This window comes from Ascaphus truei, chromosome 7, assembly GCF_040206685.1.
Source record: "Ascaphus truei isolate aAscTru1 chromosome 7, aAscTru1.hap1, whole genome shotgun sequence".
Classification (NCBI taxonomy): domain Eukaryota; kingdom Metazoa; phylum Chordata; class Amphibia; order Anura; family Ascaphidae; genus Ascaphus; species Ascaphus truei.
In genome coordinates this window covers 37125039-37269217 of record NC_134489.1, presented here as the reverse complement: position 1 = coordinate 37269217, position 144179 = coordinate 37125039, and the positions used below count along the sequence as shown (strand labels likewise).

The following is a 144179-nucleotide window of genomic DNA, read 5'->3' as shown; positions in this document are numbered from 1 at the left end:
ATTTGTGAGTTCACTTCCCCTTCCTGTTCCCAAATAGTTGTCTCTATTTCTGAGTCACGTCGGTCTCGCTTCAGCTCGTGCCTGAGAGTGGCCAATAGGACTTTTCAGTTGGACACTTGTAGGTATAAAGCACGATTTCCTAACCATTATGGGAAGTCGTGGTAAAAAAGGAGCCTGCAAGACGCTGAATTTCAGCACTTTTAAGCGTTAAACAGTAAGGAAAATGGATAACATTTTAGCAACCGTTCAATCCTAATATTAAGTGGGCTGTATCCTTATAATATATTATTGAGAGAAATTGGCACAAAGTGGGAAATCATTGCATATAATTGCTAGGCTTTCAGAAATTACGTTTTAGTTTAGCTCTTTACCATTCCCAGTTACTTTTGTATTGAAAAGAAGGAAGATGGGTGTGTTTTGATCATTGTAATGCAGACTGGAGCACAAGAAGTGTGTTGCTCAGCTATCCACCAAAGAGGTGTCTGCATCTGTGTTTTACAACACTTTCCAATCTCTTGGATGAAAAGCACTATATGAATGTTCTTTATTTTGCATACTAAAACACCTCCTGAATCCTTACTAGTGAACGACGGGATGTCTTATTTCCAACTTTGAATGTCTACTCAATAAAAGGCATCACAGCCTACATCTACAATTCCTTCAGCCAAACATAGATATCTCCAGCCACACCAGGTCTTATGGGACATCTAATGGATTTGCAAACACATAACTAGGATATTAATAGGGTATTCACTGGGTATCCCAAAACTGCACGTGCTGGATGTCCCATTGAGAACCACTCCTGTGGGACAAACATTACACCTCTGTACTACAAGAGATGGGGCCCATCTAAAACTCATTCTTGGCCTGTAAGTGAGCTTTTTCGATGTAACTCTATAATTGGTAAACCTGGCATAATCTCTGCGTGTTATTGCCAATAAGCTAGACACCGCTAACAGAAAAACACTGAATCCCTGGAAAACGCATTACGTTTCCCATTCAGTTGCAATATCCTTTACAGTCTAATTAAACTGCAGATGCTAACTAGGAAGAATTCAATTACCTCAGAAAACTGGGGTCCAAGGAGTTCATCAAGAGAATCGTTTTGCTTTGCCTAGGATATTCTATGTAGCAACAAGCCCAGCAGCCTTCCCTTGCAATGCTCCGTGTGAATACACCAGCATAACGTTTGCCATATGTAATCCCGAAGTTGTTAAGTAGTTCAGCATAGCTAGGTCAGCAGTGAACTCTAGGGAGGGAACTCCTGTGTGAAGCATACCTCTTTTCACAGTGTTTTTTGGTTCCTCCTCGGAGGGCGAGACTTCATTTTTTTGACCTAGGCAGACGTACAAAGGCATCGATTTTAATATGCAGTAAATCTTATCTACCCAGTGCTGGGGAGCAATGGCAAGGAACACGTATGAGCACATTCACGTGACTCAGCAGGTCCAAGTAACCTTCCTTACCCCCATCCTAACACAGCATACAGCGCGTCCACTGAAGCAAGGGATTCTGGGTAATGGCATGCAAATGAGCACTCCTAATGCGTCACTGTTGTTTCCTATCCACTTTAACATAAATCCCAAGTGAATAAGGAGCGAAAAGTGACTTGCTATAAGCGCTCATTAGCATGTCATTACCCAGACTCCTCGTCTGCAGTGCAAGCACTGTATGCTGTGTGATTATGGGATAAGGCAGGTTTAGGGCACCTGAATGAGCTCCTAAGTCTTCCTTCTTATTGCTGTAAGCTGTGCGGTGAAGGGGTTGAGTCACTCTTTGTTTACTCGCCATAACTTGTTTGTGTACCAGTGCTGCAGAAGAGATCAACTCAATTAAAATGAAGATGATTAATACGTTCTCCAGCACAGGGAAGCAGCTTCAGAACACACTGAAAAAAGGGCCAAAGAGCAGTTACTATAGTACTCAAGGCACAGAGATAAAGGGATCTTATCAATAGCTGGTGTGGGGTGTTAATATGGGGTTCCCACTTCATAGGTCAGCACCTTAACTACAAGGCAATGAGTCTTTCTAGTTTAAATCTAAAACTCATTCAAAACCATATCATCAAACCATATTGCACTGACATTGAGAAATCCGCTCAGTCTGCTGCTGAGGACAACATAATCACACTGGCGGCTAATAGAATCTTCCCATAGCTTATTCCGTCCTTCCTAATGTGTGTTTAGTGCAGAGCTATAATTACAGAGCTAGGGAAAGTACCCCCGGGAAATATTGAGGCTACAATAGGCATTAAATGGGCAGCATTACTCTAGAAGCCCATTAAACCGGTCGGAACTGACAGCATAAAGTGCCTCATCCTTCTATTGTAGAATGCGACTGTTTTTTTATATTCTTTCAGCATCAATGAGATGCACTGCAGGAGGTAAGTTACCCTTAGGCTACGGCCCCAGTGCCTGCGCTGCACTGCAGCCGAATTGCCCTGTCTGCAGTGAGCTGCACGGGGAAAGGGAGGGGGGGAGGTGTGACAGGGGCGCGGGCATGACGTCACCCGGCAGGTTCGCCCTCATTGGCTGAACCGCCGGGGGGGGCGTGGTGTAGCGCTCCGTAGCTTGGTCTAATCACAATTTTAATGTGAGTCTGAAAAACACGCAAGGCGGCGGCACCCCCTCACAGCGGGCTTGGCCCCATTGAGGGGCGGCTCTTGTCCCCGCGGTGGGCGCTACAGTAGCCAGTGGGGACCAAGCCTTAGAAGTTGCAGTACAGTTTCGGCTGTAGAAATGAAGATTACAGTTACCAGGACATGCAGCGAGACCATTTTCATCATTATTCCCATGGTGGATTAACTGCCAAATCAGGAGAAAAAAAACTGTAGGCCGTCTATACACACACAAAATTCACATGCACAGACAAAAACCCGCGGGGCTGGTACAATATAACTAAAGAAAGCAAAGCCAGGTGTGCAACATTCATTTAATATCTGACAAATATTCTATGGAGATCCCTATCGATGCTTTAATGATGATACAGAAATTAACAGCAGCTTGGCAAAGCCCGTTTTAATACACTTTCACATTCCTAAATATGGCTAAATACAATTATTTAAAAAAAATAACTTCTGCACTCTGTGGGGTGGGATCTATTCCTGGAAGACTCTAAATCAGGGGTTCTCAACTCCAGGCCGCAAGACCCGCCCAAAAGGTCAGGTTCTCAGGATATCTCTGCGTCAGCACAAGTAGCTCAATCAGTCCCAGCTTCAGCACACGTGGCTCAATCAGTCCCTGTTTCAGTACAAGTGGCTGAATCAGTGACTCAGTCTTTGACGAGCCACTGTTTGAGCCACCTGTGCTGAAGCCGAGATATCCTCAAAACCAGACCTGGTGGGGGGTTGGGGTCTAAAGGACCATATGGGCTATTGAGGCATTTGGCGGTGCACAGATTCGTGTGTTTGCTGCAGATTCTGACATTACTGCAGTGTGATCATCTGCAACAAGAAATAATAGTGCATGCGTGCCAAACGGTTTCCAAGGATGTATCTGGACACTCCTCATCCCGTCTGTTCTGGGGACCTGCAGTCCGTGAATGACCCACAGCGAGAGTATGTGATTCATATAGAGGCAGGGGTGTTTAATGGTACCGTGTGCCCGCACCCTGTTACTACTGTTAGACCTGAATAATACAAGAGGATACATGTTCTCAGCGGAACACCAAAGGATTGTTTCCAATGAGTATCTACACAACCTCAGTGATTTGCACACGAGGGCTAACCATCAAATACTTGGAAAGTGCAGACTCACTGGCCCTTATTCTATAAAGTGCTGCACGGAAAGCCCCATTATAGTCAATGGGGCATCCGACACGATAGCAGCGGATCGGAGTAATTGCACTTCATGGAATATGGGGCCATTGTTGAAAACATCTGTTGTGTGCTGGAACTTACTCCTCATTGACAGCCACAGGCCCTCACACAGGGAAGATGCTAAGTACGTGTTTTTCCCACTGTGTGTCTATCTGTTGGCTAAGGACAGGTTAAGTGGCACCTATGCATTTACAAGGTTTGGGACCTCTGTTACTCCTTCATGTAAAAAGATTACTCTTGTTGCTTGGACCCTGAAAAGATGCCCACCTCTTTTATAACACATCCGTTTCTCTCCACACTTCCCCAACTCCATGAGAGCCATCTCTTCAAGAAACTATTTGCCTCTGTAATTTGTCCCACTGGATAATTGCCCTAAATATCCATGTAAACCTCTAAAGGGGGAAAATGTCTGCGTCCTCTGCTGTGTATAGGCTGCAAACAGTAATAGTAGCACCTCCCAGATTCTTTGGATGGTCCCATGCTGTTTGGAATGTGGCTCCATTGTTTAATGGACTTTTACTGAACATTTGTGGCAATACTTAATCAACTGGAACTGGATTCCAGCCTCAGGCTACTGACTGTAATTAAGTCTTTGATGCTCTTATGGGAATGACTTTGGACACAATGAGTATTGTCCTTGTTTACGGTACAGAGGTGTCACATCAGTGGGAGCAGGGAACCACTTCTTTATTACAGGGGTTTCCGGGAACCTGGTCATAATGCCCTTATTAAAGCAGCGTTTGGCGCCAATGCAGCCAAGAATGGGCTGATCCCTACATTTAAAGCTGTTGACACCCCATACCCTCCTGTACTCTACTACAGGGGACTCAACTCTAGTCCTCCAGACCCCCAACAGGTGAGGTTTTAAGGATATCCCTGCTTCAGCACAGGTAGCTCAATCAGTCCCTATTTCAACACAGTTGGCTGAATCAGTCCCTGTTTTAGTATAGGTGTCTCAATCGGTCCCTGCTTCAGCACAGGTGGCTCAATCAGAGGCTCAGTCTTTGTTGACTGAGCCACCTGTGCTGAAGCTGGGATATCCTTATAACCCGACCTGTTGGGGGGATCTTGAGGACTGGAGTCCCCTGCTCTACTTCAGGAAGTCCGTTGGATATACAAAGCAACACAGAGGACAGAAAGTAGGCTTGTGAATGGGGGTGGGGGTCCTGTTTAAAGTCAGATTTTATTTATAACAGAGACAAAGGTCCATATTTACTAACTGGTGCTATTCTGTAAGACCTCTTCTGTCACCTAAAGAAGACCCTGTGTGACCCATTCACTTGAAGAGTTTACATACAACTACCCTGGTATCCTGCAGAGAGAGGGTTGGTGGAGAAAAAAAGATGGCGGGCAACAGAGACGCTTGTATTGGAAAAACAAACACTGGGGTCTGATACCATGTCCCCAGCACAGCAGCACTGGTGGTGGCTGCACAGAGCATCTATGTTATTATTCAAATGAAAGTATTATTTTTCTTAGCGTTCACCCATGTAGAATTATAGAAACGTCTGTCTCACTCCTTGTACGATGCTCATTCATATTTCATTTTCCCCTCTTATTTTGAAATATTATGTACTATATTTTTTAGTCTTTAAACACAATATATGATATATATTTAATTTTTTATATATATAAATATATAAATGTTACAAAAAACAAAACAAAACCTGGCTTGTGTTGTTACTCATGCGTAGTTCATTTTATATGTTGCGTTATCAAAAAAGAGTTTTACAACTACAAAAAGTAGATTACATCAGGATACTCATTGTATATACCTTGGAGGAACGGAGGCCTGAACCATCCCGGGATCTGACCTACAGATGGTACAGGTATGTTAGATAGCGGAGTTCCATTCTCTTGCAATGTAATGTGCTCTGTACATATTAAATCTTGTGTCTTCAGCGTATTCACCCTTTCTGTGCGATTGATTGGTAATTGGAAAATATAAATTATGTGTTCCATTTTTGCAAGCTTTAATGTGGGTTTAATCTAAATTATGCAAACAAAGGTAGTATTGCTGCACACCAAATAAATAAACCAAATACATACTGTTACCGGTCGGTGCTGCTGGTTCAAGGAGTACCTGTGAAAGCAATCCAAGCTTAGTAAATAGAATTAGATCCAGAGCACTGCGGATTTTGGAATCAAAAATGAGTTCGAAATGTTGTGTGGCTAAATAAATTCATTTTTGATTACAAAATCCACAGTGCTCTGGATCTAATTCTATTTAATCTAAATTAACCGTTAAAGGGGAAATCCCAGCGGGCAATATTTATTTCGTTTTTGTTAAACACAGGTTTGAAGCACGGGGTCTCCGGAGCTGAACCCCATTAATTTCAGCTACGGGGACCCCCTGCTTCAGAGATACCTCCAAAGGGGGGCGCCGGTATCTCTCTACTTTTTAAAGCTCCCACGTCATGTGGGCCAATAGGAAGCCGCACCAGATGACATCACAGCTTCCTATTGGCCCGCAGGGCGCGGGAACTTTGAAAAGCGGCCATTACGTCATCTCTGCTAGCCGAGCAGAGCGGTTACCGGCACCGTCCACGGAGGTAAGTATCTCTGGAAGGAGGTGGTCCCAAGTGCTGAAATGAATGGGGTTCAGCTCCGGAGACCCCCTGATCAATCCTATGTTAAAAAAAATGCTTGAATTGCCTCTAATGGTGCATCTTCAAAGGACAAAAACAATATGAAACCATGTACTCTCCCGTAAAAAGCACCACTATTAGTGATAACGACATGGAAATGATACGTTATCATATCCGCATGTCCGCTAACATTTGTTAAGGTTAACACAGGGACTTAAGATTACGTTATTTAAGTTATACTGTGACAACCACATCACTTTGAGGTCCCTTTTGATCCCAAATAAGGCCGGAAACACAGTACTTCTATTTACGTGGGGTTTATTTATAGAGGTTTAAGTAACATATTCGCAGGTCCACTGTCCCTTTAAGAAAACCAAACTAAATAAAAAGCATAAATAAAAACCTATCCCGGTCAGAGATCTAACTCACTTCTTCAGCCCTGTCTACCGGGCAGCCAGCTAAGCCAGTTCCCACCCCAAAACATGCCCTGGCATAGGCAATAAAGAAACAGCATAGTCTTGTCATATTGTAGCAATAGAAAGGGTTTTGCTTATCTTAGTCCATCTGGCGCTGTCCCTGCTTCAGCATGGCTCTTTCAGCAATGTCTCTCACTCTCAGCTTCTTTACACTGCTTCAGCACGGCTGTCTCAGCAGCTTCTCTCACAATCTGCCAACTTCTTTAACCAGCCTCTGGAAGCTGGGGAGCCCCTTCTGCCTCCCTCCTTCTCTGAGGGAAAACCGGTCAGTCTCTCTCACTGCCTCTCTGGCTTTCTGGGTCAGGCTCAGCCTGTGACCAAACACTTCCTTGTTTTTCAGGAGATCAGCCCAGGCTGATTAATTAGATTTCAGGTGTTCTTGACAACCCCAGGGAGGATTAACTCTTTCCAGCACCTAGATGCCAGTGCTGGTATCACAATACCTAAACTTGGCGTTACTCTCATCCGGACACAGAAATAAGGGTTTTGGCGGTGTCTGGGTGGCTGTAACGCAGCGCGTGAGGCGTGATTTAACTAACATAGCGTTATTTCCCAGCGCGCTTTTCCTGTCCTCTATCCACTTCAGCAAAACCCCAATTTCTGGTTCTGGATAGGAGTAACGCCAGGAATGCGATAACGCAGCCTTATGCTAAAATAAAAGACGTAATGTGTACAGGGCTGTCCGATTCAAATGAATTTGTCTCTATTTATCTCACAGGTGATCAGGGCATATATACATTTTTACAGTAACACAAATATAAACTATCTTATTAAAACACTAAGGGGCCCATGCTATAAACGTTCATAAGCCACTTATCGAGCACTTATCAGCCAAAATGCCTGCTGCGATTCTGTAAGTGTCGATAAGTGGGCGATAAAAGATTGAATCGCCAAAATTTTGAGCCTTCAAAAAAAAAAAAAAAAAAAAAAATTGCTGAGTGAGAGAAGATAAGCCACTTATCGGCAGGATCTGAAACTCGTGCAATTCTAGTAGCTGCGATTAGCTTATCGAGGCTCTAGAATGGCAAGTTTCTCCCAAAATCCTCACATCAGGAAAAGTTGGCGTGAAGGTGGTGAGAACCTGCTGACAGGTGGCAAGATGAGACTTAGAAAAAAAAAAATGCTTTTTTTCTGCAACCGATTGATGCCAGGGGTCTCCGGAGCTGATACCCATTAATATCATCACCGGAGACCCCCGGCATGAATCCCATGCAATAAAAATGCATTTACAGGCAACTTCATTACCTTAGCGGCTAACAGCTAAGGCAATTAAGGGGTTAACTCCTCCCGCTCCCCACCAAGGGCCAAATTCCTCACTTCGCCCACCCCCGCTACCCACAATAAACACTAATAACGACCTCCACCCCCACATGATTGATACCAGAGGACGCAGGGGATCCTCAGGTGGTCCCCACGGGTGTCTATGGGCCCTCGGCGGATCCTGCGGGTGTCCAGGGGTCCTCAGGTGGTCCCTGCGGGTGTCTTGGGATCCTCGGGTAGTCCCCGCGTTTGTCTTTGGGCCCTCGGGTTGTCCCGCGGGGGTCCTCAGCTGGTTCCGCATGTGTCTGGGTACCCTCGAGTAGTCCCCACTGGCCTGCAGTATCAATCCTGTGTCGTACATTTTTTTTTCAATACATTTAAATAAATATCACCCCGCCCCCAACACATACAGTACTGTAATGGGCAAAATAACCATTATCCAGATATGGATCATAGCTAATTTGCTCATTATTAAATAAAACATTAGCCAGCCAGCATAAATAAAGTAAATAAACCTTTCTACTTACCCTTGCCATCATGAAGGGCATCCTCGTCCGCATTCTGCAGGGCCATGTCCTCCGTTGCCAGCAAGAATACATGAAAAACTACAATTTAATGGCCCCTAACCCCTTAATCACCATAGCGGTTAATAACTGCTATAGTAATTAAGGGGTTGACCCACCCTCCCCCGCTACCCACCCTAACCACCCACCCCGGGCCCACTATACCCACCCTGTACCCATTGATTGGCATAGTGGTACATCATACCCATATAATATGGGCATGATAAGCTACCATAGCAGTTGTGAAAGCTGTAAAAATGTTAAAACAAACATTCAGTTACCAAATGAGTTTATTAACCATTCAGGTGCACACAGGAGACAGCTTCTAAACAAAAGCTATCTAACTGGAAATATGGTATATGATACATTTATACCCTAAAAACTAAAGCATACGCCCCTTTATGAGGTGGCTTGTGTGTCATAAAAATAACGTAATTGTATAATAAAGAAACAAATTGAATATATGTAAGTCAGCAAAAATCATTATACCAGCTTCAGTAACCTTTCCTCTACATCATTATTGATACTTTCTTTCAGGGTTACAATGTGAGAAACTGTTATCTCAGACTCTGGCTAATTCTACCAAGGTCTCATTCTTGTCTGGACTTTCTTCTAACTCCTATCACTCCCACATACTCCTAACTCCCATCGTTTGCAGCTGGTTACATTTTAAAGATACAAAGAATCTGCTGAGAGCACAACAACATCCCTGCTTCTCACGTTCACACAGAAATCAGCACATTACAACGTGGAAGACCGACACAGCCTATAACAAAATTAATGACTTATAGCAAACAAGACAAAATAGCTGGCAAGAATAGTCTACCAAAATGGCTGCTGAGATCTTAGTGCTGTTTACTTCACACCCCTCTCACAGTCAATGGTAATCCTAATAAAAAAGCATGAAGGCCAAAAATGCACAATAATAAAAGATATACACAAGCACCTAAACACCCAATTAAATAAATAAAAGCACTAGCCAACCAATTAAATAAATAAAAGCACTAACCAACAAAACAATAAATTTAAACCACTAGCCAACAAATCAATTAATTAATAAAAAGCACATCAATTAAAACCAGTCGCCAACAAAATAAATAATTAAAAACGTTAAACAATCGGAAAATGAAATAAATACAAGCCATCAAAATTACAAACAATTTAATCCAACCATTAAACAGAAAAAGAAAAAACAACAATCAATAGAAAAAAAGCATTTGCCAAAAAATGCATTGGCTGTCACTGTAGTTATCTGTACCTAAACGGGCACATATTAATACATCATCAGTCATTGGGCAATGAAAAACATAAAAATAAAAAAATACAATAAAAAAACCTGTAAAAATAAAATTACATACATTCAATATTTTTCCTAGCTTTAGAAGCGTTGACCCTCCGAATCCCGGCGTTTCAGGAAGCTCTCGTACCGCGACGTCCTCGAAGTCAATCCAACACCATCCACCTTGAAGATCCGGAACAGGTAACACAATTCTTCTTTTATCTTCTATCACCTTCTTCTATCTTCATCTGTCATTATTTCTTTCTTATCTTTAATGTTCTATCTTCTGTCTTCATCTGTCAATCCAACCCCATGGTAAGTCCCAATGGATGTTGTCTCGTCGTCTTCTTCCTATTAAATGAGGCGTCCAGGCCTTATATAGGGCGTATATTATCCGTCGCGCTTACTATAAGCGCATGCGACAGTGGCAATGCATTTGTTTTGACGCGACATCGCGTCGCTGTCACCGGCACTATAAGGGCAGCCTTAGTGTGACTACAAATACTAAGTAAAAAGACACGAGTGAATAGTGATACTACAAATAATAGTGACACAAAATGAGTGTGTGTAAGACAATGTGAAAGATATCACTTAATACAGCTAAAAAAATCCACGAAGAATCATTTCCACAGTGCTTCCCACTACAGAATATCTTCTGAAGAAGCGGTCATCAGCGAAACGCGTTGTCCAGGGGCGGAGTTGAGAAGGCGATCCCCAGCTGCGCTACTAGCGGAAGTGACATAGAGAGGCCACGTGAGACACCAGACACGGCATCGGCGAGATCGCGGTCCGGGTCTGCTCCGTGAGATCCCTGCTAGTGTTACTACACGCGCGCACACATGGCAGTGTGCGAGCGCACACATGGAAGTTCTTTACTGTTTAAATACATGGGTTTTTTTAGACCCTCTGCACTGTTTGGTTTCTCTGTTCCTTGGATTTTGCAGCTGTAACACTCGCGCTGCCCACAAACAAGACAAGACCCCGGCACTGAGGTGGGAAGGTATTACACCACACACCCGCAGCAGTGGCGGCGTGCCTGGAAGGCGGATAGTTTAGCGTTGCCGGGTCTGGGTTGGAGAGTGTAGGAGATGCGGTATACTTGCCGAGTTCTGGGATTGGAGAAGACAGGATAGTAGGGTCCGTAAGCTGTGGTCTGGGATTGGAGAGAGCAGCGAAGTCCGAGTCCTTATGCCGTGTTCAAGGGTAGGGGAGATCGCCGTAGTCGAGGGTATGCCAAAGTCCAAAATCCAGAGGGTTCACAAACAAGCCGAGTCGGTACACAGGAGGTTAACTGCAAAGGAGAGAGCACTGCACAAACGAAGTGAGCTTCACAAGGCTAAATAGGATTATGCTGAGCAAAGCATGGGAGGAAGCAGGAAGTATTTAAAGGCAGGACAGGCCATTGGGGACAGGGGCCGGAGCGGAGGCGCGGCCCCAGCGGAGCAGGGATAGGCTGCAGGCAACAAGGCAGGGAGGAGAGACTTGCCACGCAGCTGGGGATCGTCACACGTCATTGCGTGTGCGCGCTGCGTGGAAGAGACGCGTACGGGAGGCGAGACCAGGTTCTCTGCGGCAGCTAGAAGAGCTGCGGGTGCGCGCGCTCTGAAATGAGAGCGCGGGGGAGCGCGCATGGGCAGGAACAGCGGCGGCAGCAGCAGGTAAGGAGGGAACACGCCGCAAAGGACGTGTCCCCCGATTCCTTACAGCAGCTGAACGAGAACCTGACTTGAGTCCTAGTTTTGATGCATCTCCGGCAGATAGGGGTCTGCACACACTGACCCTTTTGGGCAACGTATTACGCTAGATTGCCTCTTTTTTTTTTCGGGTTGTGATTTTGCACTCCCCTTGGTTCCCAAAGTTATGCCTCATAGCCTGATGCTCGTGTTAATAAGCTGTAATATGGCCGTGGTTTCCCAATATAATTAGCTTTGAGGACACCATGTTAACTAGGAGAACAGAACAGCCATTCTTCTTCTAGGTCACGTTATGAGCCCGGATTTACCAGACTTTTGGGGATCCGGCCCCAGGAGAACGAGGCATTCCCCAAGTTGAAGAAGGGATTTGTGTTAGAAAGGCACCTGCTTTTTCTGCTTTTAGAGCACAAATATTCTTTAACAACCTTTCCAAAAACACCATTTTGGCCCGATGTTTAAAACATTTAGAATTTCTTTTTGAATTTGGGTATCTGGCCACTACTTTCTTTTAACCCCTCTACTGCCAGAGGGACCTGAAATTCCAGTGAACTTTGCCCTGTGTGCACCAGTTTATGATGAGGTGTTTGTTACACGGCACATGAATTAATGCCAATGAATTCAAATAACATAGCGTTGCATCAGATCATAGCATTGTATCGATTTCTGCACCTACTCTATTCTTACAGCAATATATATGATGTGATGGGTTTGGGTTCGGAGCGTACAGGGGCTGTGTGTGCCAGCTTCTTCCTTACCTTGAATATGTGCTGCATCTTCCAGATGGGAGGTGTAACGCTGCAGCAGAACCAGGAGACCATCATTCACGCCTGAGACATTTTTTTTATTGTGTAGATAAATCTCTCCAAAAGTGTCACTCGTCATTTCTCAAACCTTAGTGACAAGCGAATGCAAAACCCTGGAACGACAGACAAATTGTAATATTTCAGACAGAAACACTGAGGCCCAGGTCCCCTAAACGGTGGTAAGCGTTACCGCGCCTTTACTCACAGGGATATGAATGGGAGTAAAGTCGTGCTAAAGCTTAGGCCAACATCCTTTTGTGAATCTGGGTCGAAGTCCAAAACCGTTATCAGTCCAATGGAGTTACAGCTCAAAGACTTCCAGCTGCGAGAAGGTGGGAAAACCAGCAGACCCATTGAATGGGAAGCTCATTTAAAGCCAGGGCGAGGCTCTATTGCAGGGGTGTGCAAACTGGGGGGTGCTCCCCTCAGGCGGACGTGAGATTCTCTGCGGGGGGTGCAGGGTTTACAGAGGCCATGTGCGCTTCCCGAAGGCATTTAAATTAAATGCCGGGGGATCGGTGAAGGCCTCTGTAAACTTCACTTACCTTGGCTCAGACGGCTTCTGGTGACGCGTTTTTCATGGCGGGTCACGTGGCGCTGCGCTGCCATGGCGGTGTGACGTCAGAACGCCGGAGCCAAAGTAAGGAGGGGTGGGGGGGGGGGGGCGCGAGGAAGGGGGGAGAGCCGACAGGGGGGCTCAGGGTAAAAAGATTGCGCACCCTGGTTCTATTGATAAATCTTATGTAATTCCTCAACCCCTGTTTTGCAGCCGAGACCCTCTCAAACCAAACACTACAACTAGAGATGTGCGAAGGTGTCAAAGTTCGATCTGTGAGTTTTTTGCAGCGATTTGCGGTCGAATATTCTCTCTCTAATTTGGCAGGAAAACCCCAGGCGAATGTACCTAAACAGCTGCCGTTTTGCCTTCACCCACCCCCCCCCTTTTTTTTTTGAATGCCATAACAATCGATCGGCGAATATTCGATATTTGATTTGATTGTCCGTGTCCACACACAAGTCCCCTAATGCCGACGTGCCCAGATTCGCGGTGGCGCCACGCTTAAATACTTAGCGCGCAAATTAGTATTTATTTATTTTTAAAGATGTGAATGTGGCCGTTTGGAGATTGAGCCGCGAATATTCGCGTCTGAATAAACACCATATTCGCGGCGAAGTCAAATGTCTGCGAATAATTCGCAAATCTCGCACTGCAAGTGTTTTTTTAAGACTGCGTATGATTGTCTTAAATGGAGCAAGAGCGCCGCCCTGTGGCCACAACAGCGGTTTGAGATGTGGGGGTGTCATCAATAAACGCATCAGATGCGTCCTGAGAAACAGGTCAAATCAACATTGATTTAGCACAATAACTTATAAAGTCCCGCTCGGGTTCCTCACAATAATATTTCTGTAATCACAAAGCCTTATTACGTATCTTTAGGTGGTGCAAGGAATAGTCGTATAGAGCAGGGGTGCGCAAACTGGTGGGCGCGTGATTTTTTTTGGGGGGGGGGCGCAGCGGATACAGAGGCCCCACACTCTTCAGCGCGAGGCCTCTGTAACTAACTTATCTGAATTGAGCTGGGGTCGGGCAACCCTATCAATGTATATTTGAGTGTCAGTGTGTATATTACATTGACCAACATCTGAACACTTTTCTGGAAGATCTGCTAGTAAAATACAGGGTTTTGTCACTGAAATTGTGTTTTGTTTTCACAAATACAATTTCTGTGACAAAACAGTGACAAAAGACAAAGAAGTTTCACTTAAAATGCGCATGCTCGGCACACACACCCTTTTTTTGTGTGCACATTTATTTATTTTTAGATATAAAGGGCCTCATGCAGAGAGCAGCGCTATGCAGAATTGGAGAGGGGGAAAAATTTTACCTTTTTTGGAGAGTTTTTATGTCCATATGCAGAAAGGGCAGAAAACTGCCTTTCTGCATATGGAGAGTTTCAACCAGCGCTATTAGCGCTGTTGAAACTACTGGGGAAAAAATCGCGTTTTTTTTTTTCCCCTCTCCACCCGCCGCGGAGCGCCAGCTGCTTGGTGGAGAGGGAAAATGTTGAAAATCGCGCCATTTTTTGCCGCGAACAGCCACTAGATGGCGATCGCGGCTCTCTGCATACGGCAGAGAAAAAAACTGGAGAGAATTTAAACTCTCCAGGCGCGCGGCGAATTTGAAGGGGAAAAAAAAATGGCGCTTTTTTTTAAACTTGCAGGTTTCTGCCTTTCTGAAGGCAGAATCCGCCAATTAATGCCGCTTTCACTTTTTGCGCTGCTCTCTGCATGAGGCCCAAAGTTGAAGCCGGGGCCCTCCGGAGCTGAACCCCGTTAATTTCATCTCCGGGAGCCCCCTGCTTCCAGAGATATTTACCTCCAAAGTAGGTGCTGGTAGGATCTCTACTCAGGTACCAGGGTTTCCAATACGTCAGAGGATTGAAGATCTCGAGCCCTGCGGGCCAATAGGAAGCTGTGATGTCATCAGTGTGGCTTCCTAATGGCCCATGTGACACGGGAGCTTTAAACTTGAAAGCCTGGCTCGCTCGGCCGGAACGGTTACCTGCACCTACTTCGGAGGTAAGTATCTCTGGAAGTACAGGGTTTCCGGAGATGAAATTAATGGGGTTCAGCTCCGGAGAATCCCTGCTTCAATGCTATAGAAAAAATAATAAACATTGTGCAAAAAATGCGTCGTTTTGGGTTGCTCCTTAATCTTCGGTGACGCATTGAATTGAGGACATTTTGGGTAGGAAAAACTATGAGGATGTCTAGCACATAATCGTGAGAGTTCACCAATATGGTGAATAGTAAATAAAAATACCACGTGTGAGCACATTCGCATGCCTGAGAGGGAGAAGGAGCGGCGCAGAGAGTAAAGACACTGACTGAGTTTGAAGCAGGGGAGCCTGGTTCAATTCCCGGTGTCGGCTCCTTGTGACCTTGGGCAAGTCACTTTCTCTCCCTGTGCCTCAGGCACCAAAAACATAGATTGTAAGCTCTGCGGGGCAGGGACCTGTTACTGCAAAATGTCTCTGTAAAGCACCATGTAAAACTAGCAGCGCTATACAAGAACATGCTATTATTATTATCTGCAACCCTGCAATTCCCCATTATCTCTTAGTGCTTCCACTGTAGCCAGGGATTCTGGGAAATGACATGCAAATGAGCACAGTGTCACCTTTTGCTTCAAATCCATGTCAACGTGGACCCCTATAATGTTATGCCTGTCGTATTATACAAGAATTCTGGTGTATGGTGGCTATGCATCTGCTAGTCTGAATAATCCAGTGTATGTATTGGTTGAGATTTGATCCCCAAAATTTGAATCAAATTTCTTAAACAGAAGAAAAGTTCATGCAGGCTCAGATCTGGTGATTTAATACTTAATTGTACAGAAAATAATGGGGGGGGGGGAAACACACACTGATCCGATATCATCATTATAGGTGTAAAATGAAATCTTTTCAACTCCCCCTGCAGCCCCACACAACCACTTCCCATGTTACTTTATAATATAATAAGGGCAGCATCAAAGCAAAGTACATGGGTGGGTTTTAATATTATTATTTAATGAGGTTTTAGAACTATAATAGTCTGTAAGACTGATAAATATATAAATATATATATATATATAAACAAACCACATTGCAGTTACGAAAGCCCCTTCTTTTATGCAAGACGGATAAGAAGATGGTGTATATTCTATAAATAATTAACTTGGTGCCGCTGTAAGGGTCTTAAACCAGCATTCCAGAGTCCTCGCTTTTCTAAGACCACGTCTCCCCCACTTCCTCTTCGGATCCAAGGTCAACAGGAGTACGAGGTTCAGGCTATCCTGGATTCTAGGATTTCCAGAGGTGGAGTACAATACCTGGTCCACTGGAGGGGGTTTGGACCAGAGGAACATTCCTGGATTCCCCACCGGGATCTCCACGCACCTCGACTCATCCAGGCTTTCCATCGTAAGAATCCCTCCAAGCCATCTCATGGACGCCCAGAGGTCGCCCCTGAAGGAGGGGGTACTGTAAGGGTCTGGGAGTCACGCCGCCCTCGGCGTGCTCCTCACTTACCGGCAGCTCCGACGGGTCCTCCCGCGGCACGCAGGCAGCCTCTCTCCGGAACGCCGATCACTACTCCACGTGGGCGCGCGCGCGCACGCCAAAACTCTCCTTCTACTCTCGGTCCGGCGGCTACGCTCGGTCACGCGGCCGCAAGCACAGCTACACAGAGGCGCGGCCACACAGAGCCGTACCAACCCCTTAAAGGCACAGCACCTCAAACCATTGCTGCAATCAAATGCAGTCTGACTACTGGGCTTTATGGCTCCTCCCCTGGGACTCATGCTGGACCTATCCCTGCCGTAGCCTGGCCCTTCCACACACCCCCACCTTGCTGCGCTGCCATTGGACCCGCTCTCCTATATATACCTAACAGTGTCACTGACTCGTTGGCTGAGCATAGAACCAGTTGTTCTCATCACTCTCTGCCTCCCTAGTCCTGTTTTGTTTTTGCAGTCCTCCTCGTGTACCGAACCGGCTTCCGCTACGTCTACCCGCACCTCTGGCATCCCGAACTCGGCATACAGAAACACGACTCTCCGCACCTCTGGAATCCCGATCCTGGCAAACGGTAAACGATTACGTCCTTATCTCTAACCCCGGACTTTGCATACAGCACCCTCTACCATCCGTACCTCTCCTGCCCCGATCCGGACTCCAAGACCATTCTACTCTCAAGACGTGCCCTCGTGGCTGTGGGTGGCGTTATATCCTATCCCACCTCAGCACCGCGGTCCCGTCTCGTTTGTGGTGAGCACGCCCTGACATTATGCTCAGCCCTACAAACATGGACCCCGCTGAGGTGGAGCGCACTATAAATGCCCATACTAATCTCTTCACCAGGCTAGAGACTTATTTGGAACAAGCTGATAGGCGAATGGATACGTTACAGCAAAGCCTTCATTCGCTTACTGTTCAAGTCCGAGCTCTCAGTCAGCAACCTTCACCCGTGTCTTCCACAGCTTCCGCATCCGCCTTTCCAGCACCTCCGTTTGCTTTGGAACCTCGTATTCCGGCTCCCAAACACTATGCCGGGGATCCCCAAGGATGTAGGGGCTTCCTTAACCAATGCCTCATCCAATTTCGACTCTCGCCCTCTCGTTTTGTCTCTTCTGTCTTCAGGGTCGGCTATATCATGGCTCTTCTCATCGACGAGGCGCTGGCATGGGCTTCTCCCATCTGGGAACAACAAGGCCCTCTCACACAGGACATAGATCTCTTCGTCGAGGAATTCCGAAGAGTCTTCGATACTCCTGCACGGCAATTAACGGCAGCATCTTCTCTTCATCACATAACCCAGGGAGATCGACCCGTCGCCCGGTATGCTGTGGAGTTCCGCACACTTGCTGCTGAGACGGGATGGAATAACGAAGCACTATCTTCAGCGTTTTGGCAAGGTCTGTCTGAATCCCTAAAGGATGAGCTCGCAGCGCGGGAACTGTGTGTTCGAGTGGACCAGTGTCATGGAACAGGTATACCCCTGTCTGCACTTCTGTTTCACCCCCCCCCTTTCCTCGCAGCCCTGCTTGCCAGCTTATTAGTGCCAGCTGTATGTGTTTGGTTCTGCACACAAACACAGTACTTGTGTGATAAATACAGTGCCATTTCCCCTCTCCCAGCAGCTTGCTGTATTAGAGATGCAACATTATTGCTACATGTTGTAGCTCCCCAGACACTCCTGTGAGTTGCCATAGCAGCCCCAGCCTCTCAAATGGGCTAGTCTGCTTTCTCCCCCTCTGCTCTGCCCACAGATGGTCTGTCCCCAGACTATCTTACTACCCAGCATACATTGCCATTTCCTTTCCACCATTCCTCTGGACTCGTGAGTACCTTGCTGTAACCCCTGTAATGGTACTGCAAGATTATCTTTTTACCTCCCTTTACTACTAAGCACACACAGAGATATTTAGACCTACACCTCTACACAAGAGACTGTTTTTCCCTGCTTTCTCCAAAATAAAGTAAGAAAAGAAACAGACCTTGTCGTGCTTGGAAAAGAGGGCGAGTTGACACTATCTGAGCTAAGTCATCCTACACGTGACCCTCTGGCTTCCAGAATAGTGAAAAGATATCGTGTGCCTTACAGACACTTACAGGAGCTGCTACTCCAGACTCCATGATAAACAGAGCAGTCTCTGCAGACGAATGAAGCACCAAGTAGCTCAAACTGCACACAGCCTGCAGCCTTAACAGACAAGCAGCAGCCTACACTGCACAGCAGCCTTGCAACAAACAGTGCTTCTTACACAAAACCTAACTGCCTTTTTCTCTGTCTGAGTTCACCCCCTGCACAGCCCCACAGTGAGGAGCCACCATCTCACCTACCCCTGTGCACGTCCCCACGGCCAGCGCCATCAAGGGCCACGCCACCGGACACCCGCCAGGGCACAGGTCAGAGCCACCGGACACCTGTGAGTACAGCTACCCCTACGCTGCACGCTGCAGGACACCGCTCGGCATCATCTGAGACAGACGCCCATCGCTGACAAGGTAAAAGACCGCACGCCACACGCACTGGCAAAAGGCCTACACACACCTACAGCATGGCAGAACTCAGAGCCTCACCAGACATCACTCAGGAAAGCGATCACTCAGACACAGAGAACGCCGCGCAACCGCAACAGGCGCAGGCAGGCGCAAGGCCCAAACGGACAGTCACACTGACACAAAGGGCCCGCAAAAAATACGAGACTGACATTGAAGCGCACCGCGCTAAATTAGAGTTGGCCTGGAACACTACCACACTTGGGATATGCAATGTCGCCGGCGCTGGCAATTCTGTACAACAGCTCGAGCAGGCAATAACTCAATTAAAGATAGATCACGCACGCTACCAAGGGCTGTCAGAGGCATACGTCACTTACCTGGCCAGAGCTAACACCGGCAAAAGCCTGCAAGAAAGGGACTTACAGCATAACATTGACTTGACACGTGACAGCCGCGTGCGAACCTCTATCACGGAAGCCGAGGGTAAGAGGAAAGACCTTTTGCTGGAAACCGCATTGCAGCGCTCAAGCATATCCAGGCATTCTTCAAGGTCAGCCAGATCAGCGCGAACTAACGCGTCCAGCGCTATCGCAAGCGCTACCAAGGCGCGAGCCTCCGCAGAGGCCGCACGTGCCAGGGCCGAATATGGTCGGAGAGAGGCAACCGTGCGGGCAGAAAGAGCGCGCATGGAAGAGGAAGAGCGGAATGCCGCCGCGCGTAGAAAGGCCGAATTGGACGCGGATCTAGAGGCCCTAAATCAAGAGAAGGAAGCCGCCGCCATAGCCCAAGCTGAAGTCCTAGAAGCAGCCGCGAGACAGGACGGCGGGGAGCAACCGTACAGACGGATAGCCTCAGAGGATCCAGCCCGACGCACTGAAGACTACGTAAGGAGCCTCTTCAGTGTAAACACCAGCGCTCCATCTCAACACGGAGGGAGTGACACCACAGACACCGAAGACTCGCTAGGACCACGAGGAGAAGACGCTGCTCCATCAATGGCACATGCTGCCTGGGATAGCCACAGCCGCAACAGTGATCCACACGCCAGCGCGCACACGGATGCACCACAACGGGCTCGCCATCCAGGCACACCCACACGGGAGAACACAGCCCCTCATACCGACCAGCAGTCATCACGCGTCTACGCCAAGGAAGAGGCTACCGCACGGACCCTCCCAGCAACTACCTCAGAACAGGACAAACACGCCGATGCCTCAGGTCTGACAGACATAGCCAAGTACATGATCCGGCGCGACCTGGTACAAGCAGGGCTCATCTGCTTCGACGACCGCCCTGAGAACTACCGGAGAGGTAATACCGGTATACACATACACGCCCAGAGAGGTTATACCGGTGTAACGGGTGCTCCCTCTGGCCTGACCCACCCAATCTCATATTGGCCCGTGTAGTCTAACCAGTCCCCCATTACAAGGCGTGTGTGGTGGTGCACCTGCAAGTAACAGGACTCTTGAGTCTCCCGCTTGGTGTTATTAGGGGATGTCAATCAGGACAGGTAGCTGAGGTAGTGGGTGCGAGTCCAACTTACATCATGTGCAGCGCCTCCACCTCATCAGGATCTGTGCTTCCGCAGGGAGATGGTCCTGGTGAGGAACTCCTTCTTGGTGCCATCCACTGTTGAGTAATCTCACACTCACACAGTGGGGTTCTTTTTCTCAAGGACATCTTTATTGAATACAGGGATGTAGCAGACTGCCCCATACAGCTGCCAGCTCTAGCCGCACATCTCTGCGTGATGTCCCTTTGCCAGGTACGCCCTCCAATCATGAAGTGGGATTCCCTTTCTCCTAGGGAGATCACCACTGTGCCAGGTCCCTGGACACAGCGTGGCGTAGACACACTGGAATTATCACTGTGTTCCCGCTAGTTACTGCACTAGGGTCACAAAAAGGGTTCCTTCAATAACGGTATCGTCAGGTTACTCTCTCCCTCGAACAACAACACTAACTGTCAGTGTTGTGCCCTTTATACTCCAGGGGGCAGGCGCATCTCTGAGGTCACTATCCAGGGACTCAGAGCATACAGCCACTCCCATCCTTACACAGGGCACCACACTTGGGGGTGAGGGAAAACCTCCATTACTACTGTGGGCAGGCCTGTGTGTACCAGGACTTACTGCTAACAGAGAAGATGTATGCAGTCATTATTATGCATGGCTACATACTCCCCCTGGTGAATACCCACCGTCCCGGCTGGGACCTAAATTTGGTGTACCTTGCGCCAGGAAACACTGCAAAAGAACACACAAATAACACAGCAAACATCATTACATGAACATAATAATGAACGCTCAGTACACTCACTGACCAGCAGGGAGCGCAAAAGAAACAACAGACCACTCTATTGGACACTCAATAGTAATGCCGAGGATCTGGCTTCTTCACCTCTCGCCCCGCGGCATCATGCACAGTCACGCTGTATTCCCGTGGTACTCCTCTCTCATTACAGTACATCACCTTGTGCTTATATACACTGCGCCCTATCTTCCAGACCCGCATCAGTTGAGCTACCCTCTGCTCGGCCTGTATCCCTTTTATGGCTCCCCCTCTCTCAATGATATAGTACTGAATATCAGTCTTGAGCCATCTCTCCCTATTCTCCTCTATCTCTGTCATTAGAGGTTCAGGGACATAGGGGTAATCAAGCCCATGGGACTTCCTGTACTTGGCAATGATAGCTCGCTCAGCTCTGCAAGCCCTAGTTAAACTGGTTCGACCAGCCGTCCCGGGCAACACCCATGATAGGGGCTCATGTGTCTCCACCGGATCATCTAACCCTGCGGACCCCTTAGGGATAATTAGGCCTGCCTGTATACGGTCCCATCGTACCCTTAGAGCCCTAAGGTAGGATTCATCATCAAAATCCCCGGCAGCCCACCAGTGATCAACCACCCCCTCCCTCTCTAAAATAAAGCGGGTGCGGTCAAACCACGAGACATACCCCTCGTACAAGGGGGCCCACCACCTAGTCTCCTTCCGTTCCTCGGAGCTAGAATCTACATTTTCTTCTAGGGACTCCTCATCAGGCCCACCAGAAGACACTCCAGATGTACCCTCAGATCGGATATTAATTCCCTTGCGATGATAGGTATTCCTAACAGTGATACTCATCCCGCTAGGACAATCACTGAACACCGACACTTGTCGGGACATGCTCCCTCCTCCCTCCGACCCATCATCCGACGTACCCAAGTCCAGGCTCCCAGTTCGATCATCAAAAGGACCCCGTGACTCCCCGGACAACCCTAAACTGGAACTAGATCCAAATAGGATAGGGACGGGTACAGGGGCTTTAGCTAGGGCCTTAGGACTAACCTTGGGTGTGGACGGGGTTTGGGGACGGGACCGACCAGTAGGCACGGACAGGGTTTCGACCTGCTCCCCAGCGGTACCTGCCTTAGCATCGCCACAAAGTCCATCTTTGTCTTCAACCTTGGGACTCCTGGGCTTTCCGTTCAACCGCCCATTCCCTTGGATAATAGGGGATCGCTTCCCGCTGCTCGATCGCAGAGGCGGCACCATCTCCCACTCGGGACCTCCCTGGTCCTCCGGCACCACTTCCGCACACGCACGTGCTGCGACGCCATCTTGCGGTGGATTCCCAAGCGGAATCTCTTCCTCCACAAGGATCTCCTCCAACGCCATTCTGCTACGCGATCCAGTCTGGCTCTGGACTCGCTCCTCCGGATCTTCCACTCCCTGGGTCTGCGACAGACACGGTGTCTTAGTCCCGTGCAGGGTCGGGGTAGATCGGCCTCCGTACGATCCACTAGTCACCACGGCAGTGGGACTCCGGCGATCGGGTGGTCGCGGTACAGGGGACACTCGACTCCGCGTCTCCATACCACGAGGAATTTCATCCCTCCATGGCGTACCAATGGTATGACAGTCTCGTCTGATGACTGTCTTACTCGCCAGCCTTGCACACTCCTCATCCGAGGATTCCAGTTTGCAGTTCGGCCGAGGCATCCCAGTAGGAGACCGGCGATGGGCTCCTCGGTGATCACCTCTCCGATGGCTGAGTTTCTCTATCGGAAGCACCAATGTTGGCTCCGACTCTGCGGGACTGGCACTCTTGTTCCAGAGAGCTCCCGGCTGTTCTTCTATCGCCACCGGTACATTTCCGGTCATCCCCGTAGATTGTACAGGTACGAATGTGGTCATGGGCCACATGTACTGCAGTCCACAGTGGGGCATCGGGCTTCGCTGCCCACGGCTCCGCCCGGCAGTCTGCACTGCAGGCACAGACACGCCACAGTCTCTACACCCTTCACCCGGATCACCAGGAAGCCTCCTGGAGCCGAATAAGGGTGCGTGGAAATCACAGGCCCTTGGTCCACTTTATCAACAGCTTCAGCCATTTTTATCAGCGGAGGTACTCTGCTCAGAGGTCGGTACTGATCAATGGCTCTTCGCAACTGAAAGGCATGGGCTGATATAGTCACCCTTCCTCCCTTTTCCTCTGGCGACATCCGGTGAGACCGCAAACCACTCCCCCTGGTTGAAACTAGGGGGATGTCTCGTAGACTTGTAGGCAGACCCAGCACAGGTGCGGAGTGAGTCATAGTCCATGAGGGCGCGGCTCCAGCTTTCGCGCCAAACTCCCCATCGGGGTGGAGTTTTCGCGTTGGCGCCAATCCTGGCCAACATCTAGCAGACTGCAAAGTTGCAAGACCTTTTGCAGCATGCCCACGCGGTGTCCCGGGGACGCGGGAACCGCCATCTTGGTAAGCATTGTCTTTTCTTTCACTGAAGGCAACGTCTGGCTGTCTGTTAATTGGTGTATAACAAAGTCCATTTTGTTCCTCCCATCGAAGCACACTGTCCTGCTCATTATTCTCAGGGGTATCATCCCGAGAACAAAAACACGACAAACACGGCGCAGCCACGGCTTTCACGCCATTCCATAACAAACTCACAAAAGTCTCTTCTGTAGTCTGTTCTTCACATGACCGCAATCCTGGACCTTCTGCTCTATGCAGATCCTCCATTCTTGTGGTTCTCCTTCCCTGCAATCCTGGACCTTCTGTTCTGTACAGATCCTCCATTCTGACAGTTCTCTCTCTGTTTCTTTGGGTGAACACCGATTCTCTGTACGTGGAGCTCCGCTCTGCGGGGCAGCTACCACATCTGTACAACAAACATGCCTTGTGCACCACCTTGTGTACCTAACGTAGATCTGACTCGTGTGTGCACTACCTCAGGCTAGGCTCACCCTTCCTGTGTCTACCGTAACACGTTCCTCCAGTCTGTGCTCCTTGGTAAGTGATCTGGAATGGAGACTAGAGTACTCTGGCTCTTCCATGCAGCACTTTGGGCGTCGACCTACTTTTGGCTAGCCTAGTGCGGACCCTTCCAGAATTCCTGCTCTCAGTTACCAGTTTACCCCTTCAGGCGTCCCCCGCTAGCGCTACCTCAAGGCGACTAGAACAGCAATAGCCCCCGGCTCCAGACTCACTAACCCCTAACGGATCCCAAGGCGTCTTTGCGGCATGCATCTCCAGCACCTCCCTGACTACCCCTGGCTCCGTCCCTCAAGCACAAAGTGGCAGCAGACACTTTCCTTAATTCCTACTGTGTGCCTAGCAAAAGCCTGTCCTGTTGACAGGAATCTCAGCAGCGCCTCCAATTGTAACGGGTGCTCCCTCTGGCCTGACCCACCCAATCTCATATTGGCCCGTGTAGTCTAACCAGTCCCCCATTACAAGGCGTGTGTGGTGGTGCACCTGCAAGTAACAGGACTCTTGAGTCTCCCGCTTGGTGTTATTAGGGGATGTCAATCAGGACAGGTAGCTGAGGTAGTGGGTGCGAGTCCAACTTACATCATGTGCAGCGCCTCCACCTCATCAGGATCTGTGCTTCCGCAGGGAGATGGTCCTGGTGAGGAACTCCTTCTTGGTGCCATCCACTGTTGAGTAATCTCACACTCACACAGTGGGGTTCTTTTTCTCAAGGACATCTTTATTGAATACAGGGATGTAGCAGACTGCCCCATACAGCTGCCAGCTCTAGCCGCACATCTCTGCGTGATGTCCCTTTGCCAGGTACGCCCTCCAATCATGAAGTGGGATTCCCTTTCTCCTAGGGAGATCACCACTGTGCCAGGTCCCTGGACACAGCGTGGCGTAGACACACTGGAATTATCACTGTGTTCCCGCTAGTTACTGCACTAGGGTCACAAAAAGGGTTCCTTCAATAACGGTATCGTCAGGTTACTCTCTCCCTCGAACAACAACACTAACTGTCAGTGTTGTGCCCTTTATACTCCAGGGGGCAGGCGCATCTCTGAGGTCACTATCCAGGGACTCAGAGCATACAGCCACTCCCATCCTTACACAGGGCACCACACTTGGGGGTGAGGGAAAACCTCCATTACTACTGTGGGCAGGCCTGTGTGTACCAGGACTTACTGCTAACAGAGAAGATGTATGCAGTCATTATTATGCATGGCTACACCGGTATATACATACATGTCCAGTAATCCCTCTGATTTTTTATTGGACAGTGTCCAAATACAGGACAGTCCGGTTCAATACTGGACACCTGGCAACCCTATGAGGCTGTAGCTTCACTGATATTTTACTGTGAATACTGTATACAAAACTATCAACTGAGTATATTGATTGGTTAAGGTGTTAGGCTTTAACATATCAGACTGTGAGTTCAATTCCTGCCAGTATCATTTATTTATGTATGTATGTCTTTATTTATATAGCGCCATTAATGTACATAGCGCTTCACAGCAGTAATTATCATGACAATCATATAAATAATACAAATAACACATAAAGGGAAGAAGTGCTTCAGACATAAAATGAACATTTAGGAAAAGGAGTCCCTACTCCGAAGAGCTTACAATCTAATGTGTTGGTAGGAAGAACGTACAGAGACAGTAGGAGGGTGTTCTGGTAAGTGCGTAATATTATTGTGTCCGGGCAGCCGGTGTAATTATCACATCCCAGATAATTGTGTGCACATTTTAGTACCATTTTTCTTTGTGGGCTGTAAAGGGGGCTTTATTAACCCCTACACGCCCAGAGCAGTTTGCACTGCACTGCTAAAATGTATATAAATAAAATAATATACTAAAATAATAATGAAAAGGTGAACAGCTCTGAGTGAGACTCACTCCTAATAAATGACACACACACCTCTCTGTTGTCATTGCCGGAGAACAAAGAATCCCACGTGGCTCTCACCAGATGACTACAACTCCCGGCCTGCTACGCGGCACGTGGTGACGTACGCGGAGATGGTGTGTGGGCTTCCGTAGGGAGGACGCGGAAGCGGGGCACGCTGGGGCCTCCGGTAAGATGGGGGCGGCGGTGTTCTTTGGCTGCACGTTCGTCGCCTTCGGCCCGGCCTTGTCCCTCTTCATCATCACCATCGCTGGGGACCCGCTGAGAGTCATCATCCTGGTGGCCGGGTGAGTGCCATAGTGACGCTGAGTATCTCTGCACCGCCGCAGCAGCAGCAGCAGCTCTGTATATACTCGTGCCGACCATTCTAGTGGGATTGAGTAGTACTCCTCTCCCACGTATATGTCCATTCTGACCCTTTTATAGTAGGTCTATCACTGCACCCTCACGTATACATTCACACTGACCTTTGTAGTGGTGCTGAGTATCACTTCGTCTACATCACCCTGTATATACTGTGTATATCTGTACATCTATAGTGTGCTATGTACAATAATACTACATTGTATAGTGATAACAAGCATTGCTGCACCTCTAGCATATTAACCTTTTATAATGGGACCGAGTAACTTTATACATCAACAGTCAATAGAATATAATCATGTGCAGCACTGTATAGTGGGAAGAGTATCCCTACAGACCATCAGTCACTATCTAGAGCAGGCCTGCACAACTCCAGTCCATGAGGGCCGCAAACAGGCCAGGTTTTTAGGATATCCCTACTTCAGCACAGCTGGCTCAATTAGTGGCTCAGTATGACTGAGCCACTAATTGAGTCAGCTGTGCTGATTTAGGGATATCCTGAAAACCTGGCCTGTTTGTGGCCCTCGAGGACTGGAGTTGTGCAGGCCTGATCTAGAGTATATAGTAATTCTAAGTATTTCTATGCACTGTCCGCATCCTAAACGTTTCCCACACACTGTAGTTGTGTAAAACAGAATGTTGTAAGATGTGAGACTGGCGCACGTGTGCAGATGTGTGAGACTGGCACATGCGCGCAGATGTGTGAGGCTGGCGCACGCGTGCAGATGTGTGAGGCTGGCGCACGCGTGCAGATGTGTGAGACTGGCGCACGCGTGCAGATGTGTGAGACTGGCGCACGCGTGCAGATGTGTGAGACGGGCGCAAATGTGTGAGACTGGCGCACGCGCACACAGATGAACATTGGAAGTAACTTGGGGCCTGTCTCTTATACAGCTCATTCTTCTGGTTGGTGTCTGTCCTGCTCTCCTCCTTGATCTGGTTTGTGTCCATTCAGTTCGGTAACAAGAACGACTCTACCCTTCAGTACGGACTGTTAATATTTGGTGCTGCAGTATCTGTTCTGCTACAAGAGACCTTCAGATACGCCTACTATCGATTACTCAAGTAAGACCCCATTGCGTACAAAGACTTTTACCTGTTGTAACACATCAGTAGTAACCATTAAATAAAATAATTATGTTGTGTGGAATAAACACCCTTTTCTGCAATATATTTTTTATTCTGTAGTCCCCACTTTTTTTCCCCTTAAAGAGACCTTGCTGGCAGTGGAGGGGTTAAAATGATCATATTGCAGATCTACATTAAAATATGACAATCTTTGTCTGAGATGCAGAAGCAGCGTATTTGGCAGCAGTGTTTTCCGCCCCCCTGTTATCTTGCCAGCAGAGGGGTGTTTTGTACACAAAACCGCCGTGATGAATCCGCCTCCTGGTTTCTGCGCTCACAATCCCAGATGTTTTAATCGTTGCATGTTGGGTTTCATTTTGATCGACCCTATTGGGGTACAAGTTAAACCAGTTTGAAGCTATACTTGTATAAAGGATGTTGCCTGCGCTTGGATCACATCATTCCATTCTCTGGGCAGATTGTCACATGCCTTAGTCATTAGGAGGAAGTTCAGCGCTAAGGAAAAGAGGAAGGGGTGTCATGGACACGGAAGTAACAAAAATGGGTGCTGTATCCTGTAAATTAACCCTTTCGCTGCCAGGAACACACATTGCATGCCAGTTTGTGCTAGATCTCTGCAAGGCTGACTTGCGTTGAGATATAGAGTATTTTGCATTTTAATCTTTTCTATAACTGTTAAATACGCCCACAACATACTGTATATTGTCCCTAACTGTCCATGAAATGTCTGTAAATATAACGTGTACCCATGTGTTGTCATTGTAAGGTTGTGCCAAGGACACACTTAAAAACGAGAGGTACCTCTCAATGTGTTATTTCCTGGTCTTGCAAAAATAAATACCGCTAACCCCTGCGTCTTCTGCTGCGTTCGGCACCTGTGTGTTTCTCTGTTGCTACCATTTGGGCATCCGCTGAAATGAGTAACGGGCGGCTTTGTGCTGTTCCAGACGTTGCCAGCGGGATATCCAGTGAATTTCTTTGCACTTCACCCTCCTGTCTAGTGTTCCGGTTCCTACATTTTCTGAATACCGGGTAACGGGTGCGAATCATTTTACTCGGCCGGTTACCGGGACGGCACTTTCCTGCAGGTGAGGAAGACCACGGCGACATCTGGGAGCAGCAGCAGAGGTCCTGGTGGCAGCAGCAGAAGGAAGATTACTACTGAACACCATATAATACAAAATCATTCATATTTACCGGTGCACTTCTGTTGAAAGAAGTCCTGCTGGAAATCCAAATCATACAATACTATAAGTACAGTGCAGGAACGTTCCTCTTGGACAGCCTGGGAGGAGCCGGCTGTCCAATAGGAACGCTCCTGCTCCGGTCACATGGTTCCCCGGATCACACTGGTATCAGCTGTGTGCTGGATTCCTGCTGCTCCCGTCGGCTGAACACGGACTTCTGTTGCTGCCACCAGGACCTCTGCTGCTGCTCCCAGATGTCGCCGCGGTCTTCTTCACCTTCCGTCGCCGGCTGCAGGTGAGTGATGAAGTATTTTCATTTACAGTGACATTACCCGGCGCCTAACCCCATACTGCCGGGTCCGGGTAGCTGAAAAAGCGCCGGGTACCGGGTAATTACCCGGTGCTCAGTACATCACTACTCCTGTCATTAATCAGCCTCCTGATTCTGCTGGAATTTCAGATTCCTCAATCATTTCTTTAGATTTTTTGGCTGGGTGTAAGATTACCTCTTCTTTTGTACATTGAGCGTAACTTTAGATGCAAAAAGTGTTTAGTAAATGTAATGTCAATAAGGGTAAAACTGTATAAATACAACCATTAGTATCGATTTATGGGACAACCCAACTTGTTCAAGCTATTAACACACTCTCCTGTTCCTTAGGAAAGCTGACGAGGGTCTGGCTACCATCAGTGAAGATGGGAGATCCCCTATTTCTATCCAGCAGATGGCCTATGGTGAGTACACATGCAGGGGGAACCTGCTGTTATCCTAGCGCGACACCCTAGGGCTCTGAAGCTATTAGTGTTCAGGTCAGTTTTTAAGGCTATCCCTGCTTCAGCACTTTGAGCCACCTGTGCTGAAGCAGGGATATCCCTAATACCTGGCCTGTTGGTGGCCCTTGAGGATTGGAGTTGGCTTCCACTGTTCTAGCCCCTGGTGACAAGTCATGGTTGGGTGTTAGATTGAGCCAGCTGTGCTGAAGCAGGTATATCCTGAACCTGACTTGTTGGTGGCTCTTGAGGACTCGAGTTGGCCACCTCTGGCCGATAAGTCTTAGGCCATGCTTATAGTGCTGGCGACACGACGTCGCACGAAAACAAATGCATTGCCGCCGCGTGCGTTTATAGTGCGCGCGACGGAGCGACGTCGCCGTCGTGCAAACTGGTAGTCGGCAAAATTTGATTTTTCAAGGGCTGTCTGGTCACGTGACGGCCCTTGAACCAATCAAATTGCCGGAAACACGCACCGCCGCCCGGCGAAATATAACTTTAGCCGGTGGCGACGGGTAACGTCACTCATCGTGTCGCCATCGACGGCACTATAGGCACGGCCTACCGGTGCTCATCAGTTTGCCCACTGTTACTCTGTTTTATTTTCACAGTGTCCGGTTTCGCTTTTGGGATCATCAGCGGAGTGTTCTCTGTCATTAACATCCTGGCAGACGCCGTGGGGCCTGGCATAGTGGGGGTGCATGGAGATTCTCCCCATTACTTTATTACTTCAGGTAAGGGGGTTCCCATTGTCGGAGAGGAGTGCTTGCCTATTATCAATATACAGTTGCTAAGGCTAGGTCCCCGCTGCAGCACTTGCTGCAAGAACTGCCCCTCAATGGGGCCGGGGCCGCTACCTCCCGCTCACCCCCCGTCTTTCCCCGTGCAGCTCTGCACAGACCGGGGAACCGAACTGCACGTACCGCCAGCCTGGCAGGCGCGCGCGTGTAGCGCCAGGGCCTTAGCCTTAGGTGGGTTCTTACAAGCCCAGGCCACTAGGGATTAATACAAAAGGCAGCATCGGTCAAGGCTCAGTGATAAAAGAACCCAGTCTGAGTTTTTCCCACTATCTAGCTTTATTGCCCTGTTAATGCACAGGGTTAACAGCAGGAAGAAAACACTGTTACACAGGAATGAATGGATGACAATTGTGTAGAACAGGGGTGCGCAAAGTTTCTGACCCGCTGCCCCCCCCCCCCCCCCGTGTGCCAGCTCAGCGCTCGCCCCCACCCCCTTTCCTGGGACACCGCAGCATCATTTGATGCGCACATCACATGAAATGATGCCGTGGCGACGCGTGCAGAAGCCTACTGAATCCCAGTAAGTTGAGGATGCAGAGGCCTCGCACGGTCCCCCGGCATTTAACTTAAATGCTTCGGAAGAGCGCAGAGCCTCTGCACCCGCCTTGCCCCCCCCCCCCCCCCCCCAAACATAAAATCCTGCGCACCCTTGGTGTAGAAGATGAAATACTCCTGAATTTGAGTCACATTACTCATTCATACTAACCACACCCCTGATCTGTACCAACTTTTTTCAATAGATGACTAAAATTGATTAGTTTTTCCTATTTAAAATAATGAGTCTGTAACTTGCATAGTTTCTCTGTACCCATCAGATTAAAGCATAATCCTCTCCTCCCTGCCTCGAGGTAATTGTCCTCCCATCTCTGTACCAGTCTTATCTTACAACTTTCACATTCCAGCTCCCCCTTGAAGTACATCAACATTAATTAGGAGGGGCTAATGGACTTAGCTGTTAATGTAACTACTGTCAACTCTTTAGAAAGTAAATTACCCATCCACTATTGCTATACTACTTAACGTAGGTAATCCAAGCGGCACTTAAAACAAAACAGTGTGTATGATATATATATATATATATTTTCAAAAAATAAATAGATGATACCGTTCTGTGGCTAACGAAATGCTTTTATTTGTGCGAGCTTTCGAGATACACTGATCTCTTCTTCCGGCGATGTTACAATGAATGAAGCAAGCAAAGGGAATACTTAAAAACAGTGTCTCTTGGAATGTTATCTGTGCTTGTCCTTCCCCAGGTGTGGATGAGATTTTATATATATATATATATATATATATATATATATATATATATATATATATATTTCTCCTTAGATTACCTTTATTGAAAACTAATGACCTAAAATGTAGATCGATTGGTTCTCCCGTGATCAATCGGCAAAGATCCTGCTTCCCAGGGTTCACTAAATGGCTGCCTTTCAGTTTCAATCAATCCTTCAGTCAGTGTAACTCAGCAGCTACAACGTATCTTTATATTACTAAGGTAACATTATCTATTGTTAGTTTGCAGCTCAAACTGCTGGGAATATTGGCAACAAATGAACACAAACAGGAAAGTGTTATAAAGATGTTGCACTGCTGGGGGGGGTCCTGGTGGCGTGAGATTTTCTAAGGGGGGGTGCGGCGGCACGTGGCACTTAGAGGCCTCTGTAACGTCCTTTACCTTGTCTCCGGCGACGCGTCATTTGACGCCGGAGACAAGGTAAGGAGGAGAGAGAGCAGGAAAGGGGCGCAGGGGGAAACGTTTGCACACCATATTCATCAATTCAAACATATGAATGTTTCTAGTGGACGAAAATCACTTCTACCCCAGTGCTCGGTTACCCACTAGGCACGTGCCATGGGGCTCCCCCTAAGGTTGCAGTGGGACGGTGCTGCGACACCCCCGCTTCCCATGCACCGCCCGGTGGTCACTGTCTGCCATAGTCTCCCTCCTGCTACAGTGTTGCGTCGTCATTGTGACCCGACGTCACATGGTGATGTGTTGCCATGACAACACGATGTCACATGATGCTGCAAGAGGCGGACCGCCCCAAGTAAAGTCCCCCATAGTCTAGGTGCATAAGTGCCCCAGAGGGTCTCCATCCGCCACTGTTGTACCCCATGCTCCGATTCTGTGACTCCTTCGGTGCTGTGCATAGTATTGGAGAATCCCAGCCGGCGTCTCATATGAACGTTCCTCTCCCCGTCTCCTCCCAGCATTCCTGACCATGGCCATCGTTTTCCTCCACACCTTCTGGGGGATCGTTTTCTTCGACGCCTGCGAGAAAAAGCGACCGTGGCACATCGTGGGGGTGGTGATCAGTCACCTGGCCACATCAGGACTGGTGAGTGTCAGAATGGGGGTCAGCAAGGCTTTATTCCTGACGTCTGTCCTTGTGCTTTAATCTGCAAGTTAAGTTCTGGACGTGCCTAAAAAGTTCTGCAACGAGCAATACAAATATAGCACTTAATCTTTATTCAGTTTCTCAAAGCAGATTGAAGCAGCATTACAGTCTTATTCTGCACACACAAACATCGCAGGAAGTCTGCGTTTAATATGGGTTTTTTTTGCCGATGTTGGATTAGTGCAGTGATGTCCAACCTTCTTTTTTTGGTTAAAGAACCCTATGGGAAATTCTGAGGAACCCCAACCCTCTCTAATAGCGCGTCTGAGATCAGATACATTGTAAATTCTTCTGTATTTGGTACAATTTTAAAATGACCTGAAAATTACAGGGAACTGTTTAGGGACGCCCAAGGGTTCCTAGGAACCCTGGTTGAAAAACACTGAATTAGGCTGTGGCCCCGCTGGCGCTGACCGCGCTAATGCTTGAGTGGTGACGTCACCAACTCTCTAAGCATGAGCGCGGGTGTTCTGTGAATTTTGTGCACGGGCGGGTTGCATGGGGGGGCCTATTGAGCGTGCTTCGAACACTCTTTTTTTTGTTCCCAAGCGCCCAGCTTGGGAGAGCATGCGTGCCCGCTTGAGAATTCACTTTGCACAAAGTGAACTCGGCAAGCGCTGTCCGCTCAGTGCTAGCGGGGACGCAGCCTTAGTGTCTCAGTACCTCACTACCAGTGGGCACGTGGTGCTCTGGAAGATGCTGCAAGCGTCCTGTACTGAGACCATCAGTATTACATTGACTCTCTGTCCCTGACTTCTCTCCCATAGACTTTCCTGAACCCGTGGTATGAAGCCAGTCTGATTCCTATATACGCCATCACCATATGCATGGCCATGTGGGCTTTTCTGGCCGCGGGAGGTTCCTACCAAAGTCTCCGCAAATGCCTCACCTGTAAGTATAGAACCTTGTACGTTTTGGACTCTTGTGTATGACTGTCTGGTTTAAACGTCTTCTCTTGTCCCGTGACTCCACAGTTAATGCGATTTGTGCGAGAACATGAGTGTTCAATACAACATGGAGGTTCATTATTCATTACTGATCTGTGGTCTCAGAGTTACTGTATAAGGCCGTGATTATACCTAAAAACGCCGGCGGCTGCGCTTAGTGCAGCTCCGCGTGGCCGAAAAACAAAATGCAAAAAAAACAATGATGGTAAAGATACCTGTAGCAGCATGCGCGCCGCCTGGTGCTACAGGGCGGGCGACTGGTGAGGAGACAGAGGGGTTTGTTCTCTGGGGTCGACGGCCGCGTCACGTGAGCGGTTCAGCCAATGAGGGGCGAACCGGCCACGCCTCCCTGTCTCCTCTGCTTCTCTTCTCCCCTGTATTTTCAAGATGCCGCTCGGCGGCGTGAGGGCGACATCACCAGAATGCGCTGCCGCCCGCTGGCATCTGGTATAATCAAGGCCTTAGGCTTTTTTTTTTTTTAAAAAGCTCAATCAAGATCTGCCCTCTTATCCACTTAATAGTGACGGACCTGCTGCAATATAAAGCTATAGTGGACAAGCAGCATACGCTACGAACTTGGCATTCCTAGTGCTGAGGCTTTTTTTGTGAGTTTCAGTTTCTCTTAGAAGGTGCGTTGAAGGACACAATTATATGTCCCCTTAGTAGCCAGAGTGGCCGGTGACACATTACAATGTTTAATAGCGGGCGTCTATTATTAGTTTGCGAAGTGTTATTGCCGTTTGAGAAAGGAGTCAGTCGGCGGTCTGTGCATTGATCACTTTAAATATCCAGGTTGGTTGCTAGTTTTATTCCCATTGTAAGCGCGAGTGCAGCAGGCGGCACCGGGCTGCCCATTACATCCATCTGTGCAATGGATGCCAATGTGGCAAGTAATTCGATTTGACCTAGTAACTTGGGCGTGTAGATTTGGAAGTGACACTATAGTGCCCATTACAACATGTTGGCCCTCTGTCAGCGCAAGGGTTTAAGTAACTGCCCCGGGGCTTTTGCTTTGCAGGAGCAGCCTCCAGAGCCGTTCCCGTTTTAGTTAAACCGGAACCGTTTTGTTTCTGCAGGCAAACGGCCGGACAGTAACCAGGTTATGGTCTATTCTGCTCTTCAGGTGCCCGCTGAGGACTGAGGCCAGCTCAGCTGCAGTGCAGCCACGAACGGACATTGCAACCGAGAGACCATCCAAGTGCTCCTCTCCCAGAAGCCGGCTCCCCTTTTCTATGCCACCTGGGGCAACAGGACCTTTCCTCCTTGTTTTGTCTTTGGTTCCAGGTCCTCCGTGCCGGCTGCTGGCTCTACTCAGGCTGCGTGGAGCAATCTGGCATTGCTCATGCATTCAACCAGTACAATAGTAGGACTTTAAAGACACACGTTCTGTTCCTATCACGGGAGCTTTAAAGAGTCTGCAGCTGCTTCAGCCCTGCAGTATTTTCATTTTTTATTTGTATAATTATTCATCCGTAGTGAGACTTCCTTTGGTCCAACTGACAACTGCCGTTTTAAGCAATGGTTTAAGTCAGGGTTGGGCAACTCCCAGTGCTCAAGGGCCACCAACAGGTCAAGTGTTCAGGATACCCCTGCTTCAGCACAGGTGGCTCAGCCACAGATTGTGCCACATGTGCTGAAGCAGGGATAGCCTGAAAACCTGACATGGTGGTGGCCCTTGAGGACTGGAGTTGGCCACCCCTGGACGAAGAGGGTGTTGATGGGTTTTCGGACTGTTCTTCTTGATGTGGGACAGAATGACACGCAGGAGAAAGGATAGTCACAAATAACGGCTGCTCCTCAGGGACAGAGGATGAAGCTACGAAATCATTGCGGTTTTCTGACCCTTTGCCGTTTTGTTGCACATTTCTCGCCCCCCCCCCCCCCCCCCTCCTCACATCAATGATATGATTGAGAGCAGCAACGCTGCTGGGATGTAATAATTGCAGCAGTTGGGACATGCATGGAACCATTATGCTACTGGGAGGGCGTATAACTCATTGCTCTGTATAGGATTCAAAGCAGCATTTTCATCTGCTCTGACCAAGTCAGAGGTCCTGCTAATGTACAGCGGCCCTAACATACAGTACATTGCAAGGTCAGCAGTGGTGGTGCGCAGGGTTCAACCCAGATGCCATCGTACCACCGCAAAATAACAGTTCTGTCCCTCTCCAGAGCATTGCTCTCTGTTTGGAGATAAAGGTGTAGTTCAGTTGGTGCTATTTTTGGCAGGCCCCCGTGTGGTATCATGGTTCCTGTTCTTTAGCTTAGCTCCGGGGACCCCCTGCTTCCTGACATACCTCCGTAGGGGGTGCAAGTAGCAGCTCCGGCTGTGTGTGGGGAATATAATGGCGGCGTAGATGTCTCGTTGGCCAATTTAGGAAGGCGTGACGGCATTCCTTGCGGCTTCCTTTTGGCCCACGTGAGCAGGACATTTAAACCTGCGGAGCGGCTACCAGCATCACCTACGGAGGTTAGTATGTCGGGGAGCTGGCGGTCACCAGACCCAAAATGAACGCCATTCCGCTCTGGAGTCACACTGCTTCCCAACTATTTAATTATTTTTTTAATTAAATCTGCTCCTTTTTAATCCCCTCGTTTCCAAAGGAGCCTCTGCCTCATTGCTTTGCGATCTGTGCGAGGCCTCTCTGGTAGGGAAGAGAATAATGTGCTGGGTCTGTATTTCAGATGTGACAGAGCTTTGACTTGCTCACACGCCCCCACCCCATTACAGGGCAAGCACTTAGCCATTCTGCACCTTTCTGGTTTCTGTCCCCATGACAACCACACCGTCTGTACTGTATGAGATGCTCAAACTACATGGATCGCTTAACTGGGCAGTGTGGTCCATGAGACGTGAACGAGCGCTGATCAGGCACCTAAATATATCCCGTTTATACAGCCAGTGTACATGTTTGTAAAGTCATTCTTTATCCCCCAAACCCTGGTGTATAGGTTTGGGAAGGCCTGGGTTAACTGGAACTTAGAGGTTGATGCACTATAGGTGATGCGTGCTGTCTGTAAGATGATGTCCGCACCTGTGGGGTGGGGGGAGAAATCCCATTGGAAAATGGTATCTGTATAGCGATTCCTTTTACTGTGCATTGCAGCATCCTGTGGCAGAGAGAGGGTTAAAGAGTTAGTCCCTCCCAATTTAGCAAAGGAATTTATTTACAGACTTCAAACCGGGTTTGGCAGGTGCTGAACTGTGCTATTTATAACCACCATGGTTCCTTGATCCCGAGATACTTACAGGTCTAGTTACCGGCGTTCCCTCATGGACATTCAAGCATCCATCCAACAGGCAACCGCAATGGTATTCACTGATGACGTAACAATTTCTATTGGCGTGTAGGACCTGTGGCAGCCATTGTGATTTAGGGAAATACCGTCAACTACACTGTAAGTATCTCAGTAACTGGGGGTTCCCCGGAGCTAAAATAAAGAGTGCGGTTCATCTCAGGGCGTCCTGGTTTGGATGCTATTTGACAAGTGACTTTTCAGAGCCCTAATGATCAAGGTGGTACGTCACTGGCCCTAGCACACCGACTATTGACGTACCACCAAGTATATCATGGAAAACGGCTTGGTTGCCAGGGATTGCTAGAGCTAGCCACAAACAGTGGTCGGCCCATTTGAAGCGGAGGTGGAGACCCGTTCACCCTGTTTACATCTGCTGGGGGCAGTCGGAGGAAGGTGTGGGGGGGGGAAGGTGGGGGGCGGGAGCTTCAGAACCGATCAGCTGACCACAAATGGTGGTGGACCCGTGGCGTTCTGTCGTTGGAACTCCAGCACTGCACGGATTGTGAGTTGCAGACATTGCTGACAAAGTTTGGCAACTTCATCAGGTACCTCATTGAAATGTAAAAATCACTACTGTTTTTACAGTCCCACCACACATTTCTCCAATAAAATAAGTATCTTTTCTTTTTCTTGTGGATGGTGGTTTTGTTTTTCCCCCTTACCCCACCCTGACTAACTAAATGGTAAGATGGAACTAGTGTGTAGCAATGATACGGCACACGGGAGTTTGATTAGGGTTGTGGCGCTGGGCTAACGTTATTTTCCATATAAAGAATAAAGGTATAAGTACTATGCCTTCGTTCCCATTTTCTGAGTTGTGTCTTTTCTATATTTAAGGGGAAATTGGGGCCCCTGCTCCCAGTAAATCTGGGTTTGTGTAGTTCTGTGCACTAAGGAGCATTTATATTTCTAACTAATAATATTTTCTACGAAGCTTGCAGGTTAACGCTTATATTGGGCGCTGCGGTATCACTGCTGTTCCTCGGGGGAAAAAAACACTGAGGTGTAAAAATTAAAGCGTTTAGGCGGAGAAACATTGTGAGGAAACTGGTTTCTCCCAAACGTGTATCAAGTAATTCTATAAACACTACATTTTGTTTACTAACTTATAAAACCTAAGATGTGTGCTGTATCCGCTTCCCCCTTGTATGTTTTCACTGGATTTTTGTAATTGCTATAGTTTAATGAATAAAACTGCCACCTTGTATCCGGTTTCTTTATCTTTGCGTACGTTCTGTGCACCCTCTTCCCACAGATAATCATCCTGAACCAGTCGAGTACAATAATATTGCAGTGGAAAGAGACCGCAGGGGACGTATATATACACACAACAAAATTTATGTGACGAGATTTGTAGAGAGAAACAGAAATGGTACCAAACACAGTCTGATCAGATGCCAGGCTACAAGGTTGTGTAGTAATCACAGCTTTAACAAATATATGCGCATTAAAATTCATAAAATCCCATTTGCTGCACTGGAAGACCATCACAATAATGTATTGCAGGCCCCACAGGTAGAAAAGGGTTAAACATCAGACGCCAACATTCTGTGCGCTTAGCGGACTGAAAATTCCGTAATGATGCGTAGACGGACGTTACTCCATCTTTTTGCCCCCATGTGATATGATGGGAAGTGTGCAAAGTCTTCAGACACAAGGAGAACAATACTTTGGTAAATCCTTTCCCTCCTCCAGTCGGAATAGACGAGTCTTGTGTAGCCGACGTGTTTGCAGTGGGTGTAGTAATGGCTTTTTTCCCCATGTACCAAAGATAAGGTGCTGCCCTTCTGATCACCACCAGGTGTCACTTCTGCGTATCCAGACAAACTTTCACATGGCTTTGTCCTTTGTTTCCAGATGGGGGCTTGAAACAGAAGCTTAGACAAAAGGCCATTCTAGTACTTAATGGCCTACCACCCACTGAGTCACATCGGAAGTGGGCTACGATAACCTGGTCACTCTTAGGGGACTCTGGGAACGCAACTGCTGAGTGCCTCATGTACTGACAAGCCATTGCAAGAATCTATGTCAGAGTTGTGGGGAGGACTCCACATTTTAACGGCAGACTGGGGAAACCGCAAATAAATGTGACTATCCAGACTTCTACAGGGACCACAATGGGACATTATTGCTCTAGACTAATGCTACTTAACCCAGTAGCTGGGAAGTCCTAACACCCATCTAATGGCAAAGACAAAATAAATCCAACTTTAGGAATATGACGTGTCCTGAAGGTCACAGCTCCACAGTTAATTAAAGCAGCATGTTTGGAGAAAACTATTCACAGTTGCAAAGACTTTGAGTCATTCATAGTGCCCTCCAAAAGGAGCTTGGCAGCCATGTTTTTGAAGGCCTTGGTGGTTAGAGGTTAAGGTAGAGTGGGCTTCTCTACCTGCTCAGCTTGGATGGCAGAGGACTGGAGAACAACATCAAAAGAAGAAGAAAAGGACTGAACACTCTCTGACTGGAGAACAACATCATTGGGTTTTTCTGCCGCCCTCATCCTGACTTTTCTGAGGAATAAGGAGCAAAATACAGTTTGTTAATTTCCTTGTACTAAATACCCAGTGTTACCGTTTGGTGTTACAGTTAAACTTCTGCTTTCCTTGGAGGTCCAGATGAGATGTCCCATCATTTGATGAGCACATCCCCCAAAGGAGCACCCACTGAATCATATAATATCAGGGTTGGACTTTGACCTTCTGAGGGCCTAAGCCAGGGGTGGGCAACTCCAGTCCCCAAGGGCCACCAACGGGTCTGGTTTCCAGGATATCCCTGCTTCAGCAGAGGTCTTTGACTGAGCCACTGATTGTCACTTGTGCTGAAGCAGGGATATTCTGAAAAACTGACCTGTTGGTGGCCCTTGGGGACTGGAGTCGAGCACCCCCCTGCCCTAAACTGACAAGTGTAAGAGGCCCCAAAAATGAGAAATGGATTTATTATTCTGACTGAAGGAACCATTGCAACATATAAACATGAAACTGAAATGAATGAGAGCGTTATACTAGCATTGTTATATGCAAATATGACGGTGTAAAGCTAAAATGAACGGTGCTTGCACATCACATTACGTTTAATATTAAAACCTTTTCTTTCAGGGTTTTTGAAGAGCAAAGTCATTGATGATGTCTGCAAATAATAAGCTATGAAGCTTAGTTAGCTTATGCACAAGTCCGCCACTGTATTATATACAGGGCAACGGACAGTTAAAAATAGCGCTTGTGGGAATCTATTGTCTTGTTGTCCCAGTCTCAGCACAGGCAACTGCAGAGGGAATGTGTATATCCTGCCTGCTGGCTACATTTACACTCCCAACCATTCCAACACAGCAGCAGCTGTGATGGGATTGTCACATGGACAGGGCAAAGGATGGTGTTGGGGAAATATTTCTCATTGGTTCATCCATACACATATGGTATTTTAAGTATAAAATTTACTATTGGTGTCATGCTGCTTTATGTTGAGGATTGTAGAATTCAGCTGACAAATAATGAAATTTTCATCTCCTTACCGTAGCTTCTTGGCAGCAAAGTGTATACCGCAGGAGAGACTCACAAGTCCCAGCAATGTCCCAAAAACGATGGCGAGAATTTGACCTGGGAGGGACAAAGTCACCAAGATTTACTGACCGGCAGAAGGTCAATACACATGATTTCAGAAAACATGTTCGCTGTTAATACAGAGGATCCTCTCCCAGCGCTATATACAATTCAGTTAAAATACAGAGTATCCTCTGCCAGCACTATATGCAATTCAGTTATAATACAGAGTATCCTCTCCCAGCACTATATGTAATTAAGTTATAATACAGAGTATCCTCTGCCAGCACTATATACAATTCAGTTATAATACAAAGTATCCTCTCCCAGCGCTATATACAATTCAGTTATAATACAGAGTATCCTCTCCCAGCACTATATGTAATTAAGTTATAATACAGAGTATCCTCTGCCAGCGCTATATACAATTCAGTTATAATACAGAATAGCCTCCGCCAGCGCTATATACAATTCAGTTATAATACAAAGGATCCTCTCCCAGCGCTATATACAATTCAGTTATAATACAGAGTATCCTCTGCCAGCCCTATATACAATTCAGTTATAATACAGATTATCCTCTCCCAGCACTATATACAATACAGATATAATACAGAGTATCTTCTGCCAGCGCTATATACAATTCCATTACATTACGGTACTTGGTTCCTGGGAAGACACAAGCTGCCGATCGCACTGAAACAAGTAAAGTAATATGCTGCTTTGTACAAGGGCCTGAAATCCCACAGAGCAAAGGGCCCGTGGGAGGCGTTGTTCAGGGACAAAGTACCTGTAGAGAAGGTTGACGGGGATCCTGCGAAAAAGAATGAGAACAAAGATTAATGCTTCAGCGGAATCGCTCTAATACTGAGACACGATAATGGGAATGACAAAGACATCATGTATCGGGTAATAATAAGGAGTAACTGGAGGGAGGGCAGTATCTCGGGGCTGAAGGGATCACTCACTAAACCGGTGAGAAAATATGTCTTCACTGATATAGTGGTGGGTGCAGGGAAAGGCCTCCATGGGTTGGTAGCAAAGTACATACAGTCAAGGAATTAAAAATGTGTGGGGTACATAGAAGAGGAGCATGAGATGAAATTGGGTGTAACGATTTACAGTAAGAAGATACAATGTGCAGACACGGCATAACACATGGTCTTTGCTGTCTATAGCTGTTTCTGGAGTGAAGTTAGTTGGGGTCTTTAACATCCGGATTTCCATGCGAGGGTTGTTTCTATTCCCTGCGCTGGGCTAACTGAGCTGACATGGGTCAAAACGGGGGGCATTGCCAAATAAATACAGCAATTGGGTTTTCTTTCTTCGGTAAATCTGGTGTTGTTATTTACCCCATGACTTTTGATAATGTGTTTGGGTTGAAAGGGAAGGTCCTAACTAGAACAGTACAGGAGGCATTTGCCATGCAGGGCTGATGTAAGCCTCGTGCTCTCTTTGCAGGTTGTATTATAGGTGTCCCATTCACATGCACTCACGCAGTAGAACGGAGGTGGAGGTGTATATCGTTCTCTGGTTCAGAGGTTGAACGGCTCGGTAATTATCCTGCAACAGGCCCGGAGATGGCCCTGGCTTGCTGGAATATAGCGTGTTCTGCAACCTCTCCAGCTGCAAACACAAGACAACATCACATTGTAATCACTACTGGAACAAGGAGCGACACTGTGCTTCAGGGCAGAGGGGAACAGCCCGTATTTTTATAGATCGACAGAGAACCTTATTAAAATGGGTTCATTTTCCAGATCTGTAAATAAAATCAGTTTTCGATTTTAGCTGATAACTGCCAAGTCCCAGTAGACACGACACCATATTCTGTTAACTTGTAGTTGTATATATTTACTTTGCCTTTTGAGCAGACTTCTCCTCCATCTCTTTGGTTTTTGGAGCACTGGTATTGCATTTGTTAGTCTTTCCGTTCTTGGTAATACAGCACTATGACTTCTGCAAATACTAGGACACTTACAAAGCAATCTAACGATGAAAGTTCGGCACCTCCAATGACTACATTGGAAGAAAAAAAAGACATTCTTGCAGGATTATGGTGACGCTGTGTACTCAAATGTGCTGAGCTGGATATTTCCAGCGACTCCATATACCTCCTACACAACAAGTTGTGAGCCACATGCAGTAACATTAATTCAATGCAATTTTAAATCAAAAGAACACATGGTACATTTGCATGTCTCACAAAGCTCTGCAACCCTGTCTTTCCCCATTATCTCTTAGCATATAATGCTTCCACTGCAGCCATGGATTCTGGGTAATGAGCTCTCACAGTGAGTCCCTTTACTTGTTATCCATTCACTGAAATGGAAATTCATACCCTGCTAGGTGTGTCACTTCCTCTCACTATGTTGAATTGGGATTTATAACGGCGTGTAACACATAATAACCGGAGGTACACTTTGGTAAGATCCGGGATGCATAGTTACTTGCAGATGTCACATTCTATAAGGAGTGCTGCTGAAATACACATTACTGTGTATGCAAACGCAAAGAAGAGTATGAGACGGGAAACTACTCCAGGGATTCTGGGTAATGACATGCAAATAAGCACAGTGTCACTCTTTACGTCTTATCCATTTTAACATGGATCCCCCTATACACTTCTGCCTGCCGCATTACACAGCTTTTTAGCACAGTCTGGGTTAAAGAAGTGCAGAGCCAGTAACCCTACTCACAGATAGCTTTTTTGAACTTTGGGGTCTCATCAGTTGCTGGCTATGCCACATGAATCTGGTATGTGGGTTTAACTAGACATTAAAAAGTTATGGTGGGTAAAAAAAAAGTGATTGTACTCCGGATTCTTTTGCTACAGGTAACCTAAATATAAATAACACCAATAATTATTCATGCCATCTGCCTTTGTTTTATTCCCTGTAATTACAACTAAATGTTTCCTTTCAGAGGCTGATGTGCAGAGCGCAGCATTCCAACCCAGAGGTGGTTGCGAGTGTCTGGAGAGCAGCTTCCCGCTATGGTGTTAAAAGCCACTGTACTGTATGTATCCACAACATAATGATTGTGAGTGCTCAGTATCTGGCCGTCCCACTCACCTGAGACACTGAGAGTTGCACTCTCTGGTGGAAGATGGTCCAAAGCACACTCTGGTAGCAGGGGGGTGTTGTCAGAGACCCCCTGTAACGGTAATACTGGTCTAAATGCTTCGGGAGCAGCTGATGTACATCGAAGGCTGGTATAGTCACAAACTGACCTGCGAGAGACAGGAACACCAATAGTGTTACTAAAGTAACATAGTATCGTAATAATGATAGATACAGTAGGGCCCCGCTCATACGGCAGGTTCTGTTCCATGGCGCCGGCGCCGCAAAGCGAAAATCGCCGAAAAGCGGAACCACCGATTTTCGACGTCTCCTACCCTTCTGTGCATGCACAGACTTGCAGTCCACCTTCTGCGCATGCGCGAACTCGGCCGCTCCCCTCTTCTGCGCATGCGCGAACTCGACCGGCCCCTTCTGCGCATGCGCAGACATGGCGGCCCCCTTCTGGGTACCGCCGTACTGGCCGATCTTCGAGAAGCGAAACGCAGAGAAGCGGGGCCCTACTGTAACAGAGTACTGAGACCTCCCTGTCTGCGCACTTCCCCCACGCACAATATCATTTTCACCCAGGATACCATATCCACCTCAAATTGCCTCATATTAACCTGAAGGGGTCTCCACGGGAAAACAACTTGTGCATGAACGATTGTGTATGACATTTAAAATACTAGAAAAAAAAACAGAAACTTCCATTTATAAACATGAGCATAGCACAAACTGTAAATGTCAAATGTGAGCGGTAACTAGTACTTAATTATATTTACTGGACCATTTTATTGGATCAGATAACCACAGATACAGTACATTCCCTTCAGAAACAAGGAGTCAGTTTGGGCTCATAGAACATAGTCAGCACTCATCTCCACAGGCTCTGTGTCTAGGGTTGCCAGGCGCCTTCTCCAAAAATACTGGACACAATGGTGAAAGGTGCGACACGCTCGAGAGACACACACACCCCTCACACCTCTCCATGCTGTTTCCTCCTCTGATTGGCCCCACCCCCAGGCTCCTGACACCTCCTCCTGATTGGCTGCATTACCCAGCAGCAGCCAATCATGATGGAGGAAGTTTCCCAGCCCCCTAACAGCCCTGCTCTCTCCCGGCCCTGTTGGTGGCCCTTGAGGAATGGCGGTGGCCACCCCTGCTCTAGATCTTTTATTGCATCTCTTCTATCATATAAGCTTATTGACCTTTTGCTTCCATTTTTAAGGAAAATATGATTTTAAAAAAGCCTTCTGTTTTGCTATTGCATAAAACTTCTAAAATGACTTCCGAAGAACGGTTCCCCATAGTTTAACAGGTTTATTTTATCTTGAACTCAGTGACAGTGCCGACATTTTTTAAGTGCCATATGAACTCTGGATTACATTTTATTGGCCTAATGCAAGGTGCTCAGTTTTGGGTGATGTTTTAATGACTGTGGGACCTGTCACACACACACAGTCTTGTCTCTGGACAGTAACAGGCAGTTCAGCCTATGGAAGTTATTCATTAAAGTGTCAATCAGGCATAATCGCTCCCAATCTGCCAGTCAGAGCTATTTAAGTTAAAGAGGTGCGGCCTGTCCGGAACGCAGAAGTGCAGATGGAACGGACATTGGGACACAGGTAGGGCTGCCAGGTGTCCAGCATTGAACCGGACTGTCCAGTAAGAAATTAGAGGTGATACAGGACATGTATGTGTATACCGGTATTACCTCTTTGGACATAGTGACCTGACCGGCTTGGGGGGCCGCGGGATTTCCCAGAGCAGGGAGAGAACAGGGCTGTTAGGGGGCTGGGAAACTTCCTCCATCCTGATTGGCTGCTGCTGGTTAATGCAGCCAATCAGGAGGAGGTGTCAGGAGCCTTGGGGTGGGGCCAAGGAGAGGAGGAAACAGCATGGAGTGGAGAGAGGTGAGAGGGGTGTGTGCGTCTCTCGAGTGTGTCGCACCTTTCATCATTGTGTCCAGTATTTTTGGAGAAGCCGCCTGGCAACCCTAGACACAGAGCCTGTGGAGATGAGTGCTGACTATGGTCTATGAGCCCAAACGGACTCCTTGTTTCTAAAGGGAATGTACTGTATCTGTGGTTATCTGATCTATAACAAACACTATACTATCAAGGATCTGTGTTTGCGCTGCTATTTTTTGCTGCACCATGGCAGTTACCGCCCGTGCATGATATCCCGCATGGCGCTCACTCCCGCCCTCTTGTCTCGTGCCTCTTTTCCTCTCTCCCGGGGCGAGTTGCTGGATGAATATCCTTCCCGCGTTCCCTTACCTGCGCGTCGGACATTCCACAGATAGCTGAGGATGTGCTCGTAGGCTGGATTATCCGCAGTCGCTGTCTGAACAACACGGGGACAAACACGGTATCAGGTCAACACAACTCGCCCCTTCCCCAAACAACAGGAAATCATTTAAATACAGATTCCAACCGGTTCTCAAATACCAGCGGTAAGACTTTAAGATCTCGGGGAAGATCACCTGTTAACCCCATAGTTGCCAGATTGGGCTGGAAGACATTGCCAACGGGAATGATCTTGTCTTTAAAAGGAGAAACGAGTGCTACTCCCTTTACCCCTTCAGTGAGTGCCAGTGCAAAGCATAAACCAGGTGTGCAAAAAATAGGTGTGTTAATAGTGCTAATGCTCTAAATACTAATTAGTGTTATAAATATACCGTGATAAGTAACAAAAAAAAAAGTATACATATAAGCAAGGCTGTCTGGAAAAACTGACCATACAAGTCAGACAAAAGGACATATAACAAATGAAATCCGGCGCCTGAAAATAAATATCAACTTATGGAATCTGACCGTACATGAATGTCCAGTCTGGATGACCCTTGAATCCTCAGATGAACCACAGGAACAGTCTCACAACATATGACAAATAAATTAGTGTTAGTTAGTGATAAATTAGTGATAAAGTATAAATCAGTATTGTCTAAGGCTACGTCCATAGAGGTGGGAGCCGCGCTGACGCTGAGGCTCGTCTGCGCAATCAGGAGCGATTGCATGAACTAGCAGACGAGCCAGCGTGTGCGATCGGGAGGCGGGGCACTGACGTCACTGGGCCAATAGACCGTGAAGCATCAACGTTACGGCGCCGTGATGTTGACGCTGCTTCGCTCTGATTGGAGGTTTTCAGCCGACAGCGCGCTCAGAAACAGGTTCTGCTGTCGGCTGTAAATCCCAGCGCCTCAGCACGCCTGCGGACGCTCGCGGGAGCCCCCTCTCAAGACATCCTCATTGAGGATGACGGGGCTCATCGCGGAGCGTCCGCGCGGCCTAGCGCTGACTGTCCTTCTATGGGCTCAGCCTAAGCCTACAGTTTGTAACAGTTACACACTATGATGTTTCCTTTGTTTATCTATTTGTCATATGTTGTGAGACTGTTCCTGTGGTTCATCTGAGAATTCAAGGATCATCCAGACTGGACATTCATGTACGGTCAGATTCCTTAACTTGATATTTATTTTCAGGCGCCGGATTTCATTTGTTATATACACCAGTGGTGGCCAACTCCAGTCCTCAAGGGCCACCAACAGGTCAGGTTTTAAGGATATCCCTGCTTCAGCACAGGTGGCTCAATCAGTGGCTCAGTCGAAGACTGAGCCACTGATTGAGCCACCTGTGCTGAAGCTGGAACTGATTGAGTCACCTGTGCTGAAGCTGGGACTGTGAGCCACCTGCGCTCTAGCAGGGATATCCCTAATACCTGACTTTTTGGTGGCTCGAAGACTGGAGTGGACCTCTCCTGATACAGTGTAACTGTGTGCTGTGCTGAAAATAATGGGGCAATCCGGACACAGACAGACATCAGCTGCCCGTTTTACCTCGACGAGGATCCCCAGGACAGCGAGGCCGTCCGGCTTGGTCATCGCCTGGCTGACGTTGCCGTACTTGTCCGAGTTGTAATGGACAATGTGTACCTGAGGAGCAAAGTGACAAGGCAAAACTGTCACCTACAAGGCGGGACCCCACGTACGTCGCTAGTAGAAGGATCTGCTGTATTACTTTACATTACAGCAGGGGAGGCCAACCCCAGTCCTCAAGGGCCACCAACAGGCCAGGTATTAGGGATATCCCTGCTTCAGCACAGGTGGATCAATCATCATCATAATGACTTGAGCCACTGATTGAGCCACCTGTGCTGAATCAAGGATATCTTGAAAACCTGACCTGTTGGTGGCCTTTGAGGATTGGAGTTGGCCACCCCTACTTTAAAGCACCACCTGTACTTATGAACCCCGATATTCTTAAACCCAATGTGTGATCTGAAAGTGAGAACCTGTGCATAAGCAAACTAATTCATTGAGCCCTTACCAGCTCAAGTGGCCATTTGTTTTATTATGAGGAACCAAGGTCCGAATTATTACATAACAGGTACTGTAGTTTTTGGATGCATAGGCCCACATTTGCTAAGCAGTGCTAAACCACAAGGCACTTTACAGACCATTCATCCACCGGCCCACAGCAATGGCTCTGCTTAAAACGGCTTGTTATTTGTTTTGCTACTTTCCTTTTAACCCTTTCGCTGCCAGAGCGGACCAGCAAACCACCGCACCCTCTGGCAGCGAAACAGTGAAACAACAGGAAAGGTAGATTTAGCAAAACGAGAAAAAAAAAGTAGTGGTACCACAGAGCCTTCTCACACGTGGACGGCTGACCAAGCGGCAGTGCGGACAGTGGCTTCTAACGTCCAGGGAACACAGGAGATACAAATGGGCCTGACTGTTTCCGTGTTATGATCGCTAAATCCAAGCTGTGCTAGGCCAGTAATCTGGCAGATTACCATCACGGGTACACAGCACATTGCAGTGTTACAATGGTGTAATCTCATGTCATTGTACCAGGGCTGCACATGGACAGCGCAAAGCATTTTAGCTGACACTGCTGCCTCTGGTATTAAAGCGCCTTTGTTTTCCCTGCATTAAGCAGTATGGGGCTGCTGGCTGCAGCCAACGAGCACATTCCTCAGGGCCAGTGTGAGAGCAGAATACAGATACCCGCCGCTGCTATATTCCCCGCTGCCGCCGTTCGGATCTGTGGGGTTACAAAGCAAAAGTAGATATCAAAGGGAGGGAGACCTGCTGTGTTTTAGAGGAACCCGTGAGCCCTGGGGTTAACCCTTTGTGGGTCTAAGAATATATTTGAGCATGCATGAGCTCCTATAGAAGGGAGGGATACTGTGCATCGCTTTGCACATTACAGGCACCTGTACAGGCACACCGCACCGTGCTGCGTCTCATGCACAAGTATAGATGTCCCATATATATGGGATTTTCCTTATTTCATTGCATTGTTCAGGAAAGGTCTGTCGGTCCCCGTATTTTAGTGCCTTGACGCAGGGCCGTCGACAGGGGGGCTCCTGCTTGCTACTGAGTCCTAGCTGGTGAGGTGGGGGCCCCGCTTGTCGGAACTTGGGCCCGCCCGGAAGGCTGCTCAACTTTCACATCTGCGCACAGCACTGCAGGCCTCCCCCACAGGTTAAAGTGTGTGTGCGTGTGTTGTGGTGGGGGGGGATTGTGTGTGTTTTGTGGGAGGGGGGCATCCTGTATTATAAACATTTAAATGTGGCAACCCCAAAGCTACACACCAAGCAATATCCTACATGAGTTTTTTTTTAAATAAATCAGTTCTGTACTATGAGAAAATACTTGTAGCATTTTTTTAAAACAACTCTGAATTACATGTTTAATGTATTATAATGTAGCAAGCATTTTTTGTTTCTATAGCAACCACTTCCAAAGTCACAGATACTCAGTCAATACTACTCTGAAGTCATTTAGTGAACCCCCGAGCCGAATCTTCGCTGATCGATTACAGGAGAACAGATCGATCAGCAATATAGCTAATCACTTATCATTGTGTGGATTGTATTGATGCACATATTAAAGGAAATAAATAAAAATGGCCGCTTGAACTGCTGCCTTAAAGTACTATATGGGATAGTTGTTTTGTCTGAATTACATACATTTATAATGCAGACATACATTTAGAGAATATGCAGAAAATCACATCATACCCTAAAACAAGTGACGGGTTCAGTCATGTGAATTTAACTCCTGGGCTGCCAGAGAGGCCTGCTTAAACTGTATATACATCCTGTGTGGGTGTCACTCAGTCCTTCCTGGGGGGGGGGGGAGGGGGTTGTGCAATAGAAATTCTTAGCCCTGCCTAATACAGCCAATCACATGATGGGATTATTAACCCAAGTACAATGTGGGGAAGTCATTTAGTGACCTGTATTGGCTCAGGGGGGCTCAGTTCCACTTCCAGTCCTCAAGCCCACCCCCTGCAGGTCAAGTTTGAAAATCCCAGCTTCAACTCAGGTGGCTCAATCAGTCCCTGCTTCAACACATGTAGCTCAATCTGTACCAGCTTCAACACATGTAGCTCAATCTGTACCAGCTTCAACACATGTAGCTCAATCTGTACCAGCTTCAACACATGTAGCTCAATCTGTACCAGCTTCAACACATGTAGCTCAATCTGTACCAGCTTCAACACATGTAGCTCAATCTGTACCAGCTTCAACACATGTAGCTCAATCTGTACCAGCTTCAACACATGTAGCTCAATCTGTACCAGCTTCAACACATGTAGCTCAATCAGTCCCTGCTTCAACACATGTAGCTCAATCAGTCCCTGCTTCAACACATGTAGCTCAATCTGTACCAGCTTCAACACATGTAGCTCAATCTGTACCAGCTTCAACACATGTAGCTCAATCTGTACCAGCTTCAACACATGTAGCTCAATCAGTCCCTGCTTCAACACATGTAGCTCAATCTGTACCAGCTTGAACACATGTAGCTCAATCTGTACCAGCTTCAACACATGTAGCTCAATCTGTACCAGCTTCAACACATGTAGCTCAATCAGTCCCTGCTTCAACACATGTAGCTCAATCTGTACCAGCTTCAGCGCAGGTGGCTCAGTCGGTCCCAGCTTCAGCACATGTGGCTCAATTGGTCCCTGCTTCAGCACAGCTGGCTCAATCAGTATCTGCTTCAGCACAGGTCATTAAGAGACTTAGGGCCTCATGCAGAGAGCAGCGAGGCGCTGTATATCGCCAGGCTGCAGGGACATTTTTCAACAGAAATGCATGAAATGGCGCGAAAGAGGGGAAAAGAGAGGAAAGCGCCAATTTTTTTGTTTTGTTTTAAAAACGCGCCGCGCGGTTGGCGCGAACCTACATTTCATCTGTATTTCAAACCGCCGTATGCAAGAAGGGCCGAACATCTTTTCCCGGCTCATGTCGCCAAAAACATGGAGAGATGTTCTCCAAGTATGCACGCCAACAAAAGTTGGCAAGAAAGTGCATGTGAGCGGCGATAGGGAACATAACCAGCAATATCCGGTTTTGTCAAAGCAGTTTTCTACCGCGCTAATCACGCGGTTTTCAACTCTACATATTCCTGCATGGTGATATTGCCACTTATCCTTCCTTCCTGCATATGGAGATACATTCGCGCCATTATATGGCAAAGTGTTTCAAATCTCCAATTTTTTTAACCGTTCCTCTCTGCATAGGCCCCTTAGTCTTCGACTGAGCCACAGATTGAGCCACTTGTGCTGAAAACCTGACCTGTGGGTGGGGGTGGGGGTGGGGGGCTTGAGGACTGGAGTTGAGCACCCTGGAGGACATATGTGACTATTAACCCCTTGAGTGACAGAGGCACGCATGGAGAAGAGAAACAAATGACGGAAAGAGCAGCGCCGTGTAATGCTGTGTTATACGCCTTCCTTTCCCCTTCCTATAAACACTTTCCACGTCACATATGTATGTATGTATATCTTTATTTATATAGCGCCATCCATGTACACAGCGCGTCACCGCAGTAACACACGGGACATTATAATATAACACGTAATGGGAATAAGCGCTTCACACATAAAAGTGACATTAGGAACAGGAGTCCCTGCCCCGAAGAGCTTACAATCTACGTGACTTTCATCCTTCTCCCACACATTCAAAATATCCTTTTTAACATGGCAAAAGTGCACTGCTTGAGTTACATATAATAAAAAGTAGCACCAACGAAGAAGGGGGATTCATTTGAATATTTGGGGGAATTTAGCACCCCGGTTAGTAAGACCGTCTGTCACTTGGTCAAAGTGGAGAACCCAGTATTACTGCTTTTATTGTTATATAAAGCTAAACTTCCTTCTTTTTCATATATTAAATGTAACAAGTGACCTGTATTCGCTTATCTGTTCTAATTGCAGAAAACAGGCCCGATCCTTTTGGAACCAAACTGTGCGTGTCATGGATTGATAGCCTTTTTTTTAATGGTACTTTGATCACTGCCCACAACTCAGGCCACATGTGACATCCCCTCCTACTAATGTTTGTGGTCTCTGGCACAAGGACTTACCTCTGCGGAGAACATCTCCCCATCTATCTGGTGCTCCGACCCCCAGCGGGGTGGGGAGCTGCTGCCCCAGTGCAGGTGGAGCTCCACAGCTGTGAAATTCTTGGGGAGGCCTTGGAGACGCATGGAGGGGGGGAGAGCGAGAGCCACTGGAAGAGATCACAGCATGCAGACATTAATATACTCATTCGTGTAGCAATGTGCTCATGTACACCGTGCTTCACCCACATGCACCACCCCTAAAGGGTGACGTGATCATCACCAGGGTTGTTTTAAAGTACTAGCGCCACAAAATGAATCCTTGTCCAGAGGTGCTTACAATCTAATTTTGCACGCGGCGATAAGGGGACTTGCCCGACGTCACAGGGAACTGGCACAGAGTTCTCCCACTTCAGAAGCCAGTGTTTTAACTTCTGCAAAGCATTGTAAAGAAGAGGATGAACTAGAGCAGGGGCGCTTAACTCCAGTCCTCAAGGCCCCCCCAATAGGTCAGGTTTGAAGGATATCCCAGCTTCAGCGCAGGTGGCTCAATCAGTCCCCGCTTCAGCACAGATGGCTCAATCAGTCCCTGCTTCAGCACAGATGGCTCAATCAGTCCCTGCTTCAGCACAGATGGCTCAATCAGTCCCTGCTTCAGCACAGGTGGCTCAATCAGTCTTCGACTGAGCCACTGGTTGAGCCACCTGTGCTGAAGCTGGGATATCCTGAAAACCTGACCTGTTGGTGGCCCTTGAGGACTGGAGTTGGCCACCCCTGCTATAGTTGCTGACAGTTGAATACAGAACCAGGACTGGATCATTATCGCTCTGCTGACCATCCTCTACATGTGCTGAAGCTGTGATATCCTTAAAACCTCACCTGTTGGAGGGGGAGGGGGGCGTCTTGAGAGCTGGAGTTTAGCACCCCTGATCTAGGTGACAAGATGGTGGGATAAGGTATCTTTTAAATAAAGTTAAATTGGACGATGTAAGTGGGTCGGCACTATTAATATGGAAGCGGCTGTAAGGGAATGTTCAGCTAACCCAGGCTATTAAATCTCCCATTCCAATGTGATAATGCGGCTTGGCTTCACCAGTTCAGTAATCCAGAGCCCGGTGACACCGCTACGCACGGGTGAGGGAATTACTGTCTGACCCTACTGGCAATCTTCTTCTTCTATGCGTCTTCTGTATTCCATGGGCACGTCTTGCCAAATGCTTTCCCAGCTGTTATTATTGCTAATTATTCCCATTTGCCAGCGGAGATATTAGCCAGAGGTTCTCTTTGACATGTGCAGGTAACAGGATCTGTGCCCGTGCTGCAGTATTTCCTGTGCTTGACGGTCTCAAGTTTAAAGTCCCCTCTTTGTTACAAAGCGATTCTATGTTGTGGAGTCCGCCAATATTTTTTTTTCTTGTCTCATAGAAATATTGATTTGATATGGGCTATTAAAATGGCCATCGTTATAGCTCTCTCCTTGCTGTCTTTGGTCTCTCATCAGTATGCTGTGGTGCCGCTTCCCGCTGTGCTGGAGAAGATTTTAGTCCCATTCATTTGGATGGAGCTGAACTCTTCCCAGCGCACAGAAGACGTCTTCACAGCATATTGAATAGAGCCATTTATTTGACCTCTTTGCCTCTCTCCCTTTCCCTCTTTCCACCCTCTCTCTCTCGTGTCTCTTCCTCTCTCTCCCTCTGTCTCTCTTGTGTCTCTCTCTTTCTCTCGTGTCTGTCTCCTCTCTCTCTTGTCTCTATCTCTTGTCTCTCTCTCTTTCTCTCGTGTCTGTCTCCTCTCTCTTTTGTCTCTATCTCTCGTCTCTCTTTCTCATGTCTCCCTTTTACTGTTTTCCTTGTGGTCCTCTCCCTCTGCATTCTCTTTCATTTTCTCTGTCTCCAAGTCTCACACCCTTCCTCCCCTTAATTATCCCCCAATTTCCCCCCTCCCCTGTAGTCCTTTCATGTCTGTGACTCTCTGTCTCTCATCTCCTTCTCCTTTCTGTCCCCCTCGCCTCATTCACTCCATTCTGTCCCTCTTTTGAAAAGTGACAATTGTCTCCCATGGCAGCATCTACTGACTGTGCTTTTTATCCCCTGAGCGGATATTGGCCAACAGAGCTCTGTCATCCTTACACATCTGTGCCAAGATCAACGTGCAGGCTAGAAACTAATGTTTCACCAGCTCCGTCCTATCCGCACACATATTTTCAATGAACTCTTCCATGATCCTCCTCCACCCTATCCTGCTGCTACATCCCTTAACGCTTGCAAAACAAACTCGTTTAACCCCTTGGGTGGCTGAGCCATTGATTGAGCCACCTGTACTGAAGCAGGGATATCCTTAAAACCTTTGCAGTTGGTGGCCCTTGAGGACTGGAGTTGGCCACCCCTGGTATAGTTGCTGACTGTTGAATACAGAACCAGGACTGGATCATTATCGCTCTGCTAATCATCTAACACCCATCCGCGTTAGCTGTAGTAGATCTAATAATAATAATAATCTATACTATAATTCTATGTTGGATTCCGTTTTCCGTTTGTTTGTATGTCAGAAGCATCGATATCTCACAAACGGCACCACGTAGCACCACAAAACTTTCACTGGACATTCTGCTGCGGATTTGTAGGTCAACGCAACTATTTTGAGCTTCCAATGTGACTCACCTCCCAAATTATGGACATTCTAATGTCCAGCAAATCTCTTACAGCAGGGGCGTGGCTGCTAAGGGAGGGGCGTGGCTACTAAGGGAGGGGGCATGTTTGTGCCTGCTTCGATGCTGTGTGTCTGATGTGAGATGTGCCAGGGGGGGTGAAGAAAACGGAGTGAGTGGGGGGGAGAGAAAACGGAGTGTGAGGAGGGGAATAAAACGGAGTGAGTGGGGGGGGGGGGGGGGAAACGGAGTGAGTGAGTGGGGGACGGGACGGAGTAAGTGGGGGGGGAACGGAGTGAGTGGGGGGAGGAGAAAACGGAGTGAGTGGGGAGGGGAGAAAACAGAATGAGTGGGGGGAGAAAACGGAGTGAGTGAGGGGAGAGAAAACGGAGTGAGTGGGGGGGAGAAAACGGAGTGAGTGGGGGTGGAGAAAACGGAGTGGGGGGAGAAAATAGAGTGAATGGGGGCAGAAAACAGAGTGGGGGGGGGAAACGGAGTGAGTGGGATGGGAGAAAACGGACTGAGTGAGGGGGAGAAAACTGAGTGGAGGGGGTGAGAAAACTGTTTGGAGGGGGGGAGAAAACTGAGTGAGTGGGGGGTGGAAACTGAGTGAGTGGGGGGGAAAAGGAGTAAGTGGGGGAGAGAAAACGGAGTAAGTGGGGGGGGGGAGAAACGGAGTGGGGGAGAAAACAGAGTGAGTGGGGGCAGAAAACGGAGTGAGTGGGGGGGGAGAAAACAGAGTGAGTGGGGGTGAGAAAACGGAGTGAGTGGGGGGGAGAAAACAGAGTGAGGGGGATAACACGGAGTGTTGGCGGGGAGAAAACGGAGGGAGTGTGGGGGGGAGAAAACGGAGTGAGTGAGGGGGGAGAAAATGGACTGGGGGGAGGAGAAAACTGAGTGAGTGGAGGGGAAATGGAGTGAGTGGGGGAGGAAACGGAGTGAGTGGTTGTGGAGAAAACGGAGTGAGTGGGGGGGAGAAAACGGACTGAGTGAGGGGGGGAGAAAACGGACTGAGTGAGGGGGGAGAAAATGGACTGGGGGGAGGAGAAAACTGAGTGAGTGGGGGGGAAATGGAGTGAGTGGGGGAGGAAACGGAGTTAGTGGTTGTGGAGAAAACGGAGTGAGTGGGGGTGCAGAAATTGGAGTCCGTGAGGGGGGGGAGAAAACAGTGAGAAGAGGGGAGAAAACAGAGTGAGTGAGGGAGGGGGGAGAAAACAGAGGGGGGGAGAATACGGAGTGAGTGGGGGTGCAGAAATTGGAGTCCGTGAGGGGGGGGAGAAAACAGTGAGAAGAGGGGAGAAAACAGAGTGAGTGAGGGAGGGGGGAGAAAACAGAGGGGGGGAGAAAACGGAGTGAGTGGGGAAGAAACGGAGTGAGGGGGGAGAAAACAGAGTGAGTGAGGGGGGGAGAAAACGGAGTGAGGGAGGGAGGGGGAGAAAACGGAGTGAGTGGGGGGGGGGAGAAAACGAAGTGAGGGAGAGGGGAGAAAACGGAGTGAGGGAGGGGGGTTAGAAAACAGGGGGAGGGAGGGGGGAAAAAACGGGAGAGGGGGAGAAAACGGAGTGAGGGGGGGAGAAAATAGAGTGGGGGGAGCGGAGTGAGGGGGAAACGGAGTGGGAGGGGGGAGAAAGGAGAAAAGGGAGATAGAGAAAGAGAAAGGGTAAGGGAGAGAAAGGAGAGACGGGAAGGGAGAGAGAGAGGTGAAAGGGAGAGAGAGAGGGTGAGGAGGGCGGGAGAGAGCAATGTGGGGGAGAGAAAGAGAGAGCAATGAGGGGAGAGAGCAATGGGGGGGAGAGAGGGGAGGGAAGGTTGTAAAGGGAAAATGGAGACACAGAGAGAGACACACACACAAAGAGACACACGGAGACAGACACACACAGAGACAGACACATACAGACACAGAGACAGCCCCTATCCAGTCAATGACACGCCCTCCGCTCCTGCTCTAAAAAAATTGCAGGACAGCCGATCGCTCATGCTTGGAGAGCTGGTGACGTCACCGCTCTCAAGCATGAGTGAGCTCAGCGTCAGCGTGGCCGCAGCCTAAAGCAGCACAGGGAGATGCGCCGGATGCGGGGGGGGGGGAGGCAGGGAGATGTGCCGGAAGCGGGGGATGGAGGGGGGGGGGGGGGGGGCGGAGAGATGTGGCGGCAGCGGGGGAAGATGTACCAGCGGGAGGGGGGGGGGGGGGGCCGGGAGATGCATTCCCCGGGTACAAAAGCTAGTTTCTTATATAGCGCTGACAGCGTACGTTGCCCATTACAGGCAGTCCTCGTTTTACAACGCTTCGCTTTACAACGAATGGCTTATCCAACGCTATGCAATGTATACCTATATTCATTTTTACAACGCCAAAACGGCTTATCCAACGCTTTTACGATGCTTTGCAAAGTTGTTTATGTGTATATAATATATATATCATATAATATGATATTATATTATACTTTATAATATATTATATTATTAAATTACATGATATATTATGTTATATTATATATATAATACAGTATATACACTATATAATTTATGTGTGTGCTGCATATCTTATTGCCGGAGTAAAATATTGTGTGTATTTTAGCATTAAAAATGCCTTCAGGAACGGAACCTTTCATTTAAACAGTGTTCCTATGGGAAAATGTGTTTTGTTTTAAGACGTTTCGCTATCCAACGCCATTTTGAGTAACGCATTGTGTTGGATAACCGAGGACAGCCTGTACATTCATTTATAAAATGTTTTACCAGAAAGTAATACATTGAGAGTTATCTCTCGTTTTCAAGTATGTCCTGGGCACAGAGTTATGATGACAAAAAAATAGTTACATTAAATTAACGGTTATACATTATGTATAAAGACATTGCATCCACAGTTAGAAATAATATATATTATAGGCGTATGTAACAGTTACAGGCCAGGTTAAAATGTGAGACAGCTTTAGTTTTAAAAGAACTTAGACTGGTGGCGGCTGTGATTGTTCCAGTTTTGGGGTGCACGGTAAGAGAAGGAGGAGCGGCCGGATACTTTGTTGAACCTTGGGACCATGAACAGTCTTTTGGAGTCTGATCTCAGGTGATAGGTGCTGCATGTGGTAGGGGTGAGGAGCTTGTTCAGATAGATGGATAGTTTGCCCAGAAAGTATTTGAAGGTAAGACAGGAAAAATGAACTTCGCGTATAGACTCAAGTGATGGCCAATCTAGTTCTTTGAGCATTTCGCAGTGATGTGTGTTGTAGTTACATTGGAGGACAAAGCAGCATATTGAGTTGTAGAGGGTGTCTAGTTTGCTAAGGTGAGTTTTGCAGGTACAATGAGCCCCTGCCCTGCAGAGCTTACAATTTAATTGTGGTGCCTGAGCTACATGGAGATAAAGTGACTTGCTCAAGGTGACAAAGAGCGGACACTGAGATTCTCCTTCAGTGTCTTCTCACACAACCTCATTAAGGGAGAAGGAGCGGCTCAGTGAATAAAGGCTCAGTGAGTAAAGACTCTGAGTGAGTAAACAACGACACCGAGTGTGAAGCAGGGGAACCTGGTTCAATTCCCTGTGATAGCTCCTTGTGACCTTGGGCAAGTCACTTTATCTCCCTGTGCCTCAGGCACCAACATCATAGCGTGTAAGCTCATTTGGGCAGGGACTGTGGGGGTCATGCACTAAGCTCCGTTAAGTCATTTTTAGAGTGCAAAGTGCTCTTAGAACGTGATGTTGCGCTGAACACGATGCACTAAGCCACACAAACAGGCACTTTGCGCTCTAAAACTGACTTTTTTCAGGAAATTTTTCTAAGTCCAACTTTGCTCGTTCGTTACCCTGTTTGCGTTAAATTCTGCCCTTAAGCGGGATGCACTAAGCTACGTAACCTTAGCGTACGCAAAAGTTGCGTTCAACAGAACACGTCAGCTCAAGGTAGACGCAAAAAAAGCTGGACTTTGAAAAATGTCTTGCTTTACATTTTTGCATGCGCAACACCCTTACAACAGGCCGGCGGGGGTACCCGTGGGAGTCCCGGGGTGCCCGCGGGCCTGCGGTACCAATGTTGTGCCTACAAAAATACTAAACATTATTTCTAACTAAATACACCCCCCTAACACATACAGTACAATAATGTGCAAAATAACTATTATCCAGATATGGATAATAGATTATTTGCCCATTATTAAACACTGCATTAGAATACATAAATAAAGTAAATAAATACAATTATACTTACCACAACAGCAGGTCCCTCTGTCCTCCGTTGAAAGAAAGCATACAGTATATACATAATAAAGACATTCTAATGGCCCCTAACCCCTTAATCACCTTAGCGGTTACTAACCGCTATAGTCTTTAAGGGGTTAACCCATCCTGCCCCGATACAAACCCGGGAGGCCTAAGCACCCACTCTGAACTGACTATACCCTCCCTGTACCCATTGAGTAGTATAGTGGTACATCATACCCATATAATAATAATATGGGCATGATAAGCCTCTATAGCACTCAATGGGCACCCTAATTACAATACATTAATGCACCAGATACAATAATAAAACCTAACTCCAAAAAAACATACTTCACTAAATAAAAACAGTAGCCAGCTAATCCAATGAATACAAGCAATAACAACATCAACAATTAATTCATTAAACCATTAACCAATGAAACCAATTAACTCCTAAACCAACTCAAAATGAATAGTAACACTAACCAATCAAACCAATGAATTACTACAACATTAATGAATGTAAACATTAAAAGACAAAGAAATACATTCAAACAATATCTGAAATAACCATAAAACGCATTAGCTAACATAATACAACTTTAACTACAAACGAACACCAATCGCAAACATTTTATTACATTAAGCAGGAAAAAAACAAACAATCACATCCACATAAGAAACTGAAATTAAAAAAACCAACAGCAATACCAAGCCAGAATTGCCCCCCAAATATTGTCATAATAATGTATTCATCTGTACCCTAAAGTGGTACAGATTAATATATTATCAGTCAATGTACCTCCCCCAAAAAATCAACAAACACATCCAATGAAGAAACCTGTAAAAAGAGACATTTACAAACATTCAATACATTACTTACCATTAGAAGCGGTGGCCCTCCGACTCCCGGGGAAACAGGAAGCTCACGTACCTTGAAGGCCTCCAACAGCATCCGATGCCATCCGCCATGAAGATCCGGATCAGGTACCCAAATCTTCTTTTTTCTTTCTTTAATCACCTTCTTCTATCTTCATCTGTCACTATTTCTTGATCTTCTTTATCTTCTATCTTCATCTGTCAATCCAAAAAACCCCATGGTAAATCCCAACCGATGTTGCCTCGTCGTCTTCTTGGGCTCAAATGAGGCGTCACGGCCTTAAATAGGGCTTGTGACGTCACATTTAGCCTCAAAATGGTTAACAGCCACCTGATTGGCTGTTAAAACCATGTTCCGACTTTAAAAAAATTTTTTTACATGACGTCACTTAAAGGGAATGATGGCAGCCAATCAGAATGGCTGTGCTTCATTTGCCTTTAAGATGACTTCACTAAATCCAAGATGGCCGGTGTCACATGGTATTTCAGCCAGAGTGTGGAATTGGTTCCCACGATCTGATTGGCTGAAATACCATGTGACGCCGGCTTCGTGACGTCATCTTAAAGGCAAATGAAGCACAGCCATGCTGATTGGCTGGCATCATTCTCTTTAAGTGACGTCATGTAAAAAAAAAAAGTCGGAACATGGTTTTAACAGGCCCTATTTAAGGCCGTGACGCCTCATTTGAGCCCAAGAAGACGACGAGACAACAACGGTTGGGATTTACCATGGGGTTTTTTGGATTGACAGATGAAGATAGAAGATAAAGAAGATCAAGAAATAGTGACAGATGAAGATAGAAGAAGGTGATTAAAGAAAGAAAAAAGAAGATTTGGGTACCTGATCCGGATCTTCATGGCGGATGGCATCGGATGCTGTTGGAGGCCTTCAAGGTACGTGAGCTTCCTGTTACCCCGGGAGTCGGAGGGCCACCGCTTCTAATGGTAAGTAACATATTGAATGTTTGTAAATGTCTCTTTTTACAGGTTTTTTCATTGGATGTGTTTGTTGATTTTTTGGGGGAGGCACATTGACTGATAATATATTAATCTGTACCACTTTAGGGTACAGATGAATACATTATTATGACAATATTTGGGGGGCATTTGTGGCTTGGTATTGCTGTTGGTTGTTTTAATTTCAATTTCTTATGTGGATGTAATTGTTTGTTTTTTTCCTGCTTAATGTAATAAAATGTTTGCGATTGGTGTTCGTTTGTAGTTAATGTTGTATTATGTTGGCTAATGCGTTTTATGGTTATTTCAGATATTGTTTGAATGTATTTCTTTGTCTTTTAATATTTACATTCATTAATGTTGTAGTAATTCATTGGTTTGATTGGTTAGTGTTACTATTCATTTTGAGTTGGTTTAGGAATTAATTGGTTTCATTGGTTAATGGTTTAATTCAGCGTTTCCCAAATGGTGGGTCGCGACCCGGCACCGGGCCACGGCACCAAAATTGCCGGGTCGCAGCGAGGCTGGCCGCGCGGTGTCTCCCGTCCCCCCGGCTCAAGTTAAAAAACAATGGCGGCGATTCCCCCCGCGGTCCCGCGCGCTTGCGCAGGGCAAGCAGGGCCCGCTCCCTTCCTCCCCCCCGCTCCCAACGTGGGACGGAGGAGGAAGTACCAGCTCCTCTGCGGCCCGCACGTTACATGGGGGAGGGTGGAAGTACAAGCTCCTACTGCGGCCCGCTTCCCCCCGCGGCCAGCTTCCCGAGCTCACCTCCCATGGCATCCCCTCCCGAGCCCACCTCCCGTGCCCCCAAGCCCACCTCCCGTCCCGGGCAGCAGGGGATATCGGGGGCAGCAGGGGAAAGCGTCCGGCGGCAAGGTAAGTCACCCCACCCAGTCACTGCCTCCCACCCAAGTGTCCCTGGCCCCCAAGTGTGTCCCTGGCCCCCTCCCACCCACCCACCCAAGTGTCCCTGTCCCCCTAAAGTGTCCCTGGCCCCCTAAGTGTCCCTGGCCCTCTCCCTCCCACCCACCCGTGTCCCTGGCCCCCTATCTCCCACCCACCCAAGTGTCCCTGGCCCCCTCCCTCCCACCCACCCAAGTGTCCCTGGCCCCCTCCCTCCCACCCACCCATGTGTCCCTGGCCCCGTCCCTCCCACCCACCCAAGTGTCCCTGGCCCTCTCCTTCCCACCCACCCAAGTGTCCCTGGCCCCCTCCCTCCCACCCACCCAAGTGTCCATGGCCCGCTCCCTCCCACACACCAAAGTGTCTCTGGCCCGCTCCCTCCCACCCACCCAAGTGTCCATGGCCCGCTCCCTCCCACCCACCCAAGTGTCCCTGGCCCCTTCCCACCCACCCAAGTGTCCCTGGCCCCCTCCCACCCACCCAAGTGTCCCTGGCCCCCTCCCACCCACCCAAGTGTCCCTGGCCCCCTCCCACCCACCCAAGTGTCCCTGGCCCCCTCCCACCCACCCAAGTGTCCCTGCCCCCTCCCACCCACCCAAGTGTCCCTGGCCCCCTCCCACCCACCCAAGTGTCCCTGGCCCCCTCCCACCCACCCAAGTGTCCCTGGCCCCCTCCCACCCACCCAAGTGTCCCTGGCCCCCTCCCACCCACCCAAGTGTCCCTGCCCCCTCCCACCCACCCAAGTGTCCCTGCCCCCCTCCCTAAGTGTCCCTGCCCCCTCCCACCCAAGTGTCCCTGGCCCACTCCCTAAGTGTCCCTGGCCCCCTCCCTAGCCAAAGTGTCCCTGGCCCCCTCCCTCCCACCCAAGTGTCCCTGGCCCCCTCCCCTCCAGTCACTCACATCCGTCGTTGCCTGTAATTCACTGTTTGTGTCTGTGTGCGTATAGGGGAGAGCGAGTGTGTGTGTGTGTATCAGTGTCTGTGTGTGTGTATCTGTATCAGTGTGTCTGTGTGTGAATCAGTGTCTGTGTGTATCAGTATCAGTGTAAGTGTGTGTGTATCAGTGTCTCTGTGTGTGTATCAGTGTTTGTGTGTGTGTGTAGCAGTGTCTCTGTGTGTGTAGCAGTGTCTCTGTGTGTGTAGCAGTGTCTCTGTGTGTGTATCAGTGTGTGTGTGTATCAGTGTGTGTGTGTAGCAGTGTCTGTTTGGCTGTGTGTGTGTCAGTGGCTGCGTGTGTGTGTATCAGTGTGTGTGTCAGTGGCTGCGTGTGTCAGTGGCTGTGTGTGTGTATCAGTGGCTGTGTGTGTGTGTATCAGCGGCTGTGTGTGTGTCTGTGTGTGTATCAGTGGCTGCGTGTGTGTCTGTGCAAGCCCTATAGGCCAGTATAGGCGATAAAATTTTTAGTGGGTCACGAAAAAGAAGTTAAAAAATAACCGGGTCACGGAAAAAAGTTTGGGAAACCCTGGTTTAATTAATTAATTGTTGATGTTGTTATTGCTTGTATTCATTGGATTAGCTGGCTACTGTTTTTATTTACTTTATTTAGGTATGCTAATTCAGTGTTTAATAATGGGCAAATAATCTATTATCCATATCTGGATAATAGTAATTTTGCACATTATTGTACTGTATAGGTTAGGGCGGAGGTTTTTTTTTGGGGGGGGGGGGGGGGGGTCGTGTATTGATGTTTGTTAAATCTTTTTTTTTTTTTTGTTTCATTCTTTTTTATTGAGATTTTACAGGGAGAAGCTTACATGATAAAATATCACAGATCTAGGTAGAGGGTGTAAGATCGACACAACACATGGCTATATGCCGAGTGGAAGAGGCATAGCTTGAGTGATTTCAGTAGAAGCGTTGTTAAATCTTTTTTTAATATACATGTGTTTCATAGTGTAGATGTGCAGGGGGTCTCCGGAGCTGACCCGCGTTGGTTTTATGTCCAGGGACCCCCTGCTTCCCGAGATACAGGCACCTTTATGGGGTGCCGGTATCCCCTGCAGTTTCAAGCTTCCGCGTCAGGTGACCGGGACATTTAAATTCTGCAGGGGATACCGGCACCCCATAACGGGGCCTGTATCTCCTGAAGTAGGGGGTCCTCGGACCTGAAACCAATGCGGTTCAGCTCTTGAGACCCCCTGCTCATGTACACTATTATTAAAATGTATTTATTTAGTGTACGATCGCCTGTAACAGCCTTGCATGGAGATGGCAAATCTCCATGCAAATGTTACATGCGGCTTTTTTTTCCTATCAGCTAGCGCAGCGGTGCGCAAACTGTGGGGCGCGACCCCCAGGGGGGGGTGCGACACTGCCGACGGGGGGCGCGGGGTTTACAGAGGCCCCGCGCGCTTCCCGAAGGCACTTAAATTAAGTGCCGGGGGAGCTGCAGGGCCTCTGTAAACCTAACTTACCGTGGCTCCGGCGGCTTCCTCCCTGCGGCACCATGGCAACGCGGCGTCAAAATGACGCTGCGAGGTCATGTGACGTCACGTTGCTATGGCAACGTGACGTCATTACGCCGGAGCGTGGGTAAGTTGGGGTTGGGGGGGGGCGCGGGAGCGAGGGGACAGCCGTCAGGGGGGCGCAGGGAAAAAAGTTTGCGCCCCCCTGAGCTAGCGTATGTGAAGTTTAAGAACGCTAGCAGGGGGGAAAAAAGCAACACGTACGCTGTGGGTGTTTTGAGCAGGTACATTAAAAAATGGGCTCAAGGCCTTAGTGAATCGCGTCCCCGGCCTCACTTTTTAACGGACGTGCTTTTTTTGAACATCAGAACGCAAACCCATTGAGCTTAGTGCATAGCCCCCTGTGTCTGTTATTATTATTATTATTATTATTATTAGCAGCAGTAGAAGTAGACTCTAAGCACATTCCCGAGGACCCACACTACAACCTGACCTGGTGATTCAACAGGAATATCACTGGGGGGTTCATGCAAATCCCTGGATTCCAAGCCCGGGAATGCATTATAAATGATTTGCAATGCGATTGTGAAATCTCCGGCCATATAACATACAAAGCGACTCTGTTGCCGTGGGAACGACACAAATTGCATTTGAATGCAGGACACGAATTCTCCTTCTGTGATTAATGATTGCCTAATTCCTTCCTTTAATTGTACATTTACTTTCAACACAACACACATTCATGTGATAGCACGTCATCTGCGCTTCTCACACCTTGCAGAATAAGGGCCTTTACTGTCTCGGTTGCATTGTATTGGTCCTGAATACAAAGGTGCCACATGAATTAAATTACATTGTATTTGTCCGTGCACTGAAGAAGTGATACTTGTGCAGGGTTTGTTTTAGTCACTTCTTCAGTGCGCGGACAAATACAATGTACCCGAATTAATGTTGCACCTTTGTATTCAGGACCAATACAATGCAACAGAGATAGTAATGTACTTTTGTATGGTGCGCTGATACAAAATACCTGAAAGGTAATGTGCTATTATACTCCGAGCAAATACAGTATAATATACCTGAATGGTAATGTGCTATTATACTCAGGGCAAATACAGTCCTACTGAGATGGTAACATACCTTTGTATGTTGAATAATTACAATATATACCTTGTGATTTTTGAGATCCACAAATTAGCAAAAATAAAAGTGTTTAATTATACAATGTTGATACAAAAATGACCAATGTGTTGGTCCGAATGGAGATTATATTGAGGACAAATGCTGTATAATGTGTTTGAGGTGGTTATGTTCCTTTGTAATCCACTTTGCAATATGTTGTTGGCAGGAAAAAGATTAAGCAATAGCTCATATTGGTTAGAAGAAACATGTTTGAATCCTAGTATTTATGCGATTAGTTTCCAGAGGAAATGATAACTAGAAAAAATAATGGAAGGGATTTAATAAAAAAAGGGATAGGATCCCCGAGGACAAGCAAATATACAGAGCAATAAATGTCTGGCCCCATAGGGATTTAAAAATATATATGAAATGTTTCAAATTGCATTCACTGCAACTTTACACACGTATATACGTACAGGGGAAGAGGTGAGAACGCCAGCTAACTGGTTCTTAGAGATTCCCTTACTCTTAGCAACTTGATAATTTACCTGGAATGTACTAATATCAAATCCGTTTTGGCCCAGACTTTTCTTATACTCTGTATGCAGTAATCTGAAGTTTATGGCATATTTCCTTAACATAGTTACATTGGTAGTGGTGTGTCTTTGATCCCGGCTGCTGATAGCTGCTCACATTTTCAGGGTTGGAGAGGAATTTTTGGCTTTGCTTTGCTGCAGTCCGTGACGTTTACCTTCAGAAAGGAACCGTTCAAGAACCCAGTGACGCATGCTATGTTGAAGAGGTTCATGTATCCTCTTGGCATGGTCAGCTCTTACCTGCATGGCTGTTTCTGTGGTGACCTGGGGCAGACCTCAAGCGATTGGGACAGGCTATCATTCCCCTACAAATCCTTTAAGTGTTACATTTAAATGACAGTCCACTACTAATATACACTTTTATATATATGATGCTTTACCCACTTATAACCTTACAATAATGCCTGCTCTCCTGTGTCTTTTCTGGAGGAAAACTTCATGAACTCCCTGGTAGCTTGTATACTTTGTTCACCAGAGCCAACCAATAATGCCACAGGTGGGTTACCTGTGTGACCATTATTCCTGAGGGTCAAAGGTCCGGTCCCTGGGGTGCTGTATCCCACGGGGTGTATGGGTGTTAGGGACTGGTCGAGTGAAACGTTGACAGTCTGGATGTTCACTGGAGACTGGGAACTCCCCCCGCAGTCTGGGAAAATATCAGGCCATTGGTCCTGCCCATGGGGACCTGCCAAAGAGAATAGACCTGTGTAAGATCACTGATCATAGAGTGGTGACATTAGGATAGTGAGTTGCAAACTGTGTTCCATGGAAGGCCAGAGGTTACCAGGCTATACTTTGTTGCTATATATATGTATATATATATATATATACACATATATACACACATATATATATATATTTATATATATATATATTATAGCTAAAGTATTTACATGTATTTAGATTTAGATTTAGGATTAGAGATGGGCAATTTTGGGGGATGGATTGGGATCCACCAAGGATCGTCCGGTTCCTTTGGTCCGCAGATCAATCTCAAAAAGGGCGATTTGCCTTTTACGTATTTTTTTTTATCATTGACAATCCAATCCGTGGATTGTATCCAATGGCGTTTTTTAATTAATCCGCACGGATTGAAACGGGCACAATCCGTCGCCAGATTTTACACCACGGAACGGATTCCGAATGGAAAGCACGGGAATTTGTGCGGAACGGATTTTGACCGTTTCTTCCCAGTCCGTGTGGGATAAATGGGATTGGGGTTCCACAGTCACATGTTCAAATACATTCAGGAATTATCGTTGTGGTCCATCAGGAACTGGACACGCGCAGGAGAGGTTAAGGTCAGAAAGTTTACTTGAAGCATCTGTTAGAAATTAAAAATGCGTCCCCCGTCCCAATCTTATAGCAGGAGGGTGTGACTGTCACTTTCTGGGCACTTCCTGTGACTGTCTCCAGCTGCCTAAACATGAATGGTACCCCTGCTGCATCATATCACTGTCAGCAAGGGAGTGAATATGGGAGTTAAGTTGCAACTCTCGTTAACGGCAGATACACCACTTTGTAAAGCATGATTTATATGCTGGTTTGCAATAAAGTGAAGGCATTTAGGCCCCCCACCTGAAAAAAATATTGTTAAGAGAACAATAGCACAAACGTACCTCAAAGTATCGCTCAAGGAAAAGAGAAGGGGGAAGATACTTTCAGAGATCAATCAACAACTAAAATAGGGGTTAAGTATTTTGCACCTCCAAACCAAAATCTAGATTGCCGATTGGGGTACCCGGGGAAGTACTGAGAGAGGATCCTACAGGCTTTCATTTTATGACCACCAAATTTTGCTTTCGAAGATTCATTCGGACTGAGCCACTGATTGAGCCACCTGTGCTGAAGACGGAATATCCTAGAAACCTTACCTGTTGATGGCCCTTGAGGACTGGAATTGGCAGCCCCTGGTGTAAACCTGTAACTTGCTAAAGCCTCACATTTTGAATCTCTGCAGGATCCAATTTGCATGGCAATGAAGCCTTTTCCTATGGTAATTCATTCACTTCCAGGAAACAATGTCTTCATAACAAAGCCGTGTGCCCCCTTTTCCTGTATGGACTCGCTCACCCTACTCCTGACCCTGAGCTGACATCTCCTTGCACCAATGTACCCAGAAAGTCAAATCTCTGCTCACTCATAAGAAAGAAAATATATCAATGTGAAACATACTATATAACTCTTTTTATGCCAGAGACAAACCTTGACTCATGGCTAATGTCCCACACACAGAATCAATCCTACCAGTGACTGCCATCTACTGCACTTATTCCCTCCCCTGCTGTCTCTGTCAGCAGGCCCTAGGCACTTGCGTGTGTGTCCGCCCCTTCTCTGCCGCCCTCTTGCTTCTTTGGAAACCCAGCGTCAAATGACGCTGCGGACGTCACCATCGTGACGTCGTATGGCGGCACTTTGCTGTGGAAACGCGACGTCATGATGTCACTTGACACTGGGATTCCCAAGAAGCAGGAGCGAGGCAGAGAGGGGGCGGCTGACACAGGCAAGTGCCTTCCCATTGGGTCCGATAGGCCCGAGACTGCGGCAAAATTATTTCGGCTCCCCCAAAATGTTGCGGCCGTAGGCCTGGGCCTAACGGGAAATCTGACACTGTCTGTAAGTCGCCCATCATACCACTTAGATTGTAAGCTCTCCGGGGCAGGGATTTCCTTTCCTACTGCCTGATCGTATATGTTGCACTTATTGTAATATAATTCCCTGTACTGTATTGTCTCTCTTGCAAAGCGCTAAGTACAGCTGTGGGGGTTATATAAATAAAGATATACATACATACTGTACAGAGGGGCTTCATTTGACAGCAAAAAGGTTATTCCGCAATCGCCCCCTTTTCATTCCATTTTATTTTTTCTGACCTTGCAGGACCTCAGGAGAGAATTCTGAACCTGGCCAAAAGCCAGTAATAAAGTGAGGATCCACAGCAGCTTGGGGGCAGAATAGATGCTATCACTTTCTATGTTGCTGCATTTTATTAAGTAGGAATAAATATCCAGGCACTCCGATGGTCTTGGATCCTGTTCAAATAAATATATATATATTTTGTCTACACCAAAACCATTGTCTGGATATTTTTTCCTACAGTCTAGAAGTTCCGCTTGAATACTTGATTCAGGAGCACCCTTGCAGGACTTCAGTGTTGTGGGTGCTCCCTATACAGCGCCTACATTTTATTAATGCTCATTGGTTAATGTTCTCAAACCCAACTCCAAATATTGTTTCTTGCAGCGAAGCTAAGGGGTCCCATCTAGAGATTTGCGCTGTGCGGCGGAGGGGTTTTCTCACCATAACGGGCATGGTGCCTGGCTAGATGAAACTATCCAAAATGCAGGCGCAACATTTTTTTTTTTTTTTAACATTTTTATTTCAAATTTCGCTTCCTCGTTAAAATGTTTCACCAAGCCGCAAAGGGCTAATAATGTCGTGAAATTAGATTCGATTTTGCAATTTTGTGCGTTTCCAGAGAAATATCGACAGGCAGGGAGCGAAACATGGTTTATGGATACTATTTGTAGTCACAGCATTGAGAGAATCTAGAACAGGAGTGGCCAACTCCAGTCCTCAAGGGCCGTCTTCGTCTGTGCTGAAGCAGGGATATCCTTAAAACTTGACCAGCTGGTGGCCCTTGAGGACTGGAGTTGGCCACCCCTGATCCAGTGCCGTCTTAACGCATGGGCACGTTGGGCAGTTGCCCGGGGGCCCCACGAGCATAGGGGCCCCATGCTAATCTATGCCTGGTTCCTAACCTTGGTGTACATTTCAAACATCTCTCGTCCCATCTGAGAAACAACGGCAATAATTAGCGACATTCCTGACAAACACACCATTCGCAACTTTTTTTGGCGTACATTTTTGGATTTGTTGGCAAGCGTCGCCGAATATTAGCATTTTGCCAAAATATTAAAAGTCAAAAGTTCAAAGTCACCTGTCCCTTTATGTCACGATGGACCCAGCTTATTACGACTTTTAATTACCGGGATCATTGATTGAGCAAGCAGAGAGATAAAAATAAATTGCGTTTATTCACCTAATGAACGCACCTAATAACTATGTTACACAACAATACAGCAAAAAGACACACTTACTTTGGAAACTGGGATAACAAAACGAATCTTTCCTAATTGCAAACACACAGCTAACTATTCTAGGCTACCACTCCGTCCTTTAGCCTCTGGCTGTTGCGTTCCTCCACTCGTTCCTCTGAACGCCTCTGGAGGAAGTCTCACACTCTCGCAGACTTCCTTCACTACAAATTTATGCTATCCTGTTTAAACTCTGCCCTCTCGCAAGCTAAACAAGCCTATTTTTCTGCACTAATCAACATGCACAAGTCTAACCCACGCCGACTGTTCTCTGTCTTTGATACTCTACTCAAACCACCCTCAGCTGCCTCTCCTTCCTCCATCTCCGCTCAGGACTTTGCTGACTATTTTAAGGAAAAGGTGGAATCCATACGGCAGAACATCCCCTCTGTTTCTTCCTCCCATCCTACACCTCTTCCTAACTCTCCTCCTGCCTTCCTTGACTCTTTTTCCACTGTCTCAGAGGAGGATGCGTCGCTGTTGATCGCCTCCTCTCCCTCTACCACTTGCCCTCTTGACCCCATTCCCTCCCATCTCCTAAAACCTCTAGCTCCTACTATAATCCCTACGCTCACACACATTTTTAACTCCTCCCTCTGCTCTGGAACCTTTCCATCCTCCTTCAAACATGCAACAGTCATACCATTACTCAAGAACAACAAGCTTGACCCTACCTGTCTTTCTAATTATCCACCTGTCTCCCTCCTGCCTTTTGCCTCTAAACTCCTTGAACGTCTTGTATTCTCTCGCTTGCTCCATTTTCTCAACACCTATTCTCTCCTAGACCCTCTACAATCTGGCTTCCGCTCTGCTCACTCCACCGAAACAGCCCTCACTAAAATAACTGACGACCTCCATGCTGCCAAAGACAGAGGTCATTACACTCTGCTCATATTACTCGACCTCTCTGCAGCATTTGACACAGTGGACCACCCTCTTCTCCTCCACATTCTCCATACTCTAGGTATTCGGAACAAAGCTCTATCCTGGATCTCATCCTACCTCTCCCATCGTACTTTCAGTGTCTCTTCTGCTAACACCTCCTCCTCCTCTATTGATCTCTCTGTGGGGGTACCCCAGGGCTCTGTCCTGGGACCTCTTCTCTTTTCTCTGTACACAATCTCTCTAGGTGACCTAATAACATCTTTTGGGTTTAATTATCACCTCTATGCCGACGACACACAAATATACTTTTCAACACCTGTCCTTACACCTGCTGTACAAACCAAAGTTTCTGAATGTCTCTCTGCTATATCATCCTGGATGGTCCTCCGCCGCCTTAAACTCAACATGGCTAAAACAGAGCTCCTCATACTTCCTCCCAAACCTGGCCCTACTACCTCCTTCCACATTACTGTTGGAACTACGATCATTCACCCAGTAGCCCAAGCACGCTGCCTAGGGGTCACACTCGACTCCTCTCTCACATTCGCCCCTCACATTCAAAACATTTCTAAAACTTGTCGCTTTTTCCTCCGCAATATAACAAAGATACGCCCTTTCCTCTGTTGCTCGACTGCTAAAACTCTGACTCAGGCCCTCATTCTCTCCCGTCTTGATTACTGTAACCTCCTGCTGTCCGGCCTTCCTGCCTCTCACCTGTCTCCCCTACAATCTATCCTAAACGCTGCTGCCAGAATCACTCTACTCTTTCCTAGATCTGTCTCAGCATCTCCCCTCATGAAATCCCTCTCCTGGCTTCCGATCAAATCCCGCATCTCACATTCCATTCTTCTCCTCACTTTTAAAGCTTTACACTCTTCTGCCCCTCCTTACATCTCATCCCTAATTTCTCGTTATGCACCATCCAGACTCTTGCGTTCTTCTCAAGGATGTCTTCTTTCCACCCCCTTTGTATCTAAAGCCCTTTCCTGCCTTAAACCTTTCTCACTTTCTGCCCCACACCTCTGGAATGCCCTTCCCCTCAGTACCCGACTAGCACCCTCTCTATCCACCTTTAAGACCCACCTTAAGACACACTTGCTTAAAGAAGCATATGAATAGCACTGTGGATATTCTGAACACGATACATAAAGCTTGGCCCCCTGCAGACGCACTTACCAGAACTCCCTCCTACTGTCTCTGTACGTTCTACCTACCAATTAGACTGTAAGCTCCTCGGGGCAGGGACTCCTCTTCCGAAATGTTACTTTTATGTCTAAAGCACTTATTCCCATGATCTGTTATTTATATTATCTGTTATTTATTTGATTACCCCATGTATTACTACTGTGAAGCGCTATGTACATTAATGGCGCTATATAAATAAAGACATACAATACAATACAATACAATACTTATCCTCTGAGAAATTTAGACGATTTACTAAGAGCTCGAACTTCTCCAATGGGACTGAATCTCAGGTGAATCACACAAGATGGAACTAATGGACTCATGAAAACCTTAGATGGAACTCTTAGGCCTCGGGCATGGTCAGCCATGCTGAGGCGCGCTGCCGCTCGGCAGTGAGCCCCTGCAGCCGCAATGAGAGTGGCTTTAGTGTTAGCAAAATTTTAAATTCAAGCGCTCAAGGGAGCGCAGGGCCGGTCACGTGAGCGGTTCGCCCAATGAGGGCGAACCAGCTCTGCGACGTCACAAGCTCCGCGACGTCACAAGCCACCCACCCTCGACACGCCCCCCGACACGCCCCCGGACGGCACGCGGACCAAGGCCAGGGAAAGCACCCGATTTTCCTCAGCCTCCGCGCGCCTCAGCACGGCTGCCGTCCTATGGACGCAGCCTTAGAACTGATGTATCTTGAGCGGGGTTCAAATCTGTGATGGTGATGAAACTCCTCTTCACCCCCACCCCCTCCTTCTTGATGTTACAGCAGAGAACACCTTCCCCGTGGCCTGCACCAGCTTATAATACCTTCAAAACCCTACCTGGGTAATGGGGAACCAATCTTGGCTTGGCGGCCAAATTCTGCCCTATTGCAGGATTGCCAGTAGTCTTGGTAAACGGGCAACAAGCTTCACCCACGTCCCCCCTGCTTAGCATGCCTGGCCAAACCCCCTTTGCTCAGCGACAGAATATCTGGTTCTGGTCAAAGAATCCCCCCAGTTGCTGGCCAGCTGTTTAACCCCTTTGAAGCTGTAACTTTTGTATACATCCTGGAGGGCATCTCCCCAGGATACCTTGAAAGCCAGGCCTTTAGGAATGGTGGGCCATAACCTAGCAGGGTGAATCTTTTAATGTATCCTGTCCCCTGCCTGTCATGTAAATCCCCCCCACCTCACATAACTGTAACCTACACAAGGGCCATGCCCGTTTATGCATTTACACACATGGTACTATTAATAAAATCATAACAGTCTACATTTCTCTCTCCTAATCGTTTGCATACATCAAATTAGAGCATTAGGACATTCCTTCAAACATATCAAGCTTGGGGGATGGATAAAACCCCCATTCTCTTTTCCCTTATTCAATAACATTGTTACCATACTTCATACATTATATGATTTTCCCCCCGAACACTATTTTAATCAAACAAACCTCCGTCTTATACATGGCTGGAGTGTGGGGATATACATTAACACCTTGTGTCCCATTTTTACCTTTTCCTGCTCTGTGCTGAAGCAGGGCGTCCCAGCACCTCTGAAAACGGTAAAACACAAACGGCAATTGTCTCATATTTTGCACACAGTCACAGTAATGCATATACAATGCCCGGGCCCAAGAGCTGACACTCGAGGACCCCACAACACGGGTCAGGGGTAACCAAGTGGGCTTGACCTTTATTATAAGCCTGGTTCTCCCTTCGCCCGCCACACTTTACATACCGCCGTTTATTGAAATGTAGGCAGATTTGGGCAAAAATGGTGTAGCACCGGTCTTATTTTGGTCCCATAGACCCCCCTCGCTGAGTGCCGAGCGGTCGTGGGTGCCGCCGGAGGCAGCGACGGACCCGCCGGCACAACGCGAGGGTGGGGGCCGGAGCAGGGAGCGCTCCGAGTCCCCGGAGTCTCGGTGGCGTACCCGGCTAGCGGAGGCCGCCATGACAGGTTGCGCGAACGTGCGTGTGATCGCGCATGCGTAGGAACAGCCCGGGAGTTGTTGCGGCAGCCATCAGGGACTCGCGCATGCGCAAGGCAATTGCGCACCTCTGCGGGACTACAGTTCCCAGGAGGCTTAGGGCCATGTCCCCCAGGTGTCTGCAAGCGGCCAATGGGAGCGCGAGGTTACTGGGAGAGCCGAAAGAGATACATTTCGCAGGCTTAGGCAACGGCAGTTGGAGCTGGGAGCAGGAAGGGGAAGGAGGGGTGTAGGGAGCGAGTGGCTCCTACACCAGGTAAGGTAGTTCCCCAGATCCCAGGCAGGCCCCAATCCCCACCAGGGTAGGGGGTAAGTACTGAGGGACAGCCCCTAGGTTAGGGACCCTGCCCTTAGCAGAGTGTGGAGTGTGTAGTCTTGTCAGTGTCACGGCTGTCAGTGCTGTGTGCGCTGACAAGTAGGCACAGTGTGTGTGTGCAGCACGGTTGCTGCAGGTACCCGGTTGAGTGCAGTGCGGTTGCTGCAGGTACAGTGTGAGTGCAGTGTGTTTGCTGCAGGTGTTAGGTTGAGTTAGTCAGAGGGGATCCGGGAGGTGAAGCGAAGAGGTAGAGTGGGTGCAGGGGGTAAGTGACCCACCTGCATAGGACAGGCTACCCCGTAGGCCCCTAGGAGTGTTCCCTGAAGTCACCGAAGGTTGCTGTGCTGCAGGGACGCCCATAGTGGTAGCGAGCATCACCCCTTACTGTGTAGACAGCTAGGGACATAGGGACAAGCGTGCGGAGCAGGTTTGCTGGCGAGCCTTTTGGGACCAGACGGCTGGACATTGAGACCCAGGAGGCAGGCCGCTGATTCGTCTGACCCTTTGCGAAGTTGTTGCCGGTCACCGCCGTGACCGGAAGGTATTATAACATCAAGTGCACCAACACCGGTCAACAGGCGCTGATCCCGCCTTAGGCGTAACTCTTTAGGGACACTGAGCAAGTGGCTAAAGAACTGAGCCTATACCAATATTACTATACATGGACACGGTGTGTGGGGCACGCGGTGAGGGGACGGAGACGTTACTCCTGATGAGTGGGTGAGCCACTAAGGTTATACCGTTAGAGTATAAGTGTATATGTTGTGTTATTTTTACCGTGCATTATTATAGTAAAACCAGTTACAATCATAAGGTGTTGTATGTTTCTTGCCCAGGGGAATCTTACATCATGGGGATCCTGGGTAAGTGGAGGCGCTGCGCTAAGTAAGTGTATAAGTGTTACCCCAGGCTCCCAGCTAGCGGAGGCTCAGATCTCCTGGAGCCGCAGGTGTTGTACAGTGACCAGTAGTTCCTTTGGGAGGGTTCAGAAAAAGGGCTACATTTGGAGGCGCTGCTGAGATATCAGACCCGGGGTAATTTTTTTCTCAAATTGTGCTATTTTTGTTCCACCATGTTTGTTAAGCCCTCAAGGCAGGAGAGCCCATGTGCTGACTAGCGCGCGGGAAAATGTTGCAAACAGTTATCCAGGACTGGCAGGAAAACCCGAGCCCCGCCCCCACCACTTGAGGGGCGCAGAGCCAAGCCAGGACCATTCCTTCATAGAATGTACCCCATTCCCGCTTTTCCCCAAGTGGAGAGTGTATTAGGAACTGCAGTCAGCAGATTCTGTTCTTCATAATATTGTATTGTATTGTATGTCTTTATTTATATAGCACCATTAATGTACATAGCGCTTCACAGCAGTAATACACGTGGTAATCAAATAAATAACAGATAATATAAATAACAGATCATGCGAATAAGCGCTTTAGACATAAAAGTAACATAAGGAAGAGGAGTCCCTGCCCCGAGGAGCTTACAGTCTAATAGAACCAATAGAACCATAAGATGCAGTGAATCACACCCTCAAGTGTTTGGAGCCTGGCTATCAGAGACTGGGAAGCTACCCTTTTTCTTGTGTCCGTGTATACAAAATTAATTGAACCTGCCTGCTGGTATGATCTATGACCCCAACCTGCTGCTACTAGACTACAAGGAGGTGTTCATAGAAGGGATAAGGCTAAGGCCCCGCTCCCAGAGTCAGCGCACCCGCACTGCTGACAGGCAGTGCGCTGAGATACACAGACCGCGATATGCGGTCTGTAGGGAGTGGGAGCCGGAGCAGGAGGTGGGCGGGAGTGGGAGGTTTGACAGGGAGGGGGGGCGTGGCTTGAGCGGAGGGACCCGCTACTCTCCCCCCCTCCCTCCACGGACTGCAGGAGGGAGCTGCTACTCTCCCCCCCCTCCCTCCACGGACTGCAGGAGGGAGCTGCTACTCACCCCCCCCCCCCTCCCTCCACGGGCTGCAGGAGGGACCCGCTACTCTCCCCCCCCCCCTCCCTCCACGGACTGCAGGAGGGAGCTGCTACTCACCCCCCCCCCCCCCTCCCTCCACGGACTCGGGCTGGAGCTGCTACACACACACGCAGGCACTCATACATACACACATACACACACACAGGCAGGCAGGCACTCATACACACACACACGCGCGCACACACATGCAGGCACTCAGGCACTCACACACACACACACACAGACAGAGGCAGGCACTCACGCACTCAGGCACACACATACACACACAGACACAGACAGGCACGCACGCACTCAGACACACACACAGAGAGGCACTCACGCTGCTTTCACTCCACACTCCTCCCCGCTCCCCGAAGCCTCTCCTCCTCCCGAAGCCTCCCCTCCCCATTGGCTCACAGCCACACCACGTGACGCGTCAACGCTAGGAAACACCATTCTCTTGTGTCTCCTAGAGGCTGACGCACCACAGCGTGTAGTCAGCTGTGCCGCCAGGGGGGACCGGGACCGGCTCGCGAGGATTCCCCTGCTGGTGGGGAACTCGCGACATGGCCGCCCGCGCCAACGAGCACAGCGGGACCGAGGCCTAAGGTGTCTGCACAACACTTGTGTTAACTGTGACTTCCCAGGTGGTGAAATGACTTGGGTACCTGGATGTACCTGCTGCGGAGTACAGTTTCCAGAGCCAGTGTTGCTGGAGACTCCGGAACCCACCAAGGAAGAAGCAGTCGACTGCAAGGCCGGATCAGGCAGTGCAGGTAATCAAGCTACCTACCTCCCGGAAGTTTCGGAGGGCTCGTGCCCTCTAACCGTGATTCCAGAGTCGGTTCTAGAGCCGGAACCAGAAGAGAAAGATGTGATTGGCCTCTACACACAGAAGGGGGGTATCACCTGCTCTGACTTTCACCCCCAGCTGTATAGAGTCATACAGACTCCAAAGGCAGGCTTGCCACTGGTAGTGTGCCCATGTGTAGTAGAAGGCTGGAATGTGACTGGTGGCTGGACTGACGTGTCATCTACGTTACCACTAACGCTCGCGACAGCAGTGGTAGATGGGGAAGGATGTCTGCACTGCTGCCTGAGCGGATGTGATTTCCCCGTTGGTGAATTGACCCGAAGGCCCATGTGTCCCGACTGTGAGGTGCAGTTCCTGAAACCCAGACTGCCGCAGCCTACGTAACCAGCAGAGGAAGAAGAGGAGGAGCCTAATCTCTCTACTGAAGTGAGTTATGCTGGTAATCAGTCTGTCCTAATTCCAGAGGCCTCAGGGGACCCGTGTGTCCCAACCAATGTTGCAGACTCGGTTCCAGACCCTCTCAAAGGGGACATCCTTGTGCTAGAGCAGATGGCGGAACCTGGGGAGAAAGAGGCGCCGGATGTCTCTACCCCAGCGGTCAACGCTGCTGCTAGTCCACCTACCTCAGCTATGGAGGTTGTGGAGGGCCCGTGTGCCCAAATGGACATTCTAGACTCAGGTCCCGAGACGGCGCCGCTAAAGACAGAGTCACAGATGTCGGAACTCCAGATGTCGGTTCCAGACCCGGTTCCTGAGCAGGAACCACAGAGCCCAGAACCTCAGATTCCGGAATCACAGGGTAAGGTGTCTATATCCCCATCCTCTTTTGGTGATTCCAGCGATCAACCACTTGTGGTGATGCGCCTGCCGGCGGACCACTCCTGCAAAGTCACCGAGCCAACTATCTCGGCGGATGCAGAGCCTGCTGTGGGTCCGTGTGCCCTACTGTGGCCAGTCCGGTCTTCCACGACGGTACCAGCGGTTCCAGGCTTGGAATCAGTACCTGCCAATGACAACAGGGGTGAGTTGACTGCCCCAGGGGTGTCGGGTGTGAGCTCCCCTGTGATTGTGGAGCTTGGTGGCTTCAAAGGTAGGGTCACCTGGGCGATGAGCTCACCTCGTCATCGCGTCCTGGTGGAGGTGTCTCCCCTAGAAGATCTCTGCAGACCAAGGAGCAGATTTGACCTCATTAAGGTATCCGGTATAACGGCCAGGAGCGACGCTTACTCCTGCGCGAGGAATCTCCAAGCTTTTCCTTCTCAAGACACGGGCCTGCATGTAGACAGTGTGCTGTCCACAGAGGATGTTACCGTTAAAGGGATTGCTGGAGCGGACAAAGACTGTGCTGTGACCGCTCTGGTAGTTGTTGCCTCTTCCACGCGTACGATGGAGCGTTTAGTTCGCCATGTGGTGGACCGAGGAAAGAGACTGAACCTCCCTGTCTCCCGCGAGACTGAAGCGGAGGATCCGGCAAGGGTCCATACCCAGGACCCCTTACTATTTTTTCTGCAAGGGGGAGGTGATGGTTTGGCGGTAGAGACTGTAACACCCGATCTTGAGTTCCAAAAGACTCACAGGAGTCGAAGTGGGATACCCTCACCCAATCAGTTAGGGGCACTCCATTATGAGACTCAGCTGGCCTCGGGTATCCACGTCATTATGTTGGGTACCGGTGAACAAATGCATGTTGTGTGTGGAATATCGTTTGCAATGCATTTTTCATTATATAACCCCCTGTTGCATGTTTGCTACCCAAGCGAGGTCGTTGGGATTCTGCGAGGGCGAGAATGTAGCCCAGGTCTTATTTTGGTTCCAGAGACCCCCCTCGCTGAGTGCCGAGCGGTCGCGGGTGCCGCCGGAGAGGCAGCAACGGACCTGCCGGCACAACGCGAGGGTGGGGGACGGAGCAGGGAGCGCTCAGAGTCCCCGGAGTCTCGGTGGCGTACCCGGCTAGCTGGGGCCGCCATGGCTGGTTGTGCACACATGCGTGTGATCGCGCATGCGCAGGAACAGCCCAGGACTTGTTGCGGCGGCCATCAGCGACTCGCGCATGCGCAAGGCAAGTGCGCACGCGGCCCCAATTTATTAGCAGGCTCTGCGGGACTACAGTTCCCAGGAGGCTTAGGGCCATGTCCCCCAGGTGTCTGCAAGCGGCCAATGGGAGCGCGAGGTTACTGGGAGAACCGAAAGAGATACATTTCGCGGGCTTAGGCAACGGCAGTTGGAGCTGGGAGCAGGAAGGGGAAGGAAGGGTGTAGGGAGCGAGTAGCTCCTGCACCAGGTAAGGTAGTTCCCCAGATCCCAGGCAGGCCCCAATCCCCACCAGGGTAGGGGTAAGTGCTGAGGGACGGCCCCTAGGTTAGGGACCCTGCCCTTAGCAGAGTGTGGAGTGTGTATTCTTGTCAGTGTCACGGCTGTCAGTGCTGTGTGCGCTGACAAGTAGGCACAGTGTGTGTGTGTGCAGAACGGTTGCTGCAGGTACCCGGTTGAGTGCAGTGCGGTTGCTGCAGGTACAGTGTGAGTGCAGTGTGTTTGCTGCAGGTGTTTGCTGCAGGTCCGCTGAGCTGTGCGGACGCTTCGCACTGAGCCCCTGCATCCTCAATGAGGATGCCTTGAGAGGGGGCTCACGCGAGCGTCCGCAGGCGTGCGGAGGCGCTGGATTTTTCAGCCGTCAGTCAAGCTGTTTTTCAGCGCGCTGTCGGCTGAAAACATCCAATGAGCGCGGAGCAGCGTCAACGTCACGGCGCCGTGACGTCGGTGCGTCACAGGCGATTGGCCCAGCAACGTCACTGCCCCGCCTCCCTCAGTCTCCCCCAGCCTCCGATCGCGCCCGCTGGCTCGCCTGCATGGGCATAAAATCGCGCAGATTTCAGCAGGCGAGCCTCAGCGTTAGCGCGGTTCGGAACTCCTCACCCCTCCATGACCCCAGCCTTAGTCAGAGGGGATCCGGGAGGTGAAGCGAAGAGGTAGAGTGGGTGCAGGGGGTCAGTGACCCACCTGCATAGGACAGGCTACCCCGTAGGCCCCTAGGAGTGTTCCCTGAAGTCACCGAAGGTTGCTGTGCTGCAGGGACGCCCATAGTGGTAGCGAGTATCACCCCGTACTATGTAGACAGCTAGGGACAAAGGGACAAGCGTGCGGAGCAGGTTTACTGGCGAGCCTTTTGGGACCAGACGGCTGAACATTGAGACCCAGGAGGCAGGCCGCTGATTCGTCTGACCCTTTGCAAAGTTGTTGCCGGTCACCGCCGTGACCGGAAGGTATTATAACATCAAGTGCACCAACACCGGTCAACAGGCGCTGATCCCGCCTTAGGCGTAACTCTTTAGGGACACTGAGCGAGTGACTAAAGAACTGAGCCTATACCAATATTACTATACATGGACACGGTGTGTGGGGCACGCGGTGAGGGGACAGAGACGTTACTCCTGATGAGTGGGCGAGTCACTAAGGTTATACCGTTAGAGTATAAGTGTATATGTTGTGTTATTGCTACCGTGCATTATTATAGTAAAACCAGTTACAATCATAAGGTGATGTTTGTTTCTTGCCCAGGGGAATCTTACATCACGGGGATCCTGGGTAAGTGGAGGCGCTGCGCTAAGTAAGTGTATAAGTGTTACCCCAGGCTCCCAGCTAGCGGAGGCTCAGATCTCCTTCAGCCGCAGGTGTTGTACAGTGACCAGTAGTTCCTTTGGGAGGGTTCAGAAAAAGGGCTACAATGGCAAAGTAATTTTGAAGACATTCACGTATCTAAAGCATTAACTGAAAAAATGATCTGAATCTTACCTGCATACTCCCACGGTGAGCCTGAAAGAAAGGAAGAGATCATTAATATAATAATAATACCTATAATCAGTGTTCGACAAACCTATACATTTGCACGCCCCGGGCGAGTAGATTTAACATCGTGGCGAGCTCCTATTGGCTCAAGCAGCACACGTGTGGTTTTTGTTCGGCGAGTAGATTTTTTGGTGATTTGTCGACCATTGCCTATAATATTAATCTCAACATGATTACCATCCGGCACAAATATACTTTGCCGTGTGTGTATGTGTGTGTATATATATATATTAGCTGATATACCCGGCGTTGCCCGGGATGTCAATCCGTAATAGGTAGTATTATTTATAAATAGAGGAACAGTACGTTGACTATTTGGTGGAAAGGTGGTATAATGATGTTGAAAAGAAACATGGAAGAAAATGTAATACGATGTTTAAAAATGGTTTATTGTAAACACACTACAGTACAATGTATATTTTGGTGACATAAGTGATGTAAAAATGTGAGGTGTGTGTCCCGCTAGGGTGTGAGTGTGTGTGAGGCGGCGGGTGGGTGTTCAGTACGGGTGGCGGGTGGGTAGTGAGTGCTGGCTGTAGGTGGGGATCCCGCTAGCATGTGAGCGGGTGTGAGGCGGCGGGTGTCTGGTGAGTGCGGGCGGTGGCTGGTCAGTGATGTCGGTGCGCAGGGGTGTGAGTGCGGCGGGTGGGTGTGAGGCGGGAGGCGCCGGGTGGGTGGTGAGTGAGTGCAGCGGCTGGTCAGTGATGTTGGTGCGTAGGAGTGGGAGGCGGCAGGTGTGTGTCGAGTGTGTCGGGTGGGTGAGAGGCAGCGGGTGTGTGGCCGGTGGGTGAGAGGCGGCAGTTGTCTGTTGAGTGCGGGTGGCGGCTGTGGGGCGCAGAGGTGTGAGGCGGCGGGTGGGTGAAAGGCAGAGGTGGGAGGCGGCGGGAGTGTGGGCAGCAGGTGGGTGAAAGGCGGGAGGGCGGCAGGAGTGTGGGCGGCTAGTGGGTGAAAGTCAGAGGCGGGAGTGCGGCGGGGGTGAAAGGCAGAGGTGGGAGGGCGGGCGGTGGGTGAAAGGCAGAGGCGGGAGGGCGGGCGGCGGATGAAAGGCAGAGGCAGAAAGGCGGAAAGGTAAGCGGCCGGTGGGTGAAAGGCAGAGGCGGAAGGGTGGGGGGTGGGTGGGTGAAAGGCAGGGGCGGGAGGGTGGGGAAGGCAGGGCGGGAGGGTGGGGAAGGCAGGGCTGGGAGGGGGGGGAATGCAGGGGTGGGAGGGGCGGGAGGGGTGGGGGAAGAGCTGGGGGGATGCAAAAACAGAGCTAAGGTGGAGGCTAAAACGGAGCTGGGGGGGCAAAAACAGAGCTGGGGGGGCCAAAAATGGAGCTTGGCGGGGGGGGGGGGGGCAAAAACGGAGTTGGAGGGGCAAAAACGGAGCTGGGGGAGCAAAAACTGAGCTGGGGGGCAAAAACGGGCCTGGGGGTGGCAAAAAAGAGCTGGGGGGGGCAAAAACAGGGCTGGGGGGGGGGAAATACTCACACGTCTCAGTTAAGCCCCCCCCCCCAGCAGCAACAGCCACCACCACCAACACCAGGGAGCATTTCCTCACCTCAGGCGACAGCAGCAGCGGTGTGGCCGGGGGTTAGGGAGCCCTGGGCGGGCGGGCGGACCGACGGACCAATCAAATGGTCTACAGGGACTCACAAACAACATTTTCAGTTTAATATATATAGATAGATATTGAAAAAAGGCAAAATAAGGTCCGCAAAATTAATTATCAACAATAGTAAAAATGGTGTCAAATGAGTGCTGCCGTAATGTAATGGATGTACACACCACCAATAATATACAAAAAAGACAAAATACAAAAGGCGCAAATCAGAGACAACAGCTGGTTAAATGTCTTAACACCTGCGGGAAAAATATGTAGCCTATCCATATAAGCATCCAGGATGAGATATGATCTATAAAAGAGAAAAATGCCAATATAGTGAAGTACGTTTTATCATATAAATAAAGCGCAAGAAAAATGGCTACTTACAATGTAGCTGAAATAAACAGTGTGTGTGTGTATATATGTGTGTGTGTGTGTGTGTGTATGTGTATATATATATATATATATATATATATATATATATACAAAAACTGAAGCTGGGTGCACACAAAAAAGGAACTATACTCATACACATAGGAATAAATACTTATCAGAAATCCAGGTGCTGGCAGATAGACAGGGAGCACCGGCCAGTCTGTGGGATATACAAAAGATAGAATCCGCAGCACACTCAAAATGAAAAGTTGTTTAGTCCACGATATACATCAGGCAGTCACAGAAACTCTAGCAGAGCTCTGCTAGAGTTTCTGTGACTGCCTGATGTATATTGTGGATTAAACAACTTTTCATTTTGAGTGTGCTGCGGATTCTATTTTTTTGTGTGTATATATATATAATGTAAATATACTGTATGCTCATTTGCATGTCTTAGGCAGGTCTGCAACCCCGCCTTTCACCATTATCACCCAGCACAAAGCACTAACACTGCAGCAAGGGATTCTGGGAAATGACATGCAAATGAGCTCACAGTGCCACTTTTTGCTTCAAAAACCATTTTATACATGGTTCCCTATAGGTTTTTGAAGCAAAAAGTGGCACTGTGTGCTCATTTGCATGTCATTTCCCAGAATCCCTTGCTGCAGTGGGTTGCAGACCTGCCTAAGACATGCAAATGAGCATACAGTATATTTACATTTGCTATATGCTTTGCTGTGGAGGGTTTTTGTCACTTTTTTTACTCACCATAACTTAACTCATATATATATATAGCCTATAGGGAACCATGTTAAAAATGGTTATTGAGGCAAAAAGTGACACTGTGTGCTCATTTGCATGTCATTTCCCAGAATCCCTTGCTGCAGTGGAAGTGCTGTATGCTGGGTGATAATGGGGAAAGGCGGGGTTGCAGACCTGCCTAAGACATGCAGATGAGCATACAGCTATATTTGCATATATATATATATATATATATATATATATATATATATTGCGTGTGTGTGATCCTGCAAATATAAGACTACGGGGTTAATTCTATATACACCAAAGGGACCTACTGATCATCTAGCTATTAGATGATTCTTTTTTAATGATGGAAAAAAATTTGAATTTTTTTTTAAATTTGATTTTTTGGAAAAATGTATGTGTTTCTCGACCATTATATAGATATAATTGATCATAGTGGCACCCCACTAGAAATGGTGTACTACACAGGTTCATTAGCTGCCAAGAAATTGGGTATAACAGAGATTAATAGCAGGCACACCAGGAATGCAAAAGTGTTAAAAGTGTATGAGTAAGGTCAATCTTTCCGCTCTCCAAGGAGACTTTTTCAAATCTCCTTGGAGAGATGAAATGTTGACCTTAGTAATAAACTTTTTGCAAGTTTGCCTAAGTCCTGATGTGCCTGTAATAAATAAATAAATATATATATATTTCCAATAAAGAATATCACTTGTGAGCACATTCACATGTCTTAGACAGGTCTGCACCCCTGCCTTTCAACCACTATCACCTAGCATACAGTGTTCCCACTGCAGCAAGGGATTCTGGGAAATGACGTGCAAATGAGCACACAATGTGTCACCTTTTGCCTGGAATATCCATTCACATGGAGCCCATTTAAGCTGATGCATCGCCGTTCACACAGCTTTTAAGCACAGCATGGGACTAGCAAAGCAAGTACAAACCACTCACGGACATGTTTCAACCTTGATGGGTATCATCAGTGTGAGGTTGGTTTATACTTGCTTTGAAATATTTGTAGGCTGGGTAGGTTTACCATTACATTTTAAATTATGGTGGGTGAAAAAGGCAACAAAAAACCTTTGCTAGTCCCATGCTGTGCTTAAAAGCTGTGTGAACGGCGATGCATCAGCTTAAATGTGTATGGATATTCCAGGCAAAAGGTGACACATTGTGTGCTCATTTGCATGATATTTCCCAGAATGCCTTGCTGCAGTGGGAGCACTGTATGCTAGGTGATAATGGTGAAAGGCAGGGTTGCAGACCTGTCTAAGACATGTGAATGTGCTCACAAGTGATATTTTTGATATATAAATATAACAAAGACACAACTAAATAATTAAAACAACAATGTAAGGATGAGACTTTCTTGGAAAGTGTATTACGAAGGTTCAACCCAGAATTCAAATCAAATGTTGAATATGCGAAATTCGAACATGCCCATGTGCCATGTTTATTTTATAGCATTGCAGCATAGTGGGGACAGTTTCCAACATCTCGCCCACCTGGCTCTATTTGTTTAGCAGCAAACTGCTTTCAGTAAACTAGTCATGATTACAGTACAAAGGATAACGGAAGCATTAATACCAAAACCAGGGCATGCATTACGTGTCAATTCTCAAAGCTCCCAGCACATGTAAATGAGCAAACATTGGGGGTTTCCTCTGGGAAACTCAACTCAGAACAACTCCTGCTTTGCAAAATCCTGCACCTTTAAAAAAGTGTATGCAATCCAATCATCAACTTTATACGTGGAACTTTATTATTTAGAACGGTTTTGCTACATTGCAAATAAAAATGGACTTTTGCACCAAACATTTTCCCAGTCAGGGCAAAAAGTTTAATTTAATTAGTTATTTAGTAAATGACTTGTGGTTTCTTTTGAGGAACAACTTGTAAAGTTAGAAATCACAACAGATCTTGCGTGGAATACATTTTTTTTTCTCTCCAAATGATGCACGTATGTTTTTTGGGGGAAATGTAATAGTTCTCTCCAGTTTAATTGTATTGCAAAAATGACTAATTTTGCACAAACGTACAGTTATTGCTTAAACTAATAGGATAATCTCATTTTCATGGGTGCATTGGGAAACCTATTAATCTGCAGAGTAAAACAGGATTTTACTAATCATGCTTTGAAGACATCTTTAGAAAGATACATAATCCAGGAAAGCGATGTTGGTGAATTTCGTATATTACCCCCTTTATCCCCTCTTTGGCACACAGCGGTTTTTCCCACGCAGAACAAAAGGATCGTTTCTTTAGTAAATCTAGAGGTCTATTTGCCAGTGTTCAAAGCTGCATCTAATCCGGGATATATCCGCCTGTTTTAGTTACTGGGGAATATTTAGTAATACTCGTCTGTTAACGTGTAACAGCAGTATTATTGCCCACAGATTATTATATTTATTATATTAAGAGCTGCATTTACCAGAAAATTGTACTGGGAATTCTCACATTTCCAAACGTTTGTAAGGAAAGTCCTGTTCTGTTCTCTACAGTAGGAGGGCTCAACCTCCAATACTCAAGACACCCCCCAAAAAGGTCAGGTTTTAAGGATGCTTCAGTACAGGTGGTTCAATCAGGGGGGGGGGGGGGCGGGCTTGAGGACTGGTGTTGAGCACCGCGGTTGTAGAACATAAAATTCCAGTCTTTATTTTAATGCAAAACATGTCAAACCCTCGAACATTGAATCTTACAAATTCAGTTCAAACATGATCATAAAATTCACACTTCTTTAATTGGATTGTTTATGAAAAAAACTCCTTCTCCATACATGAACCGTTGGATTGTTCATTTCTCTAGAATTACTTGCTGGTTTTTTTTTTGTTGCATTTTGTAACCAAACCCCCTGATGGAATCTGCCTTATTTGCCCTTAGTAACCTCTTATTATGCTACGATTAACAACGTCGCTGTTGAGTTCTTGACTTTGTACAAAGGATTTAGCCAGTGGTTTAGTAAAAGTAAAGGTGCTGAGTCACACAACAAAGAAATGAAACTGTAATTAACATTCTCAAAAAAAAAGCTTCTTTTTAAAAAAAAATCATAATTTAGGAAGATTTATAGAATGTTTATAGAAAGTAGGAAAAGAGACGCTTCATAAAATTAAATAAATTCTACTTTAAAAAAAAGTGGAACCATTAATCTGACAATAAAAAAAAATGAGTGTCCCTTCAGCCACTGGATTCAGCAGTTGTCCATCTGGATAGAAAACCTTTTCATGGTCTTCTCATGGAACACATATCGGAAATCTAGACCCCTCTTATTTTCTTGTAAGCCTGACTATGCTGCACTTCATAGAATAACAATTATACAATTAATTTCTGTACCTGAAATTAAAACGGCATTAGAAGTCTCACTACCCCTTTGTTGACCCGTTGTGGGTGCAAGTTTAATTTGGCTTCTGGAGGGGCTGTTTAGGATTTGGCTTCCCAAATTAGGAGGTCAGGAGATATTTCAGTCCTGATGACCAGTCTTTTAAATGCCCTGTTGCATCACAGGATACATTATTCCTGGGCGGTTGCCCAAGTCTGACTGCACATTACTGACACTCTTACATATACAGAACTGATTGGGACAATTAGAGGGGGTCAGTACATGGAGGTAAGTGAGCTTGTATAAAAACTGCCCAATCTAAATATGATTTGTTGGAAAGCCAGCTCCTGAGTCAGACCCCCCCAATATTTTGCACATATTAATAGTTAGGAGCTGGCTTCGTTCTGTGTATGCGCGCTACACATGACTTTGAGATGGATATACCAGTCACCCCTCTACTCGGGCTGGACGCAGCTACTTCCAATCAATTCCTATGGAAGTATCCCAACCTATGCAGCTATCCGCAGACTCAACATGTTCTCTTTAATAGCTTATTACAGGACCCACACACATGTAGCGTGTACCTGCCAAATAGGAACAGTTGAAGGGTATGCCGAGTGCCTTATTGCTTTGAAACGAGCTGGGAATCTGTCCCCGGGTACTTACTTTCAGCCATACCCTGGCATATATTCAGGAGGAGGATGTACAGCCGCAGCATCCCAAAGAACCCGCAGGTGTTGGGAAAAGTCATATCCGCTGGTGTCTGTGTCAGGATGAGCTTCCTACTGCTTCTTCCTGCAGGGTCTCCGCTGACACACTGACCAAGTGCAGAGCTGCTGCTGCTGCTGCTGGGGAAGTTCTCTGGTCCAGCAGCTCCCCCACTCCACACAGTCTTCTCATCAGCTTACAATACCACGGTGCAGTTTTTAAGGTGGTCCTAAGGCAGAGAGCAGAGGGTCCTGCCGCCTCCCCAGCTTCTCAGGGCCAATCTCCTTAACTCCCAGCTCAGTATGTGGTACAGTATCACGAGCACTTGTGTTTTCCTAACTTAGTTGGGATTGAACACCGCTGCCAACTCCTACTAAATTCCACACACACGACTAAAAGTTCAGCCAGTCTCCCGCCTCTCCCGCATAAAGCAGGGAAGAGATATAATAATAATAATAATAATAATAATAGCATGTTCTTGTATAGCACTGCCAGTTGTACAAAGCGCTTTACAGAGACATTTTTGCAGGCACAAGTCCCTGCCCCGTGGAGCTTACAATCTATTTTTTGGTGCCTGAGGGACAATAGCACCACCATCCGTAATGAAGTTACATAATACTGTGGTAATTTTTAATACCAATCAAATTGGCACCTTGATTAAGATAATCTGAAGAATGGAGTTAATGTTCAAAACCTTTGTGCAAAGAACTATAACAGAGTTAAGGAAACCACAAATAGATCCTAGGATCCTGCAAATGATCACATACTCTATGTTACTAAGTTACTAGTATACTTTACACCAGCGGTGAGCAAAGTCCCTGCGCCTCCTTTACCTGCTGCCTCCACTGTGGCGCCCCCCCTCATATCGTCTCTCATGATGCGTCAAATGACGCTGTGGCGTCATGTGACTTCACGTCACCCGCGGCGTCATTTGACGGTACGTCTCCATGGTAACGGGCGTCATTTGACGCCATGGAGACGCATGGACAAGAAACTGGTCTTCACGCTCTTAGCGCGGGGCCTTTGTAACCGCCGCGCGGCCCGCGCCCCCCAAATAAAGTCTCTGAGCCCCCCAGTTTGCGTACCGCTGCTTTACACACTAAGAAGAGTGTTCTCATCTCAGTCGTATGATTAATTTAAGAGTTGATTTTTGTGGTATTTGTGTGAACACAGTTGAATCTCACTGATCATAAAGTTTTATTTAGGATGTTTTTAGAAATGTATTAATGTGCTTATTTTATGTTTAGTGCACACATAGCGCTTGACTCGATCTGCCCTTTGTTTTAACATACATTGTATCACCAGAAGTATTAATTAGACTTGAGCCGAACACTATTTAAGAACACAGTGTAACCCTAAGAGTCAATACCCCTGAGGAAACTTAAATGCGAAACGCATAGGGCGACCCTCACAGGCCACCGTAGTTTTCTGAGATGCACCAGTTTGAACTTGCTTTTCTGCCCCCGGCACCTGGGAGTACGAGCAAAGAGACGGGAGTCCACCAGTAGAAACCGCCGCCGATCCGACCCTTCTCCCGGCTGTGCACAAGCCGAGGTGAGAGAGATACAGCGACGGGACCCTCTTCCAAGGGCCGCGTAGACTCAGCACGTCCGGTATATATATATCACTGTTGTTTCTCCTATCTTCCACATATATACCGGACGTACTGAGTCTACGCGCCAGAGGACAACATTTTTTCCTCACACTGACCGAGAGGCAGTCACGGGACAGGACACAGACATACTACCTGCCTCTAATTCAGGGGTGCTCAACTCCGTTCCTCAATACCCCCAACAGGTCAGGATTTAAAGATATCCCAGCTTCAGCAGAGGTGGCTCAGTCAGAGGCGATGGAGCATGACTGTAGCGTGGGAGTGAGGCTGAGCTAATAGATAGATCCCTGCACCTACACTAGTTACTTTATACCGATCCTGCTCCCTAGAGTGCTGGGGCCTAGATCTACTAATTTATTGGTCAGGTTTTTAGGATATCCCTGATTCAGCACAGCTGGCTCAATCAGTTTCGATTGGGCCATCTGTGCTGAAGCTAGGACTGATTGAGCCACCTGTGCTGAAGCAGGGATATCCTGAAAACATGACCTGTTGAGCAATAATAACAGTGTCCCTTTCACCCCTCTCCAGAAATGTGCAATCAGGATTGCACCTCAAAAGTGGCTGCATGCATATAACTTTAATGCCCTTTAAATTCAAGTTGAAGGGTGCATTAAAATTAAAAAAAAATGATGTACTCTCAAAAGGGTCAGCGATGTACCGTCTACACAGCTAATTAATACACCAGTTTGAAGAATTATATTTTAGTATCCGCGCTGCGTGATTGGGGTTTACAAACTGAGTGGAAAGGTGCTGATGAGCACATCTAAGGCGTTTCTCGTACCAGTCCCCTTAATTCCTCTCCAGAGTGGACAGGGTTAATGTCATCAAGTAATGACAGACTAAAAAACCTGGAATTTGTCACCTTCTCCAACCCCCCCCCCCCCCCCTGCATTTTTGCTGGGAGGGTCTGTTTTGCTTCCAGCTGCTATCACTTCACCTCAGGATTCCCTTTGATATGAGGTCACACACGTCTCCCCAAAGGCGGCTAGGGCTGATGTTAGGGATACTCTGTTACAATTCCCATAAATATATATTATCTCTAACTGCCCATGAAATTTCTTTCTATATAATGTATAACCCTGTTCATTTAATGTAACCATGTATTTGTCATCATAACTCTATGCCCAGGACATACAGCAAGGCCCCGCTTTTCGGCGATCCGCTGATACGGCGGCACCGAGAAGGGGGCTGCCATGTCTGCCCAGAGGTCGCGCATGCGCAGAACGAGCTGTTGCCGCCAGTGCGCATGCGCAGAATGAAGGATGCGTAGGATGCGCGCACAGAACGTAGGTCGCACATGCGAAGGGAGGAAAATGCCGATTTGCGCATGCGCACAACTGAAAATCGCCGGTTCCGCTTTCTGGCGATTTTCACTATATGGCGGGCCCTTAGAACGGAACCAGCCGTATGCCCGGGGCCCTGCTGTACTTGAAAATGAGAGGTAACTCTCAATGTATTACTTCCTGGTAAAACATTTTATTAATATAAAAATAAACGGCACAAGGCCATCATTTCGGAAACATGGTCTCATTTATTTTCAATTATGCTACAAAGAGTTTGCTCTCTACGTGGAGAAAGGCTTTTTTCTGTAATCCCCCTTTTGGGAGGTACTGAGTATGTCCTCCGTGAGGCCTTTCAGTTTAAGGTAAAAGCTGTGATGGGTTTGGGGACAAGAGTGTATGTAAGGGGGTGAGTGTATGTAAGGGGGTGACGGAGCATGTCTGTAACGGGGAGTGTATGTAACGGGGTGACGCAGCATGTCTGCTGCGTGGGAGTGTATGTAAGGGGGTGACGGAGCATGTCTGCAGCGTGGGAGTGTATGTAAGAGAGTGACGGAGCATGTCTGCAGCGTGGGAGTGTATGTAAGAGGGTGACGGAGCATGTCGGCAGCGTAGGAGTGTATGTAAGGGGGTGACGGAGCATGTCAGCAGGGTGGGAGTGTATGTAAGGGGGTGATGGAGCATGTCGGCAGCGTGGGAGTGTATGTAAGAGGGTGACGGCGCATGTCTGCAGCGTGGGAGTGTATGTAAGAGGGTGACGGAGCATGTCGGCAGCGTGGGAGTGTATGTAAGGGGTTGACAGAGCATGTCTGCAGCGTGGGAGTGCATGTAAGAGGGTGACGGAGCATGTCGGCAGCGTGGGAGTGTATGTAAGGGGGTGACAGAGCATGTCTGCCGCGTGGGAGTGTATGTAAGGGGGTGACGGAGCATGTCTGCAGCGTGGGAGTGTATGTAAGGGGGTGATGGAGCATGTCGGCAGCGTGGGAGTGTATGTAAGGGGGTGACGGCGCATGTCTGCAGCGTGGGAGTGTATGTAAGAGGGTGACAGAGCATGTCGGCAGCGTGGGATTGTATGAAGGGGGTGACGGAGCATGTCTGCAGCGTGGGAGTGTATGTAAGGGGGTGACAGAGCATGTCTGCAGCGTGGGAGTGTATGTAATGGGGTGACGGAGCATGTTTGCAGCGTGGGAGTGTATGTAAGGGGGTGACGAAGAATGTCTGCAGCGTGGGAGTGTATGTAAGAGGGTGACGGAGCATGTCGGCAGCGTGGGTGTGTATGTAAGGGGGTGACAGAGCATGTCTGCAGCGTGGGAGTGCATGTAAGAGGGTGACGGAGCATGTCGGCAGCGTGGGAGTATATGTAAGGGGGTGACAGAGCATGTCTGCAGCGTGGGAGTGTATGTAAGGGGGTGACGGAGCATGTCTGCAGCGTGGGAGTGTATGTAAGGGGGTGATGGAGCATGTCGGCAGCGTGGGAGTGTATGTAAGGGGGTGACGGCGCATGTCTGCAGCGTGGGCGTGTATGTAAGAGGGTGACAGAGCATGTCGGCAGCGTGGGAGTGTATGAAGGGGGTGACGGAGCATGTCTGCAGCGTGGGAGTGTATGTAAGGGGGTGACGGAGCATGTCTGCAGCGTGGGAGTGTGTGTAATGGGGTAACAGAGCATGTCTGCCGCGTGGGAGTGTATGTAAGGGCGTGACGGAGCATGTCTGCAGCGTGGGAGTGTATGTAAGGGGGTGACGGAGCATGTCTGCAGCGTGGGAGTGTATGTAAGGGGGTGACGGAGCATGTCGGCAGCGTGGGAGTGTATGTAAGAGGGTGACGGAGCATGTCTGCAGCGTGGGAGTGTATGTAAGGGGGTGACGGCGCATGTCTGCAGCGTGGGAGTGTATGTAAGGGGGTGACGGAGCATGTCTGCAGCGTGTGAGTGTATGTAAGGGGGTGACGGAGCATGTCTGCAGCGTGGGTGTGTATGTAAGGGGGTGATGGAGCATGTCTGCAACGTGGGTGTGTATGTAATGGGGTGACAGAGCATGTCTGCAGCGTGGGTGTGTATGTAAGGGGGTGACGGAGCATGTCTGCAGCGTGGGTGTGTATGTAAGGGGGTGATGGAGCATGTCTGCAACGTGGGTGTGTATGTAATGGGGTGACGGAGCATGTCTGCAGCGTGGGTGTGTATGTAAGGGGGTGACGGAGCATGTCTGCAGCGTGGGTGTGTATGTAAGGGGGTGACGGAGCATGTCTGCAGCGTGGGAGTGTATGTAAGGGGGTGACGGAGAATGTCTGCAGCGTGGGAGTGTATGTAAGGGGGTGACGGAGCATGTCTGCAGCGTGGGAGTGTATGTAAGGGGGTGACGGAGCATGTCTGCAGCGTGGGAGTGTATGTAAGGGCGTGACGGAGCATGTCTGCAGCGTGGGAGTGTATGTAAGGGCGTGACGGAGCATGTCTGCAGCGTGGGAGTGTATGTAAGGGGGTGATGGAGCATGTCGGCAGCGTGGGAGTGTATGTAAGAGGGTGACGGCGCATGTCTGCAGCGTGGGAGTGTATGTAAGAAGGTGACGGCGCATGTCGGCAGCGTGGGAGTGTATGTAAGGGCGTGACGGAGCATGTCTGCAGCGTGGGAGTGTATGTAAGAGAGTGACGGAGCATGTCTGCAGCGTGGGAGTGTATGTAAGAAGGTGACGGCGAATGTCTGCAGCGTGGGAGTGTATGAAGGGGGTGACGGAGCATGTCTGCAGCGTGGGAGTGTATGTAATGGGGTGACGGAGCATGTCTGCCGCGTGGGAGTGTATGTAAGGGGGTGACGGAGCATGTCTGCAGCGTGGGAGTGTATGTAAGGGGGTGACGGCGCATGTCTGCAGCGTGGGAGTGTATGTAAGGGGGTGACGGAGCATGTCTGCAGCGTGGGAGTGTATGTAAGGGGGTGACAGAGCATGTCTGCAGCGTGGGTGTGTATGTAAGGGGGTGACGGAGCATGTCTGCAGCGTGGGTGTGTATGTAAGGGGGTGATGGAGCATGTCTGCAACGTGGGTGTGTATGTAATGGGGTGACGGAGCATGTCTGCAGCGTGGGAGTGTATGTAAGGGGGTGAAGGAGCATGTCTGCAGCGTGGGTGTGTATGTAAGGGGGTGACGGAGCATGTCTGCAGCGTGGGAGTGTATGTAAAGGGGTGACGGAGAATGTCTGCAGCGTGGGAGTGTATGTAAGGGGGTGACGGAGCATGTCTGCAGCGTGGGAATGTATGTAAGGGGGTGACGGAGCATGTCTGCAGCGTGGGAGTGTATGTAAGGGGGTGACAGAGCATGTCTGCAGCGTGGGTGTGGGTGTAAGGGGGTGACGGAGCATGTCTGCAGCGTGGGAGTGTATGTAAGGGGGTGACGGAGAATGTCTGTAGCGTGGGAGTGTATGTAAGGTGGTGACGGAGCATGTCTGCAGCGTGGGAATGTATGTAAGGGGGTGACGGAGCATGTCTGCAGCGTGGGAGTGTATGTAAGGGGGTGACAGAGCATGTCTGCAGCGTGGGTGTGTATGTAAGGGGGTGACGGAGCATGTCTGCAGCGTGGGAGTGTATGTAAGGGGGTGACGGAGCATGTCTGCAGCGTGGGTGTGTATGTAAGGGGGTGATGGAGCATGTCTGCAACGTGGGTGTGTATGTAATGGGGTGACGGAGCATGTCTGCAGCGTGGGAGTGTATGTAAGGGGGTGACGGAGCATGTCTGCAGCGTGGGTGTATATGTAAGGGGGTGACGGAGCATGTCTGCAGCGTGGGAGTGTATGTAAGGAGGTGACGGAGAATGTCTGCAGCGTGGGAGTGTATGTAAGGGGGTGACGGAGCATGTCTGCAGCGTGGGAGTGTATGTAAGGGGGTGACGGAGCATGTCTGCAGCGTGGGAGTGTATGTTAGAGAGTGACGGAGCATGTCTGCAGCGTGGGAGTGTATGTAAGAAGGTGACGGCGAATGTCTGCAGCGTGGGAGTGTATGAAGAGGTTGACGGAGCATGTCTGCAGCGTGGGAGTGTATGTAATGGGGTGACGGAGCATGTCTGCCGCGTGGGAGTGTATGTAAGGGGGTGACGGAGCATGTCTGCAGCGTGGGAGTGTATGTAAGGGGGTGACGGCGCATGTCTGCAGCGTGGGAGTGTATGTAAGGGGGTGACGGAGCATGTGTGCAGCGTGGGAGTGTATGTAAGGGGGTGACAGAGCATGTCTGCAGCGTGGGTGTGTATGTAAGGGGGTGACGGAGCATGTCTGCAGCGTGGGTGTGTATGTAAGGGGGTGATGGAGCATGTCTGCAACGTGGGTGTGTATGTAATGGGGTGACGGAGCATGTCTGCAGCGTGGGAGTGTATGTAAGGGGGTGAAGGAGCATGTCTGCAGCGTGGGTGTGTATGTAAGGGGGTGACGGAGCATGTCTGCAGCGTGGGAGTGTATGTAAAGGGGTGACGGAGAATGTCTGCAGCGTGGGAGTGTATGTAAGGGGGTGACGGAGCATGTCTGCAGCGTGGGAATGTATGTAAGGGGGTGACGGAGCATGTCTGCAGCGTGGGAGTGTATGTAAGGGGGTGACAGAGCATGTCTGCAGCGTGGGTGTGGGTGTAAGGGGGTGACGGAGCATGTCTGCAGCGTGGGAGTGTATGTAAGGGGGTGACGGAGAATGTCTGTAGCGTGGGAGTGTATGTAAGGTGGTGACGGAGCATGTCTGCAGCGTGGGAATGTATGTAAGGGGGTGACGGAGCATGTCTGCAGCGTGGGAGTGTATGTAAGGGGGTGACAGAGCATGTCTGCAGCGTGGGTGTGTATGTAAGGGGGTGACGGAGCATGTCTGCAGCGTGGGAGTGTATGTAAGGGGGTGACGGAGCATGTCTGCAGCGTGGGTGTGTATGTAAGGGGGTGATGGAGCATGTCTGCAACGTGGGTGTGTATGTAATGGGGTGACGGAGCATGTCTGCAGCGTGGGAGTGTATGTAAGGGGGTGACGGAGCATGTCTGCAGCGTGGGTGTATATGTAAGGGGGTGACGGAGCATGTCTGCAGCGTGGGAGTGTATGTAAGGAGGTGACGGAGAATGTCTGCAGCGTGGGAGTGTATGTAAGGGGGTGACGGAGCATGTCTGCAGCGTGGGAGTGTATGTAAGGGGGTGACGGAGCATGTCTGCAGCGTGGGAGTGTATGTAAGGGGGTGACGGCGCATGTCTGCAGCGTGGGAGTGTATGTAAGGGGGTGACGGAGCATGTCTGCAGCGTGGGAGTGTATGTAAGGGGGTGACAGAGCATGTCTGCAGCGTGGGTGTGTATGTAAGGGGGTGACGGAGCATGTCTGCAGCGTGGGTGTGTATGTAAGGGGGTGATGGAGCATGTCTGCAACGTGGGTGTGTATGTAATGGGGTGACGGAGCATGTCTGCAGCGTGGGAGTGTATGTAAGGGGGTGAAGGAGCATGTCTGCAGCGTGGGTGTGTATGTAAGGGGGTGACGGAGCATGTCTGCAGCGTGGGAGTGTATGTAAAGGGGTGACGGAGAATGTCTGCAGCGTGGGAGTGTATGTAAGGGGGTGACGGAGCATGTCTGCAGCGTGGGAATGTATGTAAGGGGGTGACGGAGCATGTCTGCAGCGTGGGAGTGTATGTAAGGGGGTGACAGAGCATGTCTGCAGCGTGGGTGTGGGTGTAAGGGGGTGACGGAGCATGTCTGCAGCGTGGGAGTGTATGTAAGGGGGTGACGGAGAATGTCTGTAGCGTGGGAGTGTATGTAAGGTGGTGACGGAGCATGTCTGCAGCGTGGGAATGTATGTAAGGGGGTGACGGAGCATGTCTGCAGCGTGGGAGTGTATGTAAGGGGGTGACAGAGCATGTCTGCAGCGTGGGTGTGTATGTAAGGGGGTGACGGAGCATGTCTGCAGCGTGGGAGTGTATGTAAGGGGGTGACGGAGCATGTCTGCAGCGTGGGTGTGTATGTAAGGGGGTGATGGAGCATGTCTGCAACGTGGGTGTGTATGTAATGGGGTGACGGAGCATGTCTGCAGCGTGGGAGTGTATGTAAGGGGGTGACGGAGCATGTCTGCAGCGTGGGTGTATATGTAAGGGGGTGACGGAGCATGTCTGCAGCGTGGGAGTGTATGTAAGGAGGTGACGGAGAATGTCTGCAGCGTGGGAGTGTATGTAAGGGGGTGACGGAGCATGTCTGCAGCGTGGGAGTGTATGTAAGGGGGTGACGGAGCATGTCTGCAGCGTGGGAATGTATGTAAGGGGGTGACGGAGCATGTCTGCAGCGTGGGAGTGTATGTAAGGGGGTGATGGAGCATGTCTGCAGCGTGGGAGTGTATGTAAGGGGGTGACGGAGCATGTCTGCAGCGTGGGAGTGTATGTAAGGGGGTGACGGAGCATGTCTGCAGCGTGGGAGTGTATGATTTACTAAAGGTTCATATTGCTGGATTAAACATTTGCGTAATAAATAAATGGGATCACAGCAATATTTTCTCAGAATTCTGCCGTATTTACCAAGAATTACCTAGCATAGGTTGAACTCGATGGACAGGTGTATTTTTTCAACCTCATGTACTATGTAAATAATTGGATTGCCTTATTCAAAATGTTAGAATGTATGCAAACTCGGATTTTTTTTTGTTGCTAAAATGTGTGCATTTTTCAACCATTTTACACAAAAAACACTGTACTAAACACACATTAAAAAAAATGAAAACACAAAAAGCATAACATGGATATTTGGCAATTTGAAGCATTGAAGCATTGAAGCATTAACTTGACCATGACTTCCTGGCCACTTGGGTTTTGAAGGGGATAGAAAACCGGGACAGTGGCCCAAAAAGTCAGGACAGAGGGCTAAAAAACGAGACTGTCCCGGCTAAACCGGGACATCTGGTAACCCTATCTATAGTGGTCATTATATACATAGACAAGATCGGCCTAACCCAGCTTGGGTTAGGTAATAACAATTGGTGATATTCTTTGCCAGTTGTTAGATATCTCCAGATATCCAAATTTAGTGAGTAACATGTGAATAGATCATTAGCCGCTAACTCTTAATTTGCGTACATTTGCACGCTCATTGGCGATACTGTCATTAACTTTACCGCTCTAACATATGTAATAAGGCAAGGCATACTAATCTACTTGCTAATTAGCTATCCTGGCGTTAAATTTAGCCCACACTTATCTTTGAGATAAAATGAGTCATTCCTGCGGTATTTAAGTGTTAAACATGTCGCCAATATGGTGGTAAAAATAACAAATTTTCCTGAACATTAACGCAGTGGGGTGCAGACTTTTGCTGCTGCGCCCCCTTGCCTGCTCTCCCCCAGTGCTCGCAACCCCCCTCCATACCTTTGTGCTGGCGTCAAAGGACACCGCGTGGTCATGGCGATGGGCGTCATTTGACGCCGCGTCACCCGAAGCCGTCGGAGACAAGATAAGTGAGTTACAGAGGCCACGCGCGCTCCTGGCATTTAATTGATATGCCTTGGGGAAGAGCACGGGGCTTCTGTAACCGCCACGCCCCTCCAAAAAAATTTCAGGGGCGCACCCCCAGTTTGCGCACCCCTGAATTAACGCACAGCGATGTCATTATTGAAGTTTAGTAGATCTAGGCCTATGAAGGAGACATACTCCAACTTCACCTATTTAGCAGGAACCCTACATGCTTGGGTCTTGTAAGACAAGCTGTACCGATTACACACAAACGGCCTATTCTCACTGCTCCAAAGTGTGGCAATCTGCGGCCAACGTGCACTTGAGACGCAGATTGGCGAGCTTTGCTATTCTGCAAGCCCTTCTCGTATGTCCAATCCGTTTCTAAAAGGCTTTTTTAAAAGCGGTTTCACTCCGGCTCTGCCAATCCTATCGGTTTGTCAGAAAACCCTCCAACCCGCTAATAGCACTATATAAATAAAGATATATATACATACACCTCAGGTCATCCCACTTCTAGAGCCAGTACAATCCGGGCGGTTTGTCACTTTTTAAAGAAGTGGGTTAGAAGATGCGATTTGCAGCAGAGAACAGCGTGTTTTCTCACATTTCATTCCGCTCCTTCTGCACAAGCCGCCCTGTGTGGCACTGACAACGTCAGAGCTACGAGAACAGGCCCAGATTCACAAAGCAGTGCTAAACCTTGGCACGCTAGTACTTCCATTCATAGGAATGGGAGCTGAGTGCTAAAGATTAGCACCTTTTTGTGGATCTGAGCCAATGTTTTTTGTGTCTGGTACTGTAACCTGCAAGTTAGGGAACTTTGTTTCCATAGGAATTTCTTGGAAGTACCTCCAACCAGCATGAGTACAGGAACTACAGTGGTACCTATTTTTATATGCAAAATGTTGGCCGGTCTGACGGGAGCTCCTTTCAGGAGTAGGCCTTACATGGAGACGATGTGTTAGTGGCTGGTAATGTTATTAGATCCTGTGTAGACACCTCTGGCATCTAGGGTCTGTCAACCAGTCAAGAATAATGCTCCTATTTGGAAACATGTATTACAAGCCTAATAAAATAGTACCTTGGGGGAATCTATACAGACTAACACCAGCACATTTCTGTAGGCTTTTATATAGGACAGTTATAAATAACCTTTTCTGTTCACCACTTGACTGTATTTTATATTGACTCAGTACTTAGCCGCAACACTGATTTAATTAACTGTAACAATACATAGAGATTGATGATTAGTCAGAAGTTACAATGCAGAATCCAAAGTGAGAAATGCAATCACTTTACACAATTATCAGGGACAATCTCATCCAGTCCCAGGTTTTTTCTTATTATTTTCCATGCAGCCTAAATGTGCACTTTACCCCCATTCCCCCCCACCTCCATTTTTTTCCCATGCATGGGAAGCAGGAGGTCCTCGAAGTGAAATAATGTTAATGTTAACTCCGGGGACTCTGGTTCCCGAGATACATATGGGGAGAGGTAGCACTGGTATTCCCGCCTGTTTAAATCTCCCTCGTCACGCCGGCCAATCGCAAGCCGCGACGGCTGACGTAACACAGCATGCGGGCAGATTAAAATCCGCCATTTTGTTTTACCTGGAGGGGAGGGAACCGGCGCTTCTTTTACAGGTATGTATCTCGGGAACCAGAGAGACAGGTCCGGGGACCCACTGCTCTCCATCCATGTAAACAAAATGGGGGGGGGGGGGCACTTCCCAATAACTGTATACTGCTGTTTATATGAGCACTGTACAGTACTATATTAACGATAATAATAATATGCAACTCCTTAATGCAGGGGTTTCTCAACTCCAGTCCTCAAGGGCCACCCACAGGTCAGGTTTTAAGGATATCCCGGCTTATTCCCATTACGTGTTATATTATTGTCACGTGTATTAGTGTATTACTGCTGTGACGCGCTAGATACATAAATGGCGCTATATACATAAAGATATACATACATAGAACACTTGTTTCATGGTACATTTATTAGCTGTGCAAATATAGGGGATTATTCACTAAGGCAGAAGGCAGGAGTTCTTAACCCCAGTCCTTAAGACAACATGTCAGGTTTTCAGGATATCCCTGCTTCAGCACAGGTGGCTCAATCTTCGACTGAGCTACCTGAGCTGAAGCAGTCTTCGACTGAGCCACTGATAGAGCCACCTGTGCTGAATCAAGGATATCCTGAAACCCTGACCTGTTGGTGGGGTCTTGAGGACTGGAGTTGAGCCCCTCTGACTTAACAGCCAAAACAAAAGCCATTCCATAGTCTTCAGTGAGACTCTACTCAAGCCTATGACGCTGTTGATGCTAAAACTTGAGACAGACTCCCAATCAGTTTCAAATGACTGACTGTTGTTGACAGGTCAGCTGCAGATATTGTGAAATGATTTGTGTGCTTTTGGAAATCTCTTCTGTATTGTGCATAGTGTATTTTCCCTTTACTAGGCTGCCCTGTAGTGGCTATATCCTAATACTGCAACGTCTAGCAACTTCTCACTCAATTTCCCTGATTTCTGCACCGTTACGTCGCTGGCTGGTTAGCAACAGATATTATATAGTCTGTGAGTGGTTTCACACATTGTGTGCTCATTTGCATGTCATTTCCCAGAATCCCTTGCTGCAGTGGAAGCAAACCTGTCTAAGACATGTGAATGTGCTCACAAGTGATATTCTTTATTGGCTAGCTCATTCCTCCTCACCTTTTTGACTTGGGAGGTCTTTTCACTTTGCTGCAAGAACAGGACCTACTATGGTTCTTTCCCCTCATTGAGAGGTAAAGGGAAGGGTTCCCAGTGAGGTGTAAGACCTGCATTTGTGGTTATACCTTGACGTTTGGTATGCAGGCTTACGACGCTTTGGCCAAAGGGTTTAACTAAATAACCAAGTAATTATTATTGAAGTATTTAAACTTTATACTTATTACCATATATGTTTTGTCAATTGGATGTAGCATTGGGCACCCCTGTCTTTGTTATATACATTTGCCACGCTCAGTAGCACTCTTTTTTGACATAAATATATATTCATGATGTGGTGGGTGCAGGAGTTTGAGCTAGCTGTGAATGTGTGTTTATTAGAGAGGGTTGGTATCCTTACAATGCATCTTACATCTGATTTCAGACACGTGATTAGAGAGGGTTGGGGTTACTTACAATGCATCTGATCTCAGACGTGCTATTAGAGAGGATTGGGGTTCCTTACAATGCATCTGATCTCAGACGCGCTATTAGAGAGGGTTGGGGTTACTTACAATGCATCTGATCTCAGACGCACTATTAGAGAGGATTGGGGTTCCTTACAATGCATCTGATCTCAGACGTGCTATTAGAGAGGATTGGGGTTCCTTACAATGCATCTGATCTCAGACGCGCTATTAGAGAGGATTGGGGTTCCTTACAATGCATCTGATCTCAGACGCGCTATTAGAGAGGATTGGGGTTCCTTACAATGCATCTGATCTCAGACGTGCTATTAGAGAGGATTGGGGTTCCTTACAATGCATCTGATCTCAGACGCACTATTAGAGAGGATTGGGGTTCCTTACAATGCATCTGATCGAAGATGCGCTATTAGAGAGGGTTGGGGTTCCTTACAATGCATCTGATCGAAGATGCGCTATTAGAGAGGGTTGTGGCTCTGCAGAATTTCACAATATAATTATAGGGTTCCTGAACCAAAAAAAGATTGGAAACCACTGCATTAGTTATACTGTACACAACTGAATTATCCGATACCACTGCTTTGAAGTGGAGTGGCCACCCTTCATTAGATATCAAACTCGTAAACGCAGGTGGGTGGACATCCTCCATGACACACAAGACTAGCCCAGGTTTACCTTTTGTCTGGTGATTTTAACACAGCCAGTTATTTTACTTTTGATATAATACCAGGGATAAGTATGTATGTATAATTGTATTTATACAGTATACGCAGCGCTTAACACAATTACAATGTAATACATTGCGCTACAGGTAAGTGATAACATAAGGCAGAGGGACACCCTGCCCCGATGAGTTTACAATCTAAGTGATAATATATATTGCGCCGATAAAACCAACTCTTGTTATCTCTGTCTTCAATTATCTGGACTAACCGGAACCCCTTCATTTGGTATAATACCAGCATTTAGCTGACCTTGTCCTTAATAATATAAAATCCAATGATCCCCTGCAAGAACATCTGAGAGTGATGGAAGATATAGATACCTTTGAGATGTTCAGGGTAAGCATGTGTATACTATGCTCAGCCATGAGACTGTTATACACACACACACACACACACACACACACACACACACACACACACACACACACACACACACACACACACACACACACACACACACACACACACACACCATTATATAACTCACGCAGAGCACAAATACGCCACCCTATCATTGGCTGGGTAGATGCACGTAGGCATGGGGCGTAAGCCTTGGCTGCGATTGGCTGGTGGGTGGGGGATTCACTTTGCCATTCACCAATCGCTGCTGCTTTCTCTCTGCCTTGAAGCCTGCGCTCTGTCACTGAGACATGTGCAGCCTATCTCCTGTTGTAATCATGTTCTCTGTTTCTTGCTAGTCACCTGGATTGCGAGTTACATTTACTGTAATTCCCTGATTACTCCAAGCAGGAGATCAGAGATTAATGGTACTCAGCGATAATGTACACTGCGACTTGTTTTTATATGCACATTTACCATCTTTTAGAAAACTCTTTATAAGCCGAAGATCCCCTAGGTCCAAAGTGAGCTAATGGCAATGGCATGTTCAATTGACATCATTTTCAAACCATTCAGCAAAGTATAGGTATTTTTAAATAAAAGGTTTTAATCATGGCTCTGCTCCCTGAAGTCCCGACTCACAATGCCTTGTGTAGCACTATGCAAAGCCGCGGTTTTCCCTGCACCAGAAGCGTGGCTTCACGCCGTGTAACCAAGTACAATTTCTTGAGCCTTACAATGGTTACAGTATTACGCGGAAGGTGCTGCCCAGTTTGGGACAAGCAAGAAATAGTGGCAGTGCTAGATTTAATATGTTACAAATGATCTATTTATTTAAACCGTTTTAAAGGTCGATACAGGCTGCTGCGCGATTCACTAAGCAGTGACAACAGCGCTTTATCGGCCTTAAAAGGCATTTTTTCTGGCCTGCGCGCAAAACCCGCACAATCAGGCAAAAAAGGCAAACGAGCCGATTTTTGCCAGTCCGCGGGATTCTCTAAACAGCGCTAAGTGAATCGTGCTTTAAAAATGCTAAAAGCAGGCGCAAAAGAAGCTGGACTTAGAAAAAATTATTTGTTACCTTTTTTCAGGCACACCATCTATACAACAGGCCGGCATGTGTCCTCGGCTGATCCCCGCGGGTGTCCGGGGGCCCCACGGGCCTGCGGTACCAATGGTGTGCCCCCCAAAAATAAACAATACTTTAAAATAAATACACATTTAAAATACATTAATTATCATAAATAAAATAAATAATTCTTGCACTCACCCTTGCCAGGCACCCACGATGAAGGCCGTCCTCATCCTCATCCCGTCCATGTCCTCCGGTGATGCAAACAATACAGAAGAATAAAAAGCGACAATCTAATGTCCCCTAACCCCTTAATCACCTTAGCGATTAGTAACCGCTATAGTAATTAAGGGGTTAACCCACCCTCCCCCACTACCCACTCGGGAGGCTTAACCACCCTCCCCCACTACCCACCCGGGAGGCCTAACCACCCACCCTTGGGGACAATACCCCCTTCACCCACCCCGGCTACACACAATAAAAACTCTACACAGAACAGCCCCACTACACACCGCCTAGGCCCCACAATTAACATTAACCTATTTAATAAACATTAGTACAGTATACAACCCACCCACCCCCTATGCCTCCCATAAAAACATGATTTATTATTGTACATGCAGGCTTAATACACCAGGCCGACGGGGGTCCCCAGTGGGCCTGACGGGTGTTCGCAGGCCCCACAGTGCACCCCGGGAGGTACCCACGGGTGTCTGGGGGCCTCCGGGTGGTCCCCGCTAGGCGCCGCGGGCCTCCAGGTGGTCCCCGCGGGTCACAATGGGGTCCACGGGTGGTCCCATGGGTGTCTGGGGGTCCCCGGGTCATCCCCACAGGTGTCTGGGGGCCCTCAGTTGGTTCCGAGAGGGGTCTGGGGGCCCTCTGGTGGTTTTCACAGGGGTCTGGGGCACTCGGGTGGTCCCTGCGGGTCCCCAAAGCTGCGGGGTCCCCGGTTCTTCCTTACAGGTGTCCCCGTGGGTCCGCAGGTGGTACCTGTGGGCGTCTGGGGGTCCTCGGGTGGTACCCGTGGGCGTCCGGGGGTCCTCGGGTGGTTTCCATAGGTCCCCGCAGCCCTGCGGTACCAATCCTGTATGTAAAAAAAATAAAACATGTCATACATTGAAATAAATACACCAAACACATACAGTACAGTAATGGGCAAAATAACTATTATCCAGATATGGATAATAGATTATTTGTCCATTATTAAACACATTAACCAGCATAAATAAAGTAAATAAATGCAGTTCTACTTACCACAGCCAATATGATGGGCGTCCTTGTCAGGATACTGCAAGGTCCCTGTCCTCCGTTGCCAGAAAAATACATAGCAAATACAATCTAATATCCCCTAGCCCCTTAATTACCTTAGCGGTTAATAATCGCGAAAATAATTAAGGGCTTAACCTACCCTGCCCCGATACCAACCCGGGAGGCCTAACCACCCTTCCCAGTACAAAAAAGGTGTGGAAAATCTCAAAGCATATCCATCGGGACTTAACGCACATTTTTTTTAGGTCATAGCTAAACCTTCATTAGATGCTTCACCAACCAAGCTTCCCTGATGCAGGCCTTCATGCCCACCGTGGCTTCTATGTTAATCAAAACATTTTTAAAGATGGATACCAGGTATATATTGCATTGATATATACACCTGGCATCTATATTAGAATATGGCTAGCGTGGGCCAGTGGTGCTGGCAGCTAACGCCGGGGTTTATCGCGGCGTTACTATAAGGCATCTGTCTGGATACCTAAGATGGCTGCCGACAGGAAGTGACCCCTCACTGAAGCTACTGTGGCCATCTTGCTTCCTGGCAATTCCTGCCGCTCACTTCCTGACAGGAAGTCAGCCTCTCTCTGGCCCTCATTGCCAGCAGCTGCTTCTGGCATTTGCTTGTGCAAAGTACTCAGTACCTGCTTGAGCTCTGTCTTTGCCTGCTTGAGCTCTGTCTTTGCCTGCTTGTGCTGTACTTCTGCTTGGACTTGACTACCCCTGCCTGCCGCCTGCCTCGACCACAGAATTGGACTCTACTACCCCTGCATCCCAGGCCTCAGATCCCAGGCCAAGGTCGGTGTACTATTCTCTGCCCTGCGGGTTCGTATCCTGTGTTGCAGTCAGCAACGTTACCTTTACCAGGTTACCACCACGTTAGCCATATTCTGATGAAGACCCTAATGAACAGCTGTTGTTTTTGCAAATAATTAGCTTTGTGGGTCGCCATTAAGCTCAGGGAAACTATCGTCCATTATCAGTTTTGATCGTGCACCGTTAGCAGCGCTCCCTTAACGGACAGTTGGAGATCTGGGCCCAGTTGTGGATTTCTCATTAGGCCTGGGCCTAAGTTTGCAGAATTTGTGGGCGGCATGCGCAACCAGCGCTTGCCAGCAGTTCGTGCGCATGCGTGATCAGCGCTCGCCGATTGAGTTTGTGCAGCCCGCATGCACAGCCGGCAGCGTAACGTCACGCGGGTCATGTTGCCATGGCAATGACGTGGCACTGGAGGACGGCACCAGGTAAGGGCCCACGGGCGCCATTTTTTTATTTTATTTTTTTAAATCCAACACTTTGGTAGAAATATTTTATTTATTTTTTTAAAATAGAAAACAGCCACTTCCAGGTGCTTTATGTACTTCCTGTGTACTCCAGTGTTGCGCTTGGACTTTTATCACTAGGGATGTCACCTTGAACTACAGGAAGTGAAGGTAGAAGGGAACTGTAAACAAACATGGAACAACAGATCAGTTACAGACAAAGAACAAGGGCCCTCAAAACAAAGTGTAGTGATCACACCGCACAATGCTATCAAAGAGAACAGAGCTCGTCTGACAGTGGTGCAAAGGAACAAAGTAGGACCCCTATTCTCTCTAAAATCTAGAAAAAAACTAAACACCCCAATGCGAAATAAGAGGAAAAGTAAAAAAAGAAAATACATGAGACTCATGTAAAGTGCAAATTAGGTATCTATGCAATCAAGTACATGTAGCGGGGTTCCCCCAGTGCCCCTTTACCTCCGGTTGCATGCACGCATCCAGGCGAGGTGCGGGTGGCATTGCGAGGGGTGTGGAGTGGCAAGCAGATCACTGGAGGCTCCGGCGGCGCCCCTTGCAGGGCGCCACCATTTTGGTTGCGATCGCACATGTGCAAGATGCCGAGCATGCGCAGTATAGGTGCGCAAAGTGGCTGATATAGGGAATAGACCCGCAAGGGACTACAACCCCCAGAAGTCTCAGGGGCTGCGAGGCGCGCACAGCCAATAGAGCACGGAGATTCCCTGGAGCAGAGAATTAGATACATTTCGCGCGCTGCAGCCACACCAGTCGGAGCTGGGATACAGATACAGTAGGATGTGCGTGTGCAGGTGTCTGTGGCACCTGCACTAGACCAGATATCCCCTATTAGGCCCCAGCTAGGCCCGACTCCCCTGTGTAGCTTGTGGTTGCTGCAGGGACAGCTCCATAGATAGGGACACTGCCCCTGTAGTACCTTAGCACAGGGAATTAGCCAGGATGCGACTGCGCTGGCAGTAGGAGATCTGGGACCAGGTCATCTGTTCATGCTTGAAGTGACATTGCATATGGTGGTACCATCCACGTGGGACCCACCCAACGTAGAGGCTGAGGCTTTGCGGAGGACATCTTGAATCCGTGGATCCCATCTACAGCATTTGCGGGTCCGGGTGTGGACACGCCCGGCAGGTACCAAACACTATAGTGGGGCAGCGCCGTCACACACACCTTGGGTGGGGATGTACCTTGTGGACACCACGGTGGTTGGGTGCCCAAGGACCCCGTCAGTACTTTGTGGACTGTGTTCCAAGTGGGGAACAGAGGGCTAGTGGGTACGGCCCTGCGTGGCCTGGTTGTGTGGTGGTATATTGGTATATGTATATAGTTCACAGAAGTGCATGTAGTAAAACTGTTATTTTTTCACTAGTGTGCGGTTTATTGCATGCGGGTCCTGTAACGGAGGTCTTCCACACGCTAGAATCCCGTACAGGTGGAGGCGCTACCGAGCACCACTAAGGTGCACCCCAGGTTCCCAGCAGCGCAGGCTCAGATCTCCTGGGCGCCATCAGGTATTGCACCGCACCCACACACCGTAGCCACACACCTCTCAGGTGGTGGGGGAAAGTGCGCTACATACACATATGTACAAATGTACAGATATCAGAGCTTATTGTATAAGTGTATTTGTAGATAAGTATATATTCTTAGTGTAGAATTGATATGTCATTTTTCTATCTTTCATTTTATTTATGTATAAAATGTGTTACCAGGAAGTAATACATTGAGAGTTACCTCTCGTTTTCAAGTATGTCCTGGGCACAGAGTTATGATGACAAATAATACATGGTTACAGATACATAGTTACAATAAGTGAGCAGGGTTATACATTATATACAAGACATTGTATGCACAGTTATTAAAGATAATATATATTATAGGCGTATGTAAGTTACAGGCCAGATTAAAATGACCTGTATGTTCATGTCAAATATATATCCTTGCCGATATCCGACAAGTTTACCTTTCCAAAACCACCCTGGTATTTCATTCTGTAGCTCTGAGTGCCTTATTGCAATCCAACCTTTCCCGTTGCCTTGGTTATTCTCCATTTTTCCAGTGCCCTGTGGTCTCGGCATCATGCAAAATCCATCACGTATGTATGCTCACCCCGTCTGTATGACTATGTAACCTCCGTTGTCTTATCATTTCCGTCAACCCTTGTATCCGACACCAAACTTACTTGGCCATCCTGCTCCGTTTGGTGGAATTCGAGCCAAACGCCGTATACACTCTCCTGTGATTGTCCCAGAAGGCTATACAAAACAACATGATACGTCTCCACTCCATACTAGAATGAAAGAAATAACAGTTAACATACACCTGAACCGGTTATCCGATTTCCGTTATGTGGATGGCCATACCCTCAGCCATTTCCACACATACTGTACCACGCTGTCTTATAAAAGGAAAGGGGGAGATCAACCCACTCCCCCTGCTATTGTTCCGAACACCAGTAATCTGCCCGTAAAATCCTGCAAACAATGCCCCTGAAGTCTCCATCCCCCAGTCTTGTATTCCAATTGATTATTCAGTACGCTAACACCATAACATGCCATGGCTAGCTGTATAGAGAGAGCCTGCCCCCCGAGGAATATCTGCACCTTGACCACCAAGTGGCCCACCAGACTGGAGCGTCCTATACGCCCAACTCTTTACCCTCAGACCTGATGTCATTATAACCCGCAGTATGCTGCGCTTCACCCTAGGGATCCTATACTCTGTCCCCAGCGTCTATATTGATGCCTAGCAACGAGGGCCTTCTGTCTTGAATTAAAATGTTCAGAGGTGCCCAATTTAAACCATTTATGTGTATCAGCCCAAATGCTCCCGATTCTTTATTTGGGAATCTATCTATATATTTCTCAAACCGTCGTATGTGTGTTTGCGTGTCTGTATGTGTCTCCCTGTCCCTAGGGGCAATCACATTGGACCATTGGCCCGTCACTCCGCCTCAGGCCAATGAGATGGCTCCCTTGGCCCGCCCGCTCCCAGGTAAGTCACACCACTGCGCGTCCTCCCTCAACTTATGGCACCAGTAACTCACCTATTTCAGGCGCGCAACCTCGCGCCTCAGGCCAGGACCCAGGCCCACACATGGCACTTCCTGCCGCCGCCTGCACGCGCCTCAGTCAGCCGGACGACACATCGGGGGACCAAGCGGTCGCCCGGGGGGAAGGGGGGGAGAGCGAGTCACGGGGAATGGGGGAGCGAGCCGCGAGTCATGGGGAACGAGGGGGCGAGCCCCGAGTCACGGGGAACGGGGGGGCGAGCGAAGAGCGCGTCACGGGGAAGGGGGGGGGGGCGAAGAGCGCGTCACGGGGAAGGGGGGGCGAAGAGCGAGTCACGGGGAACGGGGGGGGGCGAAGAGCGAGTCACGGGGAACCGGGGGGGGGGGCGAAGAGCGAGTCACGGGGAACAGGGGAGCGAGCCCTGAGTCACGGGGAACGTGGGAGCGAGTCACGGGGAACGGGGGGGGCGAGCCCCGAGTCACGGGGAACAGGGGGGGGGGGGGCGAAGAGCGAGTCACGGGGAACGGGGGGGGCGAAGAGCGAGTCACGGGGAACAGGGGGGCGAAGAGCGAGCCCTGAGCCATCGGGGAACCAAGAAGGGGGAGCAGACGCCCGGGGGGGGGGGGGGCATGCGGATACATAAATTATAACAATACATATGCCCCCTGCTCTCCACCCCCCCCCCCACTCCCCCTTTCCCCCCCCCAGTTCCCGTTTCCCCCCCCACTCCCCCTTTCCCCCCCCCACTCCCCCTTCCCCCCCTCCCCTTTCCCCCCTGCTCCCCTTTCCCCCACCCCACTCCCCCTTTCCCCCCCCACTCCCCTTTCCCCCACCCCACTCCCCCTTTCCCCCCCCAGTCCCCGTTTCCCCCCCACTCCCCCCCCCACTCCCCCTTTCCCCCCCACTCCCCCTTCCCCCCCTCCCCTTTCCCCCACCCCACTCCCCCTTTTCCCCCCCCTCCCCCTTTCCCCCCCCCCTCCCCCTTTCCCCCCCCTCCCCCTTTCCCCCCCCTCCCCCTTTCCCCCCCCGCTCCCCTTTCCCCCCCGCTCCCCTTTCCCCCCTCCGCTCTCCTTCCCCCCCCCCTCCGCTCTCCTTCCCCCCCCCTCCGCTCCCCTTCCCCCCCCCTCCGCTCCCCTTCCTCCCCCCTCCGCTCCCCTTCACCCCCTCCCCTTTCCCCTTCCCCTTTCCCCCCCTCCGCTCCCCTCCCCTTTCCCCCCCTCCGCTCCCCTCCACTCCCCTTCCCCCCCTACGCTCCCCTTCCCCCCCTCCGGTCCCCTTCCCCCCCTCCCCTTTCCCCCCGCTCCCCTTCCCCACCCCTCCGCTCCCCTTTCCCCCCTCCCCTTCCCCACCCCTCCGCTCCCCTTCCCCCCCACCCCTCCGCTCCCCTTTTCCTCCCCCCTTCCGCTCCCCTTTCCCCTCCACTTCCCCCCCCTCCGCTCCCCTTTCCCCCCCCTCCGCTCCCCTTTCCCCCCCCTCCGCTCCCCTTTCCCCCCCCTCCGCTCCCCTTTCCCCCCCCTTCGCTCCCCTTTCCCTGTCGGATCTAGAAAAAAAAGCCAGATGTGAATGACTAGTTTCCTGAACCCCTTAACCAGTGTCTGGACGTCCCCGCTTCACAATATCTAAAGCAGCAATCCCGCTGGGATCTTACCTGATGATGATGGCGCTATATAAAGACATACAATACAATACTATGTAACCACTAGTGGATTTCCCGATAGGCCCAGATCTAGGGCGGCAAAAATGTCCACCTCCATTTACAGATGCCGCACTCTCTGGCCTATCGGGCCCTGATAGGAAGGCACTTACATGTGGTTAGACAAATATACAAAAAAACACAGCGCACAACGCTCATAGTGCATTAAATATATTAAATCAGAAAATCAATATGGTAAGTATTGTGCGTACATCAAATTAAATACAAGTGGACATGTTAGGGGTAAGTTACCCATACACCAACAGATGTCATCAGTAGGAACCGGTTCAGGTGTCACAAGCAGGAACTCTCTGTGATACCAGGTTCTTTAGCATCGAAAGGGAGTCTTTTGAGATTAACACTCCGTGAATAATCAATGTCCCGCGTTCACAGTTCACAGGGACATACACGGTGGCTTCAATCCTCTTTCAAACCTCCGTCGCGGCACTTCCGGGTTGTGACGTCATCACTTTGTAGAAACCTGTTCGGTTTCGAAACGCGTTGGAAAAACGAGTATCCTGAGACCTCTTATCCACCCCGCTGGCATTATCCATCTGGCTACCGGAGAAGGACAGTCACGTAAGCAGCGCTGCTACAAAGTGATGACGTCACAACCCGGAAGTGCCGCGACAAGACGGAAATGATGGAATAGTCAGAAATCGTGACTAGCAGTTCATACAGCAATCTTGAAAATCACCAAGACACGAAAGACATGAAGGACGAAAGACATGAAGGACAATAGCCATAGGCTGAGCCTGGTTCTTATACAATTATTTCCCATTGAACACAACCTAAACCCAGCCCCTCTCATAAATCAGTGGTGAGGTTGACAGTTTTCCTCAGAGCAAAACTCCTCCCACCCAAGGACGTTTAAAAACTGCCCAACTTCACACCCAACTTCAATCAAGCCTGTTGAAGCCCAGATATTCCTGAAAAGACCCCACACAATTGTATTTTCCTAAACTGTAGCTCATTAACCCCTTAAGCCTCCCGCATCAATCCCAGTGTATGTGTTTGTGCAACACTGGAACAGAAACAATACATTTTTACAGGGGAATATACATTACAATGCTGAAGCAAGGTAAAAACACATTACTGGACCCCAGTCCAGTTAACCCCTAGCTTCCCAGGTGAGAGTAGAGGGTGGCCAAATGGGGTGTAACCCCTTTAATCCCGGGCCAAATCCCCTCTCTCTTGACACCTCCCCTGCTCAATGGGTGCCTGGTGCCCCAGCTGCCTTCCCTGGCACTGGGACACCACTGGCGTCCTTGAAGTACTCAATAAGTCCTGAGGGATTGGCCTGGCAAAATTGTCCTCTGGCATTGTCCAGTACATTGTCCTGGCCACAGTGGACAGTGAAGTCTAGATCCTGCTGAGCAGGGCTCCACCGTGGCCGCCGGGCATTCTCCTTTGCCTCCCTCTGCCCCCCACCCCGTGCCTGGTGAACCAAGTCAATGGTGAAGGGGCATCTCTGCAGACCAGACTGCATTCTGCCCAAAGACTGGCATGTCTCTGCATCAGCGAGAGACCAGCTATCAAGCACAGACTGTCGCTTTCCTGTCAACCAAGTCTGGGAAAGAGCTATGTCACTATCCTGTAGGGACCCTACCTGCCCTGGCAGTGTGCCCACCTGTAGCTGCTCCGCTATACCCTTGCCTCTCCTCCCTGGCTCTAGGGCAGTCCCCAGCCCGAGTGGCATCATATCTGGAATCCAGAAACCACCTGGGGTGCTGACTCCTACCCTCTCATGTGCCCCCTGGGACAAGGCAATCTCCCAGTATCCTGTACTGGGGTCCCTGGTACCCAGGTGCTTTGTCCCTGCCCTCTCAAAACTGAAGGCCAGGAGACAAGCACCTGCTACCGCCACTGCTGCTAGGGCCAGCATCACTCCTCTCCACTCCACTGCGCTGCCCTTCCTCCCTGTAGCTACCCTTGGCTGCCCTGGGGACAGAACCCTCTGCTGTACCCCCCTAGCCCTGGCTACTGCTCCTGGCTGCCTACCTACCCACAGCCCCACCTCTGGGAACCCTGGGGAATCTGTCAGGGGGGTCACTCCTGGCCAGTCAGAACAAGGGACCTCCTGCCTACCTAGCCCATCCCTAGCTTCTGCCAGCTGCCTGACACCCCACTGACCTCCTATCTCCCCCTGCTCCACAGTGTCTCCCTGCCTAGCCTCCCCTAGGCCCAGCACCTCAGCCCCTGCTGATGACTCCTGCTGCTTACCTCCCTGCAGCCCACCTGCACTCCTCTCCCCCCTGGGCAATCCTAAACCAGTCACTGGAACTACCTGAGTGCACCTACCTCCCTGACCTTGTCTCCCCCTTACCAGGGATGAGCCCAGAGGCATCTCTCCAGATGCAACCGCCTTAGCTCTTGGCTGGCAGGTATCCCTGGGGTGACACAAGCTTGCCACTGCCCATGATACCCCCAGCCCATAGCCAGGCTGCAACAGGGGGTTGCTGATCTGAGAGACCCCTGAGGCTCCGCCAGGGTAATGGGGAACTCTAGCTGCCATACCTGCTGCTTTCCCTCCCCGGCTACCACTGGCCTTTCTTCTCCCACTGAGATCTGATGCTGGCTACCTACCTGCAGCCTTCCCTCACTCCGCTTCTCCCTAGCTAATCCTAACCTGAATCCTAGGGACACCTGAGTGAGGCCATCTCCCTGCCACTGCCTCCCCATTACCGGAGAGGAGCTCAGGGTTGCTGGTGCAGATGCACCCACCTTAGCTCCTGGCTGGCAGGGAATCTGGGGGTGGTCTAACTTTGCCACAACCCCTGATACCTCCAGCCCATAGCAAGGCTGCAACAGTGGGGCTCTTAACTGAGAGTCCCCGTGCTGCTCCGCCAGGGTAATGGGGAAATCTGGATGGCTCACTTGCTGCCTTCCCTCTCCGGTTCCCACTGGCCCACCCAACCCTCTCCCAGGCAATCCTACCCTAGAGCTGGGTGCTAACGGGGCTAGCCCCTCTCCCTGAAGCTGTGCCCCCATTACCGGAGAGGAGCTCAGGGTTGCTGGTGCAGATGCACCCACCTTAGCTCCTGGCCGGTATGTAACCCTGGGGTGGTCTAACTTTGCCACAACCCCCGATACCTCCAGCCCATAGCAAGGCTGCAACAGTGGGGCTCTTAACTGAGAGTCCCCTTGCTGCTCCGCCAGGGTAATGGGGAAGCCTAGCTGCCCTACAAGCTGCCCTTCCTTCCCCTCCCCTGGTACCCCTATCTCCTGCCACCCCCCGGTCACCCCTATAGTGAAACAACAGGGTACAGTCATAGGAAAAAATAAGTCAGGGTCAGCCTGCGACTTGGTCTGGCTTACCTCGCTGGTCCCCGCAGAGACCGCCGCCTTCGTTGGTCCCGATTGCAGGGGGACTGGAGTGGCCGCCGCCAGCATCATCTGGGCCGGAAAGCAACAGGCCGCTGCCGCAACAGCGCCCGGGTTTGGTACAGGTACAACGGTGCAGGACAAAGGTCCCAGGTCTTTGTGGAGTAACACGGCTCCATCCCAACCAGGTAGAATAACCCCCTCCCGCAATCCCTGTCCCTCCCCCCAAATAAAATTGCCGCCGGCAGGATGCCGGAGTGGCGACTTCTTCTCCGCCGCCGCCGCCGGGATCAGATGGATGGCTGCCGCTCTCCGCCGCTGTTGCCGATGCAGCCCGGCCAGGTTCTCCAGGACTCATCCCGTGAAGGGTTGTCGCCCTGGCTGGGCGGGAGCCATCAGAGTATGCCGCTAACTGGGTCATCTTTTCCGCAGCTCGTGAGCACTGGCCCTGAGGGGCTTCTTCACCCGACCGCGCACGGTCCGGGCACCGGGCATTATTGTGGCCCGTTTGTTGGCAGTGCCGCAGCGCCTGCTGGAGCTTCTCCGCCACCGGTGGACTACCCCCAGCAAGGGGTAACGGAGTACAGAGCGGAGTTGCTCAAGCGCCGGGTTCTGGGAGGGGATAAGCGGGTTGGTGTGGTACCGACGCCAGGAACTGGGTCCACTTCGCCGGGAACCACGTCTTGCCCAACGCACACACCAGTGCTAGCTCTTTCAGGGAAAATGGACGGGCTGCCGCATCGGCTGTTACCTCTCCTGGTGCAAGACTTCCGTGGTCTCCGAGACCACCCGCTCCCTCCACAAGTCTCTGCCGTCCCGGAGCTGGGTCCATTCCCTGCTCTCCGGGCGGTTGGATGGTTACAGCGGTTGCAGCTGTGGATCTTTGCTCAGCCTGCCAGGTTTCATGCTCACCGATCGCTGCCTCAATCTCAGCCTTGCCGGCTGCTGGTCCCCGCGCCGACTTGATGCACTCCTCTGGTCTCGGTGCCCGGCTCCAGTCAGACGGATGGCCGGCACTTTGGTTCTGGAGGCAATGCTTCTCACAAGTAGGGGAACAGTGAGGAGATGCCATATCTTGTGTTATATGTTGTACACTGTGTGTTCAATATCTTTAGTCCCAGGAACTCGCAATTACTCTCGAGCTCCCACTATATCTGTCAGGATCGCCTAGACCTCCTGCCTAGCCATAGCTTCCTTGTCCACTGGTTGTGCTGCTGCCTTCTGTTGGCTCTGGGTTCCTCTGTCTGTCTGTCTTCTTGTTGCTCCTGTCTCTGTCCTTTATCGCTTGCTTCCTGTCTGTTGGTTTTGCCTTTGCTTGAAGTCAGACTCCTTCAGTATTGCATATGCCTCTGATCCTGATCTGTTTTCTGTACCTGTATTATAGAAGTCTGTTCACAGTAAAAGCCCTTGCTGGTAATCTGGCTTGTCCCTGTTTGTTCCTGTTCTCAGTCCCTGCCCCCAGACCTGTCCTTGCTCCCCTGTCCTGTTCCAGTCTCCTCATTGCCGACCTCTGCTTGGTACCCGACTTCGCTACCTGCCGCCTCCCTCGGACCCCTGCTTGTTTCCTGACTTTGCTACCTGCCGCCTGCCTCGGACCTCTGCTTGTTTCCTGACTTCGCTACCTTCCGCCTGCCTCGGACCTCTGCTTGTTTCCTGACTTCGCTACCTGCCGCCTGCCTCGGACCCCTGCTTGTGACCCCTACTACGCTCGTGCTGTTCACCGAGATCCTACCCGCCACAGGAGTCTCCCGTGACAGAAAGCAAAGGCCACTTCTGGAATCCCGCTGGAACAGATTCTCTGCCTTCCTGCTTCAGCAGACCCCATCCGCTTGGAGGAAGATAAGTACTTTTTTTTTTGTTTTTTGAAATCCCAGTTGGGATCCTGAAGGTTTTGTTGCTGCAAAGGTTTCTGCAGGGTTTTTTGTGCCACTTTCTCCCTGAGAAGAATTCCCTTTTACAAAAAAAAACCCTCCCTGCAGTACCTGTTTTTGCCATTTTCAGACTTTCATTACCTGGACAAGAATTGTCTCTGCATTGTGGGTGGGCCACTGCAGATTTTCAGACTCACATTTCTATTTAAGACGGTTACCTTGATTTACTGCTTTCCCTGGTTGGACTACTGCTGTTCACAGGGTCCCCATTTCAAAAGACAAAAGTGCTCCCATTATTTTGTTGCTGCATGCTTTGATTTTCTTGCATCTATAGTTTTTCATATGATTGGTTCTAAGGTTTCAGGTTTACCTGCAAGTTCCCCTAAAGTTTGTTTCTCTGCAACATATGATATCCCTACGCCTGATATCAAAGGTTTCAGATTTGACTGCAGGGTTCTCTGTCTGATATTCCTATGTCCGATGTCAAAAGTTTCAGATCTAACTACAAGTTTTCTCTGTATTAGTTTCCTGCTGTCTATGATATTTCTATGCCTGATATCTAAAGTTTCAGATTCAACTGCAGGTTTTCTTTGTCTTTATGATATCCCTACGCCTGATGCCTAAAGATTCAGATGTAACTGCAGGTTCTCTCTGTCTGTATGATATCCATACACCTGATTTCTAAAGTTTCAGATATAACTACAGGTTTCTCTGTCTATGTTTTTTCCTTGCATTTATAATCTCTATGACTGATGTTAAAGTCTCAAAGGGTCAGCTCTCCTATCTTGTGTCTCTCTGTGTCTAATATTCCTGTTGTTCATTCTTATGCTTCTGCTTTAAAGACACATTTCCTCTTTACTGGTTTCTTGGGAAGTGTGGTTTCCCCATGTCTGAAATTATGGCTCCCACTCAAACAGTCTTGAGCAGTAAATGTGAACACAGTACCACTGATTCTTCAGAACTTCTCAAAGCAAGGAAGAAGAAGAAAAAGAAGGGAGGCATTACTGTGGAAGTTGCAGAAGGAATTAAGAATGAAAATTTAACCTCAGAGTCTGCATTTGATGAAAGAGATATGCTGCAGCTTAAGGCAACTCACAGACGTATCCCAAGAATAGTGGAAGAAAAGAAAGATGCCCTTACTCAGACGCTTCAAGCTGCACAGAAAGTGATTGATTGTCTTTATGGACATTTAGATAAGGAGCAAGAAGCTAATTCTGCACTACAAAACTGTCTATCCTCAGCAATTGCTAAGTGTGTTCTCTAGGAGAAAGAAAAAGAGCAGTTGGAGAGTGACCTGGATGGCATTTCAGCTGAGCTGGAGAAGGCATATACTGAGGCTGCTGAGAATCGGCGCCTCGCTTCTAAAAGTAACGAATTCCTGGAAATCTCTATGAAGGAAATTGACAGGCTTAATACAGAGCTTAAAGTCTCCCAAGAGGAGGTTTGCTACTTCAAAAAAGAGATGGAAGTCGTTCGGGAGGAGAGATGCTACTTGAAAACAGAGATACGTTCTATGAGAGACGCCTCCGAAGAGTTAAATAGTAGGTTTGAAATTATAAACCAAATGAGTAAGAACTTCTCTGTCCAAGCCAGTGAAGGAGATAAAAGACTCCATGAATCAGAAGAGGAGAAGAGACTATTGATAGAAAAAAAGTCAAGGATGCAATTAGCGCTGGAAAAAGCAGAGGGTGACTGGGAAAAAGAAAAATATCAGTTGGAGAATGACAGGTTGATCTTGTCAAGTAAGCTGGAGAAGGCCTACGCTGATTCTGCCCAGTACCAGACTTTCATGGCTCAAGTTGACGCAGCACTGGAAGCATCTCAAAAAGAGGTTCACAGGCTTACTACAGAGCTGGAAGCCTCTAAGGAGAAGAGTTGCCACTTCAACACAGAACTATGTTCATTGAGAGAAATCTTCGAAGGGTTAAATATCAGTTTTGAAATTGTAACCCAAGAGTGCAAGAATCTCTATGTCCAAGTCAGTGAAGGAGATAAGAAACTCCATAAATTAGGAGAGGAGAAGAAACAGTTGGCCCAGGAAAAGTTAGATGTGCAGACAGCACTGCAGAATGCAGAGAGTGCTGCAAGAAGAACGTGTCTCCCTGGAGCGGCGCACACAAGCAGAAAATATGCTGCAGAGTCAGCTGCGAGAACTGCGTACACATCTGCAGGACACCAAGGAGAAATGGGTGAATGCTGAAGAAAAGCAGCGAGTTCTGCAGGAAGAAAGTTTCCAGACTGCCTACAAAATAAAGATGCTGCAAGATTATTTGAGTACCCAGTGTGTCCCCAAAGAACAGCATGAGGAGCTGAAGGCCACACTGAGCATAACCAAAGCCTCGCTGGAGGAAGAGCTGAAAACTCGAATAGCTGGTTTTTCATTGGGTGATGCCACGAAACGGCAGTCGCAAGAGGAGACCATGGAGAGCGAACTCTATGTTCCCACTTACCCATGTGAAAAGTCTGCACCCATCCTTGATGCCCACATTCCTGATGTCCATGCCTCTGCAATGGAGTTGAACGTATCCATTGGGAAGTTCCAGATTCCAAAACTAAAAGAGATATATTGGTCACAAAAAGAGACCACGGAAAGTGAATATGTCCCCTCTGCCGCATGTGAAGAGCCTGATGTATCTGTTCCCGATGCCCCTGCTATGACGTTAGACGGATCCCTGGTGAAGTTCCTTGCTATGCCTAATATTCATGATGCTGATGCCAACGCTCTTCCGATGAGGATAAATGCACCTCTCACAGATTTCCTATCAGCACTTGACGTACACATTAAGTTGGCCTTCCATCAAGATTTCCCTGAAGAGACTGGAGGGTTGTCCAGAGTTGTTGCTGATCCCTATGTTCCTGCAAAACATGGAGTGTTGTCCGAAGGCCATCGTGAGTCGGCCTTCCATCAGGGACACCTTGCTAAACCTGGAGGGTTGTCAGGAGGATCTACTGGCTCCTCTGCTCCTGCTGTGAAGACAAGCTCACATTCTTCCGTTTATCTACGAATATCTGACGCGTCCTGTGCTGAGCCTGTGACCTACTCTGCAAAGTCAAGCGTACTGCTCACAGATTCTCTGGCGTTTGGGTTGATGCATCCTGACATTCAACTGTTCCGAGAGAGAATTGAATTCCTCTGTCGGCTTTCTGATGGACGTTTTCAGTCTGTACCTGTGGAGTACTCTCTGCCCGCTGACAAACCACCAGAGGTGGGTCACCTTGAGTCCACTTTTCATCAAGGCCTCCAGGAAGAGCCTGGAGGATCGTCCGGAGAACGCTCTTGAGAGGGGGGAGTAATGTCAGGATCGCCTAGACCTCCTGCCTAGCCATAGCTTCCTTGTCCACTGGGTGTGCTGCTGCCTTCTGTTGGCTCTGGGTTCCTCTGTCTGTCTGTCTTCTTGTTGCTCCTGTCTCTGTCCTTTATAGCTTGCTTCCTGACTGTTGGTTTTGCCTTTGCTTGAAGTCAGACTCCTTCAGTATTACATATGCCTCTGATCCTGATCTGTTTTCTGTACCTGTATTATAGAAGTCTGTTCACAGTAAAAGCCCTTGCTGGTAATCTGGCTTGTCCCTGTTTGTTCCTGTTCTCAGTCCCTGCCCCCAGACCTGTCCTTGCTCCCCTGTCCTGTTCCAGTCTCCTCGTTACCGACCTCTGCTTGTTACCTGACTTCGCTACCTGCCGCCTGCCTCGGACCTCTGCTTGTTTCCTGACTTCGCTACCTGCCGCCTGCCTCGGACCTCTGCTTGTTTCCTGACTTCGCTACCTGCCGCCTGCCTCGGACCCCTGCTTGTGACCCCTACTACGCTCGTGCTGTTCCGGTCACCGAGATCCTACCCGCCATAGGAGTCTCCCGTGACAATATCACAGAAACCCGCAGAACACTGTAATATAGGTCCAGTTCAATCCCACCGCTGCCTCCAGTTTTATTAATGCCTGTGACGGTAGCTTTGTAAAAGGCTATTAATAATACACACCAAATATCACTGGGTTGAACTGAACGACGCTTAGATATGATAAAATGTAATTTATTCCTTGAAAAAGGTGAACACACGAGATTATACAAATAACAGACAAAATATGACACTTACTTAAGATGGAAATGATGGAATAGTCAGAAATCGTGACTAGCAGTTCATACAGCAATCTTGAAAATCACCAAGACACGAAAGACATGAAGGACAATAGCCATAGGCTGAGCCTGGTTCTTATACAATTATTTTTCATTGAACACAACAAAAACCCAGCCCATCTCATAAATCAGTGGTGAGGTTGACAGTTTTCCTCAGAGTAAAACTCCTCCCACCCAAGGACGTTTAAAAACTGCTTTTCCTATCTAAATAACTTCATAACTTCGGTTCAGTAGTACTTGCTGGCACGCGAGTCATATTAATACATTCCGGCACGCATGACGCTCCCAATAAGACTAAATATTACCGTGTAATATTAAAATTAAGAGAGATATTAATATCTGTCTCTTAGTACCGGCTAGACATCATGTGTCTGTAATCCTTATGTGCGGATCAGTCCCACGAATACACATATGTAGCTTTTAGCACGTTCAGCCGAGGACATCTCATAATATTCTTATATTTAATAAGGTCACTCATTCTGATATCTCCTTGGGTAACCGCACCCCTGGCCCCCATAAAGAAATCCTTTGAAGCTGGGCTGTATGTAGTGAACATTTGTCACCGGTGCTATATTTCACACCCAATGCCCCAGCCTGGGTCCTAGCTGTCTCTACCAGCCAGATGTGTTAATATACACCAAACCCCCTCTGTACTTTTCACACCCAACTTCAATCAAGCCTGTTGAAGCCCAGATATTCCTGAAAAGACCCCACACAATTGTATTTTCCTAAACTGTAGCTCATTAACCCCTTAAGCCTCCCACATCAATCCCAGTGTATGTGTTGGTGCAACACTGGAACAGAAACAATAAATTTTTACAGGGGAATATACATTAGGATGCTGAAGCAAGGTAAAAACACATTACTGGACCCCAGTCCAGTTAACCCCTTGCTTCCCAGGTGAGAGTAGAGGGTGGCCAAATGGGGTGTAACCCCTTTAATCCCGGGCCAAATCCCCTCTCTCTTGAAACAAGAGTTGAAGCATTTCTTGGTACTTCTTCCCATTTGGACATTACACAGACTGTCTTTGGACATTTAAGGCGCCGGTTCGTATTGTTTTCTTTGTGTTCCACCCTGACTGTGCTTTGGGTCAGTGTTGCTTGGCAGCCTTGCCTTATCTGTATAAGGTTCTCTAAGTGTTTTTTCAATTTGTTTGCACTGTTTATTCAATTGTTTAGTTAGCTTCTAGCGCTATTTGCACCACCCTTTTTTCTTACACCTCTCTCACCGCTCCATGCTGTCTCATCCCCTCCTTAGCCCCACCCCCAGGATCATGATACCTCCTCCTGATTGGCTGCATTACCCAGCAGCAGCCAATCAGGATGGAGGAAGCTGCCCAGCCCACTAGCAGCAGTCCTGCTCTCTCCCTGCCCGGGGAAATTTAGCGGCCCCCCAAGTCGGTCAGGTCACTATGTCCAGAGAGGTAATACCAGTATACACATAAGAGAACAAAAAATACTGGGGTGGAGGCCCCAATCAACCAGGGCTCCAGAGCTTTTAATCCACTGTTTGAAAAATAATAAAAGTCTTTCTGCTTAAGAAACCAGGTCACGTGGTGTTATAAATGCGTGCTTGAGGCTGTGTGTTTTAACCCCTAGATGGCAGACGGTCTAGCAGGAGCATGGAGAGTTGTAAGGGGGAGTCCTGGAACCCCTCCAGACCTCTGTCACCCTGAGCTATTAAGACCCTGAATGCCTGGGGCAGCTCTCATGGGGCAGCAATGTAATGTACTCACGTATGTCCACGGAATAAACTGGCTCTGTGTGCTCCTTTGCTGATGTGGAAAGTAGAACAGGCACATATACCGACGAGGAGAGGCAGATCAGCGGGCACCACGATGCAGGAAGAAAGTTTCTGAGGCTGGACTGTGCTGTATGGAAAATCCTTTATTGACAAATGGTTAAAAAGAGGAGGGGAGGCATACCCCTGCACCTCTAACGCGTTTCACCCAGCAATTCGGCTTTTTCAAAGAGTCTATATATATATATACAGTGTTCGACAAACCTATACATTTGCTCGCCCCGGGCGAGTGGATTTAACCCCCGGGCGAGTAAATATTGGCCCAAGCAGCACATGTTTGGTACTAGGTGGCGAGTAGATTTTTTTGTGTGGCGAGTAGATTTTTTGGTGATTTGTCAACCACTGTATATATATATACACTATATATACTATATGTGTGTGTATATATATATATACCACACTTAGTAAAGTTATGGTGGGTAAAAAAAAGTGACAAAAACCCTCCACAGTAAAGCATATAGCAAATGGAAATATTACTGTATGCTTATTTGCATGTCTTAGACAGGTCTGCAATAATGCCTTTCTCCATTATCCCCCAGCACACAGCGCTTCCACTGCAGCAAGGGATTCTGGGAAATATGTATATCAGTATATGTATATGTAGCCAGGTCCCTCTGGCTCCCCGGTCCTCCGGTTCCCCTCCCTTACCCTCATCCCGGTGGGGGCAGCTGCGGGGGCGAGTGCGTCGCCGGGGGCTCCCGATGGCATCAATAACAGGGCGCCGCCATGCTTGGTGTATTCGCGCATGCGCGAGCAGACCAGTCACTGCGGCCATGTTAGGGTTGGCGCGAGGTCGCGCTTCAACTGGAGGTCGCGCATGCGCAGACGCGTCAGCAGTGGCCATTACAGGTAGAGCCAATGAGGGGCAGGAGAGCAACGGCGGCCATTATAAAGTTGCGCATGCGCAGTTGCGATCGCGCACGCGGCCCCGATGTTAAAGAGGTCCACAAGGGACTACATTACCCAGAAGCCTCTGGGGACTTCCCTATCACCCCTATCACATGCCATCAGACAGCCAATAGGGGTTACAGATTCTCCAGCTCACAGGATATGGATGACTCACACCATGCTATAAGCAGGAGCTGGGACACCGACAGGGGAGGGTGTATATGTGCAGGGAGCAAGTGGCCCCTGAACAAGGCCAGAGACCCCCCTAAGCCCAGCTAGGCCCCTACTCATACCAGATTGTGGCTGCTGTAGAGAAGGCCCCTTCAGTTAGGGACCCTACCCCTTTAGTAGTGTGTTAAGTTCAGGGACACAGCTGCAGTGCTGCGCGCCCCTGACAACTGTGGTCTGGGACTAGACCTACTTCACTAAAGATAAGAGACTATCTGTATGGTGAGATCACTCAGAGGGAGACCATCCTATTTGGAGGACGCCATCGCTGCGACTTCGGCGCTGGACGCAGACGGATCCTCTTGCTGTTATTCTGCTATACCCGGGTGCAGGAGCCCCGGGCAGGTATACACCAAGTGCACCAACAATACACCTCATCTAGTGGGCAGCGCTGTCTCACACTTGGGTGGGGTTGTGGGACTCTTGGGACACTTGGGTATGGGTTTATGGCCCTAGGAGGTCAGTGTTATAGAGTGACACTATTGTGATGTTGTTGATGTAATTGTATTGTACTTATCTTCATATAGTAAACTGTTTAACCATAGACTGGTGTATGTGGTTGCTATATGTGGGTCCTGTGTCAGGGGTTATTCTATACTCTAGGATCCTGCACAGGTGGAGGCGCTGTTATATTGTGAGTATCGTTCCAGGATACCCCCCAGGTTCCCATCAGCGGAGGCTCAGGCCTCCTGTGAGCCTGACAGGTATTGCACCACACCTGGTAATACATGTAGATTTCCCCACAGGGTCCCTATATGCGATTGGAGGGGGGGAAACTGTGTTACATATATATATTTATATATAGGCACACACCCCTGATGAAGATCCCTCTGTGTGGATTACTACGGAATACAAGTTTATTTAATTACACTACTGAGTGCTGTCGTCTTTGTGCCATCATCCCTGCTGGTAACATAGACCTTTACATACACAAAAGGGGCGCAGGAAGAGAAAAAAACAAAGACAATATTAATAATAAAATAGTACTTTATATGTAAAAAATAAAAAACATATAATATTCAAATATTAAAAGAATCAGGATCTAATAGATCCAAATGTATGAGTACACACAAAGAGAATAAAGCTCTATAATGAGAAACCCCCACACTGAAAGTGTCCTTAGATGTTAAAAGGCAAAAAAAAGGAACCCGGCTACACTCTATTGAGGGCGCCCTCAGGCCCCCATCCTCTATCTCTCTGCCTGCTGGTGCTGCCCCAGCAGTCCTTTACCCCTCCCGCTCACCACTTCCCCCTCCACCCCCCTGACACCGTTGACCCAGGTCCAGACAATAGGCCACCCTCTTCCTCTAGAGATGTACTTTCCTACCCCTCAGGCACAGTAATCAGTCACGGTCCCCTGGTTGGGAAAGGGGTGATCCGCAAAGACCCCTTCGGAGATAACAAAAATGGCTAGCCAGGCCCCAATCAAAGTTATCTCCCTTAACGTTAAAGGACTACAGAGTCACAGGAAGAGAAAGCTAGCTCTCCAGGAAATGAAAAGATCCCAAGGAGATATTATCTTTCTCCAGGAGACACACTTCACAGACCACGAGCCGCCTAAAATATTTAATAACACATTCCCGCTGGGCTATTATGAATCGTTCAGCAGCAAGAAACGAGGGGTATCCATCTTAATCCGCCAGGGAACTCCATTCAACTTTGTCAAAAAAAGTTTCAGACCCAGGGGGTAGATTTCTTGTGGTATATGGCTCACTGGCAGGCACGGCGATCGCCCTGGTCAACCTCTATGCTCCAAACGAGAACCAAGCAGAGTTCTTGAAAACAGTCCTAAACTCAATCGACCCTACCTACCTATCCTCACTGATAGTGGGGGGCGATCTAAACATGGCCTTAAACCCACTGGAGGATAAGACACTACCTCTTAACCGCCCACATACGATACTATCCCTAAAGATGGGTTCAGCATTTAGATCAATTATCAAAGAATTTTCTCTAGTGGACGTTTGGAGATCCCAACATCAGGGCCAAAGGGACTATACCTTTTACTCCGCACCCCACCAGACCTATTCTCGCATTGATTACCTCTTTACAACCAAGAATGTATTGGATGCCTCCCAAAAAACAGATATAGGCCCGATCACATGGTCGGATCATGCCCCTATCTCTTTAACTCTCTCAGTTCCGTTCACAAAGTCGAGCGCATTTAACTGGAAACTAAACGATTCATTATTGAATCACCCGGAAATAGAGAGGGAAATCAGGACAGCCCTATCAGAGTACTTCAGGAACAACTCAGGTTCAGTCCCATCCTCGGCGGTACTATGGGAAGCCCATAAGGCAACCATCAGAGGTACTTTTATCTCCATAGCATCCCATAGGAAAAAAACCAGGGCAACATTACTCAAAGACTTGACAGAGAAAATAATCAAACTAGAACAGCAACACAAATCCAACCCCTCGGGGAAAATATACAAAACCTTAACAACCGCCAGAAACGAGTTGAAAAAGATCCAACTTGAGGATGTCGAAAAAGCCCTTCGATGGACTAACCAGAGATACTATGATAAGGGCAACAAAGCTGACAGACTATTGGCCAGTAAATTAAGAGGGGTACAAAAGAGGTCCCAAATAACTGCGATCAAGAATAGGTCAGGTCACATATTATATAATGACAGACACATTGCGGAGGAATTTACCAAATTTTATACCAAATTATACAACCTCAAAACCCAAGAGGAAAATAATAGAGCATCAAGGCTTACGGCAGTCTCGAACTATTTAGATAGCTGCAACCTCCCATCCTTGACGGAGAAGGAGAACGAGACACTTAATGGGAAAATTACAAAAGAGGAATTGGCAGATGCGGTAAAAGCTCTAAAACTATCCAAAGCCCCCGGCCCTGATGGATTCACAAACGCCTACTATAAGAGGTTTCTCCCGTCCCTATCTCCTTACTTACTGGACTTGTTCAACTCCTTTATGGAAGGTGACCCCATACCAGCATCAATGTCAATGGCTAACCTAGCAATAATCCACAAAGAGGGGAGAGACCCAATGCAATGGGGGAGCTACCGCCCCATATCGCTGTTGAACAACGACCTAAAACTATATAGCAAAATACTAGCAAACAGATTAAACCCCATCCTACCCAGACTTATCCATAACGATCAAGTGGGATTTGTCTCGGGCCGTCAGGCTTCGGACAACACCCGCAAAATTATAAATATAATAGACCACATTAACCTTACAAACACCAAGGCAGTTCTGGTGAGCTTAGACGCAGAGAAGGCGTTTAACAGAATCAATTGGCTATTCTTAGACAAAACCTTACAAAAATTTGGCTTCAAGGACTCATTCCTAGAGGGGGTCCGAGCACTGTACCAAAATCCATCGGCGGCAATCAAACTCCCGGGAGGCACAGCGCAGAGATTTCCAATAACGAATGGTACGAGGCAGGGCTGTCCTTTGTCCCCTCTCCTCTTCGCCCTGACGATCGAACCCCTGGCGGCCAAAATACGCGACAGCATAAACATTAAGGGCGTACCAATTGGAGATACAAATGACAAAATCTCGCTTTTTGCCGACGATATAATACTGTCCCTAATCCACCCTCAAACATCACTTCCCAACCTACATAAAGAATTGGTGGAGTTCGGCAAAATTTCGGACTACACAATTAATAATGACAAATCAGAAGCCCTACACTTAAATGTACCAGAATCGGAAGTTAATTTACTGAAACTGAACTTTAATTATAGATGGAGTTCCTCATACATTAAATACCTGGGAGTGAATGTATCAGGCAACTACCAATCACTGTACAAATATAATTACCCGGCCCTATTCGGGAAAATCAAAAAAGATCTGGACAAATGGGAAGATTACCAGATCTCATTGTCAGGATGTGCTCACCACAAACGAGACGGGACCGCGGTGCTGAGGTGGGATAGGATATAACGCCACCCACAGCCACGAGGGCACGTCTTGATTGAAGAGTGGTCTGGGATTCCGGGATCGGGGTAGGAGAGGTACGGATGGTAGAGGGTGCGGAAGCCAAGTCCAGGGTTAGAGAGAGAGACGTTGTCGTTTACCGTAAGCCAGAATCGGAATGCCAGAGATAAGGAGAGTCGTGATGCCGTATGCCGAGTTCGGGATGCCAGAGGTGCAGGAAGACATAGCAGAAGCCGGTCTGGTACACGAGGGAATCTGTGAAACAGAACTAGGGAGGCAGAGAGTGATGAGAACAACTGGTTCTATGCTCAGCCGACGAGTTAATGAATCTGGAGGGTATATGTAGGTATGAGGAACCAATAGCCGAGTAGCAAGGTGGGGGTGTGTGAATGGGCCAGGCTGAGACAGGGATAGGTCTAGATGAGTTCCTGGAGGAGGAGCTATAAATCCTAGAAGTATTGGTGAATTGTATTGTGGCATTGAAAAAGGGTACTGTCTCTTTAAAGGGTTGGTGCGCCCCTGTGTGGCCGCGCCTCCCTGTGGCAGCGTCTGTAGCTGCGTGCGCGGACCCACGCCCTGAAACGAGGGCAGAAGAGGAGAGTAGACGTGCGCGCGCACGCATAGGAGGACCGGAGCTCGGCGCCATGGGGAAGGAGTCCCTGCGAGGCGCGGGAGGCCCAGACAGAGCCGCGGGTGAGTAAGGAGCACGCCGTGCACGGCGTGACTCCTGCTTCCTTACACTCATGGATCGGAAGGATGATCTCGGTAAAAATGAATATACTCCCCAGATTGCTATACTATTTCCAGACACTCCCGATCCATGTTCCCAGCCCTGAACTTAAGAACATCCAGAATAAAATGTTTAACTTCATCTGGAAGGGCAAAAGGCCCAGGGTGGCCAGATCGGTCCTCCTGACGTCAAGAGGAAGAGGGGGCCTGGGCGTCCCAGATATCACAAAGTACTATTTAGCGGCCCAGTTGAGGCAAGCCGTAGTGTGGAACGCAGACCCGGGTCTCTATTGCTGGCGAGATATTGAATCCCACTCCGTAAAAACGCCTTCTCTGCAGGCCCTCCTTTGGTGCATAGACAAGGGGGATAAACCACCCCGTAGGTTCGACCTTGGTGCCACCAGACACACCTGGGAAGTTTGGCGGAAATGCAGATCAAAGTTTAAACTAATTGCTCCAGGCTCGCTGCTTACTCCGATCCACAACAATCCCCATTTCCCCCCAGGATGTGAACCAAAACAGTTCGACTACTTCCGTCTGAAGGGGGTTAGGGTGGTTGCCGACCTACTGAGCGATGGAAGGCTGCTGAACTTCCAAGAATTACGAATGGGACGCTGCTTCAGGAACTTCCATCTGTACCACAACAAAAGAGAATATCTACAAAATCATGTTCCACTGGTATCTTACCCCAGTTAGATTGAAGCAAATCTACCCCCTGGCCTCAGATCTATGTTGGAGAGGCTGTGGACAGAGAGGAGACATGGCCCACATTTGGGGGTCATGCCCAAAAATTCAAAAATTTTGGCTTTCTATCCAAACTTTAATCCAAGAGGTAACTAGCCTCACATTAGCCCTAGATCCACTGACCTTCCTCCTGGGCAGGCCAATAGAGGAAATTGACCGCCCGGTAGGAAAATTAATCTCCTCCATCCTTACCGCGGCTAGGTGTGCTGTGGCATTCTCCTGGAAAAAGATCTCTCCCCCCTCCATTCAGGCGGTTAAGAGAAGAATAGACGACGTAATGCTTATGGAACGTCTGACGGCGTTTCTCAAACGCAAGACTACAAGTCATTACAAAATCTGGGAGCCCTGGGAGACTCAATGACACCCGAGAGAATCCGATAGGAGAAACTCAGGCCACAACCTGAAGGACGCCAGGGTCAGCGGCACAGGGGAGGCCCCCCCATCCCCACCTTCTATCCCCCCCCCCTCTCTTTTTCAGACCTCTCGCTCCCCTGGTCACCCGGTGACCCAGAGGTCGCGCCACTCTTGGCGGTACACACCCCCCCCCCCCCCCCTCCAACATGGAAAATTTGAAAATCTAAGTGTATTAGGATACTGTGATGTGAAATTTGCCTGTAAACTTGCCTGTTTCCTAATAAAAATGTTTAAAAAAAAAGGCAAAAAAAGGGTCCAGCTGCACAGATGGAATATAGCTACCAGCCTTAACTTTCAATAGGCGTCCTCGTGGTGTACTCTGTGGGCAACTTCCGGGTCTCCGTCATCACGTGTATCCCGTCGCTGTCCTGCCCTCACCACAACGCGTTTCGTGTCGCCTTGACACTTCATCAACCCCCTGAGGACACCGATTGAAAGTTAAGGCTGGTAGCTATATTCCATCTGTGCAGCTGGACCCTTTTCTTGCCTTTTAACATCTAAGGACACTTTCAGTGTGGGGGTTTCCCATTATAGAGCTTTATGCTCTTTGTGTGTACTCATACCTTTGGATCTATTAGATCCTGATTCTTTTAATATTTGAATATTATATGTTTTTTATTTTTTACATATAAAGTACTATTTTATTATTAATATTGTCTTTGTTTTTTTTTCTTCTTGCGCCCCTTTTGTATATTTATGTCTTTGAAAGTGCCCCGCTGATCACGGGAGATTGGGAGCAGCAAAGATGAAACTGCAGACTAAGGGGCCTATGCAGAGAGCAGCGCTAATAGCAATCTCGCCATTTTCCGGCGAAAATCGAGCTGAAAGCAGCAGAAAAAGGCAAGTTTTAAAAAAAGCGCAATTTTTTTTTTTCCTTGAAATTCGCCGCGCGGCTGGAGAGATCCTAATCTCTCCAGTGTTTTTTTCTGCCGTATGCAGAGAGCCGCGAACGCCATCTAGTGGCTGTTCGCGCCAAAAAAATGGCGCGATTTTCAAAATTTTTCCTCTCCACCAAGCAGCTGGCGCTCCGCGGCCGGTGGAGGGGAAAAAAAAAATCGATTTTTTCCCCCACTAGTTTCAACAGCGCTCATAGCGCTGGTTGAAACTCTCCATATGCAGAAAGGATTGTAAATGCAGTTTTATGCCCTTTCTGCATATGGAGAAAAAAACTCTCCAATAAAGGTAAATTTTATTTCCCTCTCCAATTATAATTAGCGCTGCTCTCTGCATGAGGCCCTTAGAAGGGAGTGGATTTAAACTTTAAAGGGACAGCGCACACTAACTTTTTTGGCTATATATGGTCACGTAGACCTGTATTACTTTATGGCCATAGCACCAGACCCATCGAATTCATACACCTGTTTGCTGGTAATGGTTATACTGGCTCTGCAAAATGAAGCTTGGGATAGGTTTCACCACACATTAGTTAAGTTATGGTGGGTGAAAAAAGTGACAAAAACCCTCCACCAAAAAGCATATAGCAAATGGAAATATTACTGTGTGCTCATGGTCTGCAACCCTGCCTTTCACCATTATCACCCAGCACACAGTGCTTCCACTGCAGAAAAGGATTGTGGGAAATGACATGCAAATGAGCACAGTGCCACCTTTTGCTTCAAAACAATATGACATGGTCCCCTGTAAGCTTATGCTTGCTGCATTGCACAGCTTGGGTTAAGATGCATAGCCAGTAACCCTACCCAATGGGTTATAATGCTGGGTGATAATGGTGGAAGGCAGGGCTGCAGAACCGTCTAAGGCTGCGGTCCCAGTAATGTCTGTGACATGCACGCCCGGCGGGGGGGGGGGGGGCGGAGCGTGCACAGCGCTAACCGCGATCTGCGGTTCGACAGGGAGAGGGGAGCTTGCAACGGGAGGGGGCGTGGTCGGGGATTTGCAGGGGCGTGGCCATTACGTAACGCGGCTGGTTCGCCCTCATTGGGTGAACCGCCGGTGGGGGCGTGGCCACGCCCCCGTCGCAAGGTTTGACCTCAATTTGCTTGAGTTGGGAAAAACCTTGCAGCACGGCGCGGCTGCACCTTCTGCGTGACGGTGCGTACTGGGCCCAGTCCCATTGAGGGGCAGTGCTTACACGCACAGTGCACGCCGCGTCGTGCGCACAGGCTGTTACTGGGACCGCAGCCTAAGACAGGAGGGCGCAAACTTTTTTCCCTGCACCCCCCTGCTGGATGTCCTCCTCTCCGCGCACCCCCCTCCCTCCTCCTTACCTTGAATCCCGGCGTCTGGACGGCATGACGTCACGTCGCCATAGCAACGTGACATCACATGACCCCGCGGCGTCAAATGACGCAGCGTTGCCATGGCGCCGCGTCTCCAGATGCCTGCTGAATCAAGGTAAGTAGGTTTACAGAGGCCTTGGCCGCTTCCCCGGCACTTAATTTAAGTGCCTTCGGGAAGCGCGCTGGGCTTCTGTAAACCCCGCACCCCCCGCCTCTCGCGCCCACCACTTTGCGCACCCCTGGTCTAAGACATGCAAATAAGCATACAGTAGTATTTCCATTTGATATATGCTTTACTGTGGAGGGTTTTTTTTGTCACTTTTTGTACCCACCATAATTTAACTCTGTGTATGTATGTATATAATTATTATATTATTCAAAGTTATTTATAATAAATTAATATTGAAGGTTCTCACATGAAAGCTGGGCTGTTACCGCCTCCTCCCTCTGCCCAGCCGCTTTTCCCGCCTCCTCCCTCTGCCCAGCAGCTTTTCCCGCCTCCTCCCTCTGCCCAGCCGCTGTTCCCGCCTCCTCCCTCTGCCCAGCCGCTGTTCCCGTCTCCTTCCTCCCCCCCCCGTGTTCCAGGTCAGATTTCCGAACACATTGCAGCCATGCATCATACCCAACGTTCACTGAGGCCACATGTAAAGGCGGGGCCAGGTGCCTTACTCAGCAGCCAATCAGATCGCTTTGCTCGCCCCCCTGCCCGCGCCGGCCAATCCGGTGGCTGAGCTGCCGTCCCTCTGCTGGCGTGCGAAGCCTGGCCTCGGCCAATAGCAGGGAAGGCACGAGCGCACAGGGGGAGGCACGTGTCCGGCTGCACGTGTCGGTGTGCAAGTGCTCAGTGAATGGGGAGGGAGAGACATACAGAGATAGAGACATACATAGACGCACACAGAAGCTGGTAGAGACATACAGAGACAGAAGCTGGTAGAGACATACAGAGACAGAAGCTGGGAGAGACACACGAAGGCATACTGAAACAGTCATTCCTACAGAGGCAGATTGAGACACAGAGAAGGGCTAAACAGCAGAACCAAGAACCAACCCCAAATATTGAGGGGGCAGAGACACCTACACAGAGAGAGAGAGAGCGAGAGACTGCAGTCACACACTCAGAGATATCCAGAAACCCCCAGGAGTGCCCAAGAGCGACAGACTGGAGGTGAGTGTGCAATAGACCCCTTATTACCTGTTACTATCAGTTTATCTTCTTATTCTTTGTACATTACTATTGATTATTTCTGCTGTGCATATGTACAGTATGCAAGTCTTGCATAATTATTTATATATGTATGTCTTTCCTAGTTATACAATGTATCTATATAGATCATGCAAATTTCTGCATAATATGTCATGTAGGTCTAAAACATTAAACATGAGAAAATCCTGAAGGTTTTAAAAACAGGGAGCCCAGATAGCAAACGCCCCCACACAGCAGGAGTTCAAATGCACCATGGCAGGGCTTGCGGATGTCTAATCTCTTGATAAGAAGTGTGTGGGGGAGTCAGGGGACCTTTAATATCTCTCCAGTTTGCGAGGTGCAGGAGCATCATTTGCACGGTGCCCTGTGTTCTGCAAACCAGACGCCCATTGTGGGAACAAGTGGAGAGACAACGTGTTGGAAAGGGAGGAGTGTCCTGCCAGGGCTAACGTCATCAATCCCCTGACTTCCAAAACCTGGTGCCTCTCGTGGGACATGTGATGTACAGCTATATGCTGCTACCACAGGGAGAAAAAATAAGCGTAAAAAATAATGTAAACTATTAAGTTGTGGTTTTAAAAATAACTTTTGCGTTCTGCACGTATTAAATGCAAATATACGTTCATTTGGATTTTGTATAAGATCATCTTTATCAGGCTGGTAGTTTGTCACTACTGGAGGGGATCAAAATATATTGTTTTATTTTCATATAAATATCGAATATGCCGCTGTACAATGCATTGGACATGGTAAATGCAGGCAAAAATAATTGGTGTAGTGCACGTCATTTTTTAAATTTTTAGTCCAGAGAAACGAAGACCTTGATGTTTAAGATCGTGCATATTGTGTGTGTCACATAGTGATTATATCCCCGTGCTGCAGTACCACATAGTGAAAGAGAATGACAGTGTAAGCTCTCAAGCTGTCAGCAGCCTATTGTCCTGGCATTGATTTTGACATGAGCATGTAAGGGGGATTTCATCACACTGAGCAGTTATTACCTGGAAATAGTTACGCAGGAACACGCATATTACCGAGGGTAAAGGCAAGTGATGTAGAAGTGTGATATAACGTTGATAAAAATGAGCAGAACAATTATACTACGTGTTTGTGTATGTGTTAGATTTGTGTGTGTGTGTGTATATATATATATATATATATATACACACACACACACACACACTCTGTGCATATACAAAAATCTTGTGCGTACAAACACATTTTCCCGGTAGATTCCCCTTTCCCTATAGTTATCCTCATGCCTGATGCTGTTATCGCTACATTCCCCAGCATGTAACATTGTCCCTGTATTTGTACATGAATATATATATATATATATATATATATAATTATTATTTTTTATTTATTTTTCTCACTCTTTAGCACTATTAACAGGGAAGTGTCCCTCCTCTAGCACTGTTTTTCAGCATGCAGCTGTGGGTAGATTCTGGGTAGTGGGGGTGGGTGTGTGTTTGGTAATGTAATAGTGACATGGTTTTCACATGTCCTGGCCAACCTTGTTGCAAAATCTTGTCAGGTGTTGTGTGCCTGCTGCCAGCCTGTACGCCTTGTTGATTGGAGTATAAACCCCATCTTGTAAAAGATATCCACCCACCCTTGTAGATCCTATCACAGCTGCAGCTTCTGCTACTTCACATCTGCTCCGCCAGGGGGAATATTTTCAGCCTTCGCCCACTATAGTAATTTGATTTCTCTGTTGCATATTGCCGGTGTTTTTTTTGCATGGCTAGATTATTTGTTCAGAGTTTGCTGTGTTGTAAGGATACACCGCGTCCTCGAGTAGTGAGTGCCATTCTGGGGAACACAACGCAAAAGTATTCTATGGTAAGGGGATCGGAAAATATGTCAAGCTCTTATTTCTGGGACCTCCTTTCTCACCGAAAGAAATCTGCAAAAACTGAAAATAAATGAATTATTAAAATACCCTAGAATTATTATGTTTATAGTGTGAAAGGCTGCAAAGTGAATAATATATTTTTTCTCTTTGCAGCTGGTTGACGCTCTCATGGAAGATACTGAGTCCTCCGATTACCTGTCCTCCTGCGACTCCCTTTATTCCGTGGCCACCACCAGCGACCGGGAGAATGCCAATTACGTGGATTTTGACGTCTTCCTTTCGGATGGTTTAGAGGAAGCGGGCAAGCCAGAGGAGGAGGACTATGGGAACGCTGGCATGCTCCCCAATTCACGGCTGAGAAACACTGACCACCCTGCCCTAATACGCTTAGAGAATGAGTACCAAGCACGCAGATCCTTCTGGTATCAGCGTTCAGGCCACTGCTGGAGGTATCCTAAAGAGACAGAGGGGAGAGTCCCCTATTCCAGCCACCCCAGCCTCACTGACAGGGACTCTTCTTTGGGTGACCAGAAGAGAGATGGAGAACTTAAGAACTTTGTCAGCACGGAAGAGGCGAGGAGTTGCAATGCCCCCCAAGGGCTCAAGAGGCAGAGGAAACAGGAGGCAGACGCACATACTAATTGGTGGAGAGACAGTCAGGAGAAGAGCCCACCCAAAACCGAAGGGGACAGGATATTTGCGCAGAAGGTTAGTTCTGAATTGAGTTGCATGTGTTTACTGGGGACGTTTATTATTTTCAGCGTTCAAACGGGCACTCCCCACATTTTTGGCACCGATAGGCCATTAAAATGAAAGAAAGAAAAAACAAGTTATTCAGCATTCTTTCTTGTTCCATAATCTATTCTTTAGACCGGGGGGAAAGGGGGCAACTACTGATGGGGGCAACTCCCAGTCCTCAAGGACCCCCCAATAATTTTCAAAGATTATTAAAATGTTACATGGTTATGTTATACATTCTAATTAGCACAGAAAGGTGTTGGTTTATTTACAAAAAATATATAAGCATGGCATGGAAGAAGATGAAATATTATTGTATTCGAATAATTGTATTATGGAGGAGCATGTTTTACTGCCGTCTTGGTACCTTATTATCTAATACTTTGCTCGATGTCCCTTGCATTTGGGATTTTATTTTATACTGACGTTATGTTAATCCACAACGGAAACATAACAACCCACCATGTCTTCAAATTGCCACGTGTCTCCTGGGCATCCTCTAAAGATTCCCATCCAGGTCGGGACTCCATAGAGATGTTTTTACTCCATAGAGATGTTTTAAGTAGAGCTACCTGCCGACATTTCTTGGGGCCATTGTATTAAAGTCTTGATATTTAACTTTTGTTCAGTCTCTAAAAGCAGCAAATGTGAAATCTCATGTTTTTTTTAAAATATTTTTATTATTATTTATTATTTTAAATAAATCAGTTCTGTAGTATTAGATAATGCTTACTGCATTTTTAGCATTATTATTCAACTCTGAATGCCATTATTTGTTTGTTCCAAAAAAATGCCTGCTACCACAACACGGACACAGCAAGATAAAATAACTGTTGCATCAATTTTTTTCTTTAGCATGATGTTTTTTTTTCTTCCAGTGCAGAGAACTTCAAGGCTTCGTAAAACCTCTGACAGATTTGCTGAATGGGCTGAGGAGAGGTCGCTATGATAGAGGTAATTATTCGTCCGTCCAGCCTTATTATTTCTGCCTGCAGGGGCTCATAAAAATATTATTTTAACTCCGTGGTTCTCAACACACTCGTATTGTAATCTCAACCAGAATGGATTCTGGGAGTAACACAGGAGTTCTTAACTCCAATCCTCAAGGGCCACCAACAGGTCAGGCTTTCATGATATCCCTGCTTCAGCACAGGTGGCTCACGACTGAGCCACCAGTGCTGAAGGAGGGATAATCTTAACTTGACCTGTTAGTGGCCCTTGAGGACTGGAGTTTCCCACACCAGCAGTAGAAGGTTTAATTGTCTGCAAGTTCAGCTGAAAATCAAATAAGATGTAAGGTTTAATCTCTTCCATTAGTGAGCAGTGAGCGGCTTAGTCCGTAGGGAAAAAATAAGCAGTCCGAATTGGACCCAAATGGTCTTGTATCGGTGTCTTTGTGCTCAGAATGTGAAGTCTTGCAGCAATCCTGTAGGCCAGGTGCATCTTGCTAATTTCCTCTTGCGTTTGCTCTGGTGTTGCAGGGTTAAGCAGTTTCCAGCAGAGCGTAGCTATGGATCGGATTCAAAGGATTGTCGGAGTTCTGCAGAAACCAGAAATGGGGTAAGTAAAAGTGTGTGTGTGTGTGTGTGTGTGTGTGTGTGTGTGTGTGTGTGTGTGTGTGTGTGTGTGTGTGTGTATTGTTTATTGTGTGTGCTTAGTTTTGTTCAAATCCTTTGTTCTGTATTACTCATTGAACATGTCTATTCACATGAGTATCAATTAACAACATGTTGATGGTTTACTACAGTACTCCATTTGTGACCAATGCTAGTTTATTATATTTGTTCCATTGACATGTCGGCTTATACTTCCCACTGTAGTTTTTTCAAAGAAAAAGTATGAATATATGTTAGAATTATTTGACCATGCTACATTCGTTTTCTCTTCTCATTGCTCCATGTAATTTACAAGCTTCGTATCATGCCAGCAGGGCAATATGATTTATTGATGTAATATCATTGTTCAAAAGGACACGTTGTTTTACTGCATTCTTTTAACTACTTCTTGGCATGTAAAGCAAACAAAAACAACATGACATCTTGTTGCATTGAGTTAAGAGAAAAATATCTTAACCCTTTGAATGCTGGAGGGCCCACTCACACAGTGTTTTGTTTGATGCCTGTGCTGTCCCGATCCCTTGTAGCATTTTGAGGGCGACGGTCATTTTTACAACTAACCAGCGAGTCTTTGAACCTGATAGAACCATGTGAAGCTGAAGGGTTTTAGCGGAAACAATGAGTGCTCATGCATAGAATGTAGCATGAACAATGTAACTGCAATAGATAAAGAATCAGGATTAGATGGGGAGGTGGAGCTAGGATTCGTGCTGATGCAGATCCAGCATCGGTTTGAAGCGTTGTCATGTTGCTTTGCTCTGTCTCACGGGCATTCTCTCTCTCTGTTTTTTAGTGAGCGTTACCTGGGCACTCTACTCCAGGTTGAGATGATGCTGAAGGTTTGGTTTCCTGGGGTCACTTCAAACAACTCCTCCTCTTCATCTTTATCTTCCGATTACGACATGGAAGAGCCCCAGCATAAGATGGCAAAGGTAAGGGGATTGTTCATTGGAAATGTGCGACTCTGGGGCCTGAATAATCTGGTGGCTAAATTTCATGGGGCTTGCCCAAGAGACTACAAGGTGTAGGTTAAAGGGGAAAGTTGCACTTCCCGGATGGGAGACCTATTTAGAAATTGAATGAACCTCCCGTTTTCATTCTGATGATTTAGAATCTTTTTTAGCAGGTTTGTAAGATGAAGCAGAAGTACCAGCTGCTGAAAATAATGTTTAATTGGGGCTGTGCTGAGACTTTGCGTGAAGCACTCCTATCAATATTGTATGTAACACCAAAGCCAAACATTTGTGCAAATGTTTGTAGTATAAGAATACAAACAGTTTAAAATGCAGGTAAAGGATTCAGGGCAAGTGTATGAGCACCAGATATGAACAGAGAGAGAAGCGAAACCCTGCCCCACAGAGACTGTGCTTACATTGTTTCACTTCTGCCTTTTCGTCCGTTGCAGCATCCTAATGCCAGCTTTGTCGAAGTGAGGAGTCCGTACCCTTCTGCGGGCAGCCATACCGCAGGGAAGCCGAGGGAGCCCCAGGCCGTGGCACAGCCAGACTCTGATTGCAAAGAAAGGGTGCACGTCTTGGCCGAATGGCCAGCCATGAATCTGACACTGATGCACCCATCACCCATCTGCAACCCACCACTCAGCCAGGGCAATCTGCACCATCTCAATGGGGCTTTTGGGCAGGGCGTCTTCGCACCTAACTCCAGCAGTTGCGGCATCATCCTCCTCCTGCACAATAATGTGGTCTCTTCCTCTCCCTTGCCCCGTCCTACCTCGGCCACCCTGGAGGAGACGTTGGCTTTCGTCTCTCGCCACCCCAGAGAAGAAACATCACGGGCAGAGAGGCCTGTGCGCAGCCAGAGTGCTCCAGCTAACGTGCCCGTATGTAGCGGCTCCAGGCCACTGAAAACGGGAGGCCACCACTCTCAATCCCTTCCTCACCTGCCAGTCTGTTCTCCAAAACCTGCAGGGGAGAACACCTAGCCCGCATCTCACAATCGATGGTAACATTATCTGTTCGGTTTGAACCATGCCACTCCGTCTCGGAACGAGGGGAGGACCCTTTCGAGACGTAGGGGGTTGGGGGGGGGTTGGAAGGGAGGGGAGAAAGAGTTGAAAGCATTGTGTTTTTCTAACTGTTTTGTTCCTGGCCTGTTTCAGTGAGGCTCAGAGCTGTTTTCCCATGGTTATGCTAAAAGAAAGAGGGCTGTCCCGTCGCAAAGCGGCATCAGAGGTGGTCTCTTGTTCGCGTAGCTTTTACTGCGTGGGAACAAATAACGACATTACTTTGGATCTCTCTCCTGCACCCATCTTGACATTTCCCAGCCATCCTTTGACTTACATCACCGATATACATCCTTCCCACTGATTGCTCTGTCGCCTGATTTTCTCTCATCGTCTTGGTTTGTAGCCAGATTAAATCCCCACGCGGCCAAATCCAGACTGCGATAAGAAACCAGTGTAAGATCAAACCTGGCGTAATCTTGGGAACAGAGCAAGCAGCCAAATCCCCAATGCAAGGAGGGTTTTATAACACAAAGACAGTGCTGTTAGGCACGGAATGCTATGCATTTGTTTATAATTAAAACACATGATGCTCTGTGTAAAAGTACAGCGCTTTTCAAATAATCATGTATACAGCCGTGTGCAATACATAACTGAACAATACCAGCACAATGACTCACTTACCTGAGCAGTCGAATGCAGGCTGGAAGGCCCAGAAAGATGGTGACATACCGGACTTCTCTTTTAGGAAGTGGGAGGTCCCCTTTACAGCTTTCCAGTGAGTTGTAGGCCCACTAGATCAGGGTTGCTCAACTTCAGTCCTCAAGACCCCCCCACCCCCTGCTTCAGCGCTGGTGGCTCAATCAGAGTTTCAGTCTGATCGAGCCACGTGTGCTGAACCTGGGATATCCTGAAGACCTGGGTGGGCGGGCGGGGGGTTAATTTGGTTAAGCCCCCCGGCACTAGATCTTGATAAAAAATCCCCAATGTGCAGCTTGTGTTCAGGGTTTGGGAAGCATTGTACTGCACATTGAGGGGAACGCTTTAGCTTCATCAACGACACTACAATAGGGGGAATCATTTATTTATTTATTTTAAAGCCAAGTGCAGGGGTTGGCGAGTACCTGGAAAAAAATAAGGGAATGCACAAGGTAATCTTAAATTTTAACAATGTATCCCTTCAGTGAAATAATGGCTGACCCCTCCTCCCACGGCAGGGTAATCATTATTAGCTCTGCATAATTTACATTATGTCGCCTTTCCAGCTTTAGAGACATATTGAGTATAGCAATTTTAACATGGCTTGGGACAGGGTTTCATTAACCCCTTCTCTGCTGCAACAATGAGAAATGCATTGCAGATCCTTCTGGGGAATGAGTTCTTTTTTTATGTGTATATATACAGAATGATAATGTTTGGGATCTGTGTATCCCCCATAATGAATGTTTTTGGTTTTATATTGAAATAAAAGGAATATGCATCTACCGACGTTGATTGTCTCCTGTAGGTCTTTATTTGTATAGCACCATCCATGTACATAGCGCTTCACAGCAGTAATACACGTGGTAATCATATCGATAACAGATAATATAAATAACAGGTCATGGGAATCAGTGCTTCAGACATAATAATATAACACATAACCTAGGAGATCTCAACATCCCCCAACAGGTCAGGTTTTAAGGATATTCCTGCTTCAGCACAGGTGGCTCAGTTGAAGAACCCCTGGAACCAAATTGCATGTTTCACTTCTCTGAGGCTGCCAGCACTTCAGTGTTGAATTGCTACAAATGTTTCTTTCCCCTAGCATCCAGCCTGTTTCTTTCCCCTAGCTTTCAGCCTGTTTCTTTCCCCTAGCTTTCAGCCTGTTTCTTTCCCCTAGCTCTCAGCCTGTTTCTTTGGGGGAAAACCCTGTACCTTTTTTTTAGTCAGTTGTATTGTGCCTGCCAGCCCTGCTAGTTGGCATAATCTCGATGTATTTCCTGTTAGCCCGGGCTAACATGCTTCCTTTCAGTTCTAGCAGCCAGAGTGGATAGTCACAGCTTGTCTACCACCATGGTAAAGTATTGCAATTTTACCTCTCCCTTACTTTTGCCACCTACCCAGTTCTCCCCCGCCCCCTTTTTGTTATTGTTCCTTTTACTATAAAAGCACAGAAAGAAATATGGACTTGGGGTGCATCTATGGATCTATGGGGGAGTGAGTTAACTCCCTTCCTCTATCATTTGTCACAGTGTGCTCGAGTCAGAACAATGGTAGGTAATAAGCGCATGAGACATATAATGTTACTTTTAAGTGCTTTGGGGCAGGAACTGTTTTTCCCAATCTAAGTAACTATTGACACGTGACATGGGTGGAAAAGCTATATGAGGAGTACGTGGTAGATTGCTGTACATGTACATCATGATGTACACGTCAAGTCACCGAGGTCTGAAATTCTTACTTTGGAAGCAGCAAAGGTATATGTATAGAATGTATACTCTGCAAGATATATACATACACAATCCTCGTGGTATGGATACCTGACCATCAGAGGCCACAGAATACATCAGTCAAGGTCAACCATCCAATCGCACACTTTTTTTTTGTTTTTAAAGAAGCACAAACCACGCTCTAAACTCCACTAAGACTGCGCTCACGCGTTGCAACTCCAGGAAGCGTCAAGTCTTGTAATGTCCCAGCAACCAATCCAGGATGTGGAGACTTCCAAAGCTGTAAAGCCTCCACTTTAAATAAATGAAGCTTAACTTATTCACTGTGCTTGGTTGGGTTTGCAACAATAACAAACAATAAAATACCCATTTTGAAATACACTAGTTTGTAATGGCTTTTATAGAGTTTCAGGGGGTTTGCCTTAGCTAATAAGAGCGCACTGATGAGTAACCTAATGCTTTTCAGTTTTAAGTCTACAGTTGTATTCTCAATGCGTGTTTACTATTAAGGACGGTGTTTTTAATATAATTGCAGATTCTTATTTTTTTTGTTCTAAAGGACATTCGGAGTCTTAGCCAGCTCAAAACCCAAACTCAAATCCGTGTGTGTGTGTGTGTGTATATATATATATATATATATATATATATAAAAAAATCAAGCCACCTCACAACAGGTCAGGATATTCCTGCTTCAGCACAGGTGACTCAATTGGAGGCTATGATACTTGACCTGTTGAGGGGGGCTTGAAGACTGGAGTTGAGCTCTCCTGCACTAATGTATACAACAAAAGACAAGCCTCTACGCTACATCCAATATATTTTATAAATATGGGTCATTTAGTTAAATACTTTGGCCAAAATATTTTAAACCTTCAACCACGTCACGGAAACCCCGTTTCAGTAAGTCCCACACTACCAAATATTATACTGTCTTGTGTATTTCTTCCTCTGCATAGCGCGAAGGGGAACAAGATACTGCAGCCAAAGGCATGGGGTGCATGCCATATCTCGTGGAAACAAAACTCCGTCCCACACGTATATTTTTTTTAGGCAAAAACAATCTGTTGAAAAACTTTATTGCAGCAGCAGCCGCTTGCAAGAGTTTAATTAACACAAAGACCCTGCACTATAGGTTCTAAACAAGCTACCTTATACTGTACCAGGAGAAGGGACGGGCATACATTTTGCAATATATTTTAGCAGATTAAGCAAAATAAAAAAAAATTGTGCTGAGCTACTTTATTTATTTATTTTATTTACAAAAATATTTTACCAGGAAGTAATACATTGAGAGTTACCTCTCGTTTTCAGGTATGTCCTGGGCACAGAGTTAAGACAAATAATACATGGTTACAAGTACAGTTACATAAATGAGCAGGGTATACATTATATACAAGACATTGCATGCACAGTTAAAGATAATAAATATTATGGGTGCGTATGAAACAGTTACAGACCAGATTAAAATGTGAGACAGCCTTAGATTTGAAAGAACTTAAACTGGTAGCGGCTGTGAGAGTCTCTGGTAGGTTGTTCCAGTTTTGGGGTGCATCTTTCTCGAGGCCGACAGCTGGTACATCTGACTCGACAAGGGGGTGGTGAATAGCCTGGTTATAGCTATGCATAAGAATGTGAAAATCTTCTTCCATACATACATACATGCAGGGCCTAAGGGGTTAAAATGTAAGAAGCCCTCTAATTTGCTACAGTGCAGTTAAAAGTCGGAAGGGACCCCTATTTATGAAGAAAGAATACAGATTCACTATATAGTAATGTACTAAATACTTTGTTATTTAGGCTGTAGCACTGGGGCTCTTTTATTATTCCAAAAGAGAATGATAAAACCAGAGGTGATAAAGTGGCTCCAGATTTTAACACAGGGGACAACCACGGACTAAAACATCTGTATTTGATACAGTGGTAATGTAGCCTTGGTTAAGTTTTTTTCATGTTGCTGTTATGGGTTGCTTATGATTGGTAACTAAGTTTATTCTCCATACTGAACCCTGTGGGATCACATAGAATATCCACACAGCACACCGGGGATCAATATAAAGTAATGACATTTAATACCAGGTCCAATTGAACAAGTTAAAATGACCATACATATATGAATGACATGTTAAACAATTGTATATGTGTGGTCATTTTAACGTGTTGTTAGGTTCAATTGGACCTGGTACTAAATGCCATTATTTTATATTGATCCCGGTGCGCTGTGTGCATATTCTATGCCGTTTTTCTGAGATTACCTTTGGGAAATCTCTATTAGGTGACTCTGGGGAGTGACTCCACGCGCTAAGTAGCAAGGGGTGCCATTATCACCACGCATAAGGCCGCGCTTATAGAACCGCCGACGTCGCATCAAAACAAGTTGATTTAATCTGTCGTGGGCGCGGCCATGACACAGCGACTAAAGTCGCTGGAAGTCAATGGAAACTGATTTTTTTCAGCGACCGCCGCGTGACGTCAGCGGCACGTGAGCGGTTCAGCCAATGAGGGAGAACCGCTCATGACCACGCCCCCCGCCATTCCCCCCCCCCCGATCGCCGTCTCTTGTCTCCTACACTATAAGATTAAATCGCTATTACAACGGCGACAGATGACGTCACGCCGTTGCCGGGACTATAAGCGAGGCCTAAGATAGCAAGAGCACAGCGGATTCCTTGATTGTTATCCTGTGGGATCAAACATCAGTATTTTTGTGCAAATATTTATTGACCAGAAGTAGGAAAGACTGGACCATATTTACTAAGCTGTCTTCTTCCATGTGACTAATGTCCGGAGCTGGAACAAGGCCCATTGAAGTGAATGGAAAGTGCTTTGTGGTAAGACTACTTAGTAAACATGGGGTCTATATCTTGGAATGAGAGGTACACCAGGTTTGGTTGGTTTGGGTTAGCCGCAGGCAGGTGAACTGTGTCACAGTTGAAGGTTGGAAAAGCTGCCTTCCTGGGCCAGGGTTCCGCGGAACGTCTTGGCGTTCCACGTGCAGAAAACCCAAACGGCCGGTACAGGCTGCGAGTGGGATGGGGCATGGATACAATTCTGCATCTTTCTGGGGCTGTGTGTGAGCACCGAGATCACCCACAAAAAGAGAAGCTCGTGCAGAATAGAAAGGAAACCCCTTTTCCTGCCAGGGGCCCGAGGAGTGAAAAGCAAATACTAGTATACTTCTGTGCTAAAAAGTAGCGAATTAAAGTAAAAACACAGGTACGAAGGGATATATATATATATATATATATATATATATATATATATATATATATATACACACATACATTTTAAGTTATGGTGGGTGAAAAAGGCAACAAAAAACCTTCACCGTTAGCATATAGCCAATAAAGTATATCCCTTGTGAGCACATTCACATGTCTATTCATATTGGCTATATGCTAACGGTGGAGGTTTTTTGTCGCCTTTTTCACCCACCATAACTAAAGATGTTTTTGGTAAACCTAACCAGCCAGGAAAATTGTAAAGCTAGTACAACCAACCTCACACTGATGAGACCCATTAAGGTTGAAACAGCTGTCTGTGAGTGGTTTCTCTGGCTTTGCATCTGATTCCTATGCTGTGCTTAAAAGCTGTGTGAACAGCAGAGCATTTGCTTATATGGGTTCCATGCAAATAGATTTCAGGCAAAAGGGGACACATTGTGT

General features: G+C 48.1%; 3 protein-coding genes across 11 annotated transcripts; 2 read left to right on the top strand and 1 right to left on the bottom strand.

Annotated features, from left to right (window-relative positions):
- The first annotated feature begins 26296 nt into the window (after positions 1-26296).
- APH1A (aph-1A gamma-secretase subunit) lies at positions 26297-38253 on the top strand. Of its 2 annotated transcripts, none has more exons than XM_075607726.1 (7): positions 26297-26471; positions 27442-27612; positions 29485-29558; positions 30206-30328; positions 32612-32739; positions 33567-33690; positions 34823-38253. In XM_075607726.1, exons 1-7 carry the CDS (start codon positions 26359-26361, stop codon positions 34885-34887), a joined length of 798 nt encoding a protein of 265 aa, XP_075463841.1. In that variant the 5' UTR covers positions 26297-26358; the 3' UTR covers positions 34888-38253. The 2 variants fall into 2 exon arrangements, with proteins under 2 accessions (XP_075463841.1, XP_075463842.1); XM_075607727.1 differs by having other exon boundaries at positions 26299-26471; positions 34870-38253.
- CA14 (carbonic anhydrase 14) lies at positions 37638-131208 on the bottom strand. Of its 7 annotated transcripts, none has more exons than XM_075607718.1 (15): positions 131123-131200; positions 121487-121621; positions 107908-108015; positions 82621-82673; positions 80726-80746; positions 76916-76969; positions 66221-66400; positions 52034-52179; positions 47486-47581; positions 45927-45993; positions 43660-43817; positions 42082-42211; positions 41376-41399; positions 40558-40642; positions 37638-39559 (listed from the first exon to the last, which is right to left on the bottom strand). In XM_075607718.1, the coding sequence occupies exons 3-15, from the start codon at positions 108012-108014 to the stop codon at positions 39415-39417; spliced, it is 1266 nt and encodes a 421-aa protein (XP_075463833.1). In that variant the 5' UTR covers position 108015; positions 121487-121621; positions 131123-131200; the 3' UTR covers positions 37638-39414. The 7 variants fall into 7 exon arrangements, with proteins under 7 accessions (XP_075463833.1, XP_075463839.1, XP_075463834.1 ...); XM_075607724.1 differs by having other exon boundaries at positions 121487-121616; positions 131123-131194; XM_075607719.1 differs by lacking the exon at positions 121487-121621 and having other exon boundaries at positions 131123-131208.
- Positions 131209-131504: 296 nt separating this feature from the next.
- On the top strand, positions 131505-139577 carry CIART (circadian associated repressor of transcription). 2 transcript variants are annotated; one of them, XM_075607717.1, is made up of 6 exons: positions 131505-131871; positions 133922-134476; positions 135385-135460; positions 135988-136066; positions 136916-137054; positions 137528-139577. In XM_075607717.1, exons 2-6 carry the CDS (start codon positions 133937-133939, stop codon positions 138062-138064), a joined length of 1371 nt encoding a protein of 456 aa, XP_075463832.1. In that variant the 5' UTR covers positions 131505-131871; positions 133922-133936; the 3' UTR covers positions 138065-139577. The 2 variants fall into 2 exon arrangements, with proteins under 2 accessions (XP_075463832.1, XP_075463831.1); XM_075607716.1 differs by lacking the exon at positions 131505-131871 and adding an exon at positions 133597-133755.
- Positions 139578-144179: the final 4602 nt, after the last annotated feature.

Excerpts from the sequence above, each read along its gene's own strand:
- APH1A (XM_075607726.1), top strand. The coding sequence starts at position 26,359 with ATGGGGGCGGCGGTGTTCTTTGGCTGCACGTTCGTCGCCTTCGGCCCG. Across the intron at positions 26,472-27,441 it reads GTCATCATCCTGGTGGCCGG|CTCATTCTTCTGGTTGGTGT; the intron begins GTGAGTGCCATA and ends TCTCTTATACAG. Across the intron at positions 32,740-33,566 it reads ACCTGGCCACATCAGGACTG|ACTTTCCTGAACCCGTGGTA; the intron begins GTGAGTGTCAGA and ends TCTCTCCCATAG.
- CA14 (XM_075607719.1), bottom strand. The coding sequence starts at position 108,014 with ATGGAGTGGAGACGTATCATGTTGTTTTGTATAGCCTTCTGGGACAAT. Across the intron at positions 52,180-66,220 it reads CAGGAATAATGGTCACACAG|TGGCTCTCGCTCTCCCCCCC; the intron begins GTAACCCACCTG and ends GATCTCTTCCAG. Across the intron at positions 39,560-40,557 it reads TTTGCTGCCAAGAAGCTACG|AAAAGTCAGGATGAGGGCGG; the intron begins GTAAGGAGATGA and ends CTTATTCCTCAG.
- CIART (XM_075607716.1), top strand. The coding sequence starts at position 133,654 with ATGGCTAGATTATTTGTTCAGAGTTTGCTGTGTTGTAAGGATACACCG. Across the intron at positions 134,477-135,384 it reads ACAGGATATTTGCGCAGAAG|TGCAGAGAACTTCAAGGCTT; the intron begins GTTAGTTCTGAA and ends TTTTTCTTCCAG. Across the intron at positions 136,067-136,915 it reads CTGCAGAAACCAGAAATGGG|TGAGCGTTACCTGGGCACTC; the intron begins GTAAGTAAAAGT and ends TCTGTTTTTTAG.